This window comes from Bombus bifarius, unplaced genomic scaffold, assembly GCF_011952205.1.
Source record: "Bombus bifarius isolate JDL3187 unplaced genomic scaffold, Bbif_JDL3187 scf7180000008206, whole genome shotgun sequence".
In the NCBI taxonomy this organism is placed as follows: Eukaryota; Metazoa; Arthropoda; class Insecta; order Hymenoptera; family Apidae; genus Bombus; species Bombus bifarius.
Genome location: NW_022884510.1, coordinates 1 through 131427, shown reverse-complemented (window position 1 = coordinate 131427; position 131427 = coordinate 1). Strand labels below are relative to the sequence as shown.

The 131427-nt window shown below is 38.5% G+C and overlaps 1 protein-coding gene across 2 annotated transcripts; it reads left to right on the top strand.

Moving 5' to 3' along the window:
* Positions 1-15650: 15650 nt before the first annotated feature.
* LOC117210518 (octopamine receptor beta-3R-like) lies at positions 15651-114486 on the top strand. Of its 2 annotated transcripts, XM_033453629.1 has the most exons (5): positions 66354-66703; positions 84735-85729; positions 90077-90377; positions 109822-109933; positions 112082-114486. In XM_033453629.1, exons 2-5 carry the CDS (start codon positions 85094-85096, stop codon positions 112290-112292), a joined length of 1260 nt encoding a protein of 419 aa, XP_033309520.1. In that variant the 5' UTR covers positions 66354-66703; positions 84735-85093; the 3' UTR covers positions 112293-114486. The 2 variants fall into 2 exon arrangements, with proteins under 2 accessions (XP_033309521.1, XP_033309520.1); XM_033453630.1 differs by lacking the exons at positions 66354-66703; positions 84735-85729; positions 90077-90377 and adding exons at positions 15651-16384; positions 20408-20645.
* The last annotated feature ends 16941 nt before the right edge of the window (positions 114487-131427 follow it).

Below are 131427 nucleotides of genomic sequence, written 5' to 3'. Positions count from 1 at the left end.
CTTGAATGATCAGCGACCGCTAACTTCAGCCATGTATCTTAAAAAGTCAGGTACATATTAGCCCTTTCGGGAAACAATGATTCGATATTTGAATTATTTGAAACGAAACGTATCTATAGGAAAGTTTAACGAAACTGTATTTATGTTTGTTAAATTTGTACATCTTGTTTCATTGTGTGTCAACATTGTTCATCTTAGTGATGTTAAGCAACGGTAGATTTTTTTTAGACGCAAAAATACTAAAATAGCAGTAAAATACGTAGCGTCTATATAAAATTTCCAAATATGTTACAACATTAAGAAAGCCAACGAGATCAATAATCCAATGATTAATCTATACATTATGTATATGTATGTATATGTATGCATAAGGGTACAAAATTAGAAAAAGATCAGAACAAAATCAAATAAAAAATGTCAAATGTTAAATTAAACAAACTTTTCGGAATACGTCGATAGATTCATTTCGTGGCAGTTGGTCTCTCGATTCGAGTTGACAAGGTCAACGTTGCAGGCGGGGGTTGACGATGGCATCGATTATGCACTGGTGACCCTGATTCTGCACGAAGCAGCGCCGACTTTGCCAATGACGAGGCTAATCGAGAAGAGGGTTGTTAGGTCCATTGCCAGCGAGCCGGCTCGTTCTCGCGCAGCAACTGCATCCAACTTCTCTCGTATTCGTATTCCAGGCTTGCGGTCGTTCAACGCGCAGTTCCGCACGTTTCCGGTTTATCGACGAGTCCTTGCAGCGAATATCAAGGATTTCGCGTGGGATGGATGTTAATAAGTTTCCGAGGAATGCCGGAATACCGGGAGTGATATTTTTAGATATCTAAAGAGATGGATTTTTCTCGCGTTTAAAGACGATTCTGGTCAATTTTCTCCCGTTAAATGTCATTTCTTTCTGCGATTACTGCGATTTCTGCGGATACTCGCAGAATGGGGTTCCGTTTTGTGATATTCTTCAGTTTGAAAAGAGTAGATAAGTTTAACGTTTCCAACGGGGATATGTACGCATTTTTGTATTTCGTATTTTGTAGTTCTTGGGATTCTCGTAAAGAAACACGATACTTGCGATATAGTATGTTTTACGATTCTTGTCATCTTTTTATCGAAATATCATTAGTTAATCCCTGTTTCCTATATATATATCGAATATAGATATTATTTTAGAATTTTACGCGTGATTAATTTCACTATTATCCACGTTATCATAGATGAACGTAGCGAAATAACGAGTCATTTATTATCTAGATTATAACGGAAAAAATAACAGCATCGTTTTAATGACACTGCTGATAGTGCAGTTGACCGGCGTTAAGGGGATTATTACTGGCGAGCACAACATTTCAACTGAAAATTATCGTCGCCTCTGTTTGCACGTGAATCTGAGCGCTATTTTAACAGGACTTTGTCTGTTTGTGTGGCGAACCTTTGTTAAGCGTGAAATAGACACTACTGGTACGTGCCTGCTCGGACTGGATGCCACGATGCATCCTCTGTTCTGCTTGCTTCTCTCGTTATCACACTTAAGGGACGCTCCTGATTCTTCTCCCGATTCTTGCTTAATTGACACTTTTCCTATATTTTGAACAATATCCTCGCTTTTCTTAGAATTTCTAAATATATTCGCTGCTACGAGAACTTGCATCATTTTGACCTGCAAAAAGATTTCTCAATTCTCCTCGATATACAACGCCCGATATTCTCAAAGAAATTCACGCTTATTACTCAATGAATCGTATAATTATTACTGCATTACTAACGAACTCGATTAACTTATCCCCGAGGCAGAAGATATTTTCTACTAAACTAAACTAAACTAAACTAAACTAAACTAAACTAAACTAAACTAAACTAAACGAGTTTTATTTATCGAAACTTCTCGGCTCTTTTACGCAGACTCTCTATCTATTCTTCCTAATAATTTTTGGCACACTTTTTTGTTAGTACAACGTGTTACTACAAAATTGCTGGTTTATCTTCTATCTTTATTTCATTTGCTTATTCAAAGTGTAAGCTTTTTTGAAATGTGCAGCCTCGAAATAATATTGTACAGTATCCTCCACATATATATGCTAGGTTTTTGCGATGCAGATTCACAAGGATAATTCGATATTTCGTTGGGAAACATTATCGATCATTTTGAGTCACGCACAAGCATATTTCTCTCGGGTAACGTCGATTCAGTCGATCACCGACATAGTTCATTTCCACAAATCGATTCATCAAATATCATACTACTAGATTTTAACGTATCGGAGGATTTATAGATCGAAACGATAAAATAACGTACCGTACGTCGAAGGTTTAAGAAACACAGGCAGAGCACTCATTTCAAATACACGATACATATTTTCAGCTATGATTACAACAAAATTACGTATTGCGGAAGAGATTGTACGAAAGCGTTACTCGTGCTCGGCGTTACAAGCGAAATTTCATGAAACGCGGTATTTTCTCTGTAATTCTATTATATATTCGGCAAACTGGCCAATCTTCATCGCCAAGGGGAAATGCATACGGTATTTTCAAAACAAAATTAACCTTAGCATTTGAATTATTTTCGAGACAATTTTGGAAATTATCAAACGTAAAGTAAGAAACGTTCTATCGTTATTGCTATACTTTCTTGCCTATAGTAAATATCTAAATTACGTTACATGTACATACACGTGTACCTATGTATATTTATGTAGTAACTTATGCATCTTAGAGTAAGGACAAATAATGATGTTTTATTTAGAGTTTAGTGTAGTTTAATAAGCGATACTCAATAACAAAAGGACCGATTACAGTATCGTCGTACGTCTTATTATCATACTATCCCGCTCCTCCACTCGCGCTCTCTCACTTCTCGATTCTCTCGACTCTGTGACCTCTCAACTCGCATTCTGGCCGTTCTAGCATCTCTTTGTCTTTTACTAGGCCCACCACGCGCGTGTTCCGCAGACGCTCGTGGCCAGGGTCACGTAGACCCTTTCTACGAAACTATGCACTTGAAGAGACCGATGACACATTGATAGACCCGACGGCACCTCGGCTTTCGCGACATTCTTCATGGTTAACTCGATGTCTCTTACGCCCTTTTCCCCGATACTACATTTATATCTTTTTTATTTCTTATTTCTATTAAAAATATCGCATCAATGTCTCTGGTCGAACGACTCGGATGTCTCATCTTTTTATATCATGTTTCGTGTTGTTTCATTGCACGTGCAAGTCGCGAAGATTCTGCGGGCCAACGGGATTTCTACTGGCGGAAGGAAAAAAGATCGCGGTAAAAGTTTGATGAGTTTGCAACGAAGGTAACTCATTGTTAGCCCGAGGCGGTGGAAAAATAAGCGACAAACGTAGCACACGATTTTCACCCGACGACAACTCGTTGAACTGGCAGCGAAACTTTCTCGTGAAATTGAACACTCGTGAAACCGTAGATCGGTGTAGGCGATTTCTTGTAATAATATCGCGCAAGTTACCTTCCGACGATAGAAAATAAGAAAACTGGAAAATGCTGGAGATCGATTCTTCGCACGCTGAAGATTCTGGAATAAATTCTACATATATTTCAGTCGATATTTGCCATCTATATTTCGCATATAAACAACTGACTTTTTCTACCTTTCTCGTATATTATGTTTGTAGGAAATATCAGAGATATTTTTTAATCGTTACCTATTAATCGTTATTTTTGTCGTTTTGTCGAAGAAAGAAATTAAATTAACGGAGATGTAAATAAATTCTTACGTGTTGTATCGTTAAGAAATGTACTTGACAAATTAAGTTCGAAGTAAACGTGTAAATGTAAATTCGAAAAGCGTCGAAAATATTTCTGTTTGTTAAAACAAAGATCTGTTCGATTATGTAGAGATTGTCGAGTTTAGGTATGTGAAATAGATGTAAAATATGCGAGGAAATCAGACAGATGGGTAAAAACTTACACAGCCTCGTTTTTTCCCTTATATCTAGCACAAGTTGGCCAGTTTCAGTAGTACAAGTCTGCGATTAGTCGGATCAGCCGGTTTTTCAGGGAAAGAAGCGAGACGTAAAAGAACGAAGCAGGTAGTTTTAATTTCTGTACGCGTTCGTCGGCCACTAAAGTCTGCAGAATGAAAAGCAACGGGGCGATTTCAAATCGATTTCAAACATCGAATACGCGTGGGATCAGGGAGATTGGAAGAATTGACGGTAGGCAGCGATCAGTCCCTACCGATTCCTATTTCAGGCCGCTTTATATAGAATTCTACAGATTAACCAAAAATGGAGGGCCCGTGTTATCGGTAATCTGTCGATAAAAGTTCAAGGTCCATTAAATACGCTCCAACTTTATCTTCTTTAAAACGAGGCCTTGAACGAAACAGTTTCATTCTATGTTTTCGGTATATTTTCGCTAATCGTTATCAATCGAATGTCTCCGTAAGCCATCGCGTACAAAGAAACACCGTTCAAAAACGCCTCTCCTCTTGGACGGCATCCAGTTAAACTCGATCGCCGAAGAAAAATCATCTCGCTCGCTTTTGCCAATTAACCTTGCACTTGCCAACGCGACGCTTATCGCCGTGAAGAGGGTGCCAGAATCCCTCTATCACGGCCTCCGGCCGCCGCCCCTCTTTTTCACCAACGGAATGACTTGGTGCATCGCACCTGAAACCTGAAACTCGCGGGAGGGGGTGGGTGGGTTGTTTTCGACGTCGGTGGCGCCTTCCACGGCCACTGCTCGAAGCGATCGGTGTCTTCCCGAAGCGGACAGTGCGCCCTGACCCGTTGAAACAAGCGGTTGGCCTCGTGGTACTATCCGTGATCGCGTTTCTACACAGTGTGCTCGAAACGATGAATGAAAATGTACCGTCGCCCCTACTCTTAGTGCCGCAACGGTTCAACTTTAACGCGACCCGTTCACACACCCGATGACCTCGTGTTTACGCGTGAGTTTCAAATCCCAAGTGGAAAGGTTCCACGTTTATGTTTATATATCGTTCGTAGATACACGGTGGTTCACGGCCAAACAGAACTAACAAAGTCTAAATGGCCGCTTTTCTGCTCGAGTATTCGTTCTTCGTCGTTCCGGTCGAAGAGGATGACCGTGCGGTTGGCCGATGTCGAAGCGAACGACAAACGTCGGCGGGAAGGTCAGTTTCCGGTTGAAACGCGGTAAAAGTGTCTGGGGGATGTTCATCTCGGGAAGGTGGCTTTCGAAGGGTGTTCTTATCGGTGTTTGGATCTCGGTATCGTTTCTGTGGCGTTGAAAAGCTGACGACTTTGACGTGGACGTTCCTCTGCAGAGGTAACGCCGGTGTATATCGTCGAGAGGGTGAGTTTTCCAGGTTGCTTCGAGTCTTAAGCGATGTTCGCAAGAGGCTTTGGGCTTATGATTTTTATTCGTTATCGACTAGCGGGTTCTTCGCCAGATAAAGACACAAACAAACTGTTGGTACAATGCGTTAGCGTAAATATTTTCTCGCCGGGATCGATAATGTATTTATTATACAGGGATTGTTTATGAGGGATCGTTTCAACGATTATTTGGCAAAGTGTCGGAACGATCATTTTTATTTGGGTCGCTGTCGTAACGGAAATATTTTCTTCCAAACGTAACTAACGTGTTCCTCGCGAAGGGGATGGATTTCGCAAGTTGCACCATAAATTATTCTTCTCCTTCCTCTTACTTTTTCCCCTTTTTTTCTTTTTCACGGGCTGCAGAAGTTAGTGGATTGCTCGTTCTAACGTGAATATTTTTCTACGCAGGTGAATACACTGATTTAAAAATTGATGGAGAAAATAACGGCTCCGAGTCCTAACACGAACATTCTTGCACAGATAAATTAACTAATCATCTCGTTAAATTACAAAATTTTCGAATCTTTCGAAATTGTCGACAAATTCCAATTGATAATCAGTTTAATTTACCATCTTTCCGAGATTTATTGATAATAAATGGATAAACGCGGACGTTTGTACTCTGGCGTGTAATACCAGCATTGAAGGATTTGCCGGTCGTGTACTTAAGGGTTTATCGTGTCTTAATCCTTCGAGGCTACTTCAGGTTGGTGCCGTATCCCTTGGTAAATAAGGACCGAACCAATCTCCTGGCTACTTTTTCTTTCGTCTTCTTCAAATACACGATGTCTCTTATAAAATTTTCAAGTCGAGAATATATAAAGTTGGAAAAATAAAACACATTAATTAATTTCGTCGAATTATTCCAATTTATACGGTATGTGTTGCCGTTTGACAGCCAGATTCTCCGTCAGCGTATTTTACAGGCATGATCAAGTAAAAATGTTATATAATCATAGTTTGTCTGAAATTGTATCAAACGATTATAATTAAAATAGGAAATAGGAAATAGGAAATGGGTAGAAAAAGGGCCATATGTACTTTGACCTGCAATATTATTTCTATTTTATTTAAGCCGTAGAACTTTTATCGGTGGATAACTTTATAAAAGAGTATTAACACGTGTGGTTAAATAACGCGAGGATTTGATCGGATCATCCAGATATAATAAAATGAAAACCTTCGTTTTATTATATTAACAAATTTAATTAACAAATTTTAGGAATAAAATCATAGGACGATAAGTTCAATCTCGCATCGCTGTCGCCTTTCTATCGATAGAAACGGTGAACATTTTCAAACGTGCTATTAACGATTATGCAGAATGCAATTGTAAAGTTATCGCCACCTTGCAAGCATAATAACCGCGAGTCTATTATCGTATACCTTTGAATTTCGGCAATTTTAATTAATACATGCAACATCTAATAATATAATATAATATAATATAATATAATATAATATAATATAATATAATATAATATAATTCTAACGTGCTTCTTCTTCGTAATACATATTTCGCAGGCGATGAATTATGGGACGCTTGTTTTATAGATTTTTGTTGGCCGGTATAAGCGGGACAAAGTTGGTTCAGTTGCTTTGCCACCGATACTCGTAAAACACGATATGTCTTTCCTTTCTGAATGCCTTCGTGTCGCAGTCGGATAAAATATGAAAGGATTATAATTTTTAGATGCTCGACCTTCCAAGTACACAAACGGAGAAACGCAAACGCTGTTCGAAAATTCTACATTCAAAGTTTTACGTTCAAAGGGGAAATTTCTTATTTTTTGCACGTGTAAAAAACACCACGATTCTCCACTCGGGGATTGTCATTTCGAAAAACATGTGAAACACGCGGCGATGATTTTACAGGTTGTCCGGTTATTTTATTTTGTCGCCTATCGTGTATTATCTTTGCGTATAAAGCACGAAATAAATACTTGCTGCACTTTCGTTCGATAACGCAAACGGAGCAACAAATTTTCTAGTGTTAAGTTAGTTTTCGCAGTGCTTTGAAACGCGAATAAACCTTGTTTATTAACGGCGCGGCTGTTAACTTTATACTTTAACCGCTAGTTGGAAATTTGAATCGGCTTTGTACCATTCCCTTTATCCGTTTCTGAATGCGACTTTAGTCTCGTGTCAATGCCGCGTCGATGCTTTCCCAATTTTTTGAAAAATACTAAATAAAGCGGACGACAAGAATTAAAACGTATGAAATAGGCAAAAACAAAAGGCTAATAAAGTAACGCGAAATTAACGATAAACAAAACATGCAAAAATATTTCGGATAAGTTATTTTAATAGAAGAAAAATTTGCTTACATTTCCATGTATCCGAGTGTACGAGATCCATGTATGAGAAAATACAATATGTACCTTTTGTTTTCCTTTTCTTCGCGCTTGACAGATAACGTTAAAGATCAAATGTATACAACATTTCATAGTATATGATTAGTATATAATTAGTTTAATTAATATTAATTTAATATAATTAAGGAATATACAGATAAGATTCCATTAATATAATTTTCCATTGATAAATGTTAGGGCGTTAATGATCGATAACCCAAGATAACATAAAATATCGTACGAAACTTGTTAATTTAAGAAAAATTTACCATATTTATGTGTGTTTATTTCGGTGAAACACGTTATTTTCAGTCACACTCGCCTTTCTAATTAGCGCATAAGATATAAAATAAAATTGGTGGAACGTAACAATGCTTTTCAGCATAGAGCAAACACCTATGATAGATATACGATACTTTGATTAATTCTTCATTGCCGAATATTAAAGTAGAAATTATCAGCGATATTAAACAATGAAATGAACGAATAACGTATCGTATAAAGCGCTTGAATTCAAGAGAAACTTGCGTTATTTATACGTGTAACTGAAACGTGATATTTGCAATTATTTGTCCGTCTAATCGAGAAATAGAGTAAAATGAAAAATTTACACGATACGATATGTAACGATACGTTTTCATATCAAATTAGTGCACGGATTTAATCAAAGTACACGGGTCTGTACTTGGATTAAATTTCCAAATTTAATAAACGATAAATCGTCAAATTACTATTTTGCCAAAAGCAAATATATTTATTTTTTAGTTAATTAGTTCAGTTAGTTTAGAAAGGGATTAGCTGTTCGATGTTTTTTCTTTCTTCCGCCGAGATTCTGTCGAGAATGTGCATCGCTTGAACAGAGCATCGCTTGCACAAAACGACTGTGCTCGCCGTTTTAAGAAGACCTTTCGTTGCTAATGGCTGTCAATAGTTTGTGGCGGGTGTATAGGTTTCCAGGTTAAGTGTCATTGATCCTCGATTTTTCCTCCTATGTATTTATGCGCTACGAACGAGATGAAGATGTCTTTAGTTGTTTGGAAGAAATGCACGTGTTACTTCTAGCTTTTTAATAAGTCTCCGAGACTTTGTAGATAAGAGTAAAAATACACGCTCGTTTCCAAATTAACGTTCTTTTTACTACTATAGCGAAAGGATAGCGAAAGGATAGCGAAAGGATAGCGAAAGGATAGCGAAAGGATAGCGAAAGGAACCTGCGTTTCTTCGACAACTAAATTTCCACAAATTACTCCATGGCTGATTATGTTCATTATCTTACACAGCTAACTAATCCTTTTACAAAGGTGGAAGAAGTACAAATAACGATAAGTACAGACAAATAAGACATAAATGTATCGTAAGTCTTCTGCAGAGTACCGAAACCTTTTTAAAGCGTAACTTGCATAAAAATGCTGGGTATAATTGCACGCTATTCTACTAACATTATAGGACTTGCTGATACTGCCAAATACTTCTAAGGGATCCGCCGATATTACCGGTATCCGACACACAATGACAAATTTGACAAACCCGTTGTTCGAAGATTTTATTTTACTTTATTCGTAGGAGCAAATGTGTCTGTGAATGAACGCCAGCGTCACGCTTACCGCACCTACGCGGTATATACAAACATTTGTTCGAAACTTTGTTCTAGTAACTCTAAAATAACTAAACGACTAAAGTATTTCTTTACAACGCACATTTTCATATGTACAACATTTTTACGAAGGATTAAGAATCGATCGTGTCGATCACTTTGGTAGTTGTAGCGATACGAGGTTTGAACAAAATTGGAACGAAGAGAAAATAACGCTTTAATCTCCGTGATGGTCCAATTTTAAATCGCTAGACATTTATCAAAGTACTGCAATTAATATGCGCGATGAATAGGGATGAGATGAATTTCAATCTCGATCGAGTCAATTCCAATACAGAGGTTACGTTTCACGGAAACTCGATTGCTATTTAGTAGAGATGGCAATATTCGTTTCTGTATTTACAAAACATTCGTATTACGAATTCTCCTTCTGCTTTCAAATCTCCTAACGAGCGTCCGCAACCTTCGAATATCCCGCATTTACGTGTTTTAACATTTGAAAGTAAGATCATAGATGTTCGACTAGATCGATCCATCCAAGTAACAATCCAATCCGTCTCTATACTTTATATTATTCGTTTCGTTCATTTATATACACTTTTATTTGCCGTACCTTTCGTTCGAAATAGTACTGGAAGATTTGTGGCATTCTTTCTGCAATCGTATAACGAATATGCGCGATTTGCGAAATTTAATATTATTTCATCATTCTCTTTTACGATCCGGCATACGTAACGTACATAGGACTACGTAACGTACGCAACAGATTAAAATCAGTTGCCGCATCGGTCGAATATCTACGTTAGTGTGCGTCTTCGCGCGCATACATCTGCTTCGCATAACAAATTATTCAACAAACTAACGTATGTTGGAATTATATGCGAATGTAACGTAACTGTAACGTAAATAACTCTTCTTTCCATTGCGGCATCAGTTGCCAGAACACCTTACACGTATAACAGACTTTTCTTGCTTACGTCTATACGGTGGAACACGTCATCCGATGGAAAAGCCAGTGTACACGTTGTACGTAGAAACGTTCTACTTTGCTTTTTTCGCAAGATTCGAAGTTGTACGGTTGTAATCGTACGAAAAGGAAAATGGAAAAGAACTGGAACGTCTATCTTGGATTAAAACGGAACGGAGTGAAATGCTGTTTCGCCCCGCGTCGTTTTCACTCGCAGAAGTAAATTCTAGCCTTGGGCTCGAATGCTTTAAAATTGAAATTGAATTTTCGCTAGGTCGACGTTAATTAACATCCTGTTCATTTCGTCTAACCAGCAGCCACCCTATTTTTCGCGCAAGAAAGAAAAAAAATGGATTTGGAGTAAATTGTGCCGTTTGCTATATATATACGTATGCCCGCTGAATCCGGAAGAAGCATACGACGATTATGTTCCGTTTCCGCAGTTTACTCTATTTTTTCATTTTCCCTGTCTTTCCAAGAAAAGCAGATCCACCTGTACTTTTTAATTTCACGCTTTTCTCTCATTTTTCCCGTTGTTTCGTCGTCAGTTCGGTTTCAGTCAATTTAGACGTTCTTCTTTTCGCTGAAAATATTTTACTAAGAAAATTGCAATATCTTATCGTACTTTTCAGTTTATTGTAATTACTACTGTAATTACTATATTTAACTTGGCTAACTGTATCTAATTTGGCTAATTACACTAGCTAGTAAAACTCGAGGAATTTAAGAATTAATTATATTATGCGACGAAAGCGCCACGGATGCGTATCGCATCAAGAGTAGTCTCTCGAAATTTCTCCAACATCGTACGAGAATGATCTAGTAATTCTAATTGTACGTTCCATTCTCTAACCCGAAACTTGGCCTGTATCTACATATCCATTTAACCCATTAATTTTACTCATCTCCATATCCCATCTATCAGAAGCAATCGCGCTTTATCTGAAAATCAATTCATCACATTCTACGTACCGTGCCATACCGTGTACCGTGTACCATCATCCAGCTTTACGAGTCAATCGAGCAGCAGGTGATAGTGGATGATGAAAGAAACTCTAGATTTTTTTAATTAGAAAACTTTGTAAACAAGTTTCGAACGCCTCGCAACCAACAAATTGGATTACATTGACTATTTTTGAATAACGTGCCGCGATTTCTCTCTATACTTGCAGGAATAGTATAGGGACAGGTATAAAGTAATCGAATTATTATCCATTAAAACAAGATGTGCAAATTCTGCGAAGAAAAATAATTCAATATATATGTTATTAGAAGACGGTTATGGCAATTTCTCTATCGGATAACCTATAATTTCTCAAATTAGGGTAAAATTAGGGTAAACATTATTTCTAGATACTCTAATTCTAGATTTCTAGATTTCGAAATACCGTTCATATCGTTCAGATCGGGAATTTAATTTTTCTTCAAAGTATTCGCTCGTGTAAAGACAAACGTTGATTTATTGGTCGTTGGGAAAAATAACGAATCGAACCTCGAAACGATTAAACCGACGATCACAAGCTCTCTGACGAGAAGAACTCTGATCCGCTATATGCCGCTCGATGCTTCGAGGATCAGGCGCAACCACGTCTAGCGTAAAACGCGTAAAGGTCGCGAATCTAGACGAGGGCTTCGGCATTGGCCATCGTGGAACGTGGCCATCGGTGAAATTGTTCCACGATCTAACCCTTCTATATCGCGAATAACTTTTATCGATCGGCACACATTTCGTCTCGTTTCTTTTCTCGTGCCCTCGTGTCCTCGTGTCCACGTGTCGTGTGAGTGACGCGTTTCGTTCAGTTTCCACGCTCCATCTCTGTTCGCTTCGACCCCTCTTGGCCCGCCGGACAACGGTCCGATCCTACGGTCGCGAGATTGCATTTTTCACGATTTATAACCGCATCGATTAAAAGTTTGACCGAGTTTGAGTCCACGAGCGGCCTTTTGAACGTTGTCGAAGACCGTTGCAATCGTTTACAGCCATGGTTTCCGATATAAGCCAAATTTCACGCAATTCTTGATACTCGTTGATATCAGTTTCGCAATTGAAAGGGATTTATATCTTCTAATAGAGATAGAGCGCTGTTCCACGCGCTGTATCGCGCGTAGATACGCGTCGATGTACAGTTCGCGTACACATCGGTGTCTCGATCTATGTAGTTTTCGATACACGGATCCACGTGTATCAAAATATGCAGCTATCGATCTGTTCGTATTCTACGTATGTCGTGTGATTATTAACGCGTAACAAGATAATCGGATATTTAAATGCATTTGCGGCAGTAATTTGCGTGGATGGTTATCGATGAACTTTGATCAAACTAGTAGCGATATTCTATACTCGAGTTTTACTTCTTATATATCCTTATAGTACAGCGACTACTCGCTAAGTAATTGAAATTGATATTTAGATTTTTGCACGAACGAGCCGTGTTCAACGAAACTTGGTGCAAATCCAAAGTGTGCAATCGTCGCACGACGAAAGAATTCCTCTCGACGTCGAAAACTTTTCGTACAACGTAATTCCTCGCCGTTAACTGTTGTTTGGAGGACGTTAACCCGGTTCCCAGCTTAACTCGAGCCTATGGATGGATGGTCCATGGCCATGTCGTTTGTAATTAAAGGGCAGCGGCCCGGAATTCGCCTCTCTCCTTCGTTATATCCGCTGACACGCGGAACGAAGCGCCTCGTCGTCCCACAGCGACGAGGAAAAGTATTTCATCGCCATGCCGGGCGTCACGTAATTCCGACGGCCCTCTCGTAATCTTCTTCGCAAATAGCTCCATCTTGGCGCAATCGCTTTTTAACTAGAAGCTACGGCTCGACCAGATATCAAACCGACTTTTCCTCGGCTATAGCGTCTCCGTTTCGCAGCTAAATCCTCGAGATAGGGCGATTTCTCATCGATGCAATCTGTAACCGAGAGTCCAGGAACGGTGAACTTGTCGTTTACATGGAGTTGGCAGCTGTTGCACCGTGCAGCTCGGCATTCATACCTTGGATTGCTTTCTCACACCTAAAGGGGCCGATACGTCTTTGTTCCGACGTAAATAGGACGATTCATCTTACCATACGTTGCCACGGCGTTAGGAAATTAAACGTTAGAACGACGAAGATTTTGCCCGGCAGTGGGTCAACGTTTATCCATCCGGGAATATCGCGATTCTTCTGCAAACTGGACACGGTCTAGGGGTTCGGATCAAAATCAGATAAATACACGATACACGTGGTAACATATTTTCACGTTTACACGCATTTGCTTTGTTCTATCGAATTAAAGGTTTCGTCGAATTATCGTGTTTTGAAATTAGATTTTTCAAACTTATTTACTTCTATGATATTTTCCATAGAAAAAAGAAACGTAAAACCATACGTTGAATAAACTGGTTTATAGAAATTGAACGTGAATCGTTTCTATTATGACTTTTCATGTCGGATTTACGTTAAAAGCGTCATTCTTTTTTATAAAAATGTACAAGTCCACGGAACAAATTTTCACGCTATAGTTTCATAGAGTCAAAGTAACCGATCGATATTGCTACTCGTTTCGAATTTTGCGTCAGTTTTCTTCGTTCGATAGAACGAGAAAATAAGTAGGTTCTTTTTATTTAGAAAAGTCATCAAATAAGATGCGATTCTTTTGCTGTTGGACAATTTCGATCAAATTGAAAAATATTTCCCGCTTTCCTTCGATCTAGACAGAATTCTGTGAAATTCCGTTTTCCAGGCATTACTTCGTCAAATTAATTTATCAAACATTGAAAACACCGAAATATCACTCGCTTCGTCCAGTTTATAAAATCAATTAACGTTATTAATAAAATAGAAAAAAAGCTGAGATATTTATATACAATATATGATGTGGAAGACAGTAGCTTTTCTACAAATTCACCGCAAACGTATATCCCTCTATTGTTAATTCGAATAAATGTCGATTAACGCAACAAGTATTTGTTTCTAGATTTTGATCTCGAAACAGCCAACAACGATCGAAAGAAAATCTTTATCGTAAAATCCTAAAATCGCTATGCCCGTAATAACAGTGGAACCTTCGTGAGTGGAAATTTTATTTTGTCTGAAACGTTGATACGAGAATATGAAATTTAGTAGCGGAGGAGATGTTTGCGATTAGAACTGTCGAACCAGCTCACGTACGAGCCCACGTATGAGCTTTTAATAGTAGTATTTGTAGCGAAAGTATGTTCCACTAAGAAATTAAGAGAACCAAATCGAGAAGATCTCGAGCGAAAGAAGGAGTTGTTAAGGATATTAGGACATTTAATTTAGATAATTTTACATGGGCAATCTGTGCAGGGAAATAAGAATAATTTGAATAACTTTGTAAGATTTCTTACTTTTTAAATAATTTTCTTTATGTCCATCGAATATTTGGTAATATATTATATATGGCAATTAAGAAATGTTTCGAATATGGCGTTGCTTGTAGCCTGAAACCTCGTATAATTTATTCGGAATTTTATCCAAAACTTTTCATCGTTCTAGACTTCGCTAGACATAGACGAAACAATTAGCAAACTAGTCGAAATCATAACTGTTCGACTGTAATTTATCGATCGTATATCTCTGAATTGCAGGAACTAGGCTGCGAATCAGGATAGAACCTTGTTCCAGCCATCGTTTAACTCGACAAGTTGTCACGACCTGTGTAACGCGAATTCTAACGTTGTACAATGGACCGCGTGTGATCGTCGTGAAATTAAACGTCGACGAAATCGAACTCGACGAGAAAATGACGCTTCGCTAAGGAAACGGAGACGTTCGAACGAAACTCTTGCAACGAAGAACGCTGGAGAACACTTTGGTCAACGATGGACTGGATTCAACGATCGTGGTCGATCGGCACGAGTACACAGCCATTGAGCAGGATCCTCTGTCGTACTGGTAATCGTATAAAAACACCTGCTGCCCAAAGAAGATCTCACTCGAGGGCCCAGAAGGTGCGTCTACTATCCATCGAGGAGTATCCCGAATAACGAAATCGATATCGACGCTCTTAAACGCTCCATGATAAAACGAGCGTTGTACGCTTAACCAAGGGAAGAGAAAGAAAGCCGAGAAAATTCACGTACCGTTGATCAATTCGCCGAAAGCGCAGAATCGATACGAACACTCTCTTCTATACTGTCTATGTATCCATCGGCCTCAGATCGAAGTAGAGAAAGGCAGGGCCAGTTTAATCGACGGTAGCAAAAGCGGAAGCAAAAGCGGAAGCAAAAGCGGAAGCAAAAGCGGAAACAAAAGCGGAAACAAAAGCGGAAACAGAAACAGAAGCAAAAGCAGCCGAACAGCTCGACGGAATACACGGTATCTCTGTCCTAAGTTGACAGATTATAGGCTATATTGCGATAAGGTATCGTAAGGCTAAATTCGGATAAGAGGCTAGCATGATCCGCGTGTGTGCAGGCGGCATTCTCCACGGCCATGACCGAGTGAAGTAGCCGGGGATCGTCAGACGCGTGGTCCACCATGTTGAACGTAATGGCAGCGGTGACGACGAGTCTACCTAGCCGAGTAGATCCGACACCGACATCTTCCAGCAACACCAGCGCTGCATCGGGCACCGCGCCGAATAACGTGACGTCAGTTCCTGTTGAGAATCCAACGGTTGAAAATCTACCCGAGAACGTGAACGTGTTCGTAGTTGTGATCAAGGGTATCATTATGGGCAGCATCATCACGACGGCAGTGCTAGGTAACGCTTTGGTGATCGCCAGCGTGAGAAGGCACAGAAGATTGCGCGTGGTAACAAACTGTTACGTGGTGAGCTTGGCAGCGGCTGACCTCTTGGTGGCCATGTGCGCGATGACGTTTAACGCCTCGGCTGAATTGTCCGGAGGCAAATGGTTGTTCGGTCGGTTCATGTGCGACGTGTGGAACTCGTTGGACGTTTACTTCTCCACGGCCTCGATACTTCACCTGTGCTGCATCAGCGTGGATAGATATTACGCTATTGTCAGCCCGCTCGAGTATACAGTGATCATGAGACAAGGGACGGTGGGATGTATGCTGGGTAGTGCATGGATTTTACCGGCTTTGATCAGCTTCATACCGATCTTCATGGGTTGGTACACCACGCAGGAACATTTGGATTATATGGTGAAGAATCCGCAGGTAAGCTCGATATTCTTAACGATCCCTCGATTCTTCCATTACTATGCTACGAACATCGTTCTTTCGGATTCTCATATTTTTCAATCCTTTCTCGTATATTTCAATACGATTGATATATTTCATTTTTTACTTTTCAAAAAGAAAAAAAAAAAAAAGAAAAAATCACATTATCCGTTCGAGATATTTCTCGATTAAAATCTTTATACTCTCTCCGACTAGGAAATTTTTCGTGTTTTCTAAACTCTTGAACAATCGTTAGACGCGATAAACTTAATAAGTTTGCGAAACATCAACAACGACGAGTTTTGTATAAGGATAATGCGCGAAAGTAATACATTTTCTACAACGATCGTTCATTCGCATAATGCAAGATGAATGTTCCGGTTAACAACTAGATTCCGTAACGTGTCTAATAAGCGTTCTAACCTCCATAGGAAATTGTGAATACCGACTATAATTCCTCGGGGATAAGAGGATTTGCGCAAGAGGCTTTTCCCCAATTTGCATACGCATACGTTACGGTCAAATCGACCAATCACGTCCTTGACGTGGTCCTCCACGTAACTTGCACTATTGTTTCCTTGATTGGCTAATTTGGTTATGTATAGCGGTCGATGCATCATGGGAACACCGTCGTGAACGGCCATTGTAAATTCAAAAGTTGCGGCGATTCAATGCCGGAATATCGAATTTACAGCACGAAGGATCAATCGTCGTTTGCTCTCAGCTCGTTTATTCGTGGCTTTGCCAACAAGTTTACAAACCGTATATTCTTCCATCGGTCACAGGTTATCGAAAACGATGCTGTGCCTCCTTCTTAGATCGTCAGCAGCTATATCTAGCGCAATTTCTAACATTAGATTACAATCTAAGATTACAGTCGAAACGATTGTACGATCGTTAGTCGTGATTAACGATTACGAAAAGTTTGCAGGTGGAAAAAACGCACAGAACTAAAAGTGTTCAACGCAACAACCGATTATACAATGTCTTACGTTAACTAGGTGCGTGTCGTTGCAAAAAGGAATCGCTCCATTTTTAAACTCTCGTATGACTGATTGTCTCGTTTGTTATCTTTCATTTTCTCGAGGCGTAACCGTTTTCTTACGCGATCGTTATAAATGGAAATCTCTACTCGCTATTATTCGAACGATCGTATCGCGTTTAAGGTTGAGATTATTCGGGTAAAGTAACGCTTCTCGGATGGAAATTGCATTATAAAAATAGAATCGTTCGTTAATCTAATGCAACGATTCCCGTATTCGTGATAAAAATGTCGAGTGTCCATGCCTGTTTCGCTAGCTGACTGGCTGGTTGGCTGGCTGGCTGGCTGGACAAATCCAATTTAAGAGTATCTTCAGCCGGCTGTAATAAAAATAAACCACCGTGATATCGAGGAGTCGATGCTCCATTTGCAGTTGTAGTATAATTGGACGGGAGAATTCCTACCGCCAGTATTAAATTGCAGTTTCCGGTTTCGTGGAGCGCTAAACTTTTCAATGCTACGCACTCAAACATTTCTGATTTCATGACAGAATCGATACGTATACCGGATTCCTTGTTATCGTTATCGTCTTTAAACAGTAATACCTCTAACGTTTTCTACACAATTATTAAAATGTCGATTCGATCAGAGAATCGCGCATGATCGCTCGACAACTCTGTGCACGATTATTTAAGGAACCGAACAGTTGGAAATTTGTAAGATCGCTGTTTCTCGAAATTAATTCAGGAATTGGCGGGTCAGTGCGCATGGAGAATCGCGGAATCGGAGTTTGGTTTCACATAGTTATTTAACTATTCGATTGCTTATTTAACGAATAAATAAATATTTACAAACGAAATTGTATCGTGCGATTATATATCCTTCAATTATGCATCCATCAATTTCCTTCCTGCATTATAAACATCTCTATTAGCTGAAACTGCTAATACTGTTCAAATTGTGCGAGCAAAATGGAACGATCGAGCTGTTGTGCGAAAAATCAAATTTTTAAATAATTACGATTTATTTTTCAACCAGTTGCAATTATTCCGGGCTGCAACGATTCATAATTCCGAGTAACAACGTTGTTTAATAAGGTTAGCGCAAATACGATCCCTCTCGTTAATCGTCTACCCAAAGATTAAAATAGCGTATTTTCTTTAATTAACGCTAACTCGAAGCGCGATTAGTCGGAGATTGGCTTCGTTATTACACGATTTTAATGCAACTTAAGAATAATACGATACATTGTTTCAAAATGAAGTTTACGTAAGCGCGGGGAAAGGTTTCATCTCGTTATACCGCAGGTTTTAGCATAAATTCTGTCATGCACGATGGAAACTGCCATCGTCAGGCAAAATTGAATCGAAAATGTCGCTTTAGCTCTTGGTAAAAAAATCAAAACTAAGCGATCTAATGAATAGTCTTTCTCCACCATTATGTTTCGCGCGTTGCCATACATTTTTCATTGATAACCGCTTGCCAATGTTTCCGATATGCCAATACCGAAAAGACGATCTAAGGTTCAGCTTACCTTCAAATGGGGAAATTTTACTTTTCTTTGCTTCCCTGATACACGTCATAACGTAAATTGCAAACTTTCGTTTATGCGTATGTATTATAAAACGCGCGCTATGACTCGCACAGAAGTATTTTACCGATCTTTTGTTAGCTGTTAAATCATGTTTCAAAGTATTAAGAAAACACGGAAACGTTTGTTGAAATATTGCGAAACGCTAAATCCAATTGGTTTCAAAATGTACGATTCAAACTGTATTTTGTTCGTTCGAATTTTGCGAAAGCCAAATGTTTTCCTTGTTTCGCGCTAATTTGGTCAAGCTAATTTCGTACGAAGAAAAATGTTGCACTTTGGCACGTTAGACGTTGCCTCGAGAATAGTTATCGTGCCGATTAAGAGAAAAATAAGTTGCAACTCTTTGAATAAAATAATACGCGACAACCAGCTATCTCTGATAAAGACGAACGAGAAGTTGTAATGCTAAACGATACTGGTGTTAAAAGAATAGAAAAATAATTGTTTCAACGAGAAAGTAACTATAAAGAAAATACAACGATACTTTTGTCGAGAAGCATATAAATTCTATGCTAAATATAATTTTCTACGACTGGTTACATTATACAAGCGTGTAAGACTGTTGCAAGATAGAACTACGATTGTCGGTGGCAGCTGCTGCTGCTGCTGCTGCTGCTGCTCTCGTTCAACTATCGTTGAGCAAGCTGAAAACATGTTGCATCGATCGATAGATTTAACTAATCTAATACAGCTTTTTACAACAAACTCTCAGAAAATTATTCATTCCTCGTTTCTATCGGAAGATCTTCGCTCCTAGCACTTACATCGTTTAAGTTTCGCTTTAACTCGTCGAGTTCTAACTTCAGGATATTGGTAAGCCGGATAACGAGTTCACTCGTCTTTCCTAGATAACGAGTTAATAGGCCACCGTGTAATTTATCCTGTTCGTCAATCCCGTCGTCCCACGGGAGCTGCAACCTGGATGCTGTAGTTTGTAGGCTCTTGCGTTGATTACATAGACGACATAGGCGAAAGCCTCGGGAGTCATAAGTGTTCTGACTCCAGGGAATAGTCACTGCTGAGAACACGCGAATCGTTGCAGCATTTCCGTATAAAGTCCACTTATGCATAAAACTGTGTGACAGCATACGTCGTTTCGCTTAAAGAAAACCGCGATATTTCTGTCGTTCGGTTAGCAACTTTAACCGGATTCGCGAACGGATTTAACGAATAATTGATTTTGTTACAACATTAGTATCACTTTCCGCTTCGCTCCTTAAAAAATCGAGCTTTCATTCGCTGTATTAGCGAATGACGCGATGAAAATTTCTTCGAAAGTTCGCTCGTCCTCGTCGAGCCTCGGATAACACAGTTCGTGGTCGGCTCTGCACCTTGAAACGATCGTTTCGTTGTCAGGCGTGGTCAGGACAAAATCGCGTATCGATCAGGGTAAAATCGCGAGGGATCGTAGAGCGGCCGATACAGCGTATCCGTGTCGTTGCAGGTCTGCTCGTTTGTGGTGAACCGGCCGTACGCTGTGATCAGCTCGTGCGTCTCCTTCTGGATCCCTGGCTTGGTGATGATAGTGATGTACTGTAAGATCTACAAGGAGGCTGTCAGACAGAGAAAGGCGCTCAGCAGGACGTCCAGCAACATCGTGCTAAACAGCGTGCATCATCACAGGTCCTCGACCAGACAACACCATCATCAGCAGATGCTGCTTCAAGCGGCGGCCGAAACCGGTGAGTTTGCACTATTACACGTATAACGTTTTAGCGTAGGTTACGTTAGTTCCGCTTCCGCTTCCGCTTCCGCTTCCTGTTCCCGTTTCCATCGCTAAAATGGAAACATTTGCTTGTCATCTCAGAGAAATCATTCGCCTCGCAACAATCATGGTTTCTTCGGTTCTTTCTTTTTCACCATCCCGTTACCCTAGAAAATAGCATGAAATATATAACAGGTTTCTTCGGGCATAGTCTGCGTGAAAACGTTTTAAACGAATCGAACCTTTGTAACGATTAGAAAAATTAACCCATGATATCGAATCCATTATAGCGGTTCGTACGACGATCAACCAAAGTGGTTAATCGAAAGAAGAAATATTTCAATAGTATAATAACGTGATAATGGATCTAAGAAAGGCGAGAAATGGAGCTAAGAAAGGCGAGAACATTTTCGCGAAAATTATGGCATAATCTTGCGGTGGTGTGTGCGTGAACGAGTTTCTCAAAGAGCGTGGTTTCCAGTTGTCGAACAACACTGACGTGACACGACATAGAGTGAGATCGCGGGGATCGGTGAAGGCGCGGTTACCCGGAAACTGGATTTTCTTTCTTCGACATCCGCCATTTCTGGCACGAGCCGCAGTAACTCTGCGCGCGGCATTACAGCTTAAAATCCGTTGCTTGCTTTCTCGTTCTTGCAAAGCTTTGCAATGGCGATGCAAAGACACGGTCGAAAAGAATCGCCAGCAATGCATCGAATATCGACATAGCTGTAACATAGATAGAAACTGAAGGAGCGACATGGGAATAGGAAGTCTAACGACGTAGAGTAAATAAAGTAGAAGGCTCGTAGAGTAACTACGCGAGTATAATTGTACGCGTCGGAACACTGGCGGCTGTGGGCAGATTGACGGAGGAAAGGAGTTGCAGACCAGACAGAAAGATCGCAAAGTGCGTGACTATCGAGGGACTGTCCCTCGTAGATATGATAGAATATCGCGATTTTATGTCGCCCCGGCATAATAAAGGTCGGACCACGATCCTTGAACTTCGTAAGACGGTAGACGGCCTGTACGCTACTAAAGCACGATCCTTGCTTCTCGTAAGACGGAAGACAACAGCTATCGACGAGTGATTCTTCGCATCTGTCCCGCGGTTGATCGCTCCACATGGGGGTGAAGGTTAAGAGCAAAAAGTTTGCTTCTCTTATCGAATAATTTATGACTTTGTTGATCGTTGGAGAGTTTGTCGGGCCTAGGCAGCCCTCTTGGGGCCCGCTCGGCGGCAATGTCGTAAATCCTTGCCCGTTTCGACCCGTTACAGGTCTCGAACGATAACACGGATCAACGAACGGCGCGCGAGTATCGTGCATGGCTGGTTTGAGAAGGACAGAGCGGCCTCGATTCAGCCTTCTCTCGCTATTTCCATGCCGCATCCACTTACACGCTAACATGTGACTACGTGTGGCGTACTCTATCTTTGTTGCTTATTTTGAATTCTTCGTTATTTTATTACACTATCGAAGAATCATTAATCGTTTAAAAGAAGAAATTTTTATCATTAATCGTTTGTCATTTATCGAGGAAAAGAAAAGCAAATAACGATATCCGCACTACGAACGCCCCGAAATTGGCTGCAATCGACTGGAAAGAACGCAGAAATCCAGCAACTTTATGGTTGTATTAGCGTCTTTGATCTTCTTCGTTTCAACATGTAACGCGCAAATTGTTACGAAGCAGAATCGATCGAAAGGATGAAGCCAGAGATATGCCGATTTTGGGATGAGCGCGAGCCCTCGAGATCGATGAAAAACACCTAAACGTTGAAGTTTGCAATCGCATTTTGATCGACAGGCATTGTGGTTTATAGAATTAAGGTCGTCGATTGAAAGCGGTCGAAACGGTTGAACCGATTAAATGGGATTTTGCGGTCTCCTAATAAAATCGTGGTTTTCCGCTATTTTCGTTTATACGCTGGACGATGACAATCGGCTTCGTACGGCTTCCGGCTATTATAGACGAATGAAGAGACTGGCCGATTTCGAGGATCCTACAGAAATGAGATATTTAAACGCGGTAAAGACATTCTTGAAATTTCGTATCCAGTTGGCAAAGAGTCTATAGGAAAGTGGAAGGTGCAAAGACGCGCACATTGCACGTAATTAATATCGATGCAAGAATATATAAAATATCCATGTAGTATAGTAAATATACTACATGGTATACTACTAGCCTAACAGCATACTATGGTTGTATTGTCTGGTACGTAGAACAATGTTCTACTTAGATTCCAATTTTAATCATCGTCAGAAAAATATACTCGAGTCGAAATAAAATTCAGTCTAATTAAAATAAAATTCAGTGGAATTAAATTCGTACGTTATAAGATTCGGTATCGTAGAGGAAATATCTCAATTATATACAAATTGATGATTTCTCCTCTTACGACTTCCATTTACCGTCCAATTTACGTAAATAATCGACGATAATCAGTGCATATTCCTATAATAAGCACCGCAAGTCCTCTGGAACAAAATTGTGCGAATCGTATTCGCGCACGATGAAACGGGTGTTTTGTTTCTGGCTGACAATGAGTCGAAAAGCGCTGTAAACGCGAGCGATGAGGCATATGTGCTATTCACTGATCCAAACATGGCTGTTGTTCGTGGATGTCGAAAGGTCGGTCACTCGAAAAAAGCATTAGCGTAAACTGAAGCGTGCGGTCGTCGCAAACGAGTCCGTAAAAAGTCGCCGTCGAAAAGTTGGTTTATTTCTAAAATAGTTTTATTTTCTGTTTCTACCGAAAAATTCTGATCGACGAATCGCTCTTACACACACATATATATATATATATGGTGTATCGGTTGTTGAAATGAATTCATCGATCTGCTGATCCCTTGGTGTACTACCCCTTTCCTGCTTGTTTTTCCAGCAGTTTGTTTTTATTGCGTTTTACGCGTGAAAGGTTTCGTCGTTATTCATCGCCTTTATATTTACCAGTTATCTTTTCCAAAGTGGCGTAAATGCAAGTTTCTATTCATCCTTTTCCTTATTTTGAAAAGATGTTGAAAAGGATCGATCGGTACATCGGTAGTTGGACAAATTTCTTTCTTCCCATCAAAAATAGGAATAAGTACAATATTTTGTTCATCGTAATTTTACTTAATAATAACTTAATAATTTTGTAATACAGCGGAGTTAACGAGAAAATCGAGGCGATAATCGAGCAAAACGTAACGTAGATATTGAAATAACGATGTTGGCAATTTTCCTCCATTTAGCAAGTTCTCCTCTATCTTTTATTTCATTATTCTCGCAACAGAGGAACATTCGTCCCATTTGATAATAATTGTACATCCCTCGCTATTGCATTTCCTTTTCGTACCACGATTTTCAAAATTTACCATTTCCGCTTCGTTCTACGTTATCACATACAGCGCAAGTTGAGTTGGAACTTTTGCGTTTCCGAAAAAATTCATTTTATCCTGGTTTCTCATTTTTCTCGTTTCAACTAACACTGTACGACGAATAAACGATTAAAAAGAAATGGAAAACGAATCCTAATTCGATTCGCTGTTGGAAATCTTAATTAGATAAGAAATTAGATAGAAAGTTTCCTACATCGGTACATAGGTACATAGATCGGCATATACCTTCTGTGCCTTATAGATTCTTATAGTTCTTCTACAATTATTATATATGAATTAGAATGTTCTTGTTATTAGGCTAATTTGCATAATACCGAACGAGTGCTTATTAAAAATCTCATACATTTTTAAATTTATAAAAAGTTCGCGTCTCGGAAAATGTATAATTTCGAATACGTTTTGGTAGTTGGTGGAATAATGACATGTACGGGCTTGATGGAACGGATCGGTAAAAGTTCTATCGCGTTGTAGTGGAGTTGGAAGCTACCGAAGAATGTTCGCGCTATCGATTACACAATCGAGAAGTACGAGTTTACAAAGCTGTTGGAAATGACTGCAGATTCCACTGAAACTAACACTTGTCGGGTTACGAGCCGCCAAATGGATAACTCTGTGACTGTACGTAGTTGCAGGACATGTACGACACGCTGTAAGTAAAATTGAATTCGACAAGACCAGACAGCAATTGTCATCTAAACCCGAATATCATTCGATGAATTTTCACACCTACTGTAAAATCAACTTTCCTATTACTGTTCAATTCAAGAGCTAATTAACGAGATTTTACGCGATCTGTAAAATTCATTATCTATAAAAATGCTAAAATTTATGATTATCGAGAGTGCGCAATAAGGGTGTTTAGACATCTGGTGACCATCTTTAGACATCTTTTGCCCGAGGAATAGAGTCTGGTTTAGGTAAAGAGTCGTTAGGTTAGGTAAACACCAAATCCCCAACAATCGTAATTACGTGCAATTAAACGAATAAACGATCGAAATGAATAACAAGCGAAACAAACTACAAACAAAATAAATTAATAAACGTAACAAGTATCTTCTTTTTATCTACGTTAAAAATGCATTAATATCACGCATAAAACATAAAATACTTAAAACACTAACTAAATTTTGTTTATCGAAAAAACAAACGCAAAGAAAAGCGTTACCTGTGCGTTAAATGTTTTCAACAATTGTTTAAAGAAAAAAGAAAGGAAGGAAGACAGAAAGAAAGAAAGAAAGAATGAAAGAACGAACGTATAATATTTTAATTAAAACAGCTTTATTTTCTAATTTCGAATCGTTGTTTCTTTCTAATCGTAAGATGCAAATGGAAAATCGTTAGAAACCACCGATAAACAACATACTGATACAGCACTGGTACGCTTTGAACCACGGTTCACAGAAATAATCGAACGAAACTAAAAGGGGATGAAGCGGTTGAAAAGCACAAACGGTAAAGGAGCCGTGCTCGATTCTGCGTCGCCTTTAATGACCAGTCATTAATAACGGCACAGTACGTGCGGGAAATTTACGAGCGCGTCTGTTCAACTGCAGTTGCAACGAAATTACGGATCCGCTACAAGCCGCCCCTTCTCCGTTCTTGATGCGCAGAGGACTCGCCGGCCAGCTGACCTTGACCCTTAAACGTATCCTGTCATCGTTGGAATTTTGTTCTGGTAAAAGTTTGGAGGAGTCACGATCGAGGAGAGGCCAGCGGCGTTCGTTATAATTTTCGCTTTTGTCTCGTCCATGTTTCAACAATTTTCCATCTTCACGGTCTATACCTTCGCAATGTTTACCGTATAACATAGTTAGGGTTGTTTGCGTTTCGATCGTTTTTTTCCGATGCCAACAATCACGTTCTATATACGTTTCGATAGGATTTCTTGCGTCTCGACCAGTGGCCTTGACCTCGCACGATTCCACATCATCGGCAACGTTCGAGCTGAATGGTGGTTAACAGATCGAAAACGAAGGGATGGGTGGGTAGCCGTGGAAGGTCAGGGTGACAGTTACCGACCGGGTATTTTTATTCTTGGAACGTTGCGAATGCAGTTTTATCGCGGAGAGACAAGTTGTTTTTGGTTACGTAAACAAGGAAATTTCCGGACTTCATGACGAAGGAAAAGTGGCTCGTTACATTCTTGTCACGAAAGCTGCAATTATCCTCCCAATGTTAACTCTGAAGAGCACGCAAAGATTAACGCAGCTACTTTCTTTATCTTCAGATTGTTATTTGTTCCGTTTTGCTTTTCTTACGAAAAACGTTTCATAACTTTCACGAAATTTCTTCGATGAAAGAAAGTGTCGAGTTTCATAAAAATTGTCTAAATAAGTAAGATCGACGATACTAGGGTTGAACGATAAGAAACGAACTAATTGGCAAATGTCCTTTTATTTCGGTATTATTATTATTTATTATCTTTTACTTCTGCTTTGAAATACGCTGGTAAAATTATCGTAAGCCGCTTATTACTTTTTTTTTTTTTTTTTTTTTTTTTTTATTAGAGAAATCTCACGCGTCGATATCGTTCGTTCGCGTATCATTCATCGACACGTTCTCCGGCCTTCCATCCGTTTCGCTAATAACGGAACATTTAACGGGACGTATTACTTTACATATTTAATATTATGGTTATTCGCGATAGACTAGCTAGTTTCCTCTTTTAATCCGTTATCTTGGCTTTTCTATGACCAAAATTAACGATTTATTTCGTTGTACATATATTATTAAGAATTGTCAGTTATAACATTATAAAATACCGAAATACGACAGTTGCGTAAAAGTTACTCGTAACGAAATAAAACTGGAAATACGTCATGATCGTTATTCTCATTCTCCGAGCCGTGCAATCTCAAGAGTTGACATTTACGTCAAGCAACGTTGCTTTTATGACGTAAATACAAAATGGTACGATATTAACTTGACGTTTAAATAAGATTTAAATTAGCTTTAATATCATTGTTGTTAATCCGATCTCTTGAAAGTTTACCTGACGTTATTTATTAGAAACGTTAATTTTATATCGGTAAAATTATAAAAGACGATTAGCAACGCCTGAAAGATTATATTTCTACGAGTGAAAAATTAGCAAACATCGGTGTAGAGGATCGTAGGCAAGCGCAGTCGCTACCGTTCCAACGATTCCATCTTAAAGCGTTCGTTCTGTTACGTAACGATCAGCGTTACAATCAGCCTAATAAGCATAATTTCCATGTTACGTTCTCGTTACAGTATTTTTTTTTTTTTTTTTTTTTAAGAATATTTCGTAGCAACGCTGTCTTTCGGTTGCACGAGTCGACATCGACGCAGTGAACACGGTTCAAGATACTATCGATGTAATTAGCAACATTGGACACACGTATTATTACAAAACAGCGTGCGGATACAACACCGTTACTTTCATAATTGCACAACTAAATAATTACTCGTGCTCGTGTTGTTGCATAAAAAACTGAGACATATTATAAAAAGCACGTAAAAAGGCCGCGGAGCATACCGTCGGGGCAAAGGTCACGGTTTGCCGTGGCTAATTCGTGCTCACGCAAACCCTTTGGCTGGCAGCGTATCTACGAACCCAAGGCGCTCTGTCTTACCAGTGATGGATGTTGCGAGGGCCCCGACTGGTAGCGACGACTGTTGCGTTACTATTCCATCAACGAGTCTCCTAATCCCGGCCCCTTGTTCTTCCTTCTTGCACGAGTGCAGACAGTGCAAGTTAACACGTTGACCGTTTTCAGTGGTCATCGGTGACAACGTTGACAAATTTTTTGGGATCATTCAGTGTCGTATTACACTTCCGTAATAGGCCCTTTACACCGCAAATTTACACCGTGACCTCGGGAGACATTTAAGCCAGTAGTTTTCACACTCTGATTTTAGTCACGGCGTATTCTAGAAAATGTACAGATATCTCGACCACCCACTCTTTATACAAATTTGAAAGTTTAGCGAAAAGTCGAATTTATAGATACGAAGGTCGATAGACGATCGAAGTCGTTTGGTGATAACGCTAGACTACCTGTAGTTAGGTAAAAATAAGATAAATTTCGTGGACTAACGAACGTTTCAACAATGCGAATAACTTGGACAGAGTCGGAGAAGAAACGCGCGAATGCGATATAATGTATCAATTTATCCCAGAGCAACGTATACGTGTAAAAGTCGCGTACCGTACTACGTGTTAATAGCGCTAAATGCCGGCTAAATTGCCCGGGGAGTTAAATTGATTTTGTCAAGAGCCGCTGGATGCTGGCCTAGGCCTCCCCAGGGTGATGTTGGCGTACCGAGCAACGTTCCTATCCGTTCTTGCACCGTCTCTAGGATAAACGGTACGATTTATGAAAAGTGGTCCCGTTCTATGGGTGAATGGGTGAAGATGTTGCAGCCGGAACCGCGTATAATAGCTGCGCTGGTCATCGCCGTATGACCGAGTTACTTCGCGCCAGGTATAGGCGTGTTAATCAAGTATGAGAAGAGTTTCAGAACGTTGACACTTAACCGCGAATTACGAACGCAACAAAGAGTTTGATACGTAATAAAGAAAGAAGAAGATAAGTCGATATCGTTCGTTTCTTGTTTCGATACGATACGAAAAACTGCGAACAACATGAAGAAACAGTATATGTCTATATTTGCATATCGCCTTTATCTCCTATTTCTCCGAACAATACGATGATATATGCGTATTGTAGTATCGTGGACAAAAAGGTCTAAGGAGATATCGGGTAAATCATAAACAATGTCGCGAGAGCCGAGGCGTCGTCGGCTCCATCAATGTGTGTCGTCGGTCCTTCGATCGAATGGTTTCGTAGAAAAGGCCTGCGTGACCCTGGCCACGAGTATTTGCGGAACACGTGCGTGGTGGGCCTAAGAAAAGTCAAAGAGATGCTAGAACTGGCGGTGTCAGCGAAGAAGCCAGAGAGTAAAATTTCGAATGCCGCGAGACAAATTGAATCGGGAATAAAAGTGACGGACGAGCATTGACAAATATCGCCTTGTCATTAGAAAAATTTGACCGGCCAAACGTCAAAGTACAGATACCGAAAGTCTAACGAAAAGAAGAGAAAGAACTGGAAATCTGGAAAGTAAATTTAATAAATAAACGAAAGATATAGGAAGAACGTAGGAGACGAATATCGGAAGATGTATATTAAAAATTACATTTTTTAAAGCAAATTGTAAATCCAGCTGCAAATCCAGCAAATCTCAACTTCGTTAAAAAGTAGTCGACGCCATCCTCGCACTGCCTGGTTCCTGAAAACGATTTTACGTCGTCGACCACTTGAATTTTCTCACCGCGACAACCATCAACCTTTCGACATCGAATCGAACTTGGAGACCGAGGCTTTTTCGATGCGATCAAGACCAGGTTTCTTACTTTGCCCCCGTTCGCCTCTATCCTCCACGATTGCGTAAGCAAAGAGGGGAGACATAGGCCGACAGGAGGCGCTCTCGATATTTACAGCGGACTGTTTTCAAATATGTATATCGCTTTCTACTCGAATTGACAAGTGGGACGATCGATATTCGGCGCTGGTGCCGCGGAATCCCTCTTGCCCCGTCTGTCGCACCGATGCCAGGTTCCTGCAATCGCCAAGCTTTTGCAAGTGCCTCGCGAGCCTACGGAAATCAGACCGGCTCGAATCGAACATCTGCATTGACTTACGAAAGTACTCGAATACTTTTCACAGGAAACTTGTCACGAATATATCGCGTACGCTGCACGAAAGTTGTTGAAATTTCGTTAACGTTGTAATCGAAACAGTGGCTGGCGAAAGCGCTCGATCGCCTGGAAAAACTTTTCACGATAACTTCAAAGCCTTAGGTAATGCACGCGAAGCAGAGAAAAAAGATTCTAATATTATATTCCTTATTTAGAACGTTTTGCGATTCGCTTGAAAAATATGACCAAATTTATAGACGATGAAATACTTGGACGTGTATAATAAGTTTCTTAAACAAAAATTACTGTTAAATCAGGTGAAACACAAACACGTGTAAACGCAGAACGTAAAACGCAAAGAAACGCAAAGAAATGCAAGAAAAAAGAAAAAACGTAAAAAAGACGTAAAAAAAAAAAAAAAAAAGAAAAAGAAGAGAACTCGAGCGTATCAGAGAATTGCGTTGTACGTGCGTGTTGCTCGATCCTTGGATATCGAAAGGCTAGAACTTGCGCGATCGAAAAATGTTTAAATAAACATTTTTAAACAATAAAACTGTCAGAAATTATGTTTAGCGGAGTCGATTTACCGATTTTAATAAGCGGACGTTTCATCGCAAACCAGATGCGTACTCGATTTCGGGCTCGTTTTGGTCGCTGAATCGCTCGATACTTTCGATATTTGTACTCTTTGAATCGATAATATCGATTGCATGGAAACAGCGATGGAATATAATCAGCGCTACTACGATCAGCTGAAATTCCGAACTTATGAATTTTTCAACAAGTAGAGTCACGTGAGAGGATCGCACGATTTGCCGTAGATTTGTTGAGCGATGGCATTCTGAAAAATTGACGGATATAAGTTGTGTCGGTATTTGAAAAATTATATCGAGAACGACGAGCTATTTACGCGAATTAAAAATGTTCTTTAAGAGAATAGACGAAGGAAAGGAGGAAGTGTAGCAAGAGGGGGAAGGGAAATAGGAAGAAACAGAAAAGACTAACCAAAGTGGGGTTAAGGATGGCTTATATATTTAATTTTCGCAAATATTCGTCACCTATTCGATCGAATGCGATCGATCGGTTGCAATTGTTATCGATATTTGCTTCTACAAAGCGACAAAGTGACGGATAAATGAAACTTTGCAAGTCAATTTTCCACTGTTATTTTAATTGAAAAAGATATTTTAGATTGGGCCGTTCATCCGCAACGTTCCGGAATCCGGCCAAGCGGCGTAAATACTTTCATCCTTGGCCTTTTTCACTGTGCAGGAATCATCAATCGGGTCGTGCACTCTCGAGATTAATCCGCACCTTACGCGCTTCAGCTTGAAATAGATGCTCGTTAATACGTGAGTTTTCTTAACGAATATTTCGCGTTACATTTCCATCGGTTTTATCATTGACTGCTTTTCCTAAAATATAGTCTGTAAACGATATATCGACGAAGGAAAGACGGTAGAACCGATTATCAAACACAAACGCGAAATACCATATTCAATTCGTCGAATAATCGTCGATGACTCTTACATTTCTTTTCACTTTCGATTTTTATTTCGCTCTGTTTCTCGATCGTTCCGTGAATCGATGTTCCGATAATTGGAACTCTAATATAATACAAAATAACTCGATTGGGAATTGAGAAAACGTTCTCGCAATAAAATTAATGCATCGTTTATTAGGTTCAATCTGGAAGGAAATCGGATCGCCAGATGGTGCGAAAAGAGTCGAAAATAAGTAGCAATGGTGCGCGCAACACGGTTCACAAGCTATAGGGAAAGCTTAAAACCGCTTTCGTTCCTTTTATCGGCTATCTAGAACGTTTCTTCGTGCTGCAATGTCATTATTGTTATCGTCGGAACGTCGGCCGAGTAGCCGTCCAGTTTTCCGAGACAATCGAACCGGACATTGGTAAATGAATTATTAGCAAAGCGTTCCGTAAGTGGATTAAACGTTGTTCCACGAGACGCTTTAATCAGATTAAAATCTTAAAAGCACGGGCAAACGTTTTTAAGCGAAACCGGGGGAAAAGTAGCTAGCGCTTTATCGGTTCAGCGTGACAATCTCTATCGAACACCATGTACAGAAGATCCGTTCTTGTTTGCTCACGGTTTTTACAAAGCATTTTTGGCCGAATTACGCGAAAACTTTCGACAAATATTTATCGATTCGTAAACCCAAAGAATTGGAGAATTTGATAGCGGAAAAATTGAATAATGCAAAATGAACGAACAAAGGAAACAAATAAATGCGATATCGAGCCTCTGTGGATTAATTTCGGAATTAGAGAAGCTGCAATCGCGAATAACTAAATGTAGTTGTGCGAGATGGACCGGTTTATAGAGTACGTGATCGCTGTATCCAAGCCAATCGTCGCTACCTTATTCGTTGGCAGAATAAGCGAACAAACACTAGCGGGAAGATGGTTTGATATTCTCCTTTAACCTTTAAAATTCTCTGGTAGATCAGCATCGGCACTACCGGCGAAGACGAAGAGGAAAACGAGAGGTCTCGGTCGCGGCCGTTTTCGACCTTATTACAGCGAATACGTACACGACTTTGGACCTTGCCACCACTTTTCCCATCGACATCGAGATTCCTATCTTAATCGTCGTTTTTACGAGCATGCAACGTCGGTCGCGAGCTCGACCTTAAGCTCTTGTTAAGTTAGCGGCGTACTCGCACGAACGAGGATCGGGGCTCTCGAATTGCGGATAATTCGAAGCGGAAATAACGCGTACGTGGATCGAAGCTGCTTTTCCATCGAGAAAACGTGTTGCCCGAATCGAATCGAGCGAAAGAAACCGAGTAATTTTTATTTGCAGCGTGATCGTGTACGGTTAATCGAATAGCGTTTCTTGTCGAATCATCACGCACACAAACGCTGCAAACGAAACAAACGAAACAAACGAAGTATATCAGACAGGAATTCAAATTCTTCAGAATCGAGTTGATAATGATTTACAATTACCGTAACGTTATCTAACAATTTCATCGTCCTCTCCATCATCCAATCATCCAATACACTTTTTTATCCGCTGAAAGAATAAGGCACGAATTGGGTTCGCGAATCGAAGCAAATCCGATCGAATCGAACGTCTTCCGACGTTGTTTAGTTGTAAAGTTAAACGACTGTGTTTAAGCACGGTACGGTCAGGTTGGGTGATGTACGTTTGAAGCCGGCATTTGACAACTTTTTTACCAACGTTCCTATGCACGTTTCCATACATTGGATCGCTTTAGCTCGACCTCCAGACTCCTTGGCGCTATCGTGCCTCGATACGAGCTTCATAAATAATCAACTTTCTACACACGAGTCTATACCGCCATGTCGGAGGTAAAATTCTGACACTGTGTGTGGAATTTTCAGCAACCATTTCGCTTTCGTAACATTACCGAACGTTCATTTATCCTAATTCAGCGAAGAATTTAGCGACCATCGTGTACCGTCGAATTCTTAACTCTCGTCGAGGAGAATTTTCGAATTTTCAAGCTTCTCGGTCTTTCCACTTTCATATCGTTCTGAATTTCTGAATACTCGGATTTTGGAATATCCGTGTTTCCCAAATCGAAATCCCAGCACTCTGGTTTTCTGCATTTTTATTTGGATATTCAAAGTTTTACGCTGTGCAGCTCCTGGAAACTTGCCCTCGTACACATCTGCCGCTATCCACGGAGTCGTTCAAACGTTTCGCTTGTATGCTTCGAAACGTTTGTAAGATAGCGTTTTGGAGCTAACTGCACGAGTTGGAAAAATTCAAGGTTGCCTCATTGAAGAGAACAGCGTTGTTCCATCGGTTCGACCTCGTAGGTTACGTAACTCGGATGAAAGAAAAAGTCTGCTTACGTGTGGCGACGCTGAGCGATCTTAAAGGCGATCCGCATTAGCGACGTTCTCCGCATTAGCGAGCCACGCGATCGTTCGATCGATCGGATCGACTGGCGGTGGACAAGGCCGGCTCCGTATCTCTTCTCAAGTATCGTTTCGACCGAAACTGGAAGAACAACGCGCTCCCGTCGCGGCTGTTGTTTTCCATTTCGTGGAATTATCGTCGCGTTGCATCGATTTCGCAGTTGGAAAACCAAACGACGTTAACGCGAGCCGTTTAACGTTCAATAGTATTGAACAAGTCGCAGTTACTAATCTTTTCGCGCTTCATGCCACGTGGCAATAGCACCACGATTATTCCATCTAATCACTTACGAAGAAATCGGTTAATCGGTTAATCGAATTGTCGTTGGGTTTCATGCGAAAAGTCATAGATCATTTATTGCACGTTGTTACGTATGCACGAGTTGATCGTTTATTTTCTTCTTTCTTTTCTAAGAAATGCTTGTTACAAACTTATAAATTCCTGCAGATTTCTCGTATATATGGATGTAGTTGACTTTTCGAATAGGAAAGCCAGCTGCAATAGTCGAATAGGAAAATAATTGTAATCGTTGTGCATTTACCGTGTACGTCAAGTAACAATTTTCGTATGGGTAGATTCGATGGCTGTAGATATTATACATTTGATTTACGCGAACAGCAACACTCGTCAAGCAACTAGTTGTTGTACCGTACATGTATTCTACATGGATTCAATGGCTTCCTGTATAGGAAAAACAATAGCCATTCTACTAGTTTCCTGTACAATTCCATGTATAAATAGATTTCCATAGGATTAACGACTATGAACGGGTTATACTTACTCTACATGAATAAGAATAGCTATTGTTTCCTATATAGGATGAATAGCGACGACGTACATGTATGACTGTCGTTGATAACCATTCGGCTACTTCTAGTCTATTTCTGCCATTTCACTGGCGATAGTACATGAATTTTGCCAAAATATACGATTTCGTCGTAAACTAATAATTCCAACCTTACTGCCTATCTTTATTTTATCAATTAATAAATAACTACTAATTAACGAACTATACAACAATTGAGTTAGCCGACTCGGTTTACTCTAATACATCCTAGTCTACACCAGACCCGATTTACAATCGTTTCGTCGAACAACTTGGTCAAGAAGCGGAATCGTTTATCGCAACGAGCGATCCAACAAGAGGATGGGGCATCGTTATTCTGTTCTGAAAGGATAATCGTTTTCCTTGTTTTGAACGTCATCGGTATTCCATCTTGCGCAATTTCAGTCTGCTCCGTTACGTTTCTACGCTCATGTGTGATTCCAACGCACGTAGAACCATCGAAACTGTGCTTGTAATCGTTTTATCGTTTCAAACGAGATGCTGGTCGTGCTGGAAAAAGAGAAGATCGGCTGATCCCGGTGAACATCGATCCTCCGCGAACGAATAAAAATTTCATAGCGAAAAGAGCTTCGTTGGCCAGTTGATCGAAAAATTCGATTCTTTCGATTCGAAATTGGACTACGCTTCGACTATGTGTTCCTTCTTGGAATTGGTTCTTTCGGACATGGCTCGTTTCAAATACCAAGATGGCAACCTCGAAGGAAACTTTCTCAATAGGGAGTTGTTGATCACCCACCACCAGTGTCCCTCCACTCTCTGGTAACTCTGTTTGTTTGTGACTTTTTCGAGGACAGTTGCTCGGTATATGAACGAACCGACCGGCACGACTCTTGATTTCGCAAAAGTTCGCTGCTTTGCGAGGGATGGCGTCTTTCAACGATACGCATCTCTGTACATCGAGGCTTGTCCACCGGGACGGTCTATTCCGATTATTCGACGATTCTATTCAACGAAGGATAAACGCGTTCAAGTAGTAGGAGTTTAAAACGCGTTTAAAATATAAAAAGTTTCGTATATATTTGGCAATAGAGAGAGAGAGAGAGAGTTACGAATTAAAAGGAGAAGCGCGTACGAGTTGGAAAATAAGCAAGCGTACGTGCCGATACTTTTTGTCGCCGCCTGTGGTATTTTCGACGCCTGAAAATATCAAACAAACGATACGATGCCGTGAAAGCGATAAAAATCGCAGGTCTATTATACATCCTCTTGGAGCCTTGTCGCGTCATGGGCGATATTTTTTCTCCGCGGCTATTTCGCAGACCCTGAAAGGAAATCGAGAGCTCGGGTCTTCGTAGGTCACCGTTCAAAGGCAACCCTGAACAAGAGAGACGCGAACGTCGAGGGCAACGCAGATAATATCGCGTCGGCGATCGATCGTTGGAACGCGAAAGTCATACGCGGTGACTAGAACGTGGAACGAGCGAGAAATATGAAGATAGGGCACTCTAGAAGATTATTCCGTGATAACATACGTCTTTCTAATCGCTACGAGCTTCGAGATTTACGACATGCCGCCCCGGCGCGCCGCGGCGGCAGCAGTCACGTTCCGCTGTAAGATCAATTTTCGTCGAATTCCAGCGAAACCTGGGTGGAAAAACATTCCGCAAGTTTACCGCTCGTTTTCGATCGCGGACTGATCGCTTGAAATTCAGTATTCACGATTAATAAACGAATCGTATGGAATATTTTGGCCCCCATCTTTCGCGTAATTGATACAAAAGAGACGTTTCCCTTTTCTTCGAACGAGTATCATCCTTCAATGGAATTTGTTAAACATTCAAACGATATTCAGATATAACGATATAACGAGATAATGGAATGAAATAATAAAATGATATTTATCATAGTAAGATGTGGCGCATATAAGCGAGAAATTTTTTCCAACAGTTTTAATAACCGTTGTTCTATTATATTATATCGTATTATATTATCACATCGTATCCTATATAATATACGTTTAATATATGTATAGTAGTAATTGATACGTGATGTTACGTAACGTAAAATTTGACCGTAAAAGTTTCGCATTATTTATTCGTTCAAACTTTTTGCGGTTTTCCATTTTTCTATTCGATTTTTGCGAGGATATCCGTCAGTTTCAGGAGAAAGGCGTGGAGCCGCGAATTTCACGACGCAAAGCGATTAACTCGTAGCATGTCGCTAGTATTTTCCGCGTGCCGAGTGTCACGATGCGGAAGAATTGAGTGCTTTCGCTGTCGACAGGTGGTCAGACAGACAGTTTCGTGCGACGCGGGCATCCACCATGTGTAACGCAAGGTGGCTAGCGTTCTGGACAAACGTCGTTTTTTTGTCGTTTCCTACAAAACGGAAAAGCAGAGATCGTAACCTTTGCGAACGTTGGTTCGGTCGTATCGATAAAGAAATCGAGGCATTTATTTTGTCTAATTACGATAAGAAATTGCGGGGAAGATTCTCCGACAAAATGTAATTTACGCGGTAAAAGTTGCAAGAGAAAATTGAAATAAAACGTGCAAAGGTTGCAAGCTGAATATCAAACTGAGTAGCAGATGGATGGAGATCTCCAAATATGTATTCCTCTTCGAATCAGAAATACAAATATGAATAGAAGAGAATTCAATAATATTAATACAGATATTTGTGCAATATCGGGGTTGTATTAAAATTAGATTTGTCGATTTTTATAAAAGTCTCGAAAGCGTTCGACGACGAAACGTACAATTAAATAAAGTGGCCTGCTATCGTACACGTATCGGACAAATAAATGGCGGTGAAACTTGGTGAACAATTTCATCAAATAGCAACGGTTAATCGTGCAGAAATTTGGCGATGCAAAGCGCCGTACACAATTATGGTGGAACCGTTCGCACCGTACGGCCGATGGCAATTCAATTAATTTAAAAGGCTGTCATTGTCACAAGGTGGCTTTGAAAGCGACCACGTCGTTCCCGACCACATCGTAATGCCGGTTTTATTAAATGTCTAGCTGCTTCGGTGCATTTTGTTTAATTGAGAATTACGTGATTGGGGACGGGAGACTCGTCGATCGATTATTATTTGAAGGCACGATCGATGATCCTAACGATCGCAACTAATTTTTTGTTTTATCTTCTCTCTCTCTTTCTCTCTCGTTATTATTCTCTCGTTATATTTCAAATTATGTTACTTAAGATACAACGGAGGCATAGCATCGTAAATGAAAACGACCAATTTCCGAAAAATTGAGCAATTATTTTTATACATTTTAAAAATAAACGAAAAACAACAACTCTTTGCACGCAAACATATTGCGTGAAAATACGTAATATTTAGCGGTATTCCAATTTGTACAGACGTATTTTAACTGCATCCTGATCAATAAATTCCTCGACAACCAAATATTCTACATTTTCTTTTCTCACCGTCCATTTTTTTTCTTTTCGATCGGAGGAACGGGATTTGAACAGGTCGATGCTCGAAACGAAAATACCCGAACGGACTGGTTGGTGGCCCTCCGCCGTTCCTATTGCATGCAACTGGCGTACGCGAGGCTCGTAGCGTCGCGGACCGTGAAAAGCATTCTTCCGGCGAAAGTGGTGCGAAAAGTTGGAGGAAACGGAGCGTATCGTGACAAATCAAATTGATTGTTCGACCGTCGGTGCCGCATTCCGCTGGATGTAATTGGCCTCGAAATCTATTTTCCAACATTCGTATTTAATCCCCATCTCTGCGACAACACGGAACTGACGCGTCGCTCAGATGAAAAGATGAAAATGGAAGCGCAAGATTTCGATTTTGCCTGCGGATCATCGAAACGCCACCGCTGTGCATTTCCTTTCTCTTTTTCGTTTACTCCCTTTATTATTGCACGTAAGCATGCTACTTGGGATTAACTCGACGGCAGCATCGGTGTTTCATAGTTTGTTGTTGCTTTCGCCCTTATGAAAAACCGCTTTCTCGTACCAACGAGTTGTTATCGGCGGGTTTATTCTTTATTTTTGCAGTTACGCCTGAAAGAAGAGACGCCTTTTTTAAAGTGGAAACGCTTGGCTCTACCGGTCATTTTTAGTATTCCATTAGTAAATTGGTGTGTATTATTTTTGTTAATTACGCGGCTTTCTTACTTATGTGGTTTAGTTGGGTCATGTAAATGGAAATGTCTAAATAGAAAGCGCACTATACGAATTAAACAATCGTGTTAGACGGCTAATTATCGTTGAATATCAGTCAGTTACGCGCAAAACGATCGAGAAGAGATCGAACGCAGGGATATAAATGAAAGGGTTGCGATGCGCAAATCTTAAACCTTAATTAATCATTTTGTCTGCACCTGGAAATACGAAATCTCGAAATCTCGAAGAAATACAAACAGAAGTAATAATCGATACAGAGTGCGCAATATCTTTCCATTTTAAAAGCTGTTCTCGCGTGTCGCGCGTACGGAAGCCACACGATAGACTATTTTTCAAGCGGACGAATCAATCAGTTTCATTGTTTTTACGGCAAATAGCCTGTCAACGTTGGATGCGGTTAATAATGGATTTCCAATTTTTCGACTAGGTAGGTTGAACCAGCTTCTGCTGCCAGCCAGCCCAGCCGTCTCACCCGTCCTTTCTCCTCTTCGTCGAGCTCGCCGATGTTACGGAAACGATTGAAAATCAAAATATCGCTGACCGCAGACATCCGCGGCCCGCGGTCAATCTCGCTGATTAATCATTCGGGATAGACCCAGCGTTTTCGTCATCATCGTCGAATCGCGCAGAATCTTTACCTCTTTCCTATTGTCCTTCTCCTTCTTCTGGTTAGCGAAGCTTGATCGACCGACTAAAACCGATCAACTCGATCCCGTTGTTTTCTTCGCTTCTTCTTCTTCTTCGCACTTTCATATCCTCTTTTCCATATTTTTCTTCGAATTTTCAAAATCAACCAGCAAATTTCAAGCTTAAAGACTACCGTGTTTGAATAATATCCGTCGATGTATAATATTCACGGCGGATCATACGTATAAAGCTGAAAAGAAGAACAGGATTAAACAGGAGTTAGTAAAATTGTTGATGCGTAGGGGTAACGGTTTATGCAAAATATTTTCCCGGTTAAAACGAAGGAAATGCGTTCTATCTAAATAGAAATTTCTTTCGTTCTCTACGTGTTTGTTTAACGGGCGATAGAAATGAAACGAGACCAGAAGAAAAAGTAAAAACAAGCGGAACATGGTTTCGAAGAACTGTTATCGTACGACGAGTAAAACAGTCTATATAACTGATTCAGAGATGCGAAGACATTCTTGACGATGACATTTTTAACGACCAAGTAGATCGAGTCAGGTTCAGCGTTAAAGCAAATATCAATTCACAGAGTTAGATAACCGTTTAAACGACTTTCCTTGCCCCCCCCCCCCCCCGCTTTGACGAGTATAGACGCGTAATAATCCTATTTTTATTACACGTTTACTGCTTTCAACTGCATTTAGGATGATGGTCGTAAATTGCCTTTACTGTAACGCGTTATTTTTACTAGCAATTTGTCGTTTTATGGTAGCGAATTATTATCTGGCATTTGCTGATTTACCACTGGCGTAATCTACTAACAGCCAGCCCTTTTTCTCTCTTATAACTTTTCCTATTCGCCGTGATTGTTTAAAAGAAATCTGACAAAGTGCCTGTTGCGCGATTTTTCTTCTTCCCATTCTCACATGGAATATCATAGGGGCAAGAGAAGCCTGCAACTAAGCTTCTCTTTTCTTAGTTGAAATTACACGTTAACTTGAAGGCTAGTTAAACGTTTGAAAGAGAGAGGAAAGACGAGAATTTTACGAGCAATAGAATTACCTTTGCAGGTTATTTTGTCAAAATTATGATATCGAAATGAATATGGTATCGAAAAGAAAGGAAACAGAGGCGGAGGAGGGGAAGAGGAGAGTCAACATTTTCTCACGATTTCACGTTGCAGCAACGCGCAGCGATGGAACAGAGGAGTCGGTTCCATTGCTAATGGAGCTGTTACGTCGCGAATTCGAAACACGAAACGCGTACTGCGGCGTTCGCTTTTCGAAAAAAAGCGTCGATACGAATTTCGGTCGCGTACAGCCGATAGAGGCGTTCCGCTTTACGGCGCGTGACCACCCAACTTAAATGTATCGACAGCGACGACGATACGGAACACCGGGAGCCTCGATAAACGTCGTTTAAATCGAGCACACCGATTTTCCTTTGTCTTCGAGAGCATGCTCCTTCTTACGACAGCTGCACGCGTGTCATGCTCGACATGCTCGGTTCCCACAAATCTCGATACTATCGTGTGTTACGTTCAGAAAAATCGCTACGTCGCGGATCTCGCTTCTTCCCACATACTCGTTCACTGTATGATTTTGAAAATATGATAAAGGCATAAATATTTCGATCAAAATCCAATCTCTCTTGAATATCGATCAAAAATATCGAGACGAAAGCCCTGTACGATTTCGGGATCGAATACACCATGTCTAAACTATATCCGATTATAGATGCTTACCTGGAAGAACGACGTTTCATACGCATCGACCTAATATTACGCGTGGAAACGTTTAGTGTAATAAAAATTCGTACCAATAAATTATCAAACACGAAGTGAAAATGCCGATGGGCGAACAAATACGAGCACTTTATTTAACAAATACCTCGAACAGCGTTGTCCAGTCCCAATAAAGCAGTACGTTTCTATTCGCCAATCTAATTAACCCCTCGTATTTCGTTCCATCTGCGTATCTTTTTCCTCCCCTCCTCTTCTTTTTTATACTTTCTCTCGCGGCTTAATGGCAACTGGGTCACGGGCCGAAAATATCGATGTTCCATAATCTCGTCGGTGAAAAGGCTTCGCGTTAGCGAGCCAGCCCCTGTGCACACGACCGAAAGCTCTCTCCGCGACTTTTGCTGAAACTCGACCGTCCTTGACTGAATCGAGCCGCCTCTGGTATTCGTCGTTTCGCGTTCACGGCCAAAGATCGCCGACTCTCGAGTGCATCCCGCTGCTCGAAAATATTCGCCCCTCCAACTCATCGGCGGCCCCTTCGTCCCCCTTTTCCTCGCTAGATATCACGAATGGCTCGCGAAAATATTTCGAAGCTCTTGGAAACTTTTTACGTTTATATCAGCTACGGAAAATATCTTGAAATCTCGTTAGAGACACGACTATCGCGACTACGTTCGTAAAATTCGACACGGATCTGAAATTATATATACGAGTTACAGGACGTTCGACGTTTATCGCAAACGTACGTACACCTGCGATTAGCAAAAGTGTACGTCAGCGTCAACTTTTCTACAGAGGATGTGTAGAACCATCTATTTCCAAAGTTATTGTCTCGCCGATAGCTGCAACTATAAACGCGTCATCGGGCTTTAGGCTCGATATTTTATTAGGCTCGATACGAGCGCGGTTCTAAGAATCGGGTCGCCGACAAGGGGCCCGACGCTCTCTGTTGTCGTTGTCCGCCGCCGAGGAACGCGTAACATCAACCACATCTCGATTCGCGTCAGAGACCTGGCAGCCAGGCCGCGCTTCGGAACAGATGGGCTGATGACGGAAATAAAGACGTGGGCGGCACACGACGACAATGTATATCGCCAAAGCGAAGTGCCTAACGAACCATCGATATCTCAACGGTCCTTTCGCCGAATGTTCGAGAAGAAGGCGTGCGTGACAAAGGTGGCGGACACCTAACAAACGCGTGGATAGTGGGGATATTGAGGGGTGACAAAGAAAAAGAATCGGATCCCATCGAAAGTGGTGAGTTGTAAGAGCCTTTTCAGCCTTGGAAAGTCACGGCTGGAGTTCGGAAGTACATTGTAATCAGTGTAAACAAAGTGTTAAGATATAAATTCTCTCTTTTTATTATTATTATTATTTTTTTTCATCTTCGATTTCCTTCTTTTTGTTTTTTGTTTTACGTGACAAACGCGTGCGCGGGGCGCCCACGACTCGACGACACTTTCTCACGGAGCTACGCAATATGCAAACTGACAAAACCTTCCCACCAACCGCGGAATCTTGGACGACATCGACATCGCCAAATATCGTTATACGTATTATCTAACACGTAGCTGGTGGTCTACAGCGTCGACAGCAATACTTGACATACGGTGTATCGAGTAGCGTGTAACGTCAATTCACATCAGAGACCAGGTCACACACCGCGTACCCTCAATAGTCCCAAGTAGCTACCGGAGGTCTTGGAATTTTCATAGTTAAGTTGGTCCTTCGGACCAAGCGAGTATCTCTTGTCTTAGGTTTCCTTTTACGTTTATCGTTTACTATGGGTTAACAGGGAAAGTTAGTTTTTCCTCACGTCTGGTATGTTCCGTTAGCAACTTTCTCACGAGGGCGGCTAAAACCCTTCCTGGTCCACCAACCGTCGTATTATCCAATCGGAGACGGCGTCTATTGCCCTCCCTAACCACCTCCCTAACCAAAATTGTCATCAACAAATCCGATAGTCCCGTGTCCTTAGACACACCCACCCCTAGCTTTCCTCAGACACGGTATCGTCGGTAAAACTCACTTATTCTGTATCCTTAGAATAGTCAACGTATATTTACCTGTCTCTACCCTTATAACAGTCACGTACTTAACGTATCGGTGTGACTAGGTTTTACGTAACGTGGTTGGAGTGAATTGTGATTTATGTTAATTCAGTGTGTATTCCAGTTCGATCGCTGAATTTCTAATAAAGTTTAATTAAAACAAAATTAATAGTTGTCTTACGACTCAACTATTTTTATTTTATCACCCAACCCTCAAGTTTACGTGACGAGCGCTTAGTTGTTTATTATCGCTAAAGTATTTCAACGCTTGTAGAAACATTTTATAGAAACCATAATCAGACTCGACTATCGCGATTATATTGGTTACGTTGGTAACTTACAATATGGTATACAATCGGTGTAAAATTTATTACGTGGCTATCAACGGCTATTAACGACGATATAACGACGATATAACGTTGTAAATAGAGAAAGAAACTCGATCATACATATGTTTATGCCTCTTTAAAATCACGTCGTTTATGATAGATTATTGATTACAATTTACTAATGTTTCATCAAAATTTCATTTACTCCGATCCGAAAAATCGTTTCAAAAAACCAGAAAACCGTTAGGGAAATAAGATTTCTCACCATCTTTTTCCATCGTTTTCCTTTTCGTTCGAACATCGAGCGATCAAAGGTGGCGATCGAACGAATGAATTCAAGTATGTTCGCCAGTTATACGCCGAACAGTCATTGCCAAAATTGTTTGGGGCGAACCGTGAAACGCCGCTAGGATTGATCCTCGACGCGACTTTGGCCCATCTTCAGAGAGATCTTATCCAAAGTCCGGAAAAAGCTTCGCCCTCGACGTAGCTAAGCTGCAAAGAGGGTAGAAATCTCGGAGTATGCGAACGGCCAGATAGCATTTTGAGTGGAATCGGGACCACCCGTTTCTATGTCCGATATCGTCGAACAGCAGTTACTGGAATGGCCAGAATACAAGGTGAGGATGTTCATGCAGGCTCGAAAGCCGATTGTAAAACGCCCGTAAAGACCGTAACATCCTCGTCGTTTTACGGGGCTCGTTTCTTCACCGAGCTTGTTCGCGCCGAACGTGATTGCAATATAGAATTTCTGATCTTTTATTCAAATTTTTTCCTTATTTCACATGTAATAAGGGTGAAAGTGCGACTCTGTTTCATGCGTTATACACGTGGCTTATACGCTGTTTCACCATCCCATGGAAACATTTCGAAGGAAACCACTGGAAAAGACGATGATAGTCTTTGGTTATGATTCGTAGCAAATGCTTCTTTATTCCGTGAATTATTCTCCATCAAACTTACGTCTTCTATTTAAACGTTCTACGTTTGCTTCGTTCTAATCTTCGAACTAATTTTATACGCGATAATTCGATCAAACGAAACGAAGGAAAAATGGAGGAACTACCGTTCGTCGACGCGTTCGATCGATTCGCTTTTCGACCTCACTACCGGCAGAAAAATTGGGAAATGGCGAAGGGACTCGAATCCATTTGCATGACGTCGTGAACGCCCACCGTTTGACCTCGAGCGTGTTGCCATCTTTTAGAATAACGAGCAGCTTTTGGCTCGCGGATTATGACGGGTCACGCGTGCGTCCCAAACAGTAATAGACAGCCACGCGTGTAATTGTAAGACCGCCCTTTCGTAGGGTGTCGCTTTTCGGGGCCAATCTGAAAACAACTGCCGGCCTTGAATTGATCTTCGGCAACAAACGCTTCTAAATCATAATGCACTCTTCGTTCTTCCTACGATCCTATCTTTATGCTCGACTACGGCAATTATTATTTGCGTAATCTGTGTCACGCTATCACGTTATTTGGCTACAGATTCCAGATACAATGGCTCGCGAAACTATTTTAATATTTATACAAATTTTTTACCAATATATTATATACGGCAAATAAAACATTTTTTTCAAACTTTCTTAGCGTTGTAACGAGATTTGAAACTAATCGGAAAATGTGATAATATTTATTGCGAGTATGCGCTTAACAGAGATTACGAAAGCGTTTGAGCAGTTAATCATCGACAAGCCATTAAGCGTATAATTTTAACGATACAGTAAATCGTTATAGATAACTGTGAGTGATTTAATCTTAACTGTGAGCCTATTTAATCTTACTTTCCACTGAATCTTATTTTATCATACATTGCTGATTCTACTAATTCTACCGATTCTCTTCTTCTTCTTTGCGGTAAATAACTTGCGAGTTGTCTACATATTTCCACATTGGTTCTAAATTTTATACTAATATAATCACGATAGTCGTATCTGGTCGCAGTGGCAATGAAATTTCCACGCTGTTGGCAATGGAAACTATCGAGAATATAGAGGCGACGACGTGCGCCACGATATCCACATATCCACGATCATTGTCACGCGGGGGTGTACGCGTTGCACAATCTTCGCAACAACTATTTGAACGTTGGCGCGTTAATCGTTCGGCTGCGACGAGTGTGCTCGCTGTATGACCCAATTTCCAACACGTTCGACTCGACCTAGAGTTCTCCGTCGGCGATCCTCTTGCACTCTGCATTGCCGTTGGATTCTGGAGCTCTGGCGGCTCTGGCACGGCCACGAGATCGTGCACTTTGGACCGATGCCAATGGCCCTATTACACAATCCGCTTGCGCCCTCTCCCCCTTCCCTGTAAAGTTCTAGGTTTTCCGCTGAACTTGATCCATCTCCTTGTTCCTCCCTTGCCCTCGCCCTCGCCCTCGCCCTCTCGCTGCACTTGTCATCTCAAATCCCATTGCAATCACGCTTCCTCAATACCAGCGAGGTCTTTTATCTCGACTATAGTTGACGGATGAATTATTCGTTACGCTTTTCTTATCGTTTTTCTAAACTTTCTGGCTATATTATATTGCGTATTCTATGGGTATAATTAAAGAAAAAATTGTTATATAAACGTTAGGGGGTTCAACGCTAGCATGCTAAACAGTCATAAGAGAGAGAGAGAGAGAGAGAAACTACAAAGTACGAAGAGGAAAAACGTCCGCTAATCGCTGGCAAATTTTAGACGAATTTCTTAAAGTTTTCCAAATTTGAACAGACATTCTTTTAGGAACAAATATCCATTTCATCGAATATATCTAAAATGTTTCCGTCAATTATCGGATCGCGATAATAATAAATATTATATTTACCACTGCTTTGGATATTATCGTAACTGTGTTATGCAGATATTGCTTCAATAATTCAATAATTCGATGATTCAAGTAACACAACATTCTAATTGTACTAAATCTTCAGTGTTGACATATTTTAGCTTCGATCGTTTAGAAAAAACCAACGCTACCGTGACACTTTACTTCGCCTAATGAATTCTAGATAATTAATCCTAAATACTCTAACCGATTCTAATAAACCGCAGGTAATTTCCTGTACGTGTCACGATCGATATTTCTTTCAACCATGAGAGAATATCGCGGCAATTGCGAATCAACGAAGAAGAAACCGAATGAAATTCAGCGACTCGACAACACGTTTCAATGAATTAACCGTGTGCATTAACAAAATCTCATTCACCATGTAGCAAAAACACTGGCGATATTGATTTTATTCGTTGGACGAGCGCCAAGATATTTTCATTTTCGTCTGCATTTGCCCTCAACCGTCTGGCACGGACGTTGTAATCCAAATAACGAGTGGAAAGCTTCTCGAGGAAGGTAGGTGTATTTACACGCGTGTCTAGCATTTCGAGAGATCCGTCGGAAGGAATATTCTTAATAAATAAAAATTTCTTGCGCGGCAGTCTGCCCTGGCCAGGAGAGCTAGCAAAGAAAACCAATATATACAGCGAAAGGAGAAAATGGAAAAGTTTCCGAAGAAAGAGGAAATTGCCTGCAGACTTTGTCGTCCCTTTCGCGTTCTTAGAGAGGCTGGTTCTTGTACTCTCGCCACGAGTACACGTGTGCAAAATTCTCTGGTTGAACGTGAATCGATGCGCTTGATCAAAGAGTGGATTTGCGTTTGAGTATTTCTTCTTTATCGTCGGACTGGAGTTATGGTTAGTCGAGTATAGGGTTGAAACAAAGGACCGGTAATACGGAACGAGAAAATCAGTTTTTCTCTCTTTGCTTCTCACATAATTTTCTATATGAACGCTAGTTCATATTGTTCCATAGAGTTCCATGAGTTTTCTTTCGCGCGACTCCGATGTTGGAACGTTGATAATTAAAACGGACGAATAATAATTGAGAAGGAAGAAACGTGTTATTTCGAACATTTGTATCCCAAACTGGAAACTCGATGACCAAAGTGTCAATGTGATCAAAGTACGTAACAAGAGTCGAGGATTACTTGGGTTACTTTTCTTTTTATTTAGTTTATACCATCGATATTATCGTAATCATTCTATATTTCTCCGTTCCAGCTGTTCCAAGGTAGAAGGTGTAGAAAGTCCATAGTCTAAATACGGTAAACACCGGAGGGCGAAGAAAATAATCATTTTCTCATCTTATTCGCGTTTTAATGTTACCATTGTTGCAATTCGACTATTTTCTTTTCAATTATTGCCAAGCTAAAGATTAAAATGTATTTGCTCGATCGAAGAAGAGGATCGAGAACGAAAGCGAGCATTTAGAAAAATTAGTATCTTTTAAAAATTATATTACGTTTCTGGTCTATCAGTTTGTGATGTTAATGTTATTCTAACTCGAGTATGTCTTCTTCCCGGTTACTTTGGAGTTAGTCCAGTGGGACCGGACGGCTAGAAGCGAAGAAACGATAACAGAGTATGGTGAATATCGTTGTCACATTCATTCCGAGTCGACGATTAAAGCGAGAAACTGATAGAGAAGCCACAGATATCAATTTCTCTTCTTTCTTTCGTATCGCGAAGTAACTTTATATCTTATTCGACCGAGTTAGAAAATCGACGACAGAAGCGAAAGAATAATAATAGATTTGAAACGTGAAACGATCAATTTTGACTTTCTTTCGTTTTATTGGTCTTTGCTTCAAATGGAAACATGTGTATAATAGCAAATAGTGGAGCGGTACTGCGACAAGAGATGAACGAATCGGCTACTCTTCTTTAGTCGCTCTATCTACACTGTCCAATTTTCTTTTTTTTTTTTTTCTTTCTCTCTTTGTAACGTTAATACCATTGCAACGCGAACATTCTTTCTCTTTAAATATTCTGATATTACAAAGTGAAGAAATGGCAAAGAGATTGGACAAATCATTTTTTTTTCGCTTTTTATTTTTCTTTGTAGTATTAGTATTATCGTAATTCTGGTATTTCTTCCTTTCGGTTGATCTAGAGTTACAAAGCGAATGGCCGAATCCGAGCAGCGATAACGAGAAACGTCACACTGATGAAAATATATATCGCGGTCAATGATCGCGAAAAAGCGTTTTTTGTGTAATTTTCAAGAACGTCGAGGAGCAAAGAATGTTTCGGGCATATTACTCTTTTATACCGGCTGAAAAAGCAAAAATGTCACGTAAAATTGTCAGAAAAATGTCAGAAAAAGCGGACGAGTAGTAGTGGCGCATGAAAATTGCAAATTGGCAAAATTATTTTAGTTTTATTGAAAAATTGGCACGACGAAGGTTAACATATACAATATATTGTTACAAGTCTTGAAAATTATCACCACGATTTACCAGCGATTCAATGAACGAGAAACGAATCCTGAAAGCGAAACATTTATGATAATGGTGAGAAAGACGTTCTTTTATTCGCTAGAAAGTACCGTAGGTCTAGGACCGAAGAAAATCATCCGAAGAAACCACCGCTTTGTTGGAAAGCCGTTGGTTGGTTGGTTGGTTGGTTGGTTCGATGACAAACGGCGTCAGTGCGAAATTGGAAACCGCGACTCACTGGCAGTGCTCGCAAATTTCCAGCGATTATTTATTGTTATTACCGCGGTTTCGTCCGCGCACAGTTGTCGCCAAGCGTGCTCGAGACCGTGAGATTCACGATGAAACGAACGACTTTAGCCTTGAACCCCACGGGACTTTCGAACGAAATTCTGCTCGTAGCGCCGTCTACATCGGAGAAATTACCACTGTGTAATCGAGGAAGAAACGGAATTAGTTTGCAAGAAGATATTGTATTTGCGTTTGTCGACGCAAATTGCGAGTGTTTGAACTTTGGAACGAACAGCCGTTGAAGCTACTATTGTCGGTTCATGGCCAGATTGGAAGTAGCTTTCCTTGTAAAAGCTACTACTGCTATAGTTTCTACCCTTGACCTATTTACTCTTTCATATACTGACCTTTATCATGTAAAGTGATATTTAATGGAAACATTATTAGCGATTGAAGCAAATTAAAACGTATTCGGAGGATTATATTAATACGAGGATGATGCAGTGAATACAGTTTTTAGTCAGGCAGCAAGTTTTGATAGAATATCAATGTTCCCTTCTTTTCCTTTTTTCCTTTTCTTCTTTTTTTCTTTTTTTTAATATAGCGAATTTTTAATCGGCGAATTAACAAAACGGAATTAATAAAAACCAAGACTCGGACTATTTCGAAATTTTAAAGTCCGATATTATAAATAGATGCGATCGAATTTCTTAGTTAACGTTAAACATATATTGCTTCACTAAGGAGAGCACAAAAATCTCACAAATTAATAATTTGCCTTGTTATAACTATAATATTCAGTGTAAAATTTCGTTATTGGATGTGTTTCGCATGTGTTGTAATGTGTGCAATGTATATAGATGCGTACGGGCTATGTAACTTACGTAGATGTTGAAGATGATACCAGGAGAAGGAGAGTGAAAAGTAAGAGGTGTGAAGTAATAGGACCAAAGAAAGTACCGCACTGTGTGCGATACTTGGATCAGAAGGCGGTGTGGTTATCGTGTGGAGGGACGAGTGTTTATAAGAAATATTATAAACCAAGTCCGTTCTATGATCTCTCGAGGACTGGAATTGCGATATCTATCTATCTATCTATCTATCTATCTATCTATCTATCTACCTACCTACCTATTTCTTATACACGAACAAAATATGTTACATATAAAGAAAGACTTAAGGTAAAAGATTTATAATCTAATGATAGAACCTAGCAATGTAAAAGTTTGTGTTAAGGGTACTCTATAAATAAGAACTTGATATTCAAATGGCTATATTCGTGTAGGTAAAGTTACCATTCGATACAAGTAATATTACAAATAACATTGTACAAAATAATAAAACTAATAGCCGATTAATTTATGGATCCTTCACGCTAAGCTTCAAGCTATACTTATGCTAACGTTCGTATGTCACTGAATGTTCACTAGGTGCTTTTAGCGTACTCGTGATAAATAGATGTTTTAATCAGAACGATTCTTAAACGGCCGTATTATAGGGGAGATTATGCACCTATTTCGCTAAAGATTAAAATTCGTTGTTAGAATGTTGAAAGGTTGAAAATTAGCGAGTAAGCACCGTATTTAAAACATAAACGAATTTTCCTGAATAAAAAGCAGAAATAACGCAAAGTGCGTTGATCGTAGCACAGTCTGTTGTATTACGATTATTACTATCGGTACCAAGTCATATACGTATATCGTTGATCGCGCAATTGTAGTAATACCGCAGATGCATCGATACCGGGATGAATAACGTTCAATTAGCAATGAGCCAAACGATTATCTTCTGATGTCCAATAATAACCATATCGTATTACCAGTTACTCAAACGAACAAGTTTACCAGAAATGCGAAACACGAATATACGGAACAATGGCGCAGAGTTACCATCCGATGCCTTCGCGTCGCGATTTGCTTAGTATCTGTAATTACGTGACGCGACTACGCTAATGCGTTGCCTGGATACTCCGTCTAACGGTGACGTATCTACAATGCAATCCTAATAATATACATACAATCGAATTATTACTATGCGCTAAGTGCGTTGCTCGCTGATTCGGCCGCCGTGTTTCGTCCTAAATATCAGACAAGGTCGCTGTTCGATAAACCGATGTGTCGATCGCGCGACTTCCATCCGTCTACGGCCGAGGTTTCTCACGATGACGAACTTTCCAGATTTCGTGATCTTCTGCCGCGTAAAGCAGCACAGATCTCTGCATCTCAGTCCTGTATCAGTCCTGCTGTTAATCTAAAAACGAAAACCTAATCATTATCGCAACTTGACTACTATTTGGAAACGGTTACAATAACGAAATATAATATTACGCTGATAGCTAAGTAAAATAAACAAGAGCTCGGACAAGCAGTACTCTGTTTAACTGAAATCCCAACTTAAAATTAACTGCTACGAATCTTTATATTTATATATTTCTTTATATTTGAATCTTTATATTTCGATCTTGTTCATTCGAAACGAAAAATCATGCATATCGATAAGAATTTTAGATAACGTTAGAAAATTAAGCGAAGAAGATAAGCGAAAGAACAGAGCAGGACTAATTTATGGTCCCTGAACCTACACCCGTAAGTATCGCGTCACGCAACGTCCGTTGTACTTGATTCCATTCCCAAACGATCAACACACCAATTAAAAATCCATCATCCCCTGACGGAAGAATTCAAAGTCAGTACGATCATATTTGCCACTCTCCATTCCCATCCCCATCGCGAAAGAGACGGTTCAACCTCTAGATATCATTACGGTGAAAACAGGCTCGTTACTACGGCATTTTGTCTCGACAAAGCAAAGATCTCTACGGTTGGTATCGTCATTGCGCGGACAAATTCTTCGTTCAACGGCAAATCAAAGAGGCATAGAAAGGGAAAAGGTGCGATAAAGCAGTTAGAAATAGGATGTATTATATATTACGCGGTGGCGCAGAGCTGGCGTTACATGGTAAGAGAGCTGCACGAGTAGTTTTCTTGGTTTTCTTTCATCCCTGCGCGCTGGATCACCCAGCCGTCAGGAACTCTTCTACTTTGGTTTCATCGTGATTTCATCGTCGGTCGCTTCTCTCTCCGTCCTCTCCACGAAAAATATTCTTCCTCTCCACGAGGAAGTAAACGTTTCAGTAAAACCTATTATATGTTATTTATATCGAGGATCGTTTAAATAGTGTCTGTCGAAACGAATATTTATGTGTTGTTAACGTCTAATCTGGAAATTGTTATTTATTAAATGTACAACAGCGTTCTTGTACGCGTAAAAAGACGTTTCATTCATAAATTCGATTAAACCTGATCCGGAGTATATTCTTATCTGTATAACACATTATTTCAACGTACCGCATATAAAGGATTGCAATGATTAAATGAATATTATGTTTCGATTTCGTGTACAATTATCATCAGAGATTAAAGCTCTTGGAGATAATTATTGCTCTAATAATGATAAGGATAAGCTGTTGCAGGAATTAAACTACAAAGGTATCGTATAATTGGAACGTTTATCGAAAATGAATTTGAACCTACTTCAACTGTCTCTTTCCTATCGCCATTTCCGTTAATAATTATCTAACCTATATGGTCGTCTTTCTGTTTCTGTACTTTTCTACTAAATATTCTGGTTTCATGCCTTTAATTTGACTATAATAACTTTGTTAAAGTTTTTCCACCTTTCTATTCCAATATTATTCTCGTTGCAACAAGCGGTTAGTAAAAAATTAGCAAAAAATTAGCAAAAAATTGGCAAAAAATTGCTTGGGAAATTATTATAAATAAGGCAATTAATAATAATACAATGGATAATATTGTGGTAAATATAAACGGTAAAATGTCACCAAATAAATTAAAGTACAAACTCCTCCTCCAATGATCTACTTATGAATTTATCTTTATCCAGTCTCTTTGTCTCGCATGTCTCTTTCCACAGTCGTTTTCACAAATTACAGGAAATTGTCCTCGAGATCGTTACAGACTCTTTACCCTTGTTGTTAGGAATATACGAGTTGCAGGGACCAAGTTACATTTTTATCAGCCACATGGAAGAACCATTAGAATATCAACTACGTAGTTCTTCTTTCAGTTGCGTTGTTTTCGGATTAAAAGAAAGCAATTTAAAGTTGAAACGCTGCATACAATATGCAATAGCCGGGGTGCGCCTTTACCGTACTTTTCTTGGAGAATTCCTCCGCGAAACGATCGCGGCTGCAGAATGGACAAAGAGACATTTTTATGTCTTAAAGCTGCGGATATACGCTTACTGTTAACGATCGGTCGCTTTTTAAAACTTGCTGAAAATTCGACGATTTCCTCGGGCAACTTCTCCGGCTTCTAACTTCTCTGTCTAACAACAGCTCATCGTTTCCAGCTCAGGTTTTCTTCGTTCGCCCTGGATATTTAGGTTTTCTTAGCTGAACTCATCTATATCGTGTTTCTTGGAAATAGACTAGAAATTGGCATTTACAGTCGATCAGGCTTCGACTAACCAACGAAGGATAGGTGACTACCTACAAGGGTAGCCATCGCACGTATAAGTAAGATAACAAAACCATCGAATAAAATTACGCCTACAAGCTATCTTTACACGTTCTTGAAAATCGATACTCCTCGTAGATCTTTCTACGAATGGTGTATAAAACTATCGTTGCAAAAGGCTGTCTGAACAAAAGGATTAACGAGAATTCGAGAGAATCCCGGTCCCTTTCGAGATATGTGCACGTGCACGCCGATCGATGGAAATGAGTCAGCCGAGCTCTTTCCTACATAGGTAAATAGGTTAGTGGCATTGAGCGTGCGCCTTTAAGGCTGCTTTGCTCTTCCTTACGAGCCGCTTAGTGAATCGATAGCGGGAGAAAACGGAACGTCTCCTCTAACGAAAACGGTGAATCCGTACGCGTGCACAACTGCAACGGGCCATCCCCCTTCGTTCTTTTCCACAACCGTCGTTGCCAACCTCTTACCATTCGGTAACGAACTCGTTAGAACGTAATTTCAGAAACAAGCTTTGTACTTGCGGTCAGAAAAGGCCAGGGTTTTCTGTTTCTATATCATCGACTCTGTTGTTGCTCGGCACGTCCATCATTCACACTTAATTATACGGCTATGGAAATGATAGCATTCACGAGCACAGCCGTGTATCGACGATGAAAGTAACGTTAAGTTTGTGATTATTAGGCGGAGCGCGCGTTTTAGCGTACTAGGAGTTGCCGGTAGGAATAACGAAATATCGAATCGTCGCCCTATGAAGTCGACTGCGTAAACGCACTTTCATTATATAGGATACGCACATATATAGGATACTATGATAAAATTGTAACGCGCGTTGTATGAACAACTTGTAAGATAAGTTTGTTAACGAAGTGAGAAATTACAAGTGAATGTAAGGTCGAACGTGACGTATCTTTCATTGTGTTTATTTAAAATGTAGACGTAAACATAATTTCCTTGCTTTTTAATGGAGTAACAAATAAGCGTAATACATATATCCTGAATACAAGGAACATCGGCTTCATTGGTATTAATATCTTAGATGCTTCCTGCAAGTTTATTCGATTGCGTTCATCTTGTTAGAAAGATCTACTTCTCCACAGCGTAATTTATCATAAATGCAATAATTTATCGTACTTGCAACGATACATTTATCAATGAGATATAATTTAATATCATATAATTTATCAATGAGAGGTGACCCCAGTTTAACCGAGCTTCCACCATTTTATTAGTCTCATTCGAACGCACCTACAACGCTTTCTTTAATTCTTTAATTTAGGCACGATACGCATCTATCGACAAGGACGCACTTCCGCTCTCCACCTCTAACTTGACAACTTATTGCCGTAGATTAGATACAGAAATATAATACGATATAACACATTGTTCGATCGTACTTTTCTAGATTTGCATTACGATGGGGATACTAAATCATCGACGAAAACCACTAATACCACCGAGTACGTTTAAACGACGAACTTTGCTTTTCCTTCTTTCTTTCTCTCTTACGACTATCTCCTTTTCAAATAGAAATCGAGACACGCAGCAGCTTTCGCCTAATTAATCAGCATAGACTTTTAGTAAGATCGAAACGTTTTCGATCGAAGTTGTTTCAAAACAATTCGAGGATTGTTCTCCGTGCCAGTTTTATTTCTATATCCATTACCTATATCTGTGCAAATTGTTTCATTGATAATCTTAAAGTTAATTTTTATTACGATATCGGTACATATTACGTATGTGTGTATGTATGTAGTAGATTTTACGGCACAATGAACGATTAGTTGTTGTAACGTTAACGTCAGTAACGTTGTTAAAAACGTAATATTATGGAACGTGATTGGTATTCGCTTTCAAGATAAGAGATGCGAATGGACGCGATCGATTCAGACAGCAACGATATTAGAATGCTCGTATAAACGACAAAAGCGATATATTTTTAGAAACAGGCAACACAACGATCAGATACATAAAAGTATTCGCTTCGAAATTCAAAGATTTTCTCTCAAGTTGTTTTACATTCGGTTATTGATAATAATATTTAACATTGAATATTCGAAATAACGCTTGTTAAAAATTTCAAGTATTTATTAATAGTAATGTTAAATTTATAGAAATTTAGATAGTAGTGAAGTAGTGATAGTAGTAAAATCACTTTATACGAAAAGCATAATATATTCGTATCCGTAATAGATGTCCCTTTCACTCGTACTCCTGAAAATTACGCTAAAAATTACGCTGCAAAATATTCCCTTCGAAAGATGTTCCATTTCTATAAAACAATTATGTGGCAAAGGTAGTTTAAGATCTGCAAACAGTGCAAAGTAACGAAACATACAAGTAGTAGGAGCTAGCTTTACTGGAATAGAATTGTAGCAATTTGACAGGTGAAAAATGCAGAATTTCGGGGGAACGACAAAAGGGGGCGCGAGATGGTTGAACGAATTAGCTGGCGCGGAACACGAAGGGAATGGAAAGCAGTGTGCACAGCCTTGCCAGTTTATAATTAGAAATTCTCGACACGATTGCAAATCGTGCACGGTTACAATCCATTCGAGCCCAGGGTGTATCATCGGCTGAGCGGAAGTTGGCTGAAATTAGCCAAACGGCACGATAAATTACGTAACGTCGCGCCTATTATTAGACGCTTCGACGTTTAATTAAAGGTTTAAAGGGGGCTGCGTTCTTGCGCGTTAATGAATTTAACCGGTGAAAATCAATTACTAAGTAAGTAGTAGATACTTTAACGAGTTACGAAACTTTTCGCTAAGTGGCTATTTAAGTTTCGTAACCGTGCCGGCGATACCACTACCACCATACGATTTTCCATTCTACGTCGTGGAAATCTTCATTGATTTTTGCTTCTTCCATTTCTTTGAACGTACCCCGTTCCCCTCCTTTCGCCAGCCATTTCGTTCGTAGCTTGATTTACAGCCCCTCGCCAAAGTATTCCCACACTTGTAAACGTCTTTTACGAATATATTATCGATTTTATAGATTGTGCGAAACACGTTGTAATTAGAGAAGCGTCAGTCTGATTTGGCGATTCATTCACCCGCTTTGTTCATTCCATTGGCCAATCTAATTAAAGAACAACTTGCGCTTTGTTCGAAACCTGCCAACTATAACGTAAACACGTTATAACAACGATCACGTTGATGAAAAATCTTTAATCTTGGAATTCCATTAGCACGGTCCCGATCGATACCGTCCATATCAGCGTTTACACACTATCCATTACTTTCGTACAAGATCAGATCTCATTTTCACGTAATTTTCGTTTAATTCGCGCAAAAAATACAATTCTACCTTCTAAATATAATTGCCAGGAGCAACCTTTTTAAATACTTTTAAATAATTCTCTATAATTATCGTATTAATAATTACGCAAGGAATAACTATGTATAAATAGTTTATTTGTTAGTGGATTCGTCGAACCATCTTTCCGCTAACTTTCTACATCCATCTTTATCATCTGCCGTCACGACCGTCACGAGTAGTAGTAGATCGTTGCACGGTGTCTCGCTAACGCAGTCCTTTCGTTCCCCTCTTGCATCGTGGATAGACGTTACGATAGAAATGGCGAAACTAGGCGAGCAATTCGTTCCGTTGATTAGGCGAATAATGCCTTTGTCGCTGCTGTTAATCGAGAAAGATTACGGCCCGTGCTGGACCTAATGAGCGTAATCCTCACGACGACGTATTATCCCTGGATGTTGATTCTGTCGCTCATCGATTGCTTCCTAATTACGTGTTTCGCTGATTCGGTCAATCCTGATCTAATTGGACAGAGGGAAGCTGCGCGATCGAACGATGCATCGCCAGTTTCAATTTCGAATCATCGTCTACGATGCACGATCGTTACGGTTATAAAGCTGCCACCGGTCACCGTTAGGTCATATGTATGTAAGTAATTCGAGACGACACGCACAATACGCTTTAGGTTAGCTCTATTTTACGTACGAGAATGTAATTTTTTTTTACCGAGTTTTCTATTCTAATTCTGGACTAAAGAGGGGAGTAGACGATCGACAGAAAGTTATTTTCATTCGAAAATAAGTGGAAAACGCGTACGTTTGTTCTATCGCTGTATATCTTGTCGAAACGAGTCCTCGAACGAGAAGCGTTATTCTCCCCTTATTATCGCATCTCTTCTTTCGCTAATCGGTTGACCACGTTATGCACGACATGTCCTATACAAATATAACTCGAAGCGATATTTCCCTTATAACACGGTTTCCGCATAGCACGACTCGATAAACTCGGGTAATCCTCGTGTAACGCGAATCTTTCCATCACTGGTGTTTTCGTTTTGATCGAAACAGCGAAATCCCCTTGTATACAATTGCAATTACAAGAGTTGATTGTACTTTGTTCCATGCTTGGATGAATGATAACCAAATCACTGAAAACCACAAAAACTGTTAAAAATTTATTTAAACCATCTTTAAAAGCACAAAGAAAGTAATTAAAAAGGATTACACCTATAAAGGTAAGGCGAAAATGGAAGCGAGAATGGAATTTTCTCGATCGCGTGATGATTGCTTTCCGCCTATCTCGCTTCTCCTTGTTTCATCTATTCTCTCGGTTCGTCGAACTGTGCTGCTTACGAGGATTTAACCGCTGGGTCCCGAATTTCGTTGGATTAAAACGAGCGTTACCGCAACATTCGTTATTCGGATTTAACTTTTACTCGTGAAAGCAGAAACGCAACTATAACCGGCAGCGTTCCACGGTCATCCCGAGTATTATGGATTAGGCAGGATTCGTAAGATCCGGTGTCATCGATCGTCTATCCGTCGTTAACCTTCGCCGGTCCACAGCCAGCCGAAAACGGTATCGTGTATCGAGCGCGATTGCAACCCGAAGTCAAGTCCATCAACGCGGGCGGCATATTAACGCGATTTATCGGATCATCGTTACCCAGTGATATCGCAGCCACAAGCCCGCTAATACCCAATTGTCCTGTCAAAGTTGCGATAACCCGCCGCGACTACCGACTCTACTCCGTAAAGATACGAATCGACCCTGCACCGTTAAAAAGGATTATCGATCGTTCGATCGCAACGTCTCCGGCTTTTCGCCTACCTTGACCTTTTACCTTATTTACCATATAGAACTTACAGTTCCATATAGAACTTATTTCGGACACGTCGTTGCAAAAAGGACAATTCCGTCCGGCACGCGCAACACAACGCGCAACGAGGTGTTGATTACACCTCGCAATTGAAGATTACAGCACCAACATGAACAATGCTACTTTTCGTTTGAAACTTTGCGAAGCGCTAACATTTTCACCATGTTTATTAGATAGCATATTCTTCGTACAAAAGTGTGTTCCTTTTAGTCGCGTTCCCGATAGTACGTTGCGCTTTGTTCACCAACGTTTCGCCAACGCCAACGCCAACGCCAACGCCAACGCCAATGTGTTTGCTAAAATATCAAAACTTTCTATCGATCAAGCCAAGTGGATTTTGTTAAATACATTCGTTGATAGCAAACAACTACGAACTTTGTCTCTTAATCTTAACATACTTGCTGAAAACTAAATTTCGATTTGACTTTGCGTAACTCTATCGCCCGAAGAGCATTTGTTCATACGGCTTAGATCGATCAGTTTCAGTCTTGGTTTTAGCCTCCGTTCGCATAGGATAGTTTTGGAGATGTTCGCATTTCTACATTTTGCTTCTACAGATTTCTCTGGCTAAAGTTGAGCGATTCATTTTTTAATATTAACATAGTAAATCGGGAAGGAAAATTATCGTTTCACGAGTTTAGTCATTTCTTTAAATACGTTTACAGAGATCAATTTGATATAGAAATGTCAAAATACAAAATACAAAAGCATTTAAGTATTTAAGAATTATTAGTCGTAGAATCTATCTCGACAAATCAACAATTTTTATTCCTCCTGACGAATACCAGATGCCCTAAAATCGTAGACATTCCCTTTTATTATCACGTTGCATTACGCGGAAGGCATTCACAAAAGCTTTTCATAACCAGCATTGCGTTGATCTGCGTCGCTGAAGCGTCGTACAAGATTTTCATATTCTCTATGAAAGGGTTACATTGTTAACAAGAATACGGCTGGCGATACGAAAGTGAAAGAAAAGTCTAGCTTGTGGCTGCTGTTCTACTTTCGAAATTTGTCGTTTATACGTGACTGTTTATCTTGGTGCATTGTTACGAGGCTTATTCACGAGGCTTATTCACGATCCCGTCGTTATTGCGTGGCTGGATGAGGGAAATTCACGGAAATCCGTTCGTGAGAAATACGCGATGAAGCTCTCTAACGAGAAGTACAATGGACGCGTGCAATACATTTTTTCGGTAGTCTGCGTCTACGAGTGTCTGCACGTGGGAACGTTGTACATGTATAATGCATATAATGTCGCGTCTGCTGGAAGCGCGTTTATGATATTTTGTGCAAACTGCATTTCTCCTTCCTTCTTCCGATATCGCTATCGTTATAGCCATTTTAATCAGCTACGTAAGAGAACTGGAGGAATTTCTTGAAATCTTTCCGGTTCTCTTACTACTTTTCAGATTTCGAAAGTTCGATTCGAGCCCGTTGAAAAGCGAGACTCTTTAGAGTTGTACAAATTCTTAGATTTTAAAGAACTTTCGAACGTTTGGTGACTATATCGGTCAAGTTTTCCAAATTTCAAAACTTTTTAGAAATCTTCTATGAAAGAATGCTTCTTCGCTTTCATTCCGCCAATCTTTACCAGAATTAATTAAGATTTTTCGATTAATTTTGTTTCTTCTTGCAACCTATCGTTTAATCAATTAATCCGTAATCGATACCCGTTTTCAACCCCTGAAAGTTACATTTTATTAAAAGAATCGAAGAAATCGATAAAAACGAATATTTGACGAAATACTAAGCAAGAATCAGAGCATCGAATCGTACGATGAAATCTGAGTTAAAATCCGTATTAGCAACGAACTAACGATACGAACAATGAAAATTCCATCTTCAAAACGAACCGAGATACTTAATTAAAGCAACCTGGTGCTTAAAAATAGCTTGGAGAAAATCGATATTTCATGCATATCGCAAACCTCGTGCAATACTACATTTACACTTTGTCCGTAACAAACGTTTTATCACGTACGTATTAATTCTGGTTCCGCTTTAAAAGAATCTCGATGAAACCTCCTTCGATCGATTCGTTTAATTCTCTTTTTATTCTGAAACAGAGTAATCCACAACATCCGGTTCGTTTGATCTGCACAGAGGTAGGTCTTGTTCCACTTGCAATCGTAAACCATTCGAATCGATCGTTCTCATTGTCAGCGTTATCGTGGCCATTAATCAAGGATGCCTTCGCGAATCTTGTCGCATTCATTGTTCCTGCGAGAGTGACATCGTTATCTCATGGTCGCGCCCTGGTCGCGCCCTGGTCGCCAATCATGCTCCACTTTCGCGCTTTTGTCTAGAAGAAATCGTTAAACGCGGATGTATCGTGTTCGTGCGACGTTAATTTGCGCTGACGAATCTCTCCCTCTCTCTCTCTCTCTCTCTGCGTTGATCGTTTGCCTCGTTATCCTCGGCCGGACGACGAAAGACTCTTCTTCTTTCTCCAAGAGTTACGTAGGTTTTTCCCCTGATCTATTCGCGGATTCGCAGAATCAAGTTCTTCAAAAACTAATAGGAACAAAGTGCGTGTTTAAAGGATTTCATTCGCCTCTGAAAATTTGGCAAACAGACATAGCTTAATCGTGCTTTGATTACCTATTTTATTCGTATTGAACACCGTCATTATTTATATGATTATCGTATCGTCATTATTTATATGATTTATCGTCGTATTATTTTCTTAAATCTTTTCGTTTCCAGTGCAACGTTCGCCTTAACGAAACCGAGCAGGAAACAAAAACTACAGTGTCATTGGTACCAATTTCACTCTCCAATTTATACTCGAACGAAACGAAAAAACGAAAGAACGACAAGAGGGATAGAGAGTTGCCCTGTCGCGAGAAGGTTGTTACCGAGGAAAGTATCGTCGCCAACAATGGTTGCAATTAAAAACTTCCTTCTCTGAACTTCGTAGCAGTCTTTACGTGTGGTCTGTTACGCAATCGGGTTATGCTACTTAGGAAAAAGTTTCCGCTCGTGCAAGCAGCGCATCTCCAAGACTTTTCCTTCCGGTTGGTCCCGCCGAGAGTTACGACACTTCCGATGCATTCGACGATCCCAAGGCAACTTGTACTACTTGAGCCAACTTCCGCTAGCTAGGAGAGCGTTCGCAACTTTCTTTTGCCGGCTGATTCCAGCCCGGTGAGTTACAACATTGCACTGTCCGCTCCGCTATCGAATTTTCACGTTTAAGTAACGTTTCTTTCTTCTTTGGTACACGGGAAACGTTTTTGCATCGGCAACTTGACTGAAAACTGAACTTTCCTTCTGCTGGTTACGAGTGCCATCGAGTTACACCACTCGATTAAAGTTCTCTTTATCGTCGCAGAGTTATTCGAAGGTCACCGGTGAAAAATATCGAATCGCGTCTCTTGTCTCGTATAGAAAAGCGAGTTTAAGATACGATATGAAAAGCACAGAAGGAAAATGTACATTCCCGTCGATCTTTTGATTATAATTAAACAGCAAGATCGTAACGTGGCAAAATTGGAAAGACAAATGATCCGCCAGGTTCAAATAAAATAGTTAGCTGTAAATAGAAAGACAATTTTGGTATCGTCGCATCGATCGACAACTTGCTGAATTTTCACGCCGCTTTCCTCCAAACAATAGGAAATTTCACTTATCGTTCCTCTGCTTGTAATCTTTGCGCGTCGTCGATTCTTCAAGAATTTATACAGCATTCTCTCAGTTTTCGATCATACTGCGATCTTAAAGACCTCTCGTACGCGTAACAGACACATTCTTGCCACATTCTCCGAATCGATTCTCACATGTTACCTATGCTCAAGCATAACTCAAGCATTCGCTCGCTCCTAAATCACAACCAATCCTCACACTCGTAGTATGTACAATTCAAATTTGCTATTTTCTAGAAATCCTCGATGAGGTTCCATTGTCAGGTGACCGTTGAAACGATAGGTCATACTACTTGAGAAACGTCTGTCCCTAATGATATAATACGTGTATGAAACGTGTATGATACACGTGTATGAAAACCACATATTCAGTGCAAAATACAATTACTCGGTGTTTCACCTGTTAATCGTGTCGAAAATCTCTTAACGTTGAATACAGAAAATATAATTTTATTATATTTCAAGGAGGTATAGAACTTATTTATAATCAGAGAAGCAGATTTGATAGTCTTATTTCAATGCCAAGTTCTTCATTTTGATACAGTTCTAGCACTTTTAACGATGAATTTTACAATCCCCACCTCTCAAACCACCACTCTCCTATAGCACGGTTGACACGTTTCGCGTTGAATCGAGACCGTATTACACAATTCCCCGCCGTGTTATGTGTATGTACGTATGTGCATCGAAATCGTATTTTCAGAGTACCGAAACCCGCTAAGAAAGGCTACAGTGTATTATTATTTATCAAATGTTAGCGGACGTTGCGTTTGTAAGTACGCAGCGTGAAAACTACAAAGGATTACAGCCGCAGACGTTAGTTTCCTTGATTATAAGCATTATTATTCGTCAAATTGGCAAAGACTTCCCGTTTCCGATAATACGTTTACGAAACTTTTTTTTATCTTCTCGATTGAGAGACACAGCAGCTTGGACTCGCTATCCGACCTAATATCCAGTTATGTTCGTTGAACAAAGTTCTCTTCGTGGCTAATACATTTAGAAGACGCTGCTGATCGATCCAACTGTGATTTACTACTTGGATAGAGTCTATCCAAAGTCTTCTCCGCTGTAGAAAACCAATCTAGAAAGCTTTTCCATTGAATATTGCGAAATCGTCGATACCGTGTCCGCCAACATATAGGGTTATACTACTTGAACGCTGTTTTATTCAACAGTAATACATTTTAAAATTGCTTGTATCTATCTATGCCTGTGGCTCTCTATCAGAATTTCCAACTATGCCGTAGTTTCTAAACATGAAATCAAAGAGAATCTAACATGTAAATGAATGCACATACTCTATACAGTTTATTTTTAATTCTTAAATATTTTCCCTCGATTTGTTACGCGAACGTTTCAAAGTATCGCGCGATATTTTACACGTAGAAGGGAAGAACGAAATCGTATCAGTCCAGAATTGAAAAAATGATTGAATTGAAAATTCGAGAAATCCTGGAAAATGCAGAAAGCTTGTTTTACCGCTTCCGAATTCGATCGATTCCGCCAACAAAGTCTTTCGTACAGCCAGAGACGCAATTATCTTTCATCTCTCGACAGAAGATAGATTGCTCGTTGTAACGAATTCGTAAGAAGCTCGAACAAGCATCTTCTAATTAAAATTATTTAACATTTAACTCGATGTCTCGAAGTTGCGTCGAAATTAAAAATAATTTTCCATTATTACTTTTAATTTTAAAGCCCTTTGTGTTTGAAAATTATTCCGTTAAAAAGAATCCTATTACAGCTATATTTAAATTTAGATGTTGCGCGTTCAAAATATCATAATATCATTATATTTTTTAAATCGATAATAAACATCTGAATTACGCATCTTTTTCGCGCAACTATTCATAATTACCATATTTTTCGTATTCGTATGAAATACGTTAATTATATAAATCTGCAGTCGGTGAGAAAAATAAAGCAGCGAATGCGCGATGTTCACAATCATTTTAGTGAAATGTAATTGTTCGATTTCGCTGTTAAATGTTATGTGGCGACAGACATCAAAGATATCTTCAGATAAAGCATAGACATACCCTATAGCTAGACGCGGCCACAAGAAGCCGACCGTAGCAGCAAGAGTAAACGAGGGAAAACTGTGCGCTAAGCTGGTGGTTTATGACACCCGATGACTGTATGCAAATAGACATTCTTCTCTACAAACCGTGACCCTGTCACAAACTCATCAAGCATAAAATAGAGGGCAATTGTCCAACAATTCTCGACAAATCTTCAACTTCGACCAAACTACTTCGTACCAAGATGTTATTATTATATCGGGTTAAAACAAGGTTAATTAAATTAAATCGACGTGGACATGAAACGACAACAACCAACGTGTGCCACGCTCTCGTGGAACGAAAGGGAGCAATACCCGGACAAACGGTGAACCAAGCAGACTAACTACCGTCTCTCAATTCCGTCGCAATGATGCCAGTGACGGGACAATTTGTTCGATAAGTGTCGCTGCGACTGACAGCCGTGAAATAGGCCGATAGAATGGCTCTTCTTTTTAACCTTTCCTCCCTTTATTTCGTTTTCTTACAGCGAAATACGAGGGATGCTGTGTAAATGAAAACCGTACCAGCGCACTTTTACAATATAATTACGAGACACGGTATATATTTCCTTCGTAATTGATTGAAAATCGAGTCTCCTCGACGATGAATTATCTCGTCTGCTGTACAGGATTCCACTCGTATAAATGTAACAGATACGACAGGCTATTTTGCCGAACTTGAAGATAGCGCGAGCGAAAGAGAAAGAGGTCCGGGAGTCGGCTTAACGGAAGGAAACACGTCGGTTATAATATGTTTGACGCAGCGACGGAACTTTTTTACTTTCAAACTTTATCGAATAAATGAAAAAAACTATTACCGATGTAATTCTAATTCCTCTATCTGATTGGAACAACACGAAACACGATATAATTTGCAGCATATTGGCTTATTTGACGACATTCGTTTATTTTCTTTCGCCTATCGAATATACGTACATGTGATTGTATGTGATTTAAAGTATATCGCGTTTCGTCTTATTTCATTCACAGGAATTATTTCCGATTACTGTTATTTAATATCCACCTCCTTTTTACAAATACGTACATACGTACAATCATATCGATGTATTTCTAAAAAGAATTTGAAAGACCGAAACATTTATCTGACAAAAATTTTGGAATAAATTTAATTGGGTCTTTAATTGGATCAATGCCAAGGAAACGACAGACCATTATTTGCGTTTACGTAGAGGAAGCGGAACGATGCTAATACACGGTATATATAATTTTTCTATTATTGTATTATATATATATATATAATCTTTTTTCTTTTTGTTTGTTTCTTTTTCCTTAACAAAGGCGAAAGTGAATAAGTTATTGCGTTACATTTTATTGACATTTTACAATATTTAAGGCTAAAAAGAGAAGCAGAAATTTCTAAAGGAATGAGAGCTTAAAAGAAGTTTATAACAGCGCTGATAGATGAATATCGTTGACAAGTCATTGCGTGGCAGTTGGAAAAAGAGGGACTCGGAGAAAGAGAGTGGTACCACACGAGATAGAGAGAGAGAGAGAGCGAGAGAGAGAGAGAGAGCGAGAGAGAGGAAGACTGAGACGTCGCGAGCGCGAGGGGGAGAGGCCCGGCGCCGCGGCACGTCGCGACGCTCAGTCTACCGGCGTCGCCCGTGCAACATGAACGCTTCGTGCTGCTACTTTGCCGGTTAAAGTCGCGTGGAACCTCGATCTCTCACGGTCTCGCTGTCGACACGCGGCCTTATAAAATACAGCTGAATATTTTGTGCGTTATTTTGTGAATATTTTGTGAAATGCGGTTGTGCCGAGAACACAAGTTGGTTCGTTCCGATACGACGAAGAATCGTGTATTTTCAGTTTACGGTTCGTTGTGGCGTTTTGACACAATCTCGAAATGATCTGTCCCCCCCCCCCCTCACTGGTAATTTGAAGCGTGAATTTTTGGTGAACAGTTATATATAGTATAGAGGGAGATTTAATAAACGTTGAATTTCACTTTTCTCTACATCGAGCGAAATAATTATAATCACCTAAAAATCCGGAGTCTTGAAAATATTTTTAGAAAGCCCAACATTTTCCTGTTCTTTGGCACGTTGCTCGGAATAATTGCGGACGATTTTTAAGAACGAATCAACTTGGCTTTCCTGGCTCGTGTTACGCATCGTCGTCTATGAAAGTACAACAATTTTATTGAAATAAGAACAAGATATACTCGAAAGAGTCGCGCGAATCTTCTTAGAAAGATTTAATCGATCAATCTCTATCGATAAAATGGGATTATCGAAAATGTTTCAGCGCGGAATCCTGCGATCAAAATGAATATATGATCTCTGTTGTGGTTGCAGTTTTCTAGTGTTAAACTCGATATATGTAAATTGCCAGTACAGCGAGGATTGTAAAATTTATGCTTTTAAAAACTGGGACAATGGTTTTTTAACGATCGTATTTTGATTCGTCGTAATTCGAAGATGGAATTTTATCGCAAGTGGAAGAAAACCTCCTCTTTCGAGGGGAGAATTTTTCACGAAGAAACCAAGTTATCGAAGTAACGAAGAATTTACGAAAAGTGGACGAAGCGGTAAAAGCTCTGGAAATATTTTCACCGACGCGGATTTCACGTTGCTTCTAGCTTCTTTACTTTTCTTTCAACGACATCGATTCGTGTCGGAACACTTTGCTTCGAAAATTCGTCTGGGACGTCTCATTGTCAGATAAATATCCAAAATCGCTTGAAATGCGATCTCGTTAAGTTACTCGTTATTTCTAAATTCTCGTGAATCAACTATATCATATATTTGTCAACGACTATTGCTGTAACCCGTTCCTTTATTTAGAAATCTTTCCCACGTTGCTATATCGCGCAACTTTAGTTTACATCTCCAATTCATACGTGTGTATGTTGATCACAGAAGGTGACATTTATCCCGCTTTTATTTTAGTTTACAAGATTCTCTCTCTCTCTCTCTCTCTCTTCCTCTTTCATAAAATTATGGATCAAATCGTGGATCATTAATAATGTCTGATTCATCGAATAGATAATATTTATGGCATATTTCCAAATTAAATATAAATGAGCTTTTAAAACTTTTCTTTTTTATTCATTATAAATACGGATCATGATTCTTTCTCTCTCGTTCACATTTACTCCGTAAGAGAAAGAAGGAAAGGGAAGAGATACGTACTCTTCCTCTATCACGTATATATGAATAGCGCGACATTTTAAAATTGCATCGTCACTTTTATTAAAATTCTACTATTCATTGGTCAGTTCGTCAGTTCATTGGTGTTCGTTTTCCCAAAATCATTATATACAAACAGAAGAGAACTCGTTCATTATCTGTCTGTAAAATTAGAAGCACGTTTTCTGGAATATAAATAAACCATTCCGTAATATTTGAACGACTTTTTTCTCTCATTGTCTAAATTTACTACCGTGGCCAATGAAAAAAAAGACAAGATTCTGAATTTTTAATTTTTTACTACTATTTACTTGCAACAAGGTTATTCTGCATAAATTTGATATTTTCATCAATATTTTAGAAAATGCAATACATTTTAATTTCCAATGCTTCATTGACACGCCAGTGCCACTTTTTTCTGAAATCACTAAATATAAATTAACGTTGCTGTTCGTACGTGTGCAAATATTTTCCTCCACTTTTATCAACACGAATGCTACTACAATAATATTACACATGCTATTAATATATATGAATTAGCGGTATAATAACGATATAATAATGAGTGTAATGATTAAAACGATCAAAAGAAAGACTTGGCTTCATCTTACGTCGTGCGAAACTTCAAATCTATGATATATGAAAATTAAATACACGGTTCGTGCAAGTGTCAACCAGTTTGAAATATTATTGCTAGAATTAATTGATAGTAGTCTTTCTATCTATGCTGCATCGTCTTAAACAGAGTGTGACAATCAGACGAGTCGAGCATAACGAATTTCTTAAATAAGAAAATTCTTTCATAACGTTTGACACTTACAAATGTCAACTTTTAAATTGCATATTAACATTTTAGAAGGAAATGTTATCGCGTCGCCGTATTCTAGGACAATTTTAATAAAAGATAAAGTCGGAGTTTCCTATTTGGAGGCCATCGGTCAGGAACACGATAAACACGACACGTTTATCGTCTTTTACACATAAGAGAGTAATTATCCTTACGTTTCAGCAGTCAATCAATATACGTTATCGTCAGCCTCTTCAAAGTTTACGTATTTGAACATTAAAGTATTAGTCGGATCGAGCAAAAAGTGTTAGAATTACGGGGGCCGATGTTAATTAAGTCAAGCTAACATAACAGTTAAATTGACATTACTCGCAGCTTACAAAACGTTATACATTGCCTTCTTCAAGCGTTTCGTATTAAGATGCTTCCTCTTTGCCACCAAGTGACATAAAATAAGTCGGAAAATCAACAAATACGTTATATCTTGGTTTTATTGTCATCTTCGTTTGGAATTTCGTATCTATATGACATTCTATTAAACGAGTGTCCACGTATCTTACAACGATGATGTACACGGGATACTATTTGTCCATTAAAATAACGTTCGCGTTGAAGTTTTTCATTCAGGAAAAATGGACGCGTTCAAAACTCTAAGGTTAAAAATCTACAGACGCGTTAAAAGAAGCAAGTTTCTTTAATTTCTGACATTATCGATGAAAAATATACAAGAATTTATTAGGAAATGTTTTACCGTTGCCGAAATGCAAACAAAAAATAGATTTTAATGCGACTCGGGAGAGGTCGTTCCAGTTTTACTACGTTTACGAGAGAAACATAAACATTTCGTAGCACTTTGTAGCATTTCATAGCACTTTGCAGCATTTCGTAGCACTTTGTAGCATTTCGTAGCACTTTGCAGCATTTCGTAGCACTTTGTAGCATTTCGTGGCATTTCTTAGCATTTCGTGGCATTTCTTAGCATTTCGTGGCATTTCTTAGCATTTCGTGGCATTTCTTAGCATTTCGTGGCATTTCCTAGCATTTCGTGGCATTTCCTAGCATTTCGTAGCATTTCGTGGCATTTGATAGGATTTCGTGCGTTTCATTCGAGAGACGAGTTCATTTCACGCGTTACGCGAAAGACAAGACGTATGCAAACGCGGAAGTTGTGACGCGTTATATCCGGGAATCCAGGCAGGCAGAAAGTCCAATAAACGTTATAACGTTATAAGGAAGGACAGAGGACAACCGAATGCAATATTTCGTGGCGTCAAAAGGACGTGTCTCGTATCTTTTATCTATGTAAGATTGCAAACTCCCCGTCACACGAGTTTCATACAAACAATGACTGTTACTGCTACTGTTTCACCGAGAAACGAAGGAATTTATTTAAATGTACCCTTTATAATTTTCTATTCAGCGCGAAGATGAATATTTTCAGATAAACCCACGTTATGTAACATAATATTACGACGTGAACAGGAATATAATGTCTTATTACTAAAATAGTATGTACCGAGAATATTTTATTTTCCACAAAGAGAATGTAAACAGACTCGAGGTTTTTCCCTGAAACGCTTAAACACCCGATTGTCAAAGCGAGTCCGCCTTTCTTACTTGCAGTTTTCGTTGCAATAAATAGTAAGTAATCGCGTTACAAGAGTTTCTTTCATCGCGTCAACATTCGTTGATTGTAAACGCAATAAAGAAAAATATTATTATTGACAGAAGAATTTATGAATTTATGAGACAAGTAGAAATGTTCTTTTTATGCAGCATACACAGACACAGTCAACAACTACTTGTTACGTATAAAAAATGAAATTTCATCAAAAATGGGTGTACAATGTTTGTGCGAATAGCCATCGATAAACGCGTACACTATACACGTTTCGTGCCCAACACAAGATACTGTATTCACATGCCAACGAACGTCTTTCTTCCATACGAGTTACACGAGCTCGGTTTCCCACTTTTAAACATACATCATGCTTCACGATTACGCAAACCGTTCTTTATTTTTCCGCAAGTTCGTCGTTTGATCGTGAGCAAGGACGTGTGCATACGATTGCGAAAGTACGTAATTCATTGACAGAACGACAAGGACTGGCACGCGTACGTAAGAGGCTTTATCGAGAAAATAGATCCGTGTCGGTCGATGGTTAACCTCTTTATTGGTGAACCGACTGGCGTTCGTTCCGCGAGTGCGTTTCATTACGAACGCTCGCACCGGAATCGCCTTGGAAATCGTTGCTGTAATTCGAGCCTTCCGGATACAAGTCGTGTTATTAGAAATTATAGCCCGACATCATATATACATATATACATATATACATATATACACAGTTCGGCGATATTGCTAGCCAATTTCTTCAGAATGTAAATAATATACCGCTATCGAAACGCGTTTCACCATCGCTAGATGATACGTATCTGTACAAGGTAATTCACGTTATTGCTAGACAACGTGTACAAACCTTTTCTCATAAATATGTATCCGATAAGTATTAGAAAATGACTTTTCCTCCTTTCGATCGATTCATACTACGTTGTAATCATCCATTACACCTTCCTGAATATTTTTCATTGCACGATACAATTGTTCTTTGTTTAATTTACTTATATCGTATAGATACCAAGGCAGTTGCTTAGAATAATTAATCGAACAAACGTTGGTCAGGCTCCGATAAATCTTCTAATAAGAAAAGAGAAGGAAGAAACAAAGTGCGTGGATACACTTGCGAAAAGAATTGTGTCACGCAACGATAAATCTTTTTCAAATATTTGTGGCTTAGCACGCTATCGTAAACGCTGCGTAGACCCTACGTAGACGCTACGTAAACGCTGTGTAAACACGTAGCATATAGGTAGTAGGTATGTATGTATGTAGAAATTTCTTCTTGCAGTTGTTCTATGCAATTGACGCTTTGCTCGTTGTTCTATGATTTCGGAATCGCTCTGTACACGTACTGCTTTCGCCCCGTAGATCATCGATAATTCACCGATCATACGTATCGAAAACAACTTGGAAAATATCAATGTACAAAGGAGAGTCCCAGATCCTAGTAATAAGTAAATTACGATCGCACGTAAATCGTAAATTACGAACATTGAGGACCGACCGTGACAAATAACAGCGCTTTATAGGTCTTTAAGATTGGTGTTCGTTTTAAGGGCAAGGGCCTTTCGATGGGACAACGTGTTTGAGTGAACGAGCAGTTTGTGCTTGCGTTTGGGGGCCTCCGGACATTGGGCAGGCTAATTTCAACGACAACGCTGCAAGCTTAATCGAGCTTTGGCGAAACGAAAAACTCGTTCATAGTGCTTCGCGTAATAACGACAACGAACCTCGATCTTGCCGATTTTTCAGATTCTGCGTTCTTCTTACTTTATTTTGAATTAATTTGCGCGTGATTTTTCCATCAGCCAACAAATTTCCAATTCTTAGTAATTCTTCGATAAATGGAAGATATGTAGTAGTAGGAGGAGTGCGTTTTCTCCACTATTTCGTAAATTATTAGTTACAACTATGAGTATGAATTAACGATTCGACAAAATCTTTCTTAAAGCGGAGAACATTATTGAAGAAATAACGACAATGGACTCGTTGCTATTTAAATATCAGGTTTCTTTCAGGCCACGTTAAGTCTTTAGCAGGCAAACGAATATTCTCTTTGAGTTGTTTGTAACGTGAAATGTCATTTTAATATAGGCAGAAGTAAAAAAATCACACCTCACGTTTACACGACTCGCCTGAAAAATCAATTAGTCATTATTCTAAGAAGGCATGAGTTCACTCTTCCGAAGAATGCACGTTCTTACGATTACGTAAATGTTTCTACGTTTGCAACTTAAGTATTATCATTTCGTTGAATATTCAAATTATACGAATCGTTTGTTGTTCTTCAGCTTTTAAGGATACCTGCTGATTCAAATCATTTACATTCTCTTTTAAATGACTCATGACAGATTATTTCGAGGTTATTTGATTATTTTGATGAAATAAAAACTCATGGATCTCTTTCATTCGCCTATGTATAGACAGGATGCAACGTAGCAGTACTAATATATCTTTCTTAATACGTATGTCGAAAGCTAACAGTTTGCCGCGCTTTCGAAATCGTAATCCTCGAGGCACGTAAGCTTTCGATCACAAGGTATTTCAATTTTCGCACGCCACCCTGCTCCTTGTCCCAATAGCTTTCTTTCGTCCGTTACCGTAGAAAGTAATGCCGACGAGGACAGCACTCGTGCGGATAAAAACAACACGAGAAAGAACGAAATAAATAAGTTAATGTGATATCATACGTTCCAAAAACATTATACTTGTATGGATAAAGCTTAGCGTGGAAAATCACGAAGAAGCCGAAATCAAGAAGAATGTCGATGAAAATCGATCAAACAGACGGAAATACGCGGATTTTGCGGCGGTTGCACGTCGCGTCGTATTCTACGGTTATCCGGCCCGATTCAGCCTTATCGTCCCGAGCGATTTGCATACGCAAACGTCTGTCGGCATCCAATCGCGGCCACCGTGTCGTCTCTATGAATATTGCAGTATGTAGATCCAGCCCTCTTGAACTTGCTCTACCGTCGCTATTATTTTCTCTTTTTGCCAAGTCACCGTGTGCCTTTTTCACCCGAAGGTCGCTCTTCCAATCCCTCGAACGCGTTACTCGTTCCTACGTCGTACGAAGCGAATGCACGATCGCCGGTCCCTCCAATTTTTCTCCCTTCGAAGCAACTTAATGGGAATTTCACGAAACTTTTCACCTGCACGATAAGTGATTTTTAAGAAGAGGCCGTCGAATGCGTTTTGTTGCTTCGCGTTGTGCGTTTGCCAAGCTGAACAACGAACAGGGGAACTTATTATTTCTTATTATGTTAATAACAACTTATTATATTAATACCATAAAACGAACAATTCTGAACGTTCACGTTTTCCAGGATCGAACGGAGTATGCAGACTGTGTGGGAATAAATCTTCTTTCGTTATTTCATAAGCGTTTGTGGTTCGAGTTGCGTTCAATATTTTCTCGTAGCTGGGTCCTACTTAAACCCCTTTAAGCATCGAGCAGTTCAAGTATTTCGGCATTATCGAAAAATGATAATGCAACTTATTAAAGACTTATTTCGGTTATTCGAAAACATTGTTGCTACGTTGCGGTCGGCGCAATAACCAATAAGCTTTGTCGAAAAGGCCAATCTTATGTCGTATTCCTATCAAATCGATTTTCGATAGAAGAAGAGTAAACCTTCTGTACTAAAAGTAAATGGAGTGTAATTTCACATTCGGTAAGGCATAAGACCGAAGATGGTTGACAATAGAGATTTTCATTGGAACGGTTGTCTCGTGTTTTCGTAAAGAAGACGCGACCCACTAAAATTAGGACCAGTTTCATAAAAAGCAAATACACGTTTATAGCTTAATTAGTCGATATTTTGCTAACGCAATTCTTGCACATTTTTACAGCGAATCTTCCTGAAGTCGAAAATTTCACCTTGAACGGAATAGTTTTCCTTTTTCCATCTTGCACCGGTCAAAATAATACAAGAGAGGAAAGAGCTGGGAATCAGTAAAGATAGGACGTGCATATTGGAAATTGGAAATTGCAAGCACGTTTTATTGGCTTTTGGAAAGTGAGACGTTGAGAAACGTCTGCGTAAAAGGGGTGAGAGTAAAATAGACAACAAACAAAGATAATACAATGGCTGGCGATAGTATTCGCTGCATTCTATATCGAAACGAAGAAATTGAAACGACGGATGAGTCTATTCTGCAAGTGGTGTTTGCGAATCATCTGGTCGACATTTGCTCGTCTGATCGCTCGATACTTGGCTGCCGATAGGACGACACGTTCCATCAGGAAATTATCCGTCTGCACTGAATTAGTCGCTCGCGTATTTCACTCTGACCGAAGACACGCCGGTAGAAATTTTGCTCCTGCATTTAGCTTATATTATATTATACATACGTATATCGTGTTGATTTGTGGCTCGATACTTGAAATATCTTTGCTGTCTATCGCTTAATCGTTCTTTCTTTTTTCTCTCTTTTTTGATGTATTTGAAAAGCGTCACGAAATTTCTGAATTCAACCGTCATCACTTTTCCGAAAGCATGATAAGCGTATCTAGGTTCGTATTTTATACGAAGATGTAATGTTTTCATTATTTCCAATCTAAATCAGATTGGTCAATCAAGCGTTCAATTATTGTCTGTCTACTTCGAGTACGGGATTGCCAATCGTCGTTAGATAAGAATAGAATTTTCTCTGCGATTTATTTCCACGTCATTAAAACAGATATATCGAAAATGTTGCCTTAAATTCGAAAAATAGAAATTACTCCTACATATTCTACATGTCCACTCTTTCATAATCAGTGATCTAATCTTATTGAATAATGCGTTTGATACTAGCATTGCGTTCATGATGATAAAATATCTGATGATAAAAGTTCTCTTCGTATTCACAAGCTTCGTCAAGCATCGACGCCACACTCGAGTTTCATTGACTGATGAGAACAGGCGAAAATTGATTTATTAACGTCGAATGACGGCAACTATTCGCTTCGTTCGTTCGTTCCATCTTCATCGTTTATATGCAATGCTCCGCGTTTCACAGTGAAGTTGACTTTCATCCTGTCTAGATCGTCGCGCTTTGATATCGTCAAACTCCTACAATTCTCCTACAGTTCGAAAGACTTTTAAATCGCTAAAACTAAAAGATAAAGCTAAAAGACACGATCTTCGAAATTCATTACGGTAATGGTAACGGAACACATCGCTATCGCGATGATCAACACATTTTTGGCCACGCGTTTCCAGCATATCCCGGAATTTTTTTCCCTCCTACTTTCTTCGTTTTCCGCTTTTCCCTTTCCCCTTTTAAGTTAGCCTCATCCAAGCTGCGTGATCTGTCGTCGAAGCGAACCAACATTTTACGGCTCTTCTCCCGGCTCACCGAGTTCTGGAACAAGCGATTCAGCAAATGTGGATTGTTTACTTGAACTTTATTCGACCACGTATTCGCGCCACTCATCCTCCGTGCCAGTTGCAATCTCATCGGTCTCGTTTCGCCGGTTTCGATCGTGTTTTAAGCTGGTTGCTGACTCAAGCCCTAAATCGATAAGTTGCCGATCAACTTATCGCCGGTTAATCGAGTAGATTAAACTAGGCTTCGCTACTTTCCGCTGGCCAACAAGAGACGCGGTGGTTATGCGATTTTTGTACGTTTAGTATTAGTACGATGAAAATAATCTGAATTCAGGATCATTGTGAACCTATTATTCATTCATCAATCAAGAATCAAATTAATTTATTGGAACAATTCTATCTGTACAATAAAGTAACGGAATTGCAGTATCGCTATGCAGTTATTAAGAGTGCTAGATATGGAAAGGTGTACAGAATGCACGCAATGTATGTTATACACGAGCGTGCAAAATGTCTGAAATGCCTGAAATGTCGGAAATATCGGAAATGTCTGCAGTAAAATGCTTGTTGTAATATTCAAAGCATGAAAATCGAATCTCTCGAGGGGTTCTGTTTCTCTAGCTGTGGTCATAGAAACGTGCATAAAAAACATCGGTAAAATAATTGATTAACGAAGATAATAACATTTCCGTTTCCAATCCTAATTAGCATACGATACGTTTAAAACGATAATCAATATCGATCATCAATATCGATAAAAGAAGGAGCTTCTTTGCAAGATTCTGCTAAATGATTACGCTTTATATAACGGAACAAGGTTAACAAATTCTCAGACAACATTGCAATGTCCTTTTTACGTGAAAACGGAGGGCCGTTTCTTTGAAAACAGAAAAAATCACCGCACGATGGAATTGAAAAAAAAAAAAAAATGGAAAATGGAATGGGCACAATGGAAAAGATGTATAGGAATTTTCAAGCGTAGTTTAACGCATGTCGCGTGATCCTAGCCTTGTCGCGCATCTGTCCGCATCGAGGAAAGTGTGTCTTACGCAAACCGATGTCCCTGAGACGATGTTAATCCCTATTTATACCTATAGCGGCTACCAAAGGTATTGTCACGCTTACTGGCTTTGTTATAACGTTCGCGTACTGATTAATTAAATCCAATTTAATTTTCTGTCATTCATTTATATATAGTATCATTTATATATAGTATCATTTATATATAGTATCATTTATATATAGTATCATTTATATATAGTATCATTTATATATAGTATCATTTATATATGGTATCATTTATATATAGTAGCACGTTTATATAACTACAGAAATTTGATACTGAAAATGAAGTAGAAAACCTGACGAAAATCTACGATCTAGAATTTCAATACATATATAGCATAATGCATGTTTGTTTTCTAATTCGTTTCAACGTTACTCCGTAACGCTACTCAATATCGATTGTCATTAGCGACACTGTAAATTTCACTTTAAAATGTAGTAGTAGTAAAATATACTGGAATAGAGAGAGGAAGCGAAGAGAGATTCATCGTATACATATGTTTATCCCTATCAGTTCTCCGCTATTATTCCAATCTATTCCATACATTTGTCATCTTGCTTTCGCCCTTGTCCTCGCAACATGTGTTAACGATATTCGGTAATGTAGACTCGTGACAATGTTGAACGGACAGTTCGTGATTTCAATGGAATTGCGCTCATCAGCCGCCGCAAGTCAGACTCACGAGGATCGTTCGAGTTTTGTCCAAGCTTAGGGGGCAAGCGATCGATCTTCGATGAACGTCAAAGGAATTCCTTCGAACGCACCAAGTCCATTTTTCACTTTCCACTTGGTTGTTTGATCGTATTAGCATCGATTACAACTCGTTCGGCCAACTCGTTCTATTAACGTATAAAATAAATCTATAACGTAGAAAATAAAGCTTCCTTCTTATATTTCGCATCTTTTGCTCAGCTCACGCGCAATATTGCCCCTTTTACCTTCGCTCTACATATTTATTGCGTAGCTTTTTTAAGCTCAGCTGTGTAGCTTTGCTTTATACTTATTCCGTATACCCCTGCTCCCCGCTCTATACTTATTCCGTATTTATTTCACTCTGTTTAGTGTTTTCGTTCCGCGATATGTATATTGCTTTCCCTATATTTCGTATATCTTGTTCCGTTTAGCTCGTGTAATATGTTTCTCTCATTCCTATTCTTCCTTTATTCTTTTCCCACGCTATATATACGTACATACTTCACTTTTCTTTTACCTTTTTATTTTACTTTCAAAGCCAATTTCCGCCGTCTGTCTATTTTCACTCATTATTTCAACTTCATTTTTAGATTAAAAGTACAGTTGTTCAACTTTTCTTTCAGTACTTCCAATTTAACCTTCTTTTACTTTATTTCAAATATTTGAAATCCCATTTTTTTCACTTTATCTTCATTGTCTATCACTGATTTTTATCCCAAATAGAGGCTGAAAATCAAAGATCATAAATGCACGTTCACACTTGAGCGTTTGAACCTACACAGTAGAATAGGTAGAATAGATAGAATAGGTAGAATAGGTAGAATAGGTAGAATAGGTAGAATAGATAGAATAGGTAGAATAGGCAGAATAGGTGGAAAATATCTCACGAACATGTATCGTATACCGTACATAGCTTACCAAGATGCGAAAAGATCGTAGCAAGGATATGAAATTTACACTGTACTCTGTTTCAATCGGCAAAATCTTATCATTCTCGCAATATACGATATTCCGAAAATTTATCCAGTGGCGAATTACAAGTGAATGTAACTATACATCAAGCAGCAAAGACTCCGCATTTCATCGTAATTTAACCGGGGAGTTAACCCGTCTTTCTCAGTTAATAGGTTCGAAGAGAAGCGAAAAAGGAACGAGATAGGAACGTTGAACCTTGGGTGGTGGCGGCAGCCAGTGGCCTTTAAATTATAGCCGCGATCATGAATATAAACCGAGCTGATTCCACGAACGTGAGGGTGGAATCGTTGATGGGATACATCTTAACGTAACGATCGGTTGCTTGATGAAACGTTAATAACAACTACATAGATTCCAAGTAACGAGCGCCTCGTTTCTCTGCCTCGTTGAGCCAGCTAAATAAAAAGCGTACGCTTGAAAAGCAGATGTAAATGTAGCAGTAGTTGAAAGCGTCGCATAGCTTTTAATTACCTGAAAGACAACGAACGTTCAGCCGTTTAATTTTCTATTTTCTTAATTCTTCTCGTCCGGATTTCCTTTTTTCTTCTTGTTACTTTCAAGTTCAAATATTATTTAGCTACTTCGAGGTCGTTAATTCTGCATTTCGAATGACTCGATTAGTCGCGATTCGTCGATGTGGCAATTTTACATAAACACCTCCTAGGTCTTTTCGATTCGACAACGAATTTGACCAATACTGCCGAATCGGTAACGACACGAAGCAGCATTCGCGCGATTCCTTCCACGTATCTTCATCGAAAAATCAACTCTACGCTTATTTCCTTCGTTTATTCGTCTATTCGTTTATTCTGCTATTCGTGGAATCTGGCGAGCTGCACACGAATACGTTTCCCACATTGTGTTTTGGTATTGCACGTCGTCGTAAAGAAAGTATGAATTACCTTCCTATCAGATTCTCGTGTCTCGATTCAGAAGAGGTGAAATAACGTTCTTTCACTTTACTATACTCAGCATTTACTTTTGACCATCTGCTACAAAGAATGCAACGAGATCCAACAAAATGAAACACAACTAAGAGGCTAATACTTGTATATACAATCGTTACATTATATACATTATATACAATTCAAGTAGCTACAATTCAATTTTGAAAATTACACGGAACGCTAACCTTAGATTTTAAATTTTCACGATGGCTGGAGATGCCATGATATTCGCTTCTCGGAAGCAATCGTGTTTGCATTTTACATTTGCACTTTGCAATTGAACTTTGCGCCGACGTTTCGTAGGCATTGCTGTCTCCTATCATACCGAGCGATGTTTCGGTTTCGATGTTGGCTGATCAAACTGATGACTCACTCAACTCGGAAGTTCCAACCGGATGCTCGACCATCCGCTAAATCTAACCGGAAATCGTTTCATTTGATTGGCCAATCGGATTAAAAAAACCGAGAGGGTGGGTTGTCAAATCGAGTTGATGTCACACTCGTTCTTCCTATTCCAGTTGTTTGAACGTTATTAGTCGTTGTGCTATTAGTCCTTGTGCTATTACACGAACAAACGATCGAGTCGGCGTTCGCTGCGAGTAATTACGACGTTGATTACAAATTACCATCTTTAAAAAAAGCTGCACTTAAGGTAAACAAGAAACTTTTAACGAGGGAAAAATTTTGCTGTCAAATCGGATAATGTAAAACGTCACTAGCGTGTACTAGAGTAACTGGCAATAATATTCAAAATCTGTAATATTCCTATAACGATTATCGCAATTGCCAGGAGAACAAATAAAATTCACGACGAGAGACATTTATACTCGTCCAGTGTAGTCGGCAAAAGGGTGTCATTAGTACATTTATTAAAGTAATGGCAACTGCAATTAAATTAGCGCGTTCAAAGCAACAGTGTTGATAAAACCTTCTACCTCTTTCCAGGAAATGGCTAGAATTAGAACAGGCTAACGGGACCAAACTAAACAGACAGAAAGAGGCAAAAGAATTTTTATGTTCTTTAGAGTTATCATGTAAATTGATTTTGTCTGCTTTATTACGAGCATCCGAACGATCTATATCTGCTTATAATAATATTATTATATCGCTATCAGCTCACGTTCTTAATATAATGCTACAATGCATCGTATCTCTCTTCGTATTGCCGTGTTACGTACGGTATGATATCACGTTCATAACGTCATACTATTATTAACATGTCAATTATCTCGTATTTTATATTATTACATAAAGCACGTAAAGTACGTAATTATTTTGTACAGAATCTATTTCAACGTAAGTAACTATACCGTGTACATATATAATGTTTATGTATTTTTCTTCACGATCACGCGCAAACTAGTTGCTATAAGTACCTACTTTCCTGTATCGGCAACATAGTAATACATTTGCCGTTAAAAGTATTCCAGCCTATTTGCCTAACCCCCGTCTGAAACAAATCGCTATATACAGATATATATATATATATATATATTTATTATAGAAGAGATACTAATCAGAGGAAGAGAAAAATTAATCATTTGCGAAACGTTCTATCGAGTTCTATTGAACTTTTCGTAAAATTTTGTTGTAAAAAAAGTCTTCGTAAAGAAGTTGAAAAAAAAAAGAAAATTATCGAGGAAGACGAATTAAACGACCCGTTTAAACGAATTCTTCTTGCTGATTGCAAAGGAAAGAAATTAGTCTGTTTGTTAATGTATAATAAATGCTACAAACAACACGAAACCAAGAAAAGTTAACTTTGATTAATTCGACGTAGACTAATCAGATTACAGGCGTAGATCATAGATAGCACGATCATAGCACGATCATAGCGAGTGTAGCGAAGATTCAAGGTCTAGATCACTTGACAGCATAGCAGATACCACGTGAGAAATGCGCGTTCGAAAATGGAGATGCGAAGCTTCAATGGGCGTAATTAATGGCACACGAAATGCCGTAGTTCCGGCGGAAATGTGAATAGGCACACGGGCGACGTGGATATCGGGTGGGGAGGGGGGGGGGCTGGCTCGATTTCCTGCGTAATATGCATGTTCGATGGAGGTTTATCGACGACCGAGGACCGATGGCCGTTTTCTATCATTTTTTTCCCTGGAAATTGACGATTCTTTGAAAATATCAGCGAAAATTTGGTGTAATGGGAGTGGTTACCTTGAGTAACGAGAAGGTATTCCAACGGTCTATATTATATATACATATAAATTATTTATTATTGGGTTTGCGATTCGTTGAAAGTGGCTCGCCAAAGCTTATATTATTATAACTCGCCGAAACTTTTCGACATTTTATACGGTTATACGCCTTGATAAAATTTACTTCTTTACCTTCTACAGTTAAAGACGGTTATACGACGAACAATTTTCTTGCGTGACGTCGGTAATAGGGAAGATTCGAGCACTCGCTCGTTCTTAACTGCGTTACACCAGCAAGCTTACTAGGCTTTGTCTTCACACTGTACTTGTTAACATTCCTGTAACCGCGATGAATTCGAAGGAAGCAGATTATAAGGTTCGTTGCGTGTGGCCGTCGTGAGAAATTTGATCATCCCGAATGAAACTTTTAAGATGAGACGATAAAAAACGATAAAAGACGATGAAATCTATAGCGTAGCGAATTTTGCGTTAGTAAATTTTACTGACAGGTATATCAGACCACGAGAGGACGAATACGAAAGATTCGTTTGTGATCCTTCTGTTAGTACATGGCCGATTAAATTAAAAGGATTTTATTAATAATCAGCATTGACTAACCGATTTATTAACTATTGCCAGGAGGAGTAACACCAGTGGCTTTCGACCCAGCATTGTCCGACTCTTTCATTAGAACCCGGCCTTACATTTCTTATTACTCGTTTCTTATCGATACGGCTAGCAGGTTGCATCTGCCTCCAGCTGACAAGTTCTAAATGTCCGATTTTCCGTTTGACACCTGGCAACCTGGGATTATGAAGTTCGCTCGGAGAATACGGTTCTAGGTCGGGGCGAAGGATTCTGCCTTTTCCCTGTTATGGCACGTGGTTTCAGGCAATGCTGTTTCGGATGAACTACGTCAGACCGGCCGGATGACGAGAAGCCGGATTGTTTGCGGATAGAATGTTCGCGTGGTTAGACTTACGGTAAACGGAGCGAACGATAAGTTGCGAAACTCGGCGAGTTCATTTGGAACAGAAGCAGAAGTTAGATCGTTTGGGGCATAGATCGCAGTGGAGAAATCTCAGCTGCTACTGTATTCCAATTATTACTCGTTGTTATTACTCGTTATTATTCTTTCGTATATTTTCCATGAAAATGTTAGCCAAATTCTTCTTCTACAACTTGAATGCTATAAAAAGCGATTCTATCGTAGTAACTGACTACAGGTTGCTGGTATCGCTGGCAAAGTTGAAAAGAGTAAGTTGATTTTGAAAAGGGTAAGCCCATCGTAATCAACGTTCATTAATTATCCATTAATTCGTTATTAAAATATTTCTGTCCTCTCTCAATTTCTTCGATAACATATAGATACAACACCGGACGTTGTTAAGCTAATAACGATAGTACGGAAAGTACTCTGTTACCCGAAATTTCCATCTCGGAAAACCGTCAAACTAATCGTTATCGCGTTATTGCCTTTCCCACACACATACACATATACACATATACACATGAAGTATCAAATATTCATGGAAGAGACCGAAGAGAACGCTGCTTCCCCCGCGTAATTCCACTTCAGACGAGTATAATATACATTATTGGAGGCCAGGTCGTTGGCTGTTTGCGTTTTGCTTCGAATACCCGGAGAGAAAGACGTTTTTCGGCCAAGCTAAATATGCGTACAACTTGTCTCGGCTGGTGCTCCAACCACCGTTGTTTGCTTTAACGTTAAAAGCGTACCCTGTCGCTCCGAACAGGAGGAACGTTTATGCGAAAAGTTTGCACGTGCGTATCCGCCTATCGTACATCCGGCCATCTTTCTTCTCTTTTCTTCGCGTGCAATTATCTTCCAACATAGGTTCGCAGACGTTCATATTGCCGAAAGCACGGAATTCACGTTCCTAGAAGTTTGGTTGTAGAAATTAAGACAAGTGTTTCCCTTCGTCGCGAACGGATAGTTCTAATAACGTCGCGCACGAATATCGAGCAAAGTATCTGACAAAACGAATGCATGTCGTATATTAGTCGATCCACGAGTACAAAAATTGGCATTGTCCTTGTCTTTTCTTTCCATTAATTACGAACTGTTTGAATATTGAAAGACAATGCTATCTGGAGTTTTGTTCAAAACGCTTCTATTGCTGTTAAGAATATTAAAATTGTATTATTTTTTTTAAATATTAATATACAACATTGAGATCGATCCGATTGGAATTGTGATTTGTATGTATATCATTAATAACTTATATCTCATGGAGCGGTCATAACTTTGAAACGATTAAACATAGAAGAATCTTTTTTTTCTAAACATAAAATATCTATTTACATTAATTTTTAGATTAATTTTTCAAACTAATTTTTCAAACTAAAGAAACTAAAGAGAGAGAGAGAGAGAGAGAGAGAGAGAGAGAGAGAGAGAGAGAAAAGACTTGGACTGCTCCATTTAAAACAGAAAGGTGGTTTACGGTTTATCGTATCTTTTTTTATTTTGTGTCGTTTCAAAAGGATAAACCGTTCCAATTAGTTAAGATATTCGTTATGCTAAGTAGATAGTCGTAGAAAGAGCGCAAACGAATTTAAAAGATCGTTTAAGAGATCACTTTGCATAAAAGAACATCGTATAAACAGAGTGATTCTATTCCTATTCGGTATTCGTGTAGTTATAATAGTTTCAAGTTTTATCGGGATAGTATCGAGGTCTTCAGATACGTATACTTTTCTTCCTTTTTAATTAATCGTACATTAATCGTTAAAACGAAATATCTATTATACGAGTTTTCTATTATACGGATTTCTGTAAAATCCCGTCGTACTAATCTCGTAACTTTATCACGTGATAGTAACATTTGTTAAGTGTTATTACGTCTGTCGGAAAATTCTTGCCATTTCTCATGTTCATAGACTTTATACGTACGCGTGTATACATTACCATGTGTTTCCTTCGTTAACTTGAGATTTAATAACCGCTATTATATACGACCATGCCTCATGGTCCCGGCAATTTAAACATAGTCGTAAGATATTTAAGAATAGAATCTATGTTCGTACGACGCTTTTTGCTCGGAATTACCTTGCAAACGATCTCTTAACTTTTCCATTCGTTCAGAGACGCTCGATACGCACGATCGGCCAAATATATTCGGAATCATATATTTCGTGGAATCTAAGAGTCTAATGGTCCGCGTCCGCGCGATCAAATAACGGAGGATCTAAAGAGAATGATTCAGAAAATAGAGATTCATCGTCTTTCCGGTGTCAGACATTTCCGGTATCAGGAAACATTTTGTAATCGACAAATATTAATAATTGTTTTAGATTTTAAACTTGTTGATGTTCGTTCCACAACAATTGATTCGCGGCTTCTTTCGGATTTCGACGGTGTTTTTAACAGTATTTAACAATGCAGTTTCAGATTTGCCCTGAAAAAGTGAACTGGAATGTTTGCAACGTACTATTACAGGCACGATTGTAACTCGAAGAACCATAAATACACGTATATCATTGATAATTGTGTTACACAATAATGTTATTTAAAACGCGTGTGAAATTTTTAGTGCGATATTTGACAGGTTATCCTAGTTACTTTCACGTTACCCTCTCAAAGAGTTAAAAGAGCCAGCTTAGAATTCTGCCATCTCGCAGAGAAAAAAACATCTTTGTTCGATGACGCAATGGCGAGCGAAACTGATTTTCGAAACTCCGTGGATATAAAAAAGAGTTACAATCGATATCGATAACATTGATTTTGATTTCAAGAGAATGATTCCAAATTTTTGACTTTGTCTCGTATAGAATAAGCAAAGCTTGAACAAAACAGTCCATACCCGCGGTTCTTTGATCCGTCACTCAAACTAATAAAAATCTCTTATTTAGTTTATTCAAAGATATAAAGGGCACGCGGTGCCCTAAAACAACATCCCAAAGACCAGAGAACAGAGAGACCAGACAGAGGCATCAGCTGGAACAAACTCTATCCACCAACTTGCCCAGCGAATCAGATCAGCGAACCTAAAATCTCCGTAAGCATCCGTGAAAGCTCACGGATAGCCTGACTTTGGCTTTTCACTCGAGAGCACGATGCACGTCGATACTCGGGTCCGTCGATACCTCTTCCGCCAGCTGTCTTCCACCTTGGAAAGCTCGAAGGCCGTGCTCGTGTTCGAACACTTGAAACAGACTGTACCCGAACGGTTTCCAGGCGTGTAGCATGCTCATAGGCAGCGAGCGCTGGAATGGAAGTCGGTGAGCCAGCGGACGAGGACGTGGACCGATCGATAGGCAGGCTCAGCACGACTTGCGGCATCGGCCGCCTTTCAGAATCGCTCAACTCGAGCGTTCGCGATACGTTCGAAGCGACCACTGCTTCTGCAGACATTTACCAGCTATCAAACGTCATCTGGACGGCGATCAAGGGCGTAGCGATCGTCAGCATTATCGTCACCGCTCTGGTAGGGAACGCGCTGGTGATCGCCAGCGTTAGAAGGCATCGGAAGCTCCGAGTGCCAACCAATCGATACGTGGTCAGCCTAGCAGCGGCCGACTTCCTCGTCGCGGTCTGCGCCATGTCTTTCAACGCATCTGTCGAGCTGACTGGTCGATGGATGTTCGGAAGGATCATGTGCGATGTGTGGAGCTCGTTGGACGTTTATTTCTCCACTGCCTCTATCCTTCATCTATGTTGCATCAGCGTGGATAGATATTATGCTATAGTCAGGCCGCTCGAGTATCCTGCCATCATGAGGAGGCTCACAGTGACTTGTATGCTGGGCAGTGCCTGGCTGCTGCCTGCTTTGATCAGTTTCATCCCTATATTTATGGGATGGTACACTACCGAAGAACATTTGGAAGAGTTGAGGAAGAATCCTCAGGTAGAGATATTGGATAGTTTTTTCGGCATCTTTATTTCGGCTTTTGAAAAATATAATCCTTTTATCCGGTAGCGAAGGTTGGATACAGACAAATTTTCCCCAATTATCTAGAAAGCTGTCGCCATCTTGAACTTTGATGACTTTTTTAATACGCGCTGTTTGGGGGCACGACTGTGAACAACTTTCTTCCAATCTTTATGCAATCGCTGCTATTAAATACCGCCAGCGCACAATTTCCGTACATAGTATTACTATAATGCTGTACACGGTATGCTCGCGTAACAGGTCGGTACGATAGTGCGATCCGATAGCCTAATAATTTTCATCCTGCGTTGATGTTAAATAGCGCGTATATCGAGTTTACGTGTTTGGTCCAAGTACTACGTTTAGGTATTATCCAAGTTTTGAAATCGTACGCTTTAAAATTCGTTCCTCGCTTGATTCGAAATATGACAGTTTTGGTCAGTACTATAATAACTAATAATAACTAATTATACGACAGTCGACAACGGTAGAATACGGTATCGCTACTCATCCACGAACATACTACCGATTTCTCACCATCACCTGTACTAGTAACTCTGTAACAACTGTACTATAGATCAGAGATTGGTTGTTACCTTTCCTTTCCTTTCCTTTCCTTTCCTTTCCTTATTTTTTCGAGGAATGAAAACGCATTTATACCCACCAAGATGGTATTGAGCAGCGTGAGTTCATAATGTGTGCGTAACATTCACTAAACACATTATTTCTTTGCTTTATCGTTACTTTGGAAGAAAAGAGGATGGCTTAGGATAGCCTGGAACAATTTACACATCCCTAAATGCATTCTGTATACATAACGATCTCTGTATAACGGACAACTGAAAAGATGATTAGGCGAAGGAATGGGGGACTGATTGCTTATTTCTGATAGACCTAACACAATCATAAGTGACGGACAGATGGTAGTACCGTGCATCTACTAGAAGAAGGTAAGACAAGGTAAAGGAATGTGGGCCTGATTGGTTATTTCTGAGAAACCCAATAAAATCACGCGGATAAGCACGCATATTGGCCGAAAAAAAAAAGATTTTTCTTCTTAGAAATGGGATTGTTCCTTACGAATTTGTATGTATCCGTAGGATTGGTTAAACGGGGGAGGGAATTGATTATAATACAGAAGAGTAATGACGATGAAACGCCAAGAAAGAGTCGTTCGTCGAAGTTTGTTAATTTTTACGATGGATTCTTTTACGTGATTTTTACCGCTTTGTTAGTTCGATGCTGCACGATCGCGGTTCTCTGGTTCGTCTTATCCTCCTCTGTTTCTCCTTCAAGTAAGTTGTACCGCTTACGTTCCGAAATATTTTCAAGATGAAAAGCGGTCTTGTCGCTTTTGTCAATATAATATTTTTCTGCTCATTTGTATTCTACGATTTCCTTCCTCGAGTTATTCTTTCCGTTCCCAATGTTTAATCTTAACTTTTAACGTTCGTCAACGTGGCAAGTTGTCTCATCTCCAACTTGTACTTTAAATATCTTCTCGCGTCTATAAATTCTCTTGTTCTCCCCATTTTTATCCCTCTTAACTTTACTCAGAACCTCTCAGCTCTCCGTTCTTAAATCAATTCCGTCCAACGTCTATTTTCGATTTCATCGTTCTCCGTACTGTCAACTTCCTGTTCCTTTACTTTCAATTTCATTACTTCAATTTCATTACTTCAATAATGAATTACTTCCTTACCATTAATTCCTTTCTTTCCATTTCCAATTTCCTCTTTCTCATTTTCAATCTTCTTATTCCCCCTTAATCTTATTTATATTGTGATTTCTCCCAATGTTACGAGTATCTCTTTTTCCCAACGCCGACTTGCTACCTGCTGTCAACCTTCGTTTTATCGTTTCTCGTGTATTCATTTTCGTTTCCTTCTCACGATATCCCATGAAAGGTAGAGAGAAAAGGAAAACGATAAGAACACAGAATACAGAATTCTATTTAAACGTTCAATTAGTACCTATATCAAAGATTCAATTCTTTAAACGAATATCTTAGTAATAATAACTATACAAAATGTTCTGCATCTTTTAAAGTAGATTTTATACAATTTCGTTAACAGAGAATAGTTATCACAGCTATTTTTGTACAACCATTCCAGTTTCTTTACAGTACATTGTATTAAAATTCCTCTTTTAACACATTTCGCGCCGGTCACATAACAATAGTTCCTTTTCATGTTATCGTTCAACCGCTGCGCTGCTCGTATAAAAGTATATGTACAATCTCTTTTTTCATATTTAATACTTGGAAAGTTACAGCAATTCTTTTACCGGCTACAATTTTTAATTGGAGTAGAAGAATTTTATAGAGAACGACGACGAGAGAAATCTTTTGCTAACACGTATTCGCGTTTACTAGCACGAAACGATTAAAGATGTTTAAAAGAAGTCGTACGTTATTTACTTTTCCAGCGCGTATTTAAAAGAAAACTAAAAAAAAAAAAAAAAATTAAAAGATCCCTTTACCAATACTTGAAACGAAAACAAGTATTCTAGTAGATGGAAATATTATAAACTAAACTATTTATCTGAAATATGTTATAGTTAAATCTAAATGTCGGGCATAAACCGCCATCAGGTCTCCAACTATGAAATCACCCAGTTTTTACATTTCAATCATCTTCTTATCCTTAGAATAATGAGCTGTACCTTCCTATATCCTTAGAATATGAGCATTTTTCACAATCAATAAAATATCCAAATACATATTTTCTACTATTTTCACGTTCAACGAAATGTATCTGCTCCTATTTATTTATTTTTCTTATAGTTTTATTATTAGATGTAAAGATGACAATAGCATTGGATCATGGTCCTTTCTTAACTGTAGTTAACAACAACACGGTAGTAAAAGTAACGTGGGTAGTAAAAAAAAAAAAAAAAAAAAAAAACAAAAAAATAGCATGGTTTATACATCATTTTCCAATAATCGAAGCTGCGGTTAATAAGTTTCTGATTAATCGAGGTTTTACCGCAAAATACCGTCGTAGAAAGGAGCTGAATGGCAGGTCGAAATATATTGCTCCGATAATACAGCAGGTACAATGAACCGTTCGCACAATAGACGTTCCGTTAATCGAAATTCTCCCAGTGGTTTCGACTTTCATATTTCTCTGTCCTTCGAACAGTAGCTCTTCCATAGTCTATGTGCTTACAGCGGTTTCCACATACTTTATCGATTAAAATATCGTTACATCGTTCGGTTTCAGTTTCTTTTCGTACTATTTTTCGTACTGTTTTTCGCACTGTTTTTGATGAAATATCGAGTATATCGACTAAAATTGAAAGAAATTCTTGAAAGAATTAATAATACGAATTAACGCATCTCAAGTTCGCGGATGGTTCAAAATAGAGCTAACCTCTAAGCTAATCGTCACTAAAATTTGTTTAAATACTACTTTTTCAAGCTATTTCTGCTCTTTCGAAGCCAGGACACAGAAAGATATGTACGGACCAACTTGAAACATCGGAACGTTTTAATGAAATTACGTGACCGATTCGTCTCGCTATTAAAAAGAAAAATGTTTGAAGATTAAAGAAAAGAAGCAGAGAAAAGAATTCGATCAGACTCTGCTTCTTTCAAAGAGATGCCAAACTTTCTCGAATACGTTCCAAATAGAAAGAAACTTGTTAGAAAATTCACTACGAGTTACTCGAATAAATTTATTTTAAAAATATCTTTCATTTACGATTACGACATTTTCATAATTACTTATTACAAATTAAATTATATAGAATAGGACCGAAGGGTGTTCTAGTTTAGCCACAATCGATATTAACCGCGAATATATCTAAACACGCGGACAAAATATATTTCCATCCAATTAGTCAAAGATTCGACTTCACCACCAGAAACGAAACAAAAGATTGCATTAAAGAATCTGTCACTTTCAAAGTTCTCGTACAAACTCCAAGCAAAATAGTTTATTTATTTCTTTAAAAAACACGCTGATATACAAATATTCTTTGCTTACTACAATCAGACCTATCTTTGAGCTCCTATGTGACCGACTCGATCCTGCGATCCTGCGATCCTGCGATCCTGCGATCCTGCGATCCTGCGATCCTGCGATTCTGCGATCCGGCGATCCGGCGACTCGCGATGAAAATAACAACGACCTATAACAATAACGTCCAACCTTCGATTAAGTGCTTCGTAAAATACAACGCGAATTCTTGAAAAGAAGAAAAAGAAAAAAAGAAAAGGAAAAAAAAAAGAAAAACGTAATAGAAAGTAAACCACGAATTCCTCGCAATTCCCTTTATCAAAAGAAAGATTGACACTTTGTGCGTGTGTCGATGAATCAGGTGTGCAAGTTCGAGGTGAATCGACCGTACGCGGTGATTAGTTCCTCGGTTTCCTTCTGGATCCCCGGTCTCGTGATGATCGTGATGTACTGCAAGATCTACAAGGAGGCTGTTCGTCAAAGGGAGGCGCTCAGTCGTGCCTCGAGCAATACCGTCCTAAACAGCGTTCACTTGCATCGGGCGTCCACCTCGAGACATCATTCCAGGGCGTCCCATCAGTTGTTGCTGCATCCGAGCGACGCCAGTGACTTTGGCAGACCTGTGTCTTACAGAACCGCCGCGGAGTTGAACGTGGAGAACGGTGAGTGAACACGCGGCTAGTGAAACATCAAAGGTTTCCCCTCTGTATATAAGTACTACGTCTTTGAATACGGACGGTATGTTTGACAGGTTTAAGGACAGCCTCGGTTTAAGGACTGCACCGAGCTTACAGTACGGACGAAACGTGTTATTAGTGTTGCAATCAGCACGAGTGCTGAAAATTGGCTAATTTAGAATATAACAGAGAATATACAACAGAGCTTGCACTATCCGAACTAATTGCGCAGAAAAAAGTCGGATTGCGGAATTTTTCGGATAATAGAACGAGTAAAATTGCGACTGCTTTTTATACGAAAAGTGATATAAATCACCTACGTCTTTACGTTACAATACACTATTAATAAGTAAGTATTAGGACTTGCACTTTTGTGCATCATACCGTCTGTACCATACACGGTCGTTCCTATTGCTAATTGTTGCGAATGCTATCGATTCGTTATTACTCGTCGCTGTTTTCGCTGCTGTTAAATCTCCTTTCGATTCGTTCAATAATTCATATCACTCGCATGTTGAATTAAAAACGATAACCTGATCGAGGAATACACAGAGGGTATGATAAGTTAACTATGTATATTTAAAATATTCGTTTCCTTTTACCGTTCGATGTTGTTCGATTGTTGTTAATAATCGAACGTCCGAATAGGTTCCGAATATACCGTATCAGTTTCAAGTTTAAACCTTGGCATTTGCTGTACGACGGCGATGGACTAACGGACTGACTAATGTAATGGACCACCAAGTAATGAATCGAAACATTCGTCACTGAGTATACAGGGTGAAATAACTTTAATATAAATAACACATGATATAAATTGAATTGATTGAATTGAATTGAATTGAATTGATATAAATAATAAATAAACGTACATTTGTACTCCTAGCATATTGCGATGCATTCTGCACATTCTAGATAGATCCCTTCGTAAATAAATAATGAATAATTATTAAATATACCGAGTTTGTTCTAAACTAAACTAAATTGATATTATAATTTTTATAGAAACAGAAACAGAAGTACTAAACATGTACGAGTTCGTTCGTTATTAAGATGACACGATTACCATAGAAACACGATATTACTACAAATAATACATGGATTTAGGTTTTTACACAGGAATAAACAATATACAAATAATAAGAGTTTCTCTCGCATTGTTTCGTACGTTTTCGAAAACTCGATCATTCTTCCCAGAACCTTGCTAATAAAAGCAGCTTATTCTAGCTTTAGCTGCCAAAACAGTGTCACGTCACACTACCAGCGTCAACAATAGCCGATCGTCTATTTCCACTGCCGGTGTCTTTCCTTATTTTTATTCAATAAGCTCTCTTTCTATTCCTACTTCTGGCGAAACCCAATATTCTTGTCGTCTTGCACGCAAGATCCTGAATTCGCGTTATTTATCGAGGATCGTGAATAACGCCATCGTTCTTCACCCCCATCTTGTCACTATTGCTGATCGTACGAAACGAAATCGTAAATCTGTAGTTTCGACGTTCAACATGTCGTACATTATAACGTGAGATTGCCATTCTGTCCGTTTCTCAATTGTTTGTTAGCGTAGGTAGAAGGTAGATACGATAGGCATCAAAGAGCATGCTTGTTCGAGAGAGAGAGAGAGAGAGAGAGAGAGAGAGAGAGAGTATGTCAGCAGACACGCGTGTAAACCATGGTTTCTCGAGTCTCAGCGCGTTTTACTTTTCAGGGATATCGTCGTGCTACAAACATCTCGAGGAAATAGGATCTAAGAATAGATTTCCTTTTCACTTAGTAATTATCCGTTCTAACGAATACTCAACTTTGGACATTTTACATTCTTCTGCATATTATATACCACGTTTTGTGTATTTGTATATCTTTAAATTCCCCAAAGTGGAATCACTGTAGCAACAAAAATCCTTTTGCCGACGATTGAATTCGAGCGTTTCCTTTCGTTTCCCTTCGAATCTGCAATTTCACTCTTGACGGAACGTTCTTCGGAACGAAGATGGCATGCACGCGGACGGGCAAACGTTTTGGGTCGCTTTTAATATCGGATGGAAATCGCAGTCAAAGCGAAGGGGAACGAGAATAATCGTGGAACGCGTCGCTGAAAAAGCGTGGGGCCGCAACTTTCGCCGCGATTTACCACTCGTGCCGTAATAATACATTCCAACGGTACCAATTATGTATTGCTCGATCAGAAATGACGTACGATTGATGTCGAAATTACCCACGACTGATACCACGTGTAATTTTTCCATCCTTCCATATCCTTTTTTTCTCCGCTGCTTCGTCGATGGTTATGCCACTTTGTTTGGAATAAAAATCAGAACGATCGGATCTTGTTCCAGGCATATTGCTACCATTTGTACCGAACGGTGGAGGACAGAAAATTAAGTAAAACTGAATTAAAAATTAAAAATTAAAACTGATTTCGGATGTATGACCCAGTGCGATTCGCGCGTTACGTGCCTGCTGTAGCCTGCTGGCAGCCTGCTGTATCGTCAGCGTATTGTTATCGTTAATTTAAAATAAATTCCTATTATTACTTGGAAGCTGGTATTGGCATGTAAAAATTCATCACATACTACATACGAAAAAGTATTAACCTATTTATGCGGATAATTAGTCTGGAAGATGTTTGAAATTGTAAAACTCGTCGTACGTCGATGTCAGTTTTCTTTCGAAACTGTAATCGTTACTACAATCAGTCTGCGATACATACTGAGATTAAAATATTTTCTAAACTAACGATTTAGAAACCGTTCGCTTTTCACGCGAACCAATTTTTTATACACTGGCTATACAATGGTTTATCAATAATACGCATGCTCTGTTCATAATTCTGTATCTACCTGCATATACGTATATCAGAATATGAGAATTTTCATTCATTTCTTACATATCTTAAGCTGCTTGACACGTTTTATTACTTTATGTTAAAATATTAGAATTTTCATTTATTTTCTCCTTTTCTTTTTCTTTTTTTATCGTAAGCCGTCTCCAAATTTCCCGATATATATTTCTCAAAATATGAGAAATTTCATTTTAAGATCCGCTGTCCGCTTTTACTTATCGCTAATATAATTAATTATAAGACGATCAAAATAAGAACGAACGCCTTGTTTATCGACCCTCGAATCGAGTACATTACCGTTTTAAGTCATTTGCACAGACGTGTATGTGATCGGCTTAATGCGCCGTGTCGCGACGTTTCGTGAACGTAATTCGACGGGCAGACGGGTAAAAACGTTTTCTCGGTACCGACACCGACCGCATTCAAGGAGAAACTCGAGCCCGATGGGAACCAAGTCGCCTCGCAAGGTGCCAATCATTGTAATGGAAATAAATATCCCCTTCAGCGTGTATGTGCAGCAGTTGGATAGTTTTTGGACGAGCTGTGCAGTTTCCATGACAGTGTCTGGCAGGCGAGAAATTTTGTCTCGGCCGTCGCGTCGATGTATTTACATCTAAATTTATTTCACCTAAATTAACACCGCTGGGAGATTCGCCGCTCGTAATAAACGCACCTTTTGTTATCCTTGCCGAAAACGCGTATCCGAGCACAGGAAAGGCCGACCAAAAGAAAAAGAAAAAAAAAAAAACGAACGACAGAAGGCGATTTAGTTTTCGCTTTATATTTTCGCTGATTTATCAGCGTTTGCGTTTCTAACAACAGGGAAAGAATGGGAATTACGGTATACGATATTAAAGAATACAATAAAAATGTTTCCTGTCATTTCGATATTATCATTTAATCACTGCTTGTGTGAAACTCAGTGCGCTTTTCACCTATCGATATCGAGTCCATTTTCAATTACGACGATTTTCCAAAATATCAAAAATAATTATAACTACTATATATATATATTATATAAGTAATTATGTCTTAGTAATGCAGGGTAATAGAAAGAATTTTAGCTAATGAAACAAGTGTAGACTGCAAACACATGGCGGAATGTCCGAAGAACGATCACGACACAATACATTGTTAAACAGGAATGAAAGTATTCTTAAAAGAAGAAAAGAAATACTGTTTTCCTCTAAATGAAATAGCTCGTAAACAGGGTAGAAAAAATTGCGACTAAAGGATCGTTCTTAAACGTCAGAGTAGCCGCTATCATCTGCCCATTATCCGATAAATGCGGCTGTTTGTCCCTTGCTCGCCGTCCCATGCTAGATTATGTTACAGTTTCAGCCACCATACGCGACAGCGGCAACCTGTTCCGCCATCGCTACTACGATATTTTACGCGGCCGGGGGTCTCATTATCTCGGCAATATTTAAACCAGTGATGTCGTCCCCGCCACGCGATAAATCGAAAACACTGCAAGTTATATAAATACAGCGACGTCAACTGGCGACAGCGATGCATGAATCTTCCACGAATGATCGTCACGATGGAGAACAGCCAGACGGAAATGTTGCCAAGACTTTGCGATCTCACAGTTACTATTGCTTTTTACACTTTCGATCTCACGGTTTATAAAGCGGTGGTGCTACTTAACGGTACTTCCAGTGAAATATATTCGCATGATTGCGTACAAATATTTCTCACTGTCGTTTTCGACGTTGAACGTACAGTGACGTCGTTTAGCAGAGGCTTTCGAGACAAAGCCAAGCCGCGTAGTGTTGCTCGTCTCGAAGGAAAACTGCGTTTAGTACGATTATTAACAGATAGCTGGACATTACCGATGTCTATTTACGTAAGGCAGGTGGGGCTAATTTTCGCCAACAAATTGCACATACGAGGTTCAACCACAAGTTACAGTGTGGGTATTTTAACGATACCGGAGGTCGTGTTTACTTGGTCGTTCGATCGTGTACGCGTATCGTACACAGCGCATCACAGGACGTTTTATGGACCACGATAAACGTCGTATCACTCAAAACCGAAATTGTTATTTGTTTAGATATTATTGCCTGAGAACATTTATTCTCGCGCTTGCACGTAAACTTGTTGTTCTCTAGTATGCTCTTGCTCACTGGAATTTATGATATATCGAGTGTATAGTAGACATCAGGGTTATTGACATTACTCGGATTAAGTACTATGTATAATAAATTTAGGCACATTTTTGGTCGCAATTGCCGTCGTGCTTGCTGGCAATTGATAATTTACTCGTGCAACTATACAGCCTTCGCGTTTCTATGATCTCGATGAACCCTGCCACCGAATCCACGATCCGTATTTCCAGGATAGTAGCAATCGGTATGTTTAAAGTTTGCTTAAGAATATATATACTACGTTATACGTATACATGCACTGACTACAGAAAGCATCGGCACATTATTTTATTTATTATATAACTTACATACTAATTTAATTACACTCGCGTGTATCAAGTCTCGTGTCATTTAGCAGTATTTTCGCTCTATGATTACACAAATTTAATGCTATGAAGATGAAACGTAGAACCGGATTAAAAAACGTTTTACTGAAAAAATTCTATTTATCGAATAACCTAACCAACTAGCCGATCTACCGTACAGTTTTGTACCTTGTAAATTTAATACCTGTTCTTCGCGTAGGTACTTCAATTCCAATCAAAGAGTAACATTCTTTCGAATCTCTAAAAGTAACTGTAAAAGTAATTCGATGACTTTTAACGACTGACGATCAATTGGATGGAAAGAGGGATTAAGAACTCAGGTTGAAAAACTCGATGCTTTCGCTCGTATAACGATGATCGATAGAATTCAAGTTACGCTGTTATAGCTATACTGGCACGACTGACCAAAGCATCGATAATGACCTAAATACGGCAGAGGCGCGCTGAATAATTGAGATCCGGGCAAAAGTAAGTTTTACGCCGCTGCGGAATTATGTAGTTGGTACTTGATGCTGCGTGTTCCGTAACGAGAACTTTCTTTTTCTGTTATATCGATCGATATAGTTGCTCTCTACCATATATATTTCCCTGTTTCCTGTCGAAAGTTTGAGGAACGAATATAGGAGAAACATACGTGTACATTTTTCTCTCGTATTTAAATGACACTGATTAATTCACAAGAATAGTTTAACACATTGGCTTTAACGTCATAAGTATTGTAATATAAGTAATAGAAGAGAGACGCGTTTTATACATGTTTAACTCGTGTGTTGCGAAATTGGACTTGTGCCATTTTCAGAGAACAGTAGAAAAACAAGGGGAAAGAGAACAGCAGCTCGACTGTTTCTGGTTGTCAACTGTCAGATATTAATAATGATTATTTTATAGATATAGTTAGATGCTAATAACGTTATTGGAACAAACTTTCCTTCAAAAATATTCAATGACACGTACGAGACGTCGTTCGATACAAAAGGACCAAAAAACAAATGTATGTCCAAAAAGTACACGACAATCGTGAATCGGTACAAGTTGTTTCACCTTTTAAATACCTCTGTACATGTTGAAGTTTGAACGAAATAATACTCGAATGGGAGATTTCATTCGATTTATTCGTGCACCGTTGTTTCACGACGCAACTTCTATCAAACGTTTTTCATCATGTATCTCGTCTTCTTTGTGAACTAGGAGAATTTCTTTCGATATAAACGTTCGTTCGACGCCCATAAATAACGAGATCGCCTTAACGTGGATCATCCCTCCCACAGATACATTTCTCATCGATCATACCGAAGAAACGAAAACCGAAAACCAAAAACCGCAATATTTTACATCGAAAACATCCCATATACGTATATATGTACATATAGGTATATGGGATATAAACCCCTCGGACTGTAACCATAAACACGAGCACTTTGTACGAGTGGTTCCAATATTGAAAGACCTTATTCTTAGTTTGCACGATATCGAACAATATCGTACAATACCTAATGATAATTAGATCCAAGTACATTAAATTTCGTATCATTTGCAATTAGCAGTACTGTCATATGGCTACTAACTACGAAGAGCTTGATTCTGTGAAAATAACGATATATAGAACTTGATTAAAAATCAGCGTTTCATCGAAGCATAAGGATGCGTGCTAATACTTTTTCTAGACACTTAATTAAGCGAGTAATTTTTGTTAATAATGTCAGATAATTAATTAATATAGCCTTAACGCCTTTACGTTACATTAGTTAACATAGCCTTAATCGAAACAAGCCGAGAATCCTGTTCAAACAGCATCGTCGTGATTCGTCGATCCTTCCCGCAGGAGTTCTTTTTTCACGTAAACGTAAACGTCGCAGATTTTTATGAGCCGAGAAGCCTATTTAGAAACTGACCCAGAAAGCGGGCGCACAAAGGCGACTAGCCGTACACACGCGAGACCTTCGCGAAACTTCCCAGATGGAAGCGGAGAGAACAAACAGATATAGTCGAAAAGGAGAGGAACGAAGAAAGTCGCAGCGAAATCCTTGACGGTTCGGTGTGAACGTTGTGCGATACACGGGCGGCACGTTTGCGAAAATACGCTGCGAACCTTTCAATTCTTCGTACGCTGCATCTTACAAGTATGTATTTGGACGCACTAGCCAATTTCTAGCAATAGCACATGAATATTAACGGGATATACACGTATTCCTTCTATAAAAAAGAAAAAAAATAGCAACAGGAAAGAACAACATTTTTTCGTCCAAGATTTAGTTCTCTGCGAGAAGAACGAGTTTGAACATTTGTCCGAAACTATACTTAAACTTGGCTAATTACCATGGCATTGCTAAATAATCGACAGAAAATTATGCTGTATGCGAAAATAAGAAAAGTTGGAAACGAGTGTAAAATAACGTAATATAACTTTCTGTATCCATTCGCATCGGTGATTAACGTAGCCCGGCACATCGCAGTCCGAAGAACCATTTTTACCGATTCCCTCGCGTAGAACGATATAAGCCGTACTGCACCGACCCATTCCCAGGATCAACTTCGAAGCACACCCGTTTTACTCCTTCGTTGTGGTTCCAGTGTCGCTCACACCGTCGTCGGCGAGAGCTCCGACACCGCAAGAAAAATATTTCCTTTCCCGCCTTCCTTTGTTTTCCCATCACCGATTGATTCTCCGATCTCCGCTCTTTTATTTCATCAGCTCTTTTGCTTTAGAAACGAACTTGTCAAGTTGCTGGAATAGCGGTAGTGTTTTAATTTTAGGTTTCAAGTATTAATTTGTGCCGAGCAAACGGTGGGCAAATTGGGGATAATTACCACAACTTTCGGGGATGTAGCGAGGATGAGTCGGGAATTATGACATTCGCGAATATTTGGATTGAATATCTGAAATCGATGTGGAAATTTATCTTGGTAGTTATTGCAGGAAATCGAGCAATTTGTCGACTTTTATGAACACGTTTATAAACGTTGAAAAGATTTCTTTCTATTTGCTTCATCCTTTTCCATCTTGCTGAAAGAAACTGTAGAGTTATTTATAATGATAACTGTAGAATTACTATTTTAAATGCATACAGGAACGCTAAAACGTATAAAACGTCCCAAATGTAATATTCCGTATAATATTTAGGAAGCAAAATGTATCTCTTGTTAGAACCTGTTTCTTTATTCGTAGCCAGAAAAAAGAAAAGAAAAAGAAGAAAAAGAAAAATAGGAAAAAAGCTAGGTTCTTACTTATTTTCCATTAATTACGAATATTTTTCTCACAAATAAGGAAAACGACACAACAAATAAGAAAAAGAAAGCGAATAAATTTATTTCAAATAAATATCCTATTACTTTGAAAGGTATCACAGAGATTTATAGGCATAGATAACGAGCAATTAATCAAACAAATATTATCGTTACATGGTAGCTTATTATAAATACAAATAATATATATCACTCGCAGATATTTTGCGTTTTCATATATGCTTTAGTTACATATTATATCATTAGCCTATAATATATATCGCCGAATTAATTGCATTAAAGTATTACTTAATATAGAAAGTTAAGAAGCCTTATACAAATAAATATGCCAAGTCATCATACAATTTCCAAACTTCTAGCCAAATATTATATAAGAACGATTCCTACCATTCGATTCTAAAACACAAACACAAATATAAGAGTAACATTAACGTTTCAACATTCACGCCTGCAATTCCCTCAAAAAGGGTATCGTATTCCAAAAACGTACGATCCAATTACCAGCTACCCATCAATCCACGAACAACAAGTCACTGCCATAAAACAACCACAAAAAACTGTACCTAATCCGTTTCTATTCTCGTTATACGAGTAATACGACCATCAACTGAAATCGATCCTCGAAACAAGCCTGCCCATTTCCAACCTTCGTCCGTAAGCAGAAAACGACGATTGCTCGAATAATTAAAACATTTTCCATCCATATGTAACACCGTGACAAAGAAGTCGGAAACGACGAAGACGAAGAATTGCCGGTTCTCTCGGTTTGAAACACGGCGTCTGACAGAGCGGACACGAAAGATGATTCTGAAGAACCAGCTGCGAACGGCAAAAGGACGGGGGGGGGAGGGAGGGAGGGAGAAGTGGCATGAACAGGAGAAACGCGAGAAAGAAGGAGGACAGGGGTTGCACGGGGATGCGCGGCGGTGGCAGGGATTTGATCTCTCGCAGGCTGCGGTGTGGGGCAGGTCAGTGAACGCGGTTCCAGCAGGCAGCTCCAACGGGAACACCCCGGGACACCCTCGCCCTCTTCGCTCGCTCACTCGCTCGATATCTGGAAACGACGCCTGCAAGCTCCACAGGAAAGAGGGGAGGAACGCTAGAAGCCATGGATATGGTAGAAATAGGCTTCTAATCGTTTCTACGACGTTGCGTGCAATTAGAATGTGTTAATTAGATGTTTAGGGATGAAGAATGGACGAAGAATGGACGAAGAATGGACGAAGAATGGACGAGAAATGAACGAAGAACCGGACGAGTGAAAACGATTAGGATTTGGTTTGCATTAGCCTCGGAGTGGTTTAAATATGTGTCGAAATTTTGCGAGAGCGCCAAGTACCGGTGTTCTTTAAGCTAATTAACTCGCTTTAATGTACATGCATTGAAGCGATTATTTAGATAATTGGATTTTCTTTCGTTCGCCTTGTGTAACTTTTTAATGCTACTGAAAACGTATTTTCTTCAGAATTGGCAAGGGTTCTTCTTAATCCTGCGACGGGATATTATCCATCTCCTCGAATTCTAACAAAAATAGAAACAAAATAGATGATAAATCATGAGTAAAATAAATTATTTGTATAATATCATTGTAATATTTTTTCTATGCAGTATTAATTTTCATTATGGTATTTAGCGAATTCCCTTTTGCCTATTTTTATAGTATATTACGGTATTGTACGATATTCTTTTTTTATTACCGATGCACTGAGATGATGAAAAGTATCGATATCAATGTCAATGTCTTCTACCTTGCGTCGCCTCGTGAATACTGTGCAAACCATTCTTCGTCCAAGCTTTGTCGTCAACGTTATTTGGTATTCGATATTTGTAGCATTCAAAATTTTGAAAATTAGTGTTGGTTTATAAACCTAGCGTAAATCTAGGCAATAAAGCGTCGTCGGAAATCTGACCTCGCGTGAACGAGACCTATTCACGATGGCAACAGAATAAATCTCTGAAATCTTTCAAAGGCAGACTCATCGCATTTTACTAGAAGTACGAAGGCCATCGTGATAAAGGAACACGGCTAGAAATGGAGAAATAACGGCGGTCGTCGCTTTTGATCCCACCGGATCATTTATGAATTGGGAGTTGAGCGAAGAAATCGTAGGCGAGATAAGATCTTCTTTTGAAGAACACGTACGCTGATTCTATCGACGAATCCTGACGTAAAGAACATCGGTGAAAGGACGAGTAGCAGGCTATCTATGAACGATAGGCTGAATACAGAATAGGCTTTTGGAAAAAAAAGACCAGCCGACGAACGCACGGGATTTTATAGAAACAGAGCTGGACGAAGCGACGACGAAGGTACAAGATCTACTCCATCTAGCTAGATTGAATTTACATAAAGAATAAGACATCCTTCGAAGAAGCTTCGTTTCCGGCTGCAGATTTGCCATGCAGATTGAATAGTCTGTTAGTCAGGATTTCGATGAATTTGAGAATTGGATCGTTACAGGGTATGCTGCGAGAGAAGATGTTTAAATGTTTTACCAACGAACGACGGATGACATTACGTTGAAAAGATGCGACTTCGAGGTCGAGCCAACGGAAATTTTTATGTAATCTCTTGATTGTTGCCATATTATATGCCATGTATATATATTATTCATGTGTGTTATTCAATGTTTCAGTAGGATAAACTAGTATCAAAACTAAAGAGGAGCGAGGGTAGTGAGTTAAATGTTTCAAAATCTGTTACATTGATGCAAATACTAGTTACATATATGGCGAAAATTATCATTGAACGCACGTTCATATTTCCGCAGATTAGATACGCAGTACATATAATAACGGTAAAATATAACTTTTCAATCAAATAAAATTCCTTTATCTTAATACATCATTTTTTGTTAAAACAGACTTTTCTAGTCCGAGTAACGATCCCTTTATTCATTTTCTGCCTATTTAATCTGTAAATTACACGAATTATAATCTTTACAACGAATCAAATGCTTCATCAGCTAATCACGAACGTCGTTGATTGCTAATCGATGACAATTTAAGGCATACGGTTATTCATAGTTGTGCGTGGTAGCGAAACAAACGATGGGTAATTCAGCAAGCAGTTCCAGCTGTCGGAATCGTAATTCACCGTCGTATTCTACACACACACACACACACACACACGTCCATCGCGGCCCATACCCCGATGCGGACTATAATACAATATGATAGACGACACCATGGAAAATGTTCGAACAAAACGACTGCGATTTCCATTTACATCGACGCTTCTATCGACTGAATATTCAGCGTAGCTTTAAATGACGCGATAAATATCGTAACGATAAAAACGACACTCGCTGTTACAACCAAGTTACAGTGTGTCTCTACGATCTTGGATGCCAACAGATATTTCTTTTACATTTAAACCTTGAGTGCCTATCGTGGAGTTAATTGTCAAGAAACCAGCCTAAATTTAAAATTAAAACTGATAATGGTCGTAACGTTTTTCCTCGTAATACCAATAACGATCAATTAAGAGAACGGCGAACGATTTCTCACGATCGACTTTACATTTTCTCGCGATAGTCACAGCAGACAGTGTCCGATTTTCCTTTCGGTCGAAGATCGACAGGAGATGGACGGTTTCCGTCTGGAGCGTCGACGTGACCGGTAAAGACAGATCGCTCGATTTCTTCCAGACCACCTCTGAGTCGCGTCGTGTCTTTAATAACAAAAGCGGTGAGAAAGAATGACATTAATTCGCAGCATCTAATGCAATTTGTTATGCGACAAACTACGCGTAGGAAAAGGATTGGGTTTCAAACTCTTTTTCTTCTTCTTCGCTGCAAGCCAATCTTTCCTTGGTCCTTCGTCGTCGTCGTCGAGAAGATTGATTCGATATACGACTCCGTAAAAAGTATCTACCCGGTTTTACTTTTCTTTAAAGGAAGACGAAGGGGAAACGGCAGCCAAGGAAGAGGAGGAAGGGGCAAAGACGAGGATGAGAATAAAAGTGGAAGACGAATCTCATTAAGCTCGCGACTGAAAGCTCTGAAACAGAATCACCAGAGACTTTATTAGCTCAGATTTTACGAATCGGCATTGTCGATGTACGCTGATGCGATATTCTTTTCTTTTCCTCTTTTGTTCTTTCTCTTTTCTCATGAACACTCACGGGGATTCGCAGGTTTGAATTCCTTGGTGAAGCTGAACAGCGAATTTTGAGAAAGAAAAAAATCTTGTTCGTAAAGTCTTAGCTAACATGAGAGGTAAAAGGAGTTTCTGAAAGGTACTTATTACTTCTTGATAATTCGTGGCTGGGTTTATTTAGACTTGTATTTCTTTAAGGCGTTCGTCTTGGTCTACGATGACTGTGTTTATCTAGTAAATTGGTTGAATCAAGCAACAGAATATTATAGATTCTGAAAGTAGAAAGTTCATAGAATAAGAAGTATAATTAGTGAAATTGCAATCTTCCACCGCAAATCCAATCAACTACCAACCAAATAGAACGTAACTCGTACGGACGTTCGTTTTTCGCATGAATTTAATCGGTCGAGTTTCTAAAACAGGACGTGTCCGTTGAAAGTCGTCCTAAAGTGTCGCCTACCTCTAAGAACCTCTTACTGCTTAATCGACTCGCAGCAAACACGAAGTTCCTGCAGCTTTCGAGGCTCATTCGATCTTGAATAACATTTCGACAATGGCGGCGGGCGCATTAGACATGTATTGAATTCGACAGCCATCGTTGTGTTTTGTGTTTGCCCCCACCTAACTACTCGAACAATAAGAATCTTGATGGTAATATCAAATAGCTACACGTTTCGAATGTACGACGTGTCGAGAAAGTGAGAAATGAGTAAGTATTCCACTTACTTGCAGTTCTTTTCGACTGTACGCTTATACGATCGATACCATTCTTTAAATTAGTGTACCACATTTCTAATAATAAGAGATCGGTAAGAAATCGTTCTGGCTCTCTCTATCTCTGTCTCTGTCTCTCTCTCTCTCTCCCTCCCTCCCTTCCTCCCTCTCTATCTATCTATCTATCCATCTATCTATCCATCTATCTATCCATCTATCTATCTAATCTAAAAAGCTCGAAAGTGCCAAACGGTGGAGACTAGGTGTGGACGATCGGCGTATCTGTAAATATCAAAAGAAATCGTGCCGTACTTCCTAATACATGTATAATGCTATGACTTGTAATATTTCTAATACAAATAATTAATTATATAATTGACTATATGATTTTATTCGCCTTCTTCAGCAAAAATCTTTTTGTTTAGTAGCTTAATAATTTACTAATAGTACTAATAGTTTTCCCACAACGAATAATAGGTTCATAACTTTTTACAAGTCGATGTATGTCTCGAAAAATGTCCATTCTCACAACACATTCACAAAGATTCAAATTGAAAGTGACGCGAAATTTGCGACAGTCTACGGTCAGAGATGATTGCCATGTTTGAGCGAATGATTTAATTTTCCACCGTTTGGGTATCAAATAACAATGATACTTTTTAGATCTTAGGGGATTTTTAGGGTAGAAAATTTCAATCCACCTGTTGATGTGTAACGCTCTCCTGGCTTTTGACGATACTTCTTTCAAAAATCGATATTCTTAAGCTACTGGTATGTTCGTTATTCTGCATGCATTTGAATCGTGGATATCGGATTAGGTTTTGGTCATTTTTTATTTTCCGTTCACGACGCCGTAAGGTGGTGGCCAGTCAGATGACGATCTTTTACAGAAAACGGCAGGCGGTAAACGGAGTAATTGGCATTTGGAGCAAACTCAATACATCAATGGTATTCATTTTTAATCGAGTTATAACTAACAGACATTTCTTACAGCCTGACGTGCATGCATTTGCGCCACAGGGCTTTCATCGGATGGATCGGCAGAACATCCAAGCTTGTCCAATTGTCGTTTATGATATGCATACTATACGCTATAGATAAAATATAAGAGTTCCGCTTGGGTAAGATCGTTATATTCGGCAGTTGCGACGCTTCTTAAGCTGCTTGGCAACCAATACTAACGCATACGCTGCTATCGGCGCAAAATTATTATTAAGGCTGTGTTATACATGTAGGAAAAAAGTGTTGAAAACGTTAAAAATTATAGAAATCAGAGAGGTGACAATACCTCTAACTAATTTGTCACATTTCCACTTAGGTTCCATTTCTTTTCAGTTATGTTCATAAAAATATATAGAAATGCGATAAAATCCGCAATCCGTTTGACAATTATAATTATATCGAAAAAATCTATATAATATAGGTATACGCAAGTAAATAAGTCAAAACTGCATTAGTCCTCGACCCAACGGAAATTGCAAAATAACAATTACATCGCAACTAACAATTACCTTACACCACGATTACTTTGCAAAAGTAACAAGATAAACGTCCCACGATCGATATTTCTAATTAAAACAATTTACGAATGCCTGTGCGATTCACTGCAGTGGGACAAAAGCGACGTGGTAATCCTCGTTCAACTAGAACCGCATATTGTCCGAAAGTGGGACAATGTCGTTTCCTTAAAGTCACGTGCGTCGTGTATCCGTCGTGTCTTCACTCTCCAACTCTCCATGCGTAATTTCGCAGAGGCATACGCGCCTCCACTCGCCAATTACACCACGTTACCAGCACGATTACGAGGACAACCGGACGATCGAATGGTTTTTGCACCGGTCCGCAATGGTTACAATCACCTGACGTCTTGCGATGCACTCGAGATACGTGGTAATTGAATCAAAGATGGAGGCCATTTAGGTTCTCATGTAAATTCGCAGGATTATTTTTTCTTTCTTTTCTCTCTTTCTTTCTCTTTTTGTTTATTTGGAGATTGAGAACTCTGACATTGCAGTGGCTCGTCGGGTTTTGCTTCTTGGAGAATGGTGAACTTATTATATCAGGTTGTGTAGTAAGTAGACTACGGATATTTGTACAAATTCCTAGTTCTACTAATATATTTTACTATTACTATTACTATTACATTTTACTATTTTATTCTTATTATTCTTGTTATATTCTTGGCATGTATTGCAAGCATAGGTAATACTAAGGTTACAAATATAGGTAAGGAAGTAATAACGTTACAAAAGTACACGAGGAGATATATACGTGTAGAAGCATTAAATAACGATCTTTCTTTGATACAGCGTTCATTTGCTACTGCTAATAGTAACTAATATCGCACTGTCCTAACCGAAGGTATGCTGTTTAGAGTTCGAGGCAAATTGCTCTAATTCTCGTTGCACTCTGCATCTAGTAGCGTTAATTCTAAGCTATGAAGTAAACGAATATACGATATGTCTGACGTGTTAGATTAAAGAAAGAAACAAATATCAAATAATTATTACTTATTATACGATTTTCTTCTATAAAATTGCAAGAAACAACTGCAAAACACTATAGTGGACGTCTATAGTGGACGTTTTATATCAATCCACTATAATAACGAACGTGTTGGTTTTCAATTAATTTCACCATATCGTTATACATTATTCGCAATACATTGTTCACACAGTAAGAAAAAGTATAAAAGGTGTGCAAAGTTTTAACGTAACCATAGTCTCGGAAATAAGAGGTTACGGTTACTAATGGTTAGAAATGAACGAGAATCTGGATAGGTACCTTCAAGTTTTAGCGCTTTCATCATTCACTGTAGCATGAATATACACATATATGGAAGAATCAAACTATATAAAATATAATTGACTATGTTGTACTACAAATGTTATATCGTACTTATGAGGGGACTATCGATTAATTAGCATTAATTATCGATGATTGATTAATATTTTTGTTATTAGCCATTTCAAATATCGCGCAAGATTTATTTCAGTCATAGTCAAATGTTTAGATGTGAATATCTGTATAGGCAAGAAGTACATCAAATTTCTCGATAACGTTTCAAATGTTTAAATCGCAACTATTTAAAAAGTAATAAATATATGAGTAATGTATTTTATATTTTAATGGGGCGATTATAATCTCTATATCTCGGAATCAAAGGAGATCTACTTCCTTGGAGTTATATTTTTAAAGACGATAGTCACACATTTGCTAGATATGTCAAATAATATCTTTCAAACGCAATTCTTCTCGAAATTCTGTATCCATCACACCGCGTATAAAATCAATCCTATCTGCTCACGACCGGAATTACGAGCCAAGAATCTCCATATCTGTTGTCACTCGATGTTCCACTATTCGAATCCGAAGATGCTACACATTTTTCGAACCGTATGAATTCGTCGGCGTGCTTGATAGACCGACGAGTAATTGCGTGTGTACACTTAAATCGGCCGTGTCGCTGCACGGGGTTGAAGCTTCCTGCATTCTAATAGATGGGCGGCTCATCGATCGTACGAAAGCGAAGAAGCCGGTGAGCATCGACCAACCAACCTAAATCTGGCTGACCGGGTTCGAGCATGCGAACCCGTCGGCTTTCGGCTTTCGGCTTTCGGCTTTCGGATACAACCGTTTTCTCATTCTGCAGCTGTGCATTATCTAAACACTGCTTGGACATCATCCCCGTCGAAACTGATTCGCTATCTTTCGTAGAAAGAAGAGATATCAACGACGCAAACCCACAGTGGCTGTAAAAAGTTTCTGTGCACCGCTGCATTTTTCATTGTATTTTTATGCTAATTGTGCAATTAGATCGAACTATATTAACCCTTCAACCGCGTTATAATTAACGATCGGACAAACAAACAGTAGCTTCGTTGCTTCGATATGCCAGCGTATTGATTCGATCGACGCCCACGAAAAACCTTCTCGAGTACGTATCAATGCAACTCTCTCTATCAATAATACTAAAGTGGGATATTAGATAACAACGTTGTAGTAAACGCGAGTGATTTTATCATCCTAAATTCTTAGAGATGCGATATTTATTTTCTTGTTCGTTCGAAAATTATTCCCTATTAATCGAAGACGAATCGCAGATTAGATGAGTGCGAAGTAAAGATTTCCAAATTTATCTGTATTCGTTCAACATTTTTCTCATTGAAATTTATAATTAGATAAGATTAACAAAAAGAGTCATAAACTTTGTATATTCCTTCGAAACGAAGTTTTTCAATATTACTGGCATTGCTACGAAATACTATTAATTTATTTCAATTCATTTGGAAAATGTTTCGTATATCTTAGAAACAATATTTTGGAATGATATTGAGATCAAAATCAACGCAAGAAAACCTTCAAATTTACTAACATTCGATAATCGCGGTTGATATTCAATCGAAATAAAATAAAATTTCATTCATTCTGCTATTCACTCAGCTTAGATCTCTTTGAATTTATTAGGAAACCGATTTCTAGTTTTTATAAATTATTCAAAATTAAATGTCAATCCCATCCTTTTCATTAAGATTGCTACTGCCAAACTCTTCTTTTATTCAAAACGTGACGATATTTTTTTTACTGTCCAAACAGGCGATCGAGATGTTAGTGCTAGAATTCAAATTAATTCTCAATGAGGTTCGTCAACGTGCGCAACGCACAATCGCGCGTCGTTCTTGCGATATTAAATAATACCATGGACGTGAGGTCGTTCCGATAGAACAATGGACGATAATACAAAGATCCAGTTAAAAGTTGAAAACGATCGAACGTGGGAGGACTTGAATACTATGCGAAGGAAATTGATGGTTGCGCGGGGAAAATTTCTTCCGACAATAGAGTGTTTCCGTTTTATTCGATTGAACAAATATTTTCCTAAATCAAGGTAAAAATGGAAAACAGTAAGAGATTCGTATAACCTGTTTTAGAAATAGAAACATCGTTAGAAAATTAAAATTATTCTCTATTTTTAAACAGAATAATGAAGAGAAAACATTTAAATGAAGAAAAAGAAGAGAAATCGTTGTTATCCTGCAATAAAATATCGCGAAACAAACGAATAATGCACAATGATGGAAATATTGTGTTGAAATATGGAAACGCGATGGAATATTTCACCGCCATATAAAAAATTTAAACGGTTCGTTGTATTAAATTATAATTAACGAGCGCTTTAAGATCCCGGTGAATTTTTGAACAAAAAATGGCAAATTTTCACTTCATTCGTTTCATTGTTATAACATTCATTCTCTATCAACCGTGATATTTATAAAAGTGCCGGCTTCATGCTTTAATTATATCACAATCCTGCATTAATCCATAACTGAACAATTCATTGTTCTTCATATTTTGATACTCAAATCGACAACCTTTAAGTATCATAACTTCGTTAATAGATCATTTTCGTTGGGGAGTAAAATATAATCTAAGTCTAAATATAATCTAAGTAAATATCATCTAAGTCTGTAGTACGTCTACGATCTAACATCTAAAGTTGAAAGTTAAGTGCCTTTGAAATAGTACTATGCCTTCTTATCAATCAAAATTACCAGTCTTTAATACATGTGTAACATTCAGTCTCTCCTCGCACATTTTCTTTCTTTGAAACTCTTCAAAACGCACTACAATTTTTCTGATTAATCTGACGCTAGAGACAATTTTGTCAGTTCTGTTATCTTATTCAGCTGTTAGTCCGGAATTTTTCAATTAATTTCCTGTTCTTTTTGCGAATATCTCGGAAACCGAGCGAATCCACCCCTTACATGTATAGGAAGAAGGTTATTCGAAATAGTAAGTGTTGTTGACTTTTACAACATACTTAAGAATCATCGAAATCAGAGACCATTCAGCTTTTCCATAGTTTCACCCAATCATAAAATTAAAAATCATTGTAACGTTAATGATTTTCTACTTTAGCTATGAAAAGTTGTCGCTTACCGTACTATCTTTAACTTTAACTGTACCCTTTAACTTCAGCCGCGAAACTAAACGGCACTACGTTATCCGATACGTTAAGAGCTATGTATTAATATAAATTTATATTTTTTCAGGCACTTCGATACGACAGCAAACGAAGAGCTGGAGAGCCGAGCATAAAGCTGCGAGGACGCTTGGAATAATAATGGGAGCGTTCCTCCTTTGCTGGCTACCATTTTTCCTTTGGTAGGTAGAGACTACGTTACGATCCAAGTAATTCAAATTAACCGAATTGTAAGATACTTGCCGCACTTTCCCTTAAAACAAATGTGCCTTATTGGTCGGCAATATTCCGGTCATTTCGCTTGTCTGAATCGATAAGTCTAAAGATCCTAAATTAATATTGTGAATATTATGATTGTGAATTAGAATGGAAAAAATATAGAAAATGTGTTCTTTTTGTGTTCTTTTCGTGTTCTTTTTGTGAGCTAAACGAATGGAGGAAAAGATTGTTTTATTAGTTTTGCTTTTTGTGGCATGTCTGTTGAAGTCATATATGGAAAATTTCGAATCAATCGGTCAACTGGAACTTTGATCTCCTGTTTGATGTCGTGTCGACCATCTCAGGAAATACAGCTCTGCAAACCTCTCTGATTCTTCTAACTTTACGAATGCGAAAACATCCGTTTCCACCCGTAATTTCAAACACCTAATGCCAAAAGAATCGTTTCTTTTCTTCCTTTTTGGAAGGTTTAGATTAGAAAATCTCTTTAACGCTCGAGTATATACATATTTATATGTTTACTTCATATGTTATTACGTTTATATGAATTTTTCTTGCGCTATCGATAAAACGTATTTTTTTCCAAGTCATTCATTGTATGTGATACATATATTGAGTGACTACATTTCCTTTCACATATCCTCGTTTTCAAACGAAGCCATTCTTCATTAGGTTTTACGCTTCACTCACACATTATATATCAAGTTTTCATAGTTGGATGAAAGTACTATTACATGATACGACATTTACTATACCTGAATTTAATTAATTAGTATTTAAATGCTGTATCGGATGCAAAAATGTACAATCACTTTTTATATTTACATATTTATATGAATGTTTTTCCTTGTGCTAGCACCAAGTAAAACCAAGGTTTCAACTAAACCTTCGTACTAACCTCTTTCGTTCTATATTCTGTATATTACAATACGTACTAGACTACGTACTATAGATATTCTTTTCGTATAAAACACTTGAATACTTTCCTATTTGTGTCGCCTCGCGCATCTATCTACTCATAAATCTCGCGACCAGAAAAGCGAGACCCTGTTCCACATCAACGGCTCAAGACTAGACAGAAACTCTGATTCGTATCGGTCGCGTATAAGCACGGACGAGGTTCGCTAGGAGCTAGAAGCTTCTTCTGTTCAGCAGGATTTCGTTCCGACGGCCAAGTTTCACTACAGTCGGTGAATACTCACGAAAGTTGAGCCACGCGCATGTTTTATTAATGCAAAGCCGATCTGTGTGCATCTCGAGTCGAGTTTACCGAGAGTTTACTCCTCTTTTCGCATGCGATCTAACTGTTTTCCTGACTAAGCGAGGCGGCCACGGTGTTCCATAGGAAATGGCACTAGCTTCTTACCGCTGGGAATAATACGGCGACCAGCAGTCGCAGGATATTTCAGATTTAATGAAAATCGTCCGTGTCAAACCGCACTTCGAACGTTGCAGCACTTGCGGCACAGCTTTACGATACGACTCTTGAATACGTTGCGCGAAACTTTGATTTATCAGTTAAATTAATCGAGTTAACTGTCGTTGATAAAGATCCCGCTTTTGTTGGCGTGGAAATTTCGAGTTGGCAAAAGTTTCGGAATCTTCGATTCTAAAGCGAGAGTTCAGGCCAATAGTAGTTTTCATTAAGAACTACCACGTGCTTAGATTTACATTCTACGAAAATTTCTTGTACTAATGAAGTTTATAGTGATATTTGTCTTGGTGGAGAACATCTTTCTGAGATGAGGAAAGCTTAAGAATTCAAAGATTTCGAAGCTTTCTTCGGGGAAATTAGGCACTTATTATTATTATCATTATCATCATCATCATCATCATCATCATCATCAAATTCTTCTCTCAAAGCTTAAATAAAAAGCCAGAACCTAATAAAAGTTTTCCATTGAACATTTGATACGGTGTAACTGTTAGTTCCATCCCTTTAGCAAATCTGCTTCCTTTCTCCTTTCCTTCGTGCCCCATTTTGTGTTTTTCTCTCTCTTCTTCTTTTTTTTTTTTTTTTTTTATTTGGAGCTCATGGTAATCCAATCTCACCACGAACGATACTTTGTAGAAGAACATCCAACCGACGTATAAATATACTTCTTTTCTAGGTATCTAACGACGACTCTATGCGGCGAGGCCTGCTATTGTCCAGACACGGTGGTATCCGTCCTCTTCTGGATAGGTTACTTCAACAGCGCTCTGAACCCGCTTATTTATGCGTACTTCAACCGCGACTTCCGCGAGGCCTTCAAGGACACGCTGATGAGCGCCCTGCCGTGTTGTGCGAGCTGCTGGAAAACCCCGTCAGAGTTCGTCTAGCGAAAGAAACCCCCGTGAACAGTCGCGTCGAGCAAGCTGTGTTTTGCGATCCACAAAAGAAATCGGTATCGATTCATTCGTCGAGCGATCGTCCAACTTGCCGTGTTAGGAAACATTACAATAATGGACCTCGTTATCTGTCGATAATGTAACCAATCCAATCTACTGACTTGATTAATTCGAGAGTGATCGAAGGAATAACGAAAGACGGCGGTACTACGATAAAGAATAATATATGTAATGTTACTTGAAATTCATAAAGATATCGCTTTTGGAATATAAAGTGAAAAAACTATCTGACTGGACACTTTTGTACATCTATTAAAAAAAAAAAAAATGAAAAAAATAGTTGTGAATCGTATTGAATCATAATTGCAGTTTATTTATTTATTTATGAATCATAAATTGTGTAGATTATTTTGTAGAATTATTAAAGAAAATGAGAAAACGATCAAATGACAAAACGATTCTGCGATGCAATTTATAAAATATAATAAATAATTCATAAAATATAAAGCTTAAACTCTAATTAAAAAATACGTCTATTATGAGGAATATTGCTCCGAATATCATCAACAAGAAGCAATAGCTTGCACAACAGTTGTCTTAATAAATAAATTTGTTATTTAAAACTATTTTTCTTTTATTGTTAGTAGACTCAAAGGATAGTAGTTCGTGCACGTGTACATTGACTGATTAGAAGATGAATTTAGATTTTTAGTTTATTAAATTATCATATAAGCTTAGTTAGAAGAAGAAACAAAATTTAACGAGAAAGAAATGTCAGCCTAAATAATTTCCCATTGTGTGTATAATTTCTTGTTTTCTGTGATTTTTTACCGCGGAAGAATACACTTAATTAAAAGAAAAAAGAAAACAACGAAATGAGTGTTTCCTTTTCGTGAGAAACAAGATATTAACCAAAAGTTCATTACCGGTGAAATTAATGATCAGTGGATTTATTTCTTTAATTGGTCCGTCGCGACAGAGAACTTGATTCATATCTTGATTAAAGGCAAGCGGTCTCCTGCAAAAATAGAAGTTTCGATTAGTACCGCCGTTTCTTTCATTCGTTTGATTTATCATTTGCAAATTTGAGTAAGTAGAATTCGTAAGAAAAATTCGTGTTGCACGAATAAATGGGAGACTGTGTTTTTAGTTTTCTATTAATTACCTGGAAAATATATGTTACGAAAATGGTCTGTTTTCTGTTATCTTTTCAAAATCCGTTAGTTTTATCTTACGCGTTTGTTTCACTCTGTTAGGAAGCGTATTTCAAGAAGAACGAAGGTACGAACTCGATACATTCGCAATGGTCACAAAGTACAAAAGTTTCAGTGATTTCAAGCAGGTGGATGAAAGTGGATTGTTGTTTCTATGAAATCGATACATTTAGAAATTGGACAGTTTACTTAACTTAACTTTGTGAACAAAACATTTTTCTTATTTCTATTTCATTAAAGGAAGGTCATGTAATAAAATCTGTTAACTTGCACGCATTGTTGGAACGTATAATAGCCATCGATGGGACAATGGGAACGTCCGTGTGATAAAACCAGCTCATATTCATGGAGCCTAAGCGAGATTCGTGGTACGCGTTGTCTTTGCCGATAAAATCGATCACGCTCGAACGGCCGTCACGCTTGGACGATTTATCAGCACGTTAATTAATCGTCGTCAGAAATCTGCGGCCGAGTCACGCGAATTTTGTCAAATTCTAAAACATTCAACACGGAGAACGAATTTCACGCCATTTTAGACTGATCTTCAGGCAACTCTAATCTCGAATCAAGCCCATTCTAGAAACTTCTTGCCCGTGGATCGCAGTTAGTGGACCGTTGCGGTCACTTTCCTCGAATCGCTAAACTCTGCGCGTCTAATATCGCGTAGAAATTACGATTCGCCGAACCCACAAGATGGAGTTGAGATTAAATCTATTTGAACGGTTTGATTTCGATTTTAACACTTCGGCGTAGTAAACAATTCAATGTGATATGGATGCGTAAATGTAAATGACGTACATGTTTTACATGTTACATCATTTACATGCACATGCTACATCAAGCCTCAGAAGAAAATAGATTTCCGGAACTTTTTAATTTAATATTTGTAAGAGAGAATCTGGTTGATTGATGTAGTTTCACTTCTCAGGATAAACGAACGAGGATCGAACATCCTTAAAAATGCAATGGAATTACGAAACTTTTCTTCGTCTATAAACATACTCTTACCGATACTATCGCATCTCGTTTTCTGTTCCATACTTTCTGACTGCCGAAAGAAAACTTTACGTTTTAAAGCGTGAAACGTTCAGCAAAATTTTCATGCCAAGTAAAGAAATTATGTAAAAAAATATCAAGCAGAAGAATTGAGCAGACGCTGAAATAAAAATTAAGAAAACGTGTCAAAGAATATTAAAAATTCCGTGCTATTGCTCGAAAAAGAATATGGAAAGGAACTAGAATCACAATTGAAAAGAATATTACCGTTTAGTTTCGTTTGAAATAATAATTCACAAGTATCTTGTTTGATTTGATTTATTTGATTTCACCATTTTCTACTATCTTCTAAACAATCAACATACTCTGCCTTAAAATTCTCTTGCAATTAATTTTCTTTCGCGATAAGTGCGAGGTCGATATACCTATCGAGCAGAAGTTGCTCCTGCATGACGAAGTGCGTGTCAGGCTGCCTTTGGACAGGCGTCGCTGCGGTCACTTAACACCGGCTTCGGACGAGCTGTTTGTGGCAAATTGCCGCAGCGGCGACTGCTTGGAAGAACGTATCTATCCTTGTTTCGTTAGACGGAACAACTTTGTATCCCTGTTCTTGCAACGTCGCCGCCGCCGCTGTCGCAATTTGTCGCAAATCGTTCGTCTGAAACCGATCTTTTCGGCCCGGTATAGACGAACGACTTTTGTCCGAGCGATATCGCTGTGACCATGTCTTCCTTTCTTTCACGCAGTTAAGAACAACGAAGGCAGACATATTGTCGGAGCGATATCGCAGTCGTTCCTCTACACCGGGCTTTAGATCTCCATGCTCGATGATCTCCTATCGCTGTAACGCTATACTGTATACTGTGTCCATCTTTTTAACTCATTCTTTCCCGGTGGCCAACTCGATAGATGTATCGACATCGTCATTTTTTAATATTTCCGTTTAAATTAACGATTTCAACATTAAATAGTACATTTCGTCACTGGAGTTGTTAAATATTTGCGAAGATGAGGCTAAAAGCCGAATTCCGTCTCTTGGGTTCGATGACACTCGACAAAGTCGATTCGAAGGATTTGACGTGCAACCGGAAGCTCGTAAACGAATTGGCTGGTCAGTCGAACGAAAGATTGAGACTCGACGCGAGCATTAATAACAACCGGAAACGGGGGGAGAACGACAAGTGAATTCTTCTATGTGTTTCGTCGGCACGCCACGAAATTGCAAATTTCGACAGAGGTTCACGTGCCGGAAACACGTCGCCCTGTAAACGTTTTAAGACTTTATAGATGGGGCTCGTTAAATCGGTATCTTGCGCGCTTTTCGTTCGCCAGCCGTACTTTATGACATCTGCTTGCTGGAATGGCACATTCTACGAATCTTTGTTTTATTTTTAGACACGACTACACAGTACAGCTACCTTTTAGATCAAAGGCAAATGTATTATGTGAAAATGTTTTCAGTGTTTAACAATGTCGTTCGAGTTTTTACTGAATTTTTTGTCCTTCCTCTAGTTCATCGAAGCGGAAAGACTTAAAATATGTTCGGAAATATTTTTTCTGTAATTTCCCTGAAGCGGGACTGGAGCCAGGATGGAGATATTTCTCGGATACTTAGTAACAGATACTAGAAACAAAGCGACATTCTCATCGATGTTGTTAAAAGGTTATCTTTTGTGTTATGCTTTGTGAATGTTATATTCTGAAGAAAAATCGGCGACTCGTTTCGCTTCCAATATGACATAATTATTAAATTTATGATACATTATGTACATTGTAATACAATCATCGTTGTGTTTCGAAACCTTCTTCTTCCAAAATGCAGTTCTTAAGAAATGATAAAGCAACTTGTAAGATATAATTATAATACTTTCTCCAATAATTTAGAAGTTACGTAGAAATTCTGTAAGTGTAATAAATATACATAATAGGTTCCTTAATGTCGTTGAAAATATATTTCAACGATCAGATTATGTTTAAAAAATCATGCTATTTGTATATACAAATGTATGTATGTATGTATGTATGTATGTTCATTGAATAAATGACTGGCTTGGAATTAGCTCGCAAGATGTTTGAAGTCGCGTTTAATTTGTAAATAAGTTGTCAAACGTAAACGAAACGTAGGTTAAAGACAAACAGTGCTACCTAGCTGTGATTAGAGAAGAACAAATGCTGTATTACCTGTAACGCGATACTTATTAAAAATGAGATTGTTGCGAGGAAAGAGCGTCGAGCTACGTTTAATAAAAATTGAAAATAGACAAGGTGAACGTTCATCCGTTGAGTCTGAAGTATGTACATAGTTTTTAATCAGTATAACGTAGACCACGCAAAGTCTACATCGTAGAACAAATTGTATAAGCAGAATTCATTAATACCGGATCCTGATATAGCTTATAAATCGATTAAAATTGACATACTATTATATTAAGATTATTGCTATCATTGAATTATACTCGTTTATACACATATAGAATTTACGTTTCTCTTTAGAAAGTTATCGCTTGAAGAAATGACAAAATTGACCGATACTCGATATGGTTATAAGAAAAGATGCTAAATTCCTTCATCTATTTACCATCTTCGTATTAGATGATTCAAAAATCAATCCTACATCTTTTATTTTAAAGATTACAAAATTCGTTCCCATTATAAATGGAAATTTATGCATCTAAAATACATTTCTGTCCGCTTACTTTAAACATAATGTTTATTAAGATAGCCCTACGATAAAATCATGCAAACATAGTTATAATTCTCTGGATTGCAAACGATTAATAAATGTAAACCTTGTTTTGTAAGCGTAACGTCCATATTTTCTCTTATTATAAATAGAGTTACATATGTATGTATACTTACGGGCAATGTATATCGGACTAAAATTCCCAAATTCAATTAACCGTAAGATTTTCGCAATTTCTTCGCAATTTCTTCGTAATTTCTTCGCAATTTCTTTCTTAAGCCTTTCATTAAGAGTTTGTATTTACATCTATTTGATGCTCCTTCAAGATCCGGTAGTAAAAAAGCTCAGCTTATACAAGCTTACGAAACCTTCTGAAGCGATAAAAAGAGTAGAAAAGAAACGTACGTATTGCATGGAAAAACAAAGAAACTACGAGTGCACAATGGACGGTTGAACTTTACTCAACATTCTCTCCATCTATCTACGTACGATATGCAGGGCCAAGTTTCCGCTTGGTTCCACGTACCACGTCGCGTCGCGCTCGCCATTTTATTCCCGCTGCAAGTAGCGAGTCGAGTTTTTCTTCTAGAACAAGAAAAAGAAAAGAAGCGAAAAAGGAAGAAAACCGGAAAAAAACGTCGCGAACGCTTCATTTTTCATTCGTATGGCCTATTGTACGCGTCTAGACTGTATAAATGTACTATAGCAATAATTAATCGAGCACTGTACATACATTGACGAAGAACAATTTTTCTCGTGAATGCAAGAATGCGTGTCGTAAGCTTGCGTGACGTGTGATCGTCGTTTTTGTAAGTTGGTAAGTCGCGAATGATCACGGCCAGAGCGTGCCGTGCGCAGCGTTGACATGTATTTTACGTGTTGCTTATGTGTACACAATTCACACCCCTTTAATCCATACGCTCAGCGTCCCCCAAGTGCGATTCGTTAGTTATGATTGTTACTATTATTATTATTATTATTATTATTGTTATTGTTATTGTTATTATTGTTATTATTATCACTATTATCATTATTACTACTGCTATGGTATGATTTGCATCGTTCAGCAGCCGAGCGGATCGAGTAGGTTCCCGATGGGTTAACTGGCGAAAATAATAGAAGTAATTTTTTATCGGTACAAAAACAGTCGAGAGGGTAACCGGACCGCTTTTCCAATGTCAGTGACAGCTGTCCGAACGAGTTTAGCAAACTATGGCCAATTTTGCTCGCGTGAAACTAGTGCATGCGTGATTAATCGATAGTAGGTAGATAGTAGTTCGTAGTTTCGATGAACGATACGATGCAGGCTCGTAATTTGAGAAATATCGTAACACGCTTTCTTATACGTAACTCTCGGATGTCTAATTTTGTTCTCTTGTTTTCATGCATTTGTTTTATTTGTTTGCGGGGTGGGATTAATCGTTAATATGATTTACGATATCTATTGCATTAACTTCTTTACTGTGTTTCATAGGGATAATTTATTACTTTGAGAAAATTAACTCTGTCATATAATAATCTTCGTTATTATGTTTCACAGAAAGTTTATTATCTTAGAAATCGAATATTTGAGAATCCTAAACGATGCGGTTTTGTCTGTTCTACTGTTTTTAATTCTAGCCGTGTGTTAAACCTAAAAAGAAAAAAACAAACAAAAACGACACTATTTTCAGTTTTTAGATATTAAACTTGACAAAATTGTGTATCATTTTAATTTATCAGTAACATATATCTACATGTAGTGTACAATAACATATTTATATTACTATATAGAGAAATGTAATCACAAATAATAATACGCAAAAAAGTTCAATCATATTTCCTTCCTTTTGTTTCACAAACATGTGTACGCGTCTAAAGAGGGATAAAAGTCGCCGGCTTTGTTCGCTCGAACGCTGTCACTGACCCACGTATACGTCACCGGCAGTCTCCTCGATTCGCTCGAATTTCCGATTAATTCTATTCGTTACATTCGAATTGTCCGACGATAATGACAATCGCCTAAAACGTTGCGCGTCTGTCGATTCGACGTCGATATGCCGACAGAGAACCGTGATATCGGAAAGGGAATTATATTTCGAGCAATTAGGCAGCGCTGATGGTATTGTTACACGTGACAATACAAACTGATGTGCTAGATTTTTCGATAGCATCCGGACGGACATTTTGACAAATACCTATAATTTTGACTTCTTATCGATTCTGCTACATCCATATCACCTTTCACAATTGAACTAATATTATTTATGAAATTTTATAGGTTATAATTTACAAGTTATCGATATTAATTTAATAAAATACATTTAATAAAATACTCGCTCGTCAATAAATTAGAGGAAGCGCGGAAACGTATGAACACCTAAGTAAAGTGATAAAAAGTCATTTGTAAGATATAATAATTTAGTTAAAAGAAAGTGAGAAAAATAACATCAAACAGGAAATTTATTACTTTGAAAAAGAACTTTAATCGATCGAGAGATTATATTATATGAAATCGCTTTATCTTTTTATGCAGGCCATATTAATCTTTAAGCGATATTAAATTTCCGATGGAAACCGTAATTTATGAAATTATAAACTGAGTTTGCAAGATTACAGAAATTTTCACGGAGAGAATTTTATTTTCCATTATAGATCCAACTTCGTCGTCCGAACTAGAATTCTTAACAAATCCGCTTTTAGAGATTTCAAGAATTTCAAAGCTGCTATAAATTTACACTTCCTACAAATATATACTTTGCGGTTGTTCAGTTCTTAGCTTCAAAGAAGCCATTCCCCTCAGTCTTTGCTTTTCATCTTCCTACGAATTAGTAGCTACACCTGTCAATCTTAAATATTCATTTCTCTTTGTATTCTACCTGAACATTTTCAAACAACATATTATCCTAATAAAATTTGATGAAATTGCTACTAAATACGATTTTTAGGCAATAATCTACTGTACTTATTACATGATAAATATAATTACAAGTAAATTGTAAATAAATTTTTAAAAATATTAAATTTAATGTTTGTTAAACAATCTCCATTTTTCTCTTTTAGTATAAACAGGCATTATTTTGATTAATAGACACAATGGAAATCGTTAGTTTAAAATTTATTAAGCAGTCACATCGGCGCAAACAGATAAACTTTAAAATAAAATTCTTTTGAAAGAACTTCCAGATAATGGATAGTTGAGGCAAGAATCGAACGAATTCGAGGAATTTGGAATGGAATTTAGCTTGCTAACATTTAAGAATCAAGTGACAAGCATTTAAAGTGCCGCTTTCGACGCACCGAATTGATCTTTATTTCTCTATGTAGAATACACGGAGTTACATTGGCCGTCACGTTCATAGCGTTCCCGTTCGTAGCGTCACTGTGTAATCGTTATCAAACAGTACGCAGAGTTAACGTCGCAAACTGTAGCTTTCATGTAAAACGAATCGAGGGGAAGAAGGAAAGGTATGTGATCTTGTCATTGAGCGACACACCAACATTCTGAGAAATCAAATTGATCGACTTAATTCTGTATCAAGTTTTCAGTTTCATTAGCCAGGTACACAGTGAATATTCAATATTTCGAAGAGCAAAGGACTTTCTTTCATGAATTTATTCGTTACGGGTAGATAATCACGAACTTTAGAGAAAATTTCGAAAAATAATGTTTACAATTATTATGTCATTTTTCTCTACATTTCAGTTTATCGAGTTGATCAATGTGACTTTTGAGGAACTCGTATGATGCAGAAGTAAGGCATGTAAACACTTTGATCGTTCTCGATCTACATACTCGTATATATATTATTTTTTCTTCCCTCTCTCTCTCTCCCTCCCTCTCGCTCTCTCCCTCCCTCCCTCACACACACACACACACACACACACACACACACACACACACACACACACACACACACACGCGCGCGCGCGCGCACACACACACGCGCGCACACACACACACACACACACACACACACACACACACGCGCGCGCGCGCATACACACATACATATGCGCCCTCACTCAGTCACTCAGTCACTCACTCACTCACTCACTGTGTCCAACTGCACAGTGCATGTTAGGAATTCGTTTCCCTTTGTAATGTCACAACAACCACTTGGTTTACCTTAACTCTCTACAATGTCGTACAATTTGTTTGTTTATGACCGCATTCTTCTATTTACTATTATAATGTTTATTAACTTTAATACTTTATAGATTTCAAACGAAAACGAGCAGCTATAATCTACTATAATCTCCAACAAAATTTCAATCGTAGGGGGGTAATTTTAGATCAGATTAATTATAGTTTTACTAAATTATACTTGTATCGATTACTTAATTTTTGTATAGCTGCCTGCTAATCTTCGGAATATCGACTGATATTAATATGTTTTTGAAAAGTATTTACATACATATAGCGTCAGCATCGACTATGTTAAAGTAATGTAAGAGAAATGTGACAGAATGTCTTTAAATAAGTAAACCTTGGCACTTGTTTCGTAAAAAGGATAGAAAGAATAAGAGCACGTACAAATTAACAAGAAGTAATTTCAGAGAGTAAGAGTTTTGGTGTTTCAAGAGTACGAAGGAGTTTATCTTACCAAATTATTGGACATTTAACTCGAAAACAATACATCCACCGAGAAAGAAGTTTGAGTGGGCAAATGTGAGAAAAAGTACCGTGGAATTTCGCTAATGCAACACGAATAAAGATCGATGGTATCGAACTAATGGAACTTTAACAAGTTTCCCATGCAGAAATTGTTCGTATTATTAAAGCATGTAACATTATCGAGCAGATGAAAAGGAAGGCGAAGGAAACAAATATCTGCCAATTATCGTTCAATAACGATGAAAATCCGTTCGCGAAACGAGTAATAAAATTTTTCCACGGCGATAATGTTAGGACAACCACCTTGGATAGCCAAGATTCTTAAGAACTCTATTCTACAGTCAGAAGACGTTAAACATACCATAGAATTTTGATTATCCAAACTAACTATTCGAATAATCAAGTAATTTTGTTTGTATACGAAATAAGATAATTTATTTTGAACTATTTTATAAAATTTCGTACTAAACAAACAAGAACAAAAAATTTTGAATAGAAATATAACAAAAAATACTTTCATTTCTATTCTTTCTTAGAGGTATTATCCCCAAAATTTTTGGTTCATTGGTGTTCTGATAATCAAATTCTGTTTTATCTACATACGGACATGCTTGTAAGAAATATAACTTTTGTTTTACGAGAAAGAAACAGAAGAAAAGATATTTCTACTTATATGTACTGTGAAGTTACTACTCGTGTTTCGTTTACGTATTCCGAGGCGATTAATGTTAAGGGAAACGTGAAATACGATGTAACGCTGTTCCGTGTGATGCCGTGCGAGGAACATTCGTTCGGAACGGGGTTCAATGTTTCGTAAATAGCGAGCGAACCTATTATTCGACGAAAGTATCAAGAGAAATAAAAGAAAATTGCGCCAATGTGCAGCACACGAGTTATCAAAGAACTTTCTTTCTTTCTCGTTCTCTCGTTTGTCGAGTTTCCAGCAACCCTGATAAAATAAACGGGTAACAACGACGACCTATATTCGACCTATATTCGTTCTTTCAAGCAGCTTTCCATCTGACATCGTTCAACGAGACACCGCTGAACGTAGTGTAAACTCGATGAAAAGCTTTCGAGATTTTCATAAATTTTCGTGGCTGGCAGAAATACCGATTGCGCAACAATCGCCGAGTAAGATGAAAAGATCGAGGTCAACCGACAACAACTCACATCAAACATCGTACCAAGGATATTAATAAAACTTTGAAGATATTTAAAAGGGACTTTCTCCTCTCAGTTTCCTACGAAAGGAAATACATATATGTGATCTTTCATTGACTTAAATGCACTATTGTTTAATAATACTGCAAGGATACAATATTACTAGATTAAGATATAACATATAAGGTATGATATTCTATCTACTACATATGTATATTTCAATGCACTTATACTAAAACTAATTTATACTAAAACCTTTTATTGAAATGAATCAGTCTTTCTGCTTAGATTCTAAATCGTCGTTCTGATAAGAATTTATTTTTATGAGAAGAATTTAGTTGGTTATCTTAACACAGTGACATCGGATTATTTGTAAGCCAGTCGGATCGATGCTGGGACCGGGGAAACTTGGTGAAATTTGGCTAAATTATGTTAGATAGAAGAAAAACTGCTATATCTCAACTTTTTATTTATAAAATAAAAAATTCGACATTTTAGTCAAATTTCACCATATTTCATGGCATGTACATCCTAGTATCATATCTTATCGCAGGTACGTATGACAAGTATTAAATATATCAATTTCATTTGGTAACAAGAATAATAACGTTTACTTACGATTTTGCATACTTTTACACGCGCGCGCTTTCACGATTCACGGCGATAACGATTCTATCGTTGCGTCGCAAACAAAGAAAATGAGGTATGAGAAACAGGCGAAAGAGATTTTAAAAAATCCTATTTTTCACTTTTATACACGATATTATTCTCCGCAAAAATTACGAAAAATTACCAGAGCATTGAAAAGCTTATTTCTTCTCGTACAAATCCATCAGTGTGTCCAATTTTTCTTCCAAATACCTTCAACACAAAGCGGAATATAAAACATTTCAGGAAATGTTATTCACGCTACGTCGACAAACTGACAACTTGTTGGAGTTTTCTATTGTTGCGCGCAAGAACTGTTTTCCGGGCGCAAATAACAGGGCGAACAATTCGTTGTTGATTTCCATGTAAAAAAAGCAAACTGACAAATATAAAAGAGTAAATAAAGAACAGAAGAAACGACGAGGTTAGAACAGTCTCTATCGTCGTACCACTGTGTATCAAGAGCTTGATAAACACGTCGAGGCCTGCTGTTATTTCAATCAAGAAACAGAAAACCGATATGTTGGTCGTGTTAGAAAAGCCAACTGCTTCCTACTTCAGCGATTGCTAAATTCTTTTTTATTTGTAGCTTGTTAACGCGACATGTCGATGAGGTGAATTAATATCAAGGCGGTAGAATGTCGGGACAAGATCAGATGAAACAGAGGCCGTTTGTACAATGGGAGGAGAATGGGAAGAAAATTGATTGATCGATAGTTGACCGACCTTGACCACTACTTTCGCCATCATTTCCATTAGATTAACCAGTCTCTCCTTCGACCCTCCTCTATATATCGTACACAATTATGTACAATATTTTGCATCTAATAAGAAGTAGTTAATCAAATCAATTACGTAACTCGAAAACTTCTTTTCGACTGTGACTTCTCACACCTAACCTAAAAAAAGTTCCACTTTTCTCCACTTTTAGACGTGTTTGCGATACCAAAGAGTATGTTCGTAGGGACAGAGGCGGCGAAGGAGTAAATAAGGCAGCAGCAGCAGCAGCAGCAGCAGCAGCAGCCCTGTGCGTTGGTGAATCGAAGCAGAAACAGAGGCGGAGAAGTTTCGCTGAATCGAGACACGGTTTTGCTTGTACATTCGGAATAGTCGAAGAATAATATTCAGACCGACTCGAAACCGACTCGAAACCGATTGTTACAAAAGCATTATCGCGATGGTTCATTTACATACAAGTCTCTCGAGACGGGCTCTCTCTTAAAATAGAGACATCCAAGTTTACAACGGAATAAATTGTTACCCCGGGCACGAAAAATTTATCTGCTGCTTGACATTCAAGCCATACCTATTTAAATTTTGTATCTTCGTTATACGACAATGAAATAATTCACTCTAGCATAGTTTTACTGTTGTTACCCCCATTTTCAGGATTATATTCATTGAAAGGTCATATTTTTGTAACGAAGAAAGGGAAAAGTTCGATACGTGACGTTTATGTATTACCGAGACATGGAAACTTTCTCCGCTTTCTCCAAGAAGCTTTACATCTTTTTATATCTCTTCTGAGGTGACACAGAAATATATCTACATTTCTTTCGCTAAATTGCCGTATCTTCTACCGTTAACATTCTTCTAATGTTATTTGTATCAGTGAGTCGATAATATTAGGTTAAGTAAAAAGTTCTGAGCGTTTTTCGCTAGATGTCTTTAGTGAGCCATATCTCACGATGTGCACATCGCATCGAGTCATAGTATACACCGATTTCAAGGTGATATTACGCATCAAAAAGGTTCTTTGTCAGTTTTGTGTTCGGTGAAGCCAGTTGTGTGTTACAGCGTTCGAAAATGGAGATAAAAAAAGAGAAAATTCGATACATTCTTCAGTACCACTACGACCAAGGTGAAAAGGCGGAGCAGGCGGCCAAAAAAATTTGTGCTGTTTATGGACCCAGTACAGTATCGAATGCAACAGCAAAGCGGTGGTTCCAACGATTCCGTTCTGGTAATATGGACGTCGAAGATGAGGCACGCTCTGGTAGGCCAATCGTCGAAAATGTGGATAAAATCATGGAAATCGTCGAGTCGGACCGGCATGTGAGCACTTATTCCATTGCCCAGGAACTGAAGATTAGCCAGAAAACCGTTTGGAACCATTTGCATAAGGCTGGTCTCAAGAAGAAGCTCGACGTATGGGTGCCACATGAATTGACGCAAAAGAACCTTTTGGACCGAATTGATGCCTGCGATTCTTTGTTGAGACGTAACGAAATCGACCCATTTTTGAAGCGGATGGTGACTGGCGATGAAAAATGGGTCACATACGAGAACAACAGCCGAAAAAGATCGTGGTCCAATCGCGGTGGGCCGGCCCAAACGATCGCCAAGCGTGGATTAACGGCCAAGAAGGTTTTATTGTGTGTTTGGTGGGATTGGAAGGGAATCATCCATTATGAGCTGCTCCCATCGGGGCAAACACTTAATTCGGACCTCTATTGTCAACAACTGACCAGACTGAAGCAGGCGATCGACCAGAAGCGGCCAGAATTGGCCAATAGGAAAGGTGTTGTGTTCCATCAAGACAACGCCAGGCCGCACACATCTTTAACGACGCGTCAGAAGCTCCGAGAGCTTGGCTGGGAGGTTCTATCGCATCCGCCGTACAGTCCAGACCTGGCACCAAGCGATTATCACCTTTTTAAGTTTTTGCAAAATTTTCTTGATGGTACAAAACTGGCCTCAAGAGAGGCTTGTGAAAATGAGCTGGTCAAGTTTTTTACCAATAGGGACGAGGACTTCTTCAACCGCGGAATTATGAAATTGCCTTCAAAATGGACAAAAGTAATCGAACAAAACGGCGCATATTTAATCTAAATCGAATAATCTTGACTATGTTAATTTCATCGTCGAAATAAAGCGAAAAAGCGCTCAGAACTTTTTACTTCACCTAATAAATTGAAATCCGTGATTTTGAAAATGTCGGTTTTGCGAAAATTGGGGAATTTGATGACAGTAAAATGACAAATATCACTAAATCATTGTTGACAAATGATCGATGTGTGAATCGTTATATGTTCCTATATAATAATATCACAGTAATATGTTAATTTTATCTCGCTCTATTTATTTCTTCTTCCCCTTGTTTTATGTTTTAATCTTCGAAATACAGAAACTGATTGTCAAATAACCAGCTTTATTTACTTATTTACTGGCAATTGTATTTAATGTGGAAGAGATTTTCGAAAACGCGCTTAAGTAACTCGTGTTGTACACATTCTCTGGCTTTATTAAATTATAGACGTTACGTCTTGTCGTACGCTTAATATCTCTCGGCTGCTTGTTCGAAGCTCGATTCATGGAGCAAGGGAGTTCACGTCACCCTAGGGAAATTTCTCTTAGGAGTAACTCTTTTTCCCAGAAAACGTCCGTGTTTCGTTCCTATTTCGTTCTCGCAACGAAAATTATCACTTCGTAGACCCTCCGAGTGAAATGTGGTGGGAATGTCTCAGTTTGCGGCTAGATTTTCATAATTTTACAAACATATTATATTTTTGCATAAACAATTTTTTGTTTATTACATTATATTAGAATTAGGGTTAGGGGCGTGAAACGAATCTTCGTTTGGATTACACGTTGTCGTTATGCAATAGAGAAGACATTGACTAGTGCAAATACGATTATCATAGAACTGGACAAGTAACCGTAGTAATTAGATACTCGAGAAACTAATGACAATGATCCTAGGTTCAATAACGAATCCGCGGTCGACGGGATGATAGATGAACGTGCTCACAAAATCTAAGTCGGACGCGTAATATGCACTGGTCGTAAGGTGTTACATTTTTCGTCGATGAGATCGCAAGAAGGAATGAATTTCCGTCCCGATGATGCCGCAGAGGAAAACTATGATGGGGTGTGTCTAAGGACGCGAGATCATCGGATTCGTCGAGGACAGCCTTCGTTCAGAAAGTAAGGGAAATTGGCGTTGCTGCTAATTGGTCAATCTCCACATCGGTGGTTGGAAAAAGATGCTAGCCGCCGCTTTCGAGGGAAAGTTGCTAGTGGGAGACGTCGTACGTTGAAAAATAGGTCTCCTCTATCTTCTCGTAGTTGGGACAAAGACTGTTTGTTTGAAGGACTTTAGTTGGCTAAATTTTAAGATTTATAACGGGCCCTCGGGCTAGCTGAACATGTACTACGGAGACGCATCGACATCTGGCAATCATCTTACTCGAAGAATAGGGTCTGCGTGTGGCGAGCTACGGGACAGAGACCATTGGAATGTTTACTGTCGAGTGTTACAACTATTTCCTTTTTAAGGAGAGCTATAGAATTATTCCATGCATTTGTTAGACAAGGCGTTCATCCCGTGACCGCGGCTACGTTCGGCGACTGGCTGTCGCCTCGAGCCCAAGCTCATTATCACAACTCTCTAACAATTACAATCGGATTGAATAACTACAATTGTTTAAATACAGCTATAGTAGACTCTAGGTTACAATGTTGCGGAATTATCCAAAATTCCAAAGGCTCCGGTGTTCTTTCATCTCCGACATATAATATCGACATAATTATTTACGTATATTTGCTTTTGATTCAATCATGAATGGCATATTAGAAGAAGTTTTACACAGAATCAATACCATAACTTGGCAATATATTCTTTAATAAAAAAGTGAAGCAAAGAGGTGTATTTTAAGCCATCAGTTAGATATAGTTGGATATAGATCAAATTGAGAAACACCGGTGATCCATAGTACCGATTTCTGAACCAAACTACGAGTAGGATCTCATTACTCGGAAAATCTTATCCCACGGGCAAGATCTTCCGGATTTTCAACATACCTCTAAACATGGCCTCCTAATCACGAGGGAAATTTACCATTCCGATATCGGGAATTTCCTCGTTTAGCAACAATCCTTGTCCATCATATCGCCAGATTGTTCTAGGTCAGCGAAAGCGGCACACAGAACTTTCTTCAGCGGACCTATGCAACAAGACGTCAAAAACTCGACCAAAAGATGTTGGTTTCCCGTGGGGAAAACCCTATACTCACCTCTATACGCGTTGTATGCTTCAGGGCTATTTGCAGCGAAACCTTCTGTTACCCTGACACCGACTACGTGTTTGAATTTTTCGACAAAACTCCTATCCTAGAAGAAAATTAGAAGAAAATCTTAGCTTGTAGAAACTATTGAAATGATAAAAATGGATATCGTATTAAATCGTTGAAGGCGCCAATTTACGATAAAAATTAAGAAATCGTTCAATTTGATTTTATTATAATGGAAAAACCGTCCCCTGCTATGTGAAAATATCGTTACCGTTTGATTAACAAACCGGCATCTTGTAAAGGTATATAAGGAACACGGAAGTCGCGCGCGAGCTCTTTTGTGCCTGAAATTCCGGAGAGTGAACATCGAAGAAGAATTTAAATATAAGGTAAATAAAAAAAGAATCAAATAACAACATTGCAACCAGTAATTTATAACGTCTAAACCATTAATTTACAACACTTAAGCTATTAATTTATAACATTTATGCTATTAATTTATAACATTTAAGCTATTAATTTACAACATCTAAGCCATTAATTTACAACATTTAAACTGTTATTTTATACATTTAAGCCATTAATTTATAACATTTAAGGAATTAATTTATAACGCCAAAACTATTAATTTATAACATTTATGCTATTGATTTATAACATTTAAGCAATTAATTTATAACATTTATGCTATTAATTTATTACATTTAAGCTATTAGTTTACAACATCTAAGCCATTAATTTACAACATTTAAACTGTTATTTTATACATTTAAGCCATTAATTTCTAACATTTAAACTATTAATCTATATCATCTGGGTCATTAATTTGTAACATTTAAGCCATTAATTTATAACACTCATACTATTAATTTATAACATTTAAACTACCAATTTCTAACATTTAAGCTATTAATTTATAACGTCTAAGCCATTAATTTATAACATTTAAGCAAATAATTAGCAACGATTAAACTATTAATTTATAGCAACTGAAACATTAATTGACAACATGTAAAACATTGATTTATAAGAATCACACCATTCTTCAAGGAATCAATAAGAAATACCTAACCGTGATTACAGCCAATTAGATCATATTGTTCGCTACATAATTATCAACTGTGTCACGTACAGCGATGCAGGCGGTATTGAAGAAATAAAGCCATTTTATGTTACAATTATAACGAGTAAATTTACTCGTTTAACTTGAGAAGAATTAAAAATGTACCTGACTTTTAAATAAGCATTAAATAAGAATTTTAAATATCGCAAACAGTGATGTAGGTGTTATTCAAGAAAAAGGAACATTTCATTTTGTAATTAGAACGAGTAAATGAACGAATATCGATAACATAATATAATGCGTAATATGAATTTTATCTGTCTGATTATTTAATACCTTAACTTATTTCACAGTAACGTCATCGATTGCCGTTAGGCTTTGTTTCTCCTTTTTGTCCAAACTAATTGATAGTCGAAAACTAGTATCAAGGAGGTGTGAATTTAGTTTTAGTTTGTAGAAACTATTAAAATGATAAAAATGGATATCGTATTAAATCGTTAAAGAAGCAAATTTACGATAAAAATTAAGAAATCGTTCAATTTGATTTTGCTATAATGGAAAAACCGTCTCCTGCTAAAACAAAAAATCGTTACCGTTTGATTAACAAACCGGCATCTTGTCAAGGTATATAAGGAACACGGAAGTCGCGCGCGAGCTCTTTTGTGCCTGAAATTCCGGAGAGTGAACATCGAAGAAGAATTTAAATATAAGGTAAATAAAACAAAAAATATCAAATAACAACATTGCAACTAGCAATTTACAACGTCTAAACCATTAATTTACAACACTTAAGTTATTAATTTATAACATTTAAGCCATTAATTTATAACATTTAAGGAATTAATTTATAACGCCAAAACTATTAATTTATAACATTTATGCTATTAATTTATTACATTTAAGCTATTAATCTACAACATCCAAGCTACTAATTTACAATATTTAAACTATTAATTTATATCATTTAGGCTATTAATTTACAACATCTAAGCCATTAATTTACAACATTTAAACTGTTATTTTATACATTTATGCTATTAATTTATAACATTTAAGGTATTAATTTATAACATTTAAGCCATTAATTTGTAACTTTTAAACTATTAATTTATAACATTTAAGCTATTAATTTACAACATTTAAACTATTAATTTATAACATTTAAGCTATTAATTTATAACGTCTAGGCCATTAATTTACAACATTTAAACTGTTATTGTATACATTTATGCTATTAATTTATAACATTTAAGACATTAATTTGTAACTTTTAAACTATTAATTTATAACATTTAAGCTATTAATTTGCAACATTAAACTATTAATTTATAACATTTAAGCTATTAATTTATAACGTCTAGGCCATTAATTTACAACATTTAAACTGTTATTGTATACATTTATGCTATTAATTTATAACATTTAAGCTATTAATTTTTAACGTCTAGGCCATTAATTTGTAACTTTTAAACTGTTATTTTATACATTTAGCCATTAATTTACAACATGTAAACCATTAATTTATATCACCTGAGCCATTAATTTACAACATTTAAGCCATTAATCTAAAACAATTACTCCATTAATTCTTAACAGTTATACCAATAATTTATAACCACATTCTGCCATTAATTCAAAGTAATTACACTCTTAATTCATAGCAGTTGTACCGTTAATCGGTTGTAACTCTACATTCATTGATTTAAATCAATACCATCAATTCGTAGTGAGTGAATTAATGATTTATTT

Bases quoted from the DNA above. Each gene is read 5' to 3' on its own strand.
- LOC117210518 (XM_033453629.1), top strand. From the start codon at position 85,094: ATGGAAGTCGGTGAGCCAGCGGACGAGGACGTGGACCGATCGATAGGC. The intron at 90,378-109,821 runs GTGAGTGAACAC...ATATTTTTTCAG, and splicing joins GGAGTTGAACGTGGAGAACG to GCACTTCGATACGACAGCAA. The intron at 109,934-112,081 runs GTAGGTAGAGAC...CTTCTTTTCTAG, and splicing joins TGGCTACCATTTTTCCTTTG to GTATCTAACGACGACTCTAT.